The sequence below is a fragment of the Acomys minous genome, assembly GCF_964271855.1.
Source record: "Acomys minous genome assembly, chromosome: 1".
NCBI classification, from domain to species: Eukaryota; Metazoa; Chordata; class Mammalia; order Rodentia; family Muridae; genus Acomys; species Acomys minous.
The window spans coordinates 177,172,029-177,316,207 of NC_140483.1; the positions used below are offsets into that span (position 1 = coordinate 177,172,029).

A 144,179-nucleotide genomic window follows, 5' to 3' on the forward strand; every position below is an offset into this window, starting at 1 on the left:
GAGCGAGAGAGCGAGCGAGAGAGAGAGAGAGAGAGAGAGAGAGAGAGAGAGAGAGAGAGAGAGAAGTCTAACTTTGGTATGTTTAACATAAGACTTTTAGAATACATAAAATGTATTCTACATAAGATGTATCCATACAAACAAAAGCACATGATAATAATCACAGTAATCTAGGATGTCTTAGATACCTCAGAGGAATTGATAGGAGATGAATCAATATGTTTTGATAAGCCAGGCCTGTGAAACATTTGACGTGTGGACTGGCATAGAGCAGTACTGCCAAGCACTGCACGGTGAGTATAGTCCAGTTAACCACTGAACCTTCATAAACGTTCCCTTTACTGAATGTCAGATGACCAAGTCATTCTCCACACCTGCTAACTGTGTTAGTACCAGGATTGAGGTCTTTGTGTTTTAGTTTAGAAGCTTTTAAAACAGTGTGTGCTTATCCTTGATGCTGTTTGATAGTATGAAACACTGCAGATCTAGGTCTAAGCTCCAAGGATTGGGTATTATGCTTCCGTTGCTTGCTCAGGACCTCTCATGGTATTTGTCTGTAGTCTTTGCTCTGAGCACGTTAATTTTCACACCGCAGAATCTTCTTGCTTGGTTGCTTTTTGGTTTTTTTTGAAACAGGGTTTCTCTGTGTAGCTTTTGCTGTCCTGGACTGGCACAGCAGAATCTTTTAATGCCTAGTTTTCTTATAAATATTCCAGGTAATAATTGTTTCAGATCCACAGGGCATTGTAAGAATTAATAGGAGGGTCTTTAATCAAACACTCAAAACAGTCCCTTGCACGTGGAAAGCCTCACTTCATATTACATATTGCTATTTGCAAGCTTCATCTCCTCTCAGATTCCAGTATTGTTGATGATGCCAGAATATGGAGACCCAATTGGCTCCTTTATGTTGCCCCCACGGATGTGTCTGAGGCACCTCAAGCCCAGCAGATCTCAGTAAGAGCACGGTCACCTTTGCCACTGTCTCCTCACCCTTGGTTCTTCTCTGTTTGCTGTTGGCCTTATCCACCACTACCATGGAAGCTTCCAAATTGGAGAGACATTCTTAATCATCTTCCAGCAAGGGGCTGTGGAGAATGTCCCACTGGACTAAGACAATTGATGGCTTCTCATTGGGCATGTGGATGGGGAAGGATTCAGTTTTCTTTAAGGGGCAAGCCACTGGGAGTGACCATGCTCCAACACAAATTGGGCTTTCCTCCTCCTCCTCCTCCTCCTCCTCCTCCTCCTCCTCCTCCTCCTCCTCTTCCTCCTTCAAAGGTCACAAAGATACAGGGCGGAGGGGGGCACCTGGGAGGACTAACAAGTATAGGAAGTGAATGTGGTCAGGGTACATGATGTGAAATTCCCAAATATTCAATAAAAATATCATGTTGGAAAAAGTACAACAAAACACTGACATACTTCAGGAATGATGGGAGCCCATTAACATTGAAGCCTTAAAACTTTGTTCTTTAATGAAGGGGTTTGTTTCTAGCCCTTTGATCTTCTAGTGCCCCCTTTCTCTGTGGCCCCCTTTCTTTTTTCCATCCACCTCCCCTTACTCCCACACAGAGCCCCACTGTCTCCTCCATTTGAATTTGGTATGGTCTTTTTATGCTGTTGGCTGGTGAGCCTTTCTGATTGTCATGTCCTGACTGCTGTTTCCCTGCCTCCTGGGCATCATAAAATATCCTTGGATTTTTCACAGCCGACTGTTGAATCTGGAAATGGAGACTCTTGCTCAGATATTCTTGGCTCTCTCTTTCAGGCTGCTCTGTGGGGCCTTTGGGGCTTCATGTTGTTTATTCTTGGAGACTTCCTGGAGCGTCAAAAATGGCTTAAAAAACGATCACTGTGCTGTGTGTTGCCTAAGTGACATTCAATCGCCCTGTGCTGAGCTGAATTTCAATGAGTTTGTGTAAATGAGTCGGAAACATATGGATTTCACCCTCCCCAGCTACCTCCACTGTTTTTAAAAGCAGGAACTCAGCATTTGGGTTTTGCTGAATTAAAATGTTTTAAACTGAGATGTGGCAAGTCAAAATGAGAAAGGTTTTTCTATTTCATTTAAAGCTGTATTTTTGCAGTGTTAGAGATTTAGCCTGGGGACCTTGAGAATACTAAGCAAGTACTGTCCTCCTGAGCTACACTCCTGCTGGTCTGCCTGGCCTGGTCTGAATGACCATCTTGTAAAGGATGCTGTCTGACTTTTTGTGATGTGTATCTGCTAATTTTTGCTCAGCGTCACTGTCCTTGCCTTTAGATGTTCTTTCCTTCCCATGAGTCCCTAGCTCCTTCCCTTAGCCACCAGTCTGCTAAGTAACTGCTGGTCACCGAACTGCTCATGCCCTGGAGAGATTAAAGAGATGACCAAGAGTCACGTAAGCAGGGCATTCCAGCATGCAGTGAAGAGAGGCAGGAAAGGAGTTTGGGGGAAAGGCAACTTTTAGTGCAGCTTATATTTTATTACCTTTTGTTTTTGTTTTTGTTTTTGTTTCCTTCTCATCCCTTCTAAATCAGCATTTTCATTTTGACTTATTTCTGTAAGCTGGCCTCCATGTCCAGCTCCCCACACCACCACCTCACACCGCCGCCCCACACCGCCACCCCACACCACCACCTCACACCGCCATCCCACACCACCACCTCACACCGCCGTCCCACACCACCACCTCACACCGCCATCCCACACCACCACCCCACACCGCCGTCCCACACCACCACCTCACACCGCCGTCCCACACCGCCATCCCACACCACCACCCCACACCACCACCCCACACCACCACCTCACACCGCCGTCCCACACCGCCATCCCACACCACCACCTCACACCGCCGCCCCACACCGCCACCCCACACCACCACCTCACACCGCCGCCCCACACCGCCGCCCCACACCGCCGCCCCACACCGCCACCCCACACCACCACCCCACACCCCCACTTCACACCACTGCTATGGCCTGAATTTTTATGAATCCTTTAAAATTTGCCAGCTGAAATCCAGTAAGTAGTCAATGTTACAATTGTGAAGTCAGAGCCTTCATGAGTGGGATTAATGTCCTATGAAAGAGACTTCCGAGAATTCCCTTAGTATCTGCCATGTGTAGTTACAGAAAGAAAGAAGGAAAGAAGAAAGGAAGGAAGAATGAAAGAAAGAAGAAATGGCTACTGATGAGCCCACCTCTCCCTGAGGGCACTGAGAAGACATTAAGCATTGCTAAAGCTCTGCCAAAATCATTAGTGGTAATAATAAGTTTAACTCTCATTATATGTGATCTTTCTCATGTTTATTTTCCTGCAAATAAGCAAACATGTTGAGGGCTGGTAAATCTGACTCCCTGATTGGAGCATCCTCCGCTGCCTTGAGTACCATCAGCCACACATGAGCTGCACTCATACCAGCACCGTGAATATCTTGAGAAAACCAAACAATGACGACAACTGATTGGCCGAGCTCCTGAAGGTTCAGCCTCAGCTTTGACCATTTTTAACAGTTGGTGCCAGACCTTTGGCTGTTCCAAACCTTGATGAACTCTGGATGACCCTAAAAGCATTTCCATATAAGTCAGATGGGGTATATTTCTCCTGGTGGCATAGCAGAAAGACTGCTTGACTGGTGCTGAGGAGGCAAGGCTGTGATTGGTGCAACAAACCTTCATCAGCATGTGAAATGTGCCTATTGGTTCAAACGCCATCAATATGAGCCACTCAGGTTTCCTTAGTGAGTTGGCTGGGACTCCCTCTGCTATACTGCCTCTCCTGCTGCTCCAACAACTAAAGATGTCTTACTCTAAGCTGCAGAAGCAGTGAGGCAGCAGCTTGTGTGATAGCAAAAGAAGATGCTGACGAATCGTTCAAAACAGCAGCCAGGGCAGACAGAACAATGGAGTGGCAGAAGTAGCGAGGACAGAAGTCTGGCGCTAAACCAATCTAGAAGGCTATCTAGGGTCAGAGAAGAAAAACTGCAGGCCCTGGTCACTGGAGGAAATTCAGGAAGTTGCCAAGTCTTAGAGCCAAGGACCTCAGACACCACAAGCCTGCTTCTATAACCCTGGCCATTGTTAAAGGTTAGGGAATCCTGATACCTAGGCCTGCCCAAAAGCTACAAGGCCAGCTGCTGCTTAGAGCTATGGAAACTTGAAGTCCCAGGCTGACAGAACAACTGTAATGGTTATAAAGTTAAGAGTCCAAAGCGTGCATAAAAACTGAATACTAGAGGGCACTGCCTGTTGCTGCTCCCATCTACCTACATACTACTGTGTGTAGCCCCTGCAGACTACTGTGTGTAGCCCCTGCAGACTACAGTCAAACAGGGAGGAATACAAGAGATGCTGAGAAGACAAGAGATGCTGAGCACCAGCCTTTGTGTAGCTTCTTGTCAATCTACAGTTCATAGATGTAACTTGGTGGAACAATAGGATCTCAGCCAGCTCGTTGCTAACACCAGAACCCCAGCCCTCATCAGACTGTGACTCTGCAGGTGCCTTCCTTTCACAGTATTCCCAGTGTACGGCATTTTGTTACAGTAGTCTGAACAGACTGAGAGACACCCACCTGGATTTTCTATGACTTTAATAGCCGCTTTCCGTTTCCCTGTTGTGAAAATCTTTTCTCTCCATTTGGTGTTGCATATGCATGAGGGGTTTGGCACTTTCCTTTTTCTGACTTATGCCTAAGGTAGAACCTCTGCTTTCGGAGCCCTCTGCTGCCCTTAGGCTGCCCTCAGCTCGCTGTCAGCCTGGAGAGGACAGAGATAGCTCAAGGAAGAAGATCAACTTGAGTGGCTGAGCTTAAATCCGCTAATTGAAAGCACAAAATAGGTGACCCGAACTGCACAAGAGAGATAAAATTCTATCGTGAATAAAAAACAGAATTGAGTGTTAAACGGCATTTATAAATAGATCTTTTTTAACGGATGTGGTCCATATGGCAGTCAGACACTGATTAACATTGTCTTCATATCCTTCCTAGTGATTGCATGAATTTATTTTTTTCCTAACTTTTTTTTTTTTTTTTTTTGAGATAGGGTCTTTCTGTGTAGTTCTGGCTGTCCTGGAATTAAGTAGAAGATGTTGGTTTTAAACTCACAGAGATCTACCTGCCTCTGCCTCCAGACTCCTGAGATTAAAGACATATGTCTCCATGCCCAGCTGCATTAACTTATTGATAATGACCCAATCATAAAAAAACAAATCAGAATGTAATCCTGAAAGTAATTCTCTTTAATGGCTTTGGTGAATTTGTGTCATTTCTGTTTCAATCTTGCTACATTTTACAATGGTCTGCAAAAAAAGCATAATTTTTCAGTTATGAAATGTGAAGCAAGAGAGGAGATATTTGAGGGACGTGAATGTTATTGATATGAATATTCAGGAGGCTTAAGGACCCATAGGCATCTTTTGTGTGTACCGCATTCTTCTTGCTGTGCCAAAGTTTTCTCATCTCAGAATCAACCACTCATTTGTGCTCTGCACATCAAGTGCATTTCATGGAGGATAGGAAAATAACGATTTGGAGAAATTTCCATTCTACGAGTCACAAAATTTAGCTTTAATTGAAGGAAAGGGGGCTTGGAAGATAGTGCAGTAAGAGTGCTTGTTGTGAAAATATGAGGACCTAGTTCAAAACCTCAGGACCCACATAAAGCAGCTGGGCACGGCTGTGCACACTCAGAGGCAGTGGGAGCTGGGAAGGAGGCTCCTTGGGGCAGCTTCAGGTTCTATGAGCGACTTTGTCTCAAAGGAATAAAGTGGAGAGTGATAGGGTAGACCAGCAATGTCCTTCCCTGGCTTCTGCAAGCACAGAAACACATTAAAAAATCAAAGGGAAAAATACATAGGGAGGTTGAAATGTATTATTGTTGCAGGAGATTTGATCCCACTGTGAAACCTGAGAATGTAAACTGCAAAAACCTGTTTCTTGTTTGGTGTGGTCCAGCCCTACTAACATATACCTTTAATCCAATAACTTTCTGTTTATTGTAAACAGGTGTCTATGGTGTAGCTCAGCCCTACCACGCACCTTTAATCCAAGAGCTTTCTGTACACAGGATTTAATAAAATTAGCCCTAGGTCAAGAGGCAGAGCAAGTAACCAGCTGACAGGAATTAAACAGAAAGGAGGGACTTTGAGTAGAAGGGTATTTAAAACAGCATGGAGAAGAAAAAGGAGCTTTTAGCTTTTTCCTCCTGGGTTGCCAGGTGAGCTACCAAGGTTTTGGCCTTGAGTTTTTGGCTTTTGGCTCTTTGTCTTTTAGCTTTTGCCTTTTTCCCTCTGCATGTGAGCTAAGTAGGAAGGTCAGCTGGGTGCTTTCTCTGCCTCTCTGGGCTAGCAGGTTTGCACCCCAGCATCTGGCTCCTGAGTCCTCATTGATAAAATCAAACAATTTGGGATTTTCTTTCTTTATAACAACATATTATTTTTAATATGTTATCTAACCACGGTTGTTAATGTAGTGTTTAACTATTTTCTCGGCACTGATTCCAAGCATCTTACAAATATTAATTGAATATAATTTCTACAGCAATTATTCAGAGCATGTACCACTATTTATCTGTATTTGTAGATAAACAAAACCAAGGCATGGGAGATTAAATGATCTGTACTTGTTCACACATTCAAGGGCCAGGGCCAGGAGTTCAATCTGGTCATACCAGGTCCACAGCTCCTATTCTGCTTCTTTTGTGTTTTTCAGGCAGGGTTTCTCTGTGTAGCCGCTGACTGTCCTGGGACTTGGTCTGTAGACCAAGTAGAGAGCTACCTGCCTGTGCCTTGGCCTCTGCCTCATGAGCGTTAGGATTAAAGGTGTGTGCAACCACCATCAGGCTCATATTCTTACTGTATGTAGTACTTAATGGATACATATTCTACTGTGGTATTTAAAGGTTTAGAAGCTAAGATTTGGCATCTAAATCATAATAAGAATTGTGTTCTCTTCCAGGGGCCATATGTAAAATTGTAATAGTACTCACACTACAGGAAATTGTGAAATTTAAATTGCTATATATTTATCCAAGGCCGTGGCTTTTTATAATAGTATTGAGTTGCATAAAGATTTAAGTGGATGACTGGGGATAGTCTTCAGTGATGGAGTACTTGCCTAACCTGGGCCTGACCCTGGGTTAATTTTTGGGGACACACACACACACACACACACACACACACACACACACACACTCACACACACACACAGTCAAGCGAAGGGTAGAGGTGGCGCTACGACTGCAGTAGAGTATAAGGAAAGTGGCGTGTGTACTCATGTGCTGGACGGCACTCAGCAGCTAAGGAGCTCTGGCTCCTTCCTGGTTTTCCTTCCTCCTAACAATTTTTAAAAATCTACATTATCTAAGTAACTCAAAATTATTTTGGTAGAGACCTTTGCCTTAGCTTAAAAGACACACATGCTCTCTCTGTAGCACTATAGTGGAGGCTAAAAATCCAATATTTACAATACAAGTATGTTTTTGTTTACTTAGTTGACATACACAAGGCTATTTGTGATGTGTGTGTGTGTGTGTGTGTGTGTGTGTGTGTGTGTGTATGTGTGTGTCAAATATTTGGTCAGAGAGCTCATATTGTCAGTGAATTTCCTCCTAAATCATTTATGATATCATCTTTAAACACTTATTTGAGTGTGATATTTGTTGCAGTTACAATTATTAATCTTTTCCCTAAGCATCAGTTACCCACCTTCTGCTATTTCAATGTGCCTTAGTGTTTCAGTGACTGAGGTAAAGGTACACATCTGACCACCCAAGGTGCTGTGTGTTCAGCTCCTTTCTCTAGTAAGGACTAAATCCACCACACCTATCTAAACTTTCCTAACACCATACTAGTTCCCTGGGAGATGGCTGAGAGAGTCAGGGACGTTGATAGGAAGCAGAGAGAAAACGCTCCTGGAGATATACTGTCTACATTTGTTCTCTCAGGCCTGTAGTCTGCTCAGTTGGAATCTATTACATCCTTGAATGGATTTTTTTTTCTTCCCACAAAAAATGCAATCATTCTTGATGCTGGCCATCCACACATTTGCTGCTGTTATTAGTGTTCAAGACTGGAAAAGCTTCCTATATGAGCATGGCGGTCATCCGTTCCCTTTATTTCACATGTTGCATTTTTTAAAAACATAGGCCAGTAACTCCTAACACTACCTAATAGTGGGTATTAGCTTCATTTTATGGTTGAGAAAGAGATTCAAAGATAATGACTTCCCCCAGGTTATGTAAACTATGACATTCAGAAACAGGACAGGAAAACCCACCACCTGACTGCAGTTCATCAGGTTATCAAAACAATTCCCATGTTTTTTTCTATTTGGATTTTGTGTCCATCCTTCAAAAGTCCTTACCTTTGCCAACAAAAACTTAACGTGACAAAAGCGTATCACACTTTAACGAAGAATTACTGGTCAGGAATATCCTGGCTCACAGCTAGAGACTTGTAAATGTTGGAAAGAAGGAGTTAATATGTGGCATTCTTTCTTTCAAGCCATAACTTTTCTTGTAGGTTTATGGTTATGGGTTAGCTTTGGCATGCAAAAGCCATAAATCTTAATTGAATAGAAGTCCGATCGAGTTCTTTCAAGCTGTGTGACATCACACAAATAAAGATGAACTAACTCTTCTTTTTTTTTAAATTATGTTACAAAAGACCCCAGTGAAAACCATAATCTCTAATTTATAAATCCTTTCTACCCTGAAATACATTTTGTGTGACATAAACATATATGGGAATAAGGGCCTGGCTATTTTTAGGAATGGAAATTGCACCTTGAAATCTTTGATTTAGAGGCTCAAAGTGTAGTGTGGTACACACTCGTGCCATTCTATGCCCCCAAGTAAATGCCCCAAATAAACAGAAATATTTGGAAGAGAGTCAGATTCTTTATAGCTTTGAGTATAATAAAGAAATCCTGCCCACTTTGTGAAATCTCTCTGCAAGTTGCATTAAACGATTTTTTAATATAGTAAGTATATTAAATGTAGTTTTCTGGCCTGATTTTCAGCATTCTATAAGTTGAAGTCCCCTTTATACTTATAGAATAATTTTCATTGTTATGAAAGTTTTAGAGTGATTCAAAATACTATTTTATTTTCCTTTTCAAGACAGGGTTTCTCTGTGTAGCCTTGACTGTCCTGGAACTTACTCTCTAGACAGGCTGGTCTCAAACTCGCAGAGTCCTCCTGCCTCTGCCTCCCAAGTGCTGGGATTATAGACATATGACCCCACAACATGACTATAAAGTAGTATCAAAATGCTGTTTTAAACAACATAGTCTTTTACATTGATGTGTTTATCTTTGTGTGTCTGTGTGTAGGAGGTAGGCCATAGAATGTGTGTGGAGGTCAGAGGACAACTTGTAGGGGTAGGTTCTCTCCTACCATGTGTATTTCAGGCACTGAGCTCAGGTAATAAGCTTGATGCAAATGCTTTTACCTCACTAAGCCAGGTTGAAAGCCAGAGTCTTTGGATATTAATATTTATAAATGCTACTTTAGGAATACACTCTTGTCTCTATTTATGAGTCAATACTGTCTTACCTTAGAAATATGATTGTGCTTATTATAGACATTATCTAAGATGAGAATATACCATAGGCTGAGAGTCAAGAGTGTTTAGTAGGCTAAATAATAACATCCCAATGATACTCACATCCTGTTCTCTGAAATTTGCATGTTCCCTTTGAAATTAAAAGGGAAATTTGCTCAGGGAGGCAGAGGCAGGCGGATCTTTAGCACAGAACGAGCACCATAATGGAGCTATAAGCAGCAGAATGGTGGAATTAAAAAGTTGATTTTTCAAAAAGATTAAATTTATTTAAACTAACTGAGAAAAGAGGTCTGGCTGGACAGTGGTGGTGCACTACTTTAATTCTAGAATTTGGAAGACAGTGGCAGGCGGATCTCTATGAGTTTGAAGCCAGGTTGGTCTACAGAGCTAGTTCTAGGACAGTCAAGGCTTCGCAGAGAAGCCATGTCTCAAAAAAAACCAAAAAGAAAAAGAAAAAAAGAAGGAAAGAGAGAAAGAAAGAGAAGATGACTGGAGAGAAAAGTAAAAAATCAGAAGTATAGCTGGGTCTTTAGGTAAAGCTGTTCCCAGTTTTCTGAGAAAGTGCCCAATTGATTTCCAAAGTGGATGTACAAGTTTGCACTCCCACCAGCAGTGGAGGAATGTTCTCCTTTCTCCACATCCTCGCCAGCATGTGCTGTCACTTGAGTTTTTGATCTTCGCCATTTTGATGGGTAAAAGATAAAATCTCAGAGTCATTTTAATTTGCATTTCCATGATGACTGAGAACATTGAACATTTCTTTAAGTGCTTCTCAGACATTCAGTATTCCTCTGTTGAGCCCAGCTATACCACTCCTCAGCATATACCCAAAAGATGCTCCACCATACAACAAGGATATTTGCCCAACTTTATTCATAATAGCCAGAATCTAGAAACAACCTAGATGTCCCTCAACCAAAGAATGGATACAGAAATTGTGGTGCATTTACACAATGAAATACTACTCAGGTATTAAAAACAAGAAAATCATGACACTTTCAGGCAAATGGATGTAACTAGAAAAGATCATCCTGAGTGAGGTAACCCAGACCCAGAAAGACAAACATTGTGTGTACTCACTTATAAGTGGATATTAGCCATATAATACAGGATAATCACACTACAATCCACAAACCTAAAGAAGCTAAATAACAAGGAGGACCCTAGGGAGGATGCTTGATTTGCATTCAGAAGGGCAAATAGAACAGATACTGGAAGCAGTTGAAGAGAGGGAACAGGAGAAGAGCCCAACATAGATGTCCTCTGAAAGACTCCACCCAGCAGGGGATCAAAATGGATGCTAAGACTCACAGTCAAACTCTGCACAGAACACTGAGAGTCCCGTGGAAGAGTGAGGGCATAGAGGGACCCAGAAGGGGACAGCTTCACAAGGAGACCACCAAATTCAACAAATCTGGACCTCTGAGGGCTTGCAGAAAGTGATGTACCAACCAAGGACAATGCATGGAGAGAACCTAGACCACCACCCCACCCCACCACCGTTCAAATGTAGCAGATGAACAGCTCATTTTCCACATAAATCCCCTAGTAAGGGGAGGAAGGGCTATCTCTAACACGGACTCGGGTGCCTGATATTTGATCACTTCCTCTGGGTGATGGCAGGGGAAGAGGGCTCCCCCTGTCAGAAGTCTAGGGGAGGGAAACAGGGGGAACAAAAGGTTAGGGTGCAAATGGGAGAATGTAAATGAGGCTGTAACAACTGGCATGTAATGAAAATAAATTATAAAAAATAACTAAAAATCAGAAGTATAATAAAAGTGGGACATTACTACAGACCTTACAGAAGTAAAAAGAATTATGAGAAAATACTATCAACATTTGTAAAACAACAAAAACGGATGATAGATTAAACAAACAAATCACGAACTATCAAAATCATTTCATAAAGAAAGAAGAATCTGAGATTAATCACAAGAGCTTAATCAGTCATTGAAAAGTACTTGGCAAAAATTAAACAAGAGCCTGGCATCATTGACAAATCTTAGCAAACAATGAATAATAACATCCATCCATGGACTCTCCCAAAAATAGAAGGAATAACCTTCTATGAGGAAAAAGCTAGATAGAGATAACATTTTAAAGACTACAGAGTAGTATTTCTCAAACACGGGTCATAGATGCAAATATACTTAGTTTTGTATGTGTGTGTGCTTGTGTGTGATGTATTTATGTGGGGTGTATGTGTGAGTGTGTGTGTGTGTGCTGTATTTGTATGTGTGTGGCATATTTGTGTTGTGTGTCTGCATCCAATTTGTGTGGTGTATTTGGTGTACATTTGTGTGCATGTGTCCATGCATGTATGTGTGTATGAAGTATGTGTGTGTACATGTATGTGTAGGTACTCAAGTGCCTACATGCATGCAAAGACCAGGGAAGGGTATTAAGTGACCTGCTCTATTGGCCTCCAACTTACACCTTTGAGATAAGTTTTCTCCTTGAACCTGGAGCTAGGTTGATAACCAGCAGGCTTGTCTCCTCCCCATACAGAACTGGGTTTACAAGCACCTACACAGCCATGCCCAGCTTTTTCTATGGGTTCTTGGGATTCAATCTTAGGGCATTATGCTTAAGCAGCAAGTGCACTTTCTTGTTAAACTATCTCCACAGTCCCAACACACATGAAGTCTTATGAAATCTGACTAATAAACCATAAAAACAGAATTTTATCAAAAACCAATTGAAATTTGCATCCAGTATAAAAGGTGGGCCTAATACATACAAATTAATTAATATAATTAACCATTGTAATAGAACAAAGAACCAAACCCACATGATTATCTCACTCGAAGGAGAAAAGGTACCTGGCAAAAACCCAAACCTAATTCATCATTAAAATCTATCTATCCTATAATAGAAGAGAATATCCTCAATTTATTGAAGAGTGTTCTAGTTTACATTTTATGGCTGTGATAAAACACCAACCAAAATCAATTTGGGAACAAAAGGGTTTATTTGGTTGACACATTCTGATCACAGGGAATCCATGAGGGAAGTTCAGACAGGAACTCAAGGCAGAAATATGAAGGGAAGAACTGAAGCAAAGAACACAAAGAAGTGCTTTTTGATTCTCACGGTTCACGAGCCTGAATTTTCATACAATACAGGACCCATGGATGGCACCAACTATAGTGGGCTAGACCCTCCCGTATCAGTCATTAGTCAAGGAAATGCCCAACAGACAGGCCAATATAATGGCAGAATTTTCTCAGTTGAAGTTTCTCTTCCAAGATGAGCCTAGCTTGTATCAAGTTGACAAACAAAACAACAACAAAAACATCACCACCACACACACACACACAAAAAAAACTAGCAAGCTCAAAGGACATCCAAGTAAACTCATCAGCAAACATTGTAGTTAGTGGTGAAAGATGGAATTCTCTGTATGTAAGAAATTAAAGTCAACCATGAAAAAAAAACCACAAAGGAAGAAACAAGCCCATCTGTATTTTTGGGTGACGTAATCCTCATCTTACCCTGGCATTCATGGCCAATATCAAATTACGAGGACAGTCTTTTTAAGCTCACAGATGCTAGATCAACACACAGAACTTAGCTGTTTATTTGTACAGACTAGTGACAAGCCATCTAATACCCTGACAGAAGTGAAACAGACCCAGATATGTGATGACAAATCCAAAAAGGAATTTGTACAATAAAAAACACAAAACAATTCTGAAAGAAATTAAAGTGTGTTTCCACGAGCAGAGAAGAAACTCATATTCACAGACAAAATTTGAGGATCTGTGGGGCCCGGGTACTGTGCGACGGGGAGGAGCCAGTCAGGAACAGGGCTGGGTTAGACTCGTGCCCAACCCTGAAATCTCATCTAGAGAGAACGGTAGGAGTGATGGACACTCCCTCCTCTGCCTTGGCCATGCGTGTCTGAGAGCGCATGGTTCCGTGCCCTCCTACCTTTGCCCACCAAAAGAGGTCGTGTAGTGAAAGCCAGGTTCCTCATATGTTCATGTCCAGCAAGCTCCTGGAATTCCTCCTTATGCGAACGAGGCATTTCCCAGCACCTTGGCCATGGCCAATGATGCACACTCATCACAAAATCCTCTACCCACTCCCCAACATTTTAAATAACTTTTCTCCCCCCCCTCCAACCCTCCTTCCCCCCACCCCCCTAACCTCCCTAATTAAAAGAGCTGCTCAACGAGGTCTGCCTCCTGAGAGTCTGAGGCAGTTCTCACTCCCCTCTCTCCCTCTCTCCCTCTCCCTCACTGCTGCTGAGGTCCTGCCATCCTGGCCTGTTTTCTGTACTCTGCTTGCTCAGGCCTCTGGTGCAGTCCTGGTGGGGAAAGAGGAGCCTGAGCAGCAAGGATTCATTGTGAAAACTGATAAGATAATAATAAAATATAAATGGACATGCAAGGGACCTAAGATAGTAAAAATAACTGAAAAAAAATACTTATTACAAGCTACGGTATGAAGGCAGTGTGGTACTGCCAGCAAGATAGCTATTTGGAGTAATGGAACAGAACTGGGTACAGAAATAAACCTGTGTTGATGAACAATTGCTTGGCAAAGGTGCCCAACAGTCCAATGAGAAAAGGATTATTTTCAACAGACGTTTGTACTAACATCACAAAATAAAAACTCTAGATGGATCATTAATGCTGTCACAAACTAAAGTGTAGAACATACGGGAACACAAGAGCCCATCTTTAAAACATTTCACTACACAGAAAGTTCTTAGCTATGATGCTGAGAGCACGAGCCACAAAGGCAAAGAAAAGATAAACTGAATATTGTTAGACGTAAAAGTAGAAACCTCCTTAGGAAAAAGAAAAGAAAGATAACGGGGCACACACCTGTAATCCCAGTGCTTTGAAGACTGAGACAGAAGGCTGGGGAGCTGAAGGCAAAGTTAGCGTGGGACACAGCAAGACAGAAAAATAAGGAGAGAAAACGAAAAAAAGGGTGGAAGGGGATAGGGAGGAGAGAGGGAGAAAGGTAAGAAAGAAAAACTTTAGGGCAGAGTAAATGTTTGCTAATCATTTGTTGGGTAATGCATCTACATCCAGAATACCCAAGAACTCAACTCTCAAATTCAATAACAAGCTAGCCCAATTAAAAAAATTAGCAAAATGGCACATGAGTAGCCAACAAGTGCCTTTAAATGTTCTTAATATCACCAGGCATTGGTAAGTCCAAAGCCACATGGAGTTATCACTAGCTCCAGCTCACCCAATGCCAAGTATGGTGGTGTATGTGCAAAAACTGTACCATCATCGCTGCTCATAGAAATGCAAAATGAACAGTAATAACAATTAAATCTCAAACATAAAAATATGTAACAACAAAGGAAAAAGCAGGAAGTGTCTCCGCTAGCAAACAGTTAATAAACAAGTTCTCTGGCGCTCAGACACTTGCTGAGGAGTGGGAACCTAAGGACAAAGGCTGCATTCATCTGCGAGGTATCGATCCGTGTTCAGTGCCGAGACTATCCAGTGAAAATCAACAGCCTCATTCATGTAGCTGCTGACGTGAAGTACATTTGTGTTCTGTGTTCATGAACTTGCAGTGAAGCCTTGTTTCTGTTAAGATAAAGTGCGGCTTAGGATTTATTTCTGTCTAATAAGGCTTTCTACCATTGATTAAATGAAGGAATGTATCTTTTTGAAGAGATTTATATTCTGTAAATAAACATTGGTTGTAACAATAAAGTTGAGTTCTAACTATAAAAAAGAAAGAAAGAAAGAAAGACAAGAAATGCAAAATGGCCCATGCATTTGGCAAAGGGGTTGAGCAGCTTCCTTGAAGAGTTGCACACAGACTTTAGTAAAGGGCCCCTCTTAAAAACCTGTCAGAAAAACTAAAGCATGGGCCAGGACTTGAGTATAGTGTTAACAGGAGCGTTAATAGCCCAAACTAGAAATGATGTAATCTCCTTACAGCTGATGAAGACCTACACTAAGGGTGATGCACACTACAGCAGAACAGAGAAGGAAGGGAGAACCCCAAATGCATGCTGAAACCAAAGCACTGTAAGCGAAAAATGTCAGAGCCATAAGGCTATATAATTATAATATTTCACTTACGTAAAATGAGACAAAGTACAAATTGACATAAACAGACAGTAGATTAATTTTGTCTAGAGCTGATTGATTATAAGCAGATTTGTGGGAAAGTAGGTGGTGCTAAAAACTATAGTTGAGTTGATCACCTTTAGAATTTATTTAGGAATAAACGAATCTGTGCCCCGTGAAGATATGGGGGTGCGGGTTCCCACTGCAGTGGAGCCAGCCAGATGGCCTGGGGTGGAGAAGTACCAGCCTAGAGGAGAAAAGATAAGCCTGGAAGATGAGAAGAGAGAAGTCAATGTTGACAAACAACTTTTACTGATGCCAAAGACAGAACGAGGCCATTCGTGGTTTCAGACAGCAGGAATGGCTGTTCCGAGGTCCTCAGGGAGTTCCAAGCATGTACAGTCACATTCCATAGCTTTGCAATAAACCAGAAAATGGGACAAAATGGCAGAGGTTCAAAAAGGAAACGCCTTCTGCCAAAATGAACCCCATACTTCCTTTCTTTGCAGGGCCTGCCAAGTGTGGGTTTGAGTCAGGCCCTGCCCGCAGGAGTCTCCAGGCTGAGACAATGGATGTTATTCCTAAGCCAAAGTTCACTGTAACAGTAGGACAGGCTGGGACAGGTTCTGGTCTCACCCAGGCCTTCTTTGTAAACAGTGGGGACACAGTCAGAATCCTGGCTTCACTGTCATGGAAGTGCACATGGATGTTTACCTGGACTTATGTGGGCTTGGCAGAGAGACACAGGGAAATTAGAAATGTTCCCCAGCAGAAGCCTCCAAGATAGGTTCTATGAAGTACTTTCCCTCAGTGCTGCCTTCAGCCCTGTGGTACAGGCATTAATATATCCACCCAAGAAAACTGTCAGTCAACATTATCCATCATACCTACATGCAGACAAGGACCCAAAATGCAAAACTTAGCACATGGCAGAAGCTTGGTCTAGCTGCCACACTGCACTAGCCATTCAAGGCAGTTCTCTCTCTCTCTCTCTCTCTCTCTCTCTCTCTCTCTCTCTCTCTCTCTGTGTGTGTGTGTGTGTGTGTGTGTGTGTGCTTAGCCTTCCAGCTTATGCTCTCTGGTTCCTTGTTTTGGTGTGATAATAAGCTAACCAGAAGCCCTCCTGGGAATTCTTTCCTCCTCCAGACCTGGAAGAATGAAAACCAAAAAAAAAAAAAAAAAAAAAAAAAAAAAAACCCTCCAAAAATAAACCCTACCACCGTGCCCTTGAGATGTCACTAACAATCACAACTATAAAGGCTGGAATTGGTATGGGAATATTATTAACAAATGGCTTAAGAAAAACCTTCAAGCATTTGCAGCCGCCCACACCATTTATAAATCCTAAGGAAGAGACCTGAGCCAAGGGGGAAAAAAAAAACTGGAAAGAAATAAATACGGGTATCAGAAATAGAAAAGGAGTGGGACCATTGCCTTTAGACATTTTGTTTTACTGTGAAAAATAAAAGTATTCTAATTGATTCAACAACAACCAAAAATAACTAAAACAAGGTTTCTTTCTTTCTTTTTTTTTTTTTTAAAGGCATTTATAGAGGTGCAGGCTTCGTTTCCTCAGCCTTTAGATCTTTCTCCTCTCATTTGGAGGAGCAGATGCTGTCATATAAGGAAGACCACCTGCTTCCCAGGGCATCTCTGCAACAAATAGCTTTGAGGGAGAGGAAAGAAAGATCACAGGATGAAAAGGAAAGAGTTAGGAAGGGGGGGATGGGAAATTAAGAAGCTGGCTTAGCGCGCATCTTCTGAATTATTCAACCACTACGACGCCGACAGATTTCTTTTGACACTTGACTGTCTCACTCTACTTCTCCATCCATATTCTACGTTTTAAGGACCTGCTTTAAGAGAGCTCTGTCCATCTGCACAGCCCAGCTGTGTGACATATTTATCTTTCTTTGCAAACTGGAGGCATAGAAATGTACAGAACGTTGGTATTAATTAACCGAGACCTCAGCGCAGGAAAGGGTTACGGTTCAAAAGCCACCCCCCCCCCCGGAAAAAAAGTCTTTTAAAGGCACACCCTTTAGGTGAAATAGCTCACACTTCCTCCCTGCCCCCAACAAAATGACTTAGATGGTGTTTCTGAACCCGCGGGTTTCTAAAAGCTTGTTAAAATATTACTCGAAGCAACAGGTATGACTTGAGTCACGTGAAACTATGACTTCAAATGCTAACTGTTTGGAGAGAACTGGGTTGCCAGGTGCCAAGGAAAATAAGACATTAAAGAAACTATCCGTATAATTTCAACTCAGCTAGCACGTTCACCTGAAGCATACCAACCTTAAAAGTAACCACAGGAAAATGTCTGTGGTTTGGAAGGCTCAGGACCTGGAAGGCCCAGGAACCATTTGTTCTGGATGGATTTTCCTCACACAAGGAAGGTTTTCCTTTTATGAAACACTCAAACATTAACGTCTTACAATTTTTTTTTTTACCAGTTTTAAAACTTCTGTCAAATAATGTCATTGTTGCTTTGTTTTTTAAGATGGTGTTTATTTGCTTATAATGTATTCTATTATTACTTTCCCCAAAGGATAAAACTATTAAATAATATCCTAAACACAAAGTTGCCTTCTGGGTGTCCTGGGATCTTCTTTTAAAACAACAGTGACAATGGGCTAGTTATGACGAGGCGATACAGTTGAGAAAAGAAAAATTGTTGACTCTCCTAGACTCTGGTAGCTGCTTTGATGCCTGCCTGATTTTTTAAAATTAGTTGTTATATTATCTTGCTGCTGAGCAAACTCAGTGGCTCATGTTACAGTGTTGTCTCAGTCTTTCATATACTACAAGCACGGATACCTGATGACTCACAAGACTGCTTTTTAAGTTTGGACTCTGGAGATAATTTTCTAAGATTGTTCTATGAACGCCTGAGAGCTCTATAATGTAGCTGGGTGAGGTGTGTGTGTGTGTGTTGGGGGGGTGATGCAGAAGAGTAGAAAAATGGTCTAGCTTTCTCTGAGTAAAGCCATCACCCAGAATCAGAAACATTCTTATGTTTGAAAATTACTTTTTATTTAGGTAAACTTAAATTTAATTAGTTGTTTCACATTTCCATTTGTTAGACCTGAAGACTCTATCTAAGAGGCACTGTCCCGGCCGCTGTGATTTCTGGGTTTGATTGCAATGGGTGAGTACAGTTGGCTTCAGATGGCTCACGGAGACACTGAAAATGTTAATCGACAAATGACTTTTAAAAAATGACTTGATACCATATGAGCATATACAGGGGGAGGAGGTCCCCCTCAGTCACAGTCATAGGGGAGGGGAGTAAGGGGAAAATAGGAGGGAGGGAGGAATGGGAGGATACAAGGGATGGGATAACAATTGAGATGTAATATGAATAAATTAATAAAAATATATTTTTTTAAAAATAACAACGAATAAAGATGACCACACATCCCAGTTCTGATGTAAACCTTCATTCCTCTTTATCCATCTCCTTCTTTCTTCCTGATGTAGATGCTGTGTTGCCGAAGGTATGTGGCTGGATTCCTTTTATTTCTCCTAGATGGTGCTGGTTTCCTTGTGCCTACATTGGATATTCTTCTAATTTGAAGGTATTTAAAGAGGGAGGTCTAAATCCAACTAATATAATCATTTAAACTGACTCATTTAATCCAAGATGCTGCCCAAATCAGGAAGTTCTTCACCTAAGTCCACCAGCAAGAGATTATGTTGGCACAAACACAGTGTCCCAGCACGTGTACTGCAATGACTTAGCTCATCCTCCCATAGGCTTTCTCAACACAATCAAGTCAGAGTTGCTAAGAATTTACCACATCTTGACGACAGGCCTCTGATTTGGGAAATGTAAGCTCTGTGTTTCACTTTCTTTTTTGTTTATTTAGGATATTCTAGGTGGAGACAGCTGACCCAGTAAGTGAGATCTGCTCAAGTAAAGCGAGTTGGCATTGGACCAGACCAACCACATCAACAGGAGTCTCCACTTCAACCCACAAGTGTGAACAGGTTGGCACATCTGAAGTGCCTGTCAAAGTACAGACTCTCTATCTTCTAATGAGGAAATGGGCACACCCAAATTGACATCCCTATACTGTTCTAAAGTGTCATGGCTAGGGAGAGAAAAATCTTAGGGGTCTTCTGGACTTAAGGCATCAGCAAGACATGACAATAAATAAAAATGTAATTTTAATGGTTCCTCAAAAACACATAGAACAGATTCAGCTGGGACAATTGATGAAATGTGAATATAGACTCAGGTTGGAAAAATAGTACATCAAGGTTCAGTTTTATGATTGTGGTAATTAAACTGTGGCTAAAGTGAGAATTTTCCTATCTAACATAAACACAGGCTACATGGAGAGTTGAGAGTATTGTGTTTTCAAGTAACTACCAAATTGATTGGTGAAATTATATGTTCTGGAATGATTTTTTTCTTCCTAATGTACACATGGTTTTCTTTAAAAGATGTTTTCATTGAATACACACACAAACACACACACACACACACACACACACACACACACACACAGAGAGAGAGAGAGAGAGAGAGAGAGAGAGAGAGAGAGAGAGACTATTTCCAGTTGCATCAATTCCTTTGTTAATATAATATATCTAGTCATCTCTTCCTGTATCTTCCCCATCACCCCATGCCTTCCATTTCTTTCTCTTTTTAGAAACTAAACACACACACACACACACCACACAAACAAAAAGCCAAAAACCAAAATCCAATAAGATTTTTTTTAATGCCACAAAAAGCAATGTAAGACCAAAAAAAATATCCAAAACTACCTTTGAGATCTTTTTGTGTTGTCCATCTACTGCTGTGCATGGGGACTGATCTAAGTGCAGTGTGTATACCCAGTGAGACTCCATTGGAGAAAACTAATCATTTCTTTGAAAGTGGTTGTCAGTTGGAGATAGCTTCTTGGTTAGGAATGGGAGGTCATGTGCACTTCCCTCTCTCAGAACTGGGGCTTGGACCTGTGCAGGCCTGTGCATGCTGCCACAGTCTCTGTGAGTTCCTGTGTATGTCAGTTCTATTGTGTTTAGAAGACACTGTTTTCTTGGTGTCATCTGTCCCCTCTGGCTCTTACAATTCTTCCACCTTCTTTTCTGCATAGTTTCCTGAGCCTTGAGGGGGCGGGGGACTTGATGAAGACATCTCATTTAGCACTGAGTGTCCTAAGATCTCTCACTTTCTCATATTGTCCATTTGTGGGTCTCTGTATTAGTTCCCCAACTTCTGAAGAAAGAACTTTTTTTGACAATGACTAAGCAGGCACTCTTCTATGGTTTTAGCAAAATGTCCTTAAGAGCCATTTTCTTGTTGTTCCTTCAGTAGAACAATACTATTTGGGTTTCCCCTAAGTCTATGGCCTATCTAGTCTCAGGTTTCTTGGCCACCAAAGGGTAGTGTGAGACATGGGTTTCTTCACATGAAGTGAGCCTTACGTCCAGTCAGAGAGTGGTTGGTTACTCCCACAGCTTTGTACCACTACTACATTCAGGTAGGCCCCCATTGTAGGTTGCAGGATTTGGACCTGGCTTCTTGTTTGCACTTCTCCTTTGATAGTGTGCACAGTAACTTCCAGTACCATACACACTAGTCACAAGGGTGAAGGCTCTAGGTAGGCAGCAGCTTGAATTCTCTGTATTCAATGAGTTAACAATAGGTTACATACGATCCTTCAAATGAATTTTTAGTGTTAGTTATCTCTCCCGTATTTTCTCCCTCACCCATTTCTTCCTTCCCCCTCCACTTAATCACTTAATCCTCCTGTTCCAGTATCTTCCCACCCCCACATAACAATACTTTCCCATATTTTGGAGATCTTCCTATTCCCCTTAGTCACTTAATCTACATCTAACCTCTATAGTCACGTGGACTGCAGCATGACTATTATCGAAGGCTTAAAAGCTAAGATCCACATATAAGAGAGTACATACTGTATTTTCCTTTGGACATTTGGATTACTGCACCGGGATAAGTTTTTCTCTAGCTCCCCATTTCTTAATTATCACCGATATCTCTTTGGTGTCAATGACATCATCCTCATTATGGCTATCATCATTGTTCTTCTGGGCTATCACAGCAGGGAACGTCAAGTTACGAAACTATAGAAATCTAATTTTTTTTTTTTGGTCTGATTTAGTAAGTGATTCTTTAGTATGTATAACATTTTAACACATCACTTTACTAGATTAAAAAAAAAAACTTTGACCAAAAGCACATTTTTTCCTTCCACATTGACTTTCAATCTGCCATAAAATATTGTAGCAATTTCCACTGTTATTTTAGCTCTTTCTGTCACAGCATTCATCAGATGATAGCATACTATATTGGCTGTGTCATCCATATTTTTATTGTGAAATGTAAACACAAAAACTGAAACATGCACAGGCACGGTTTAAAAATGGTCCTGATGCCAATACTTGCATAATTAAAAGCGCTGATAAAGTGTGGGCGGGGGCATCTCAGTGACAAGCTGTAGACCTATGTCAGGGTAGGCTCCTGGAAAGATATGAGGGGGACTCTAGCTGAGACTCCTAGTGGCAGGGGCCATGGAGACCGAAAAGGACTCACCCTAACTAGACAAGACTCCTAATACAGAGAGGGGAACACCAACTCACCACCAACAAAAACTCCAACTCTAAGTTTGTCCCGCCTACAAGATGTGCAGGGATAAAGATAAAGCAGACAGAACAGATATTGAGAGAATGTTGAGCCAAGGTCTGACCCAAACCAAGACCTTCCCCTTGGGAGGGAGGCAACCCCTGACACTATTAACAATACTCTGCTATACTTGCAGAAAGGAGTCTAGCAGAGCTGTCCTCTAAGAGGCTTCACCCAGTGCTTTGAAACAGATGTCAAACATTGGGCAAAGCTTAGGGAGTCTTATGAAAAGGTGGAGGGAAGCAGAAAAGGACCTGGAGGTGGCATGATCTTCACAAGAAGACCAACAGAACCAACTAGCCAAGGCCCAGAGGGGCCTGTGGAATCTGCAGCACCAACCAAGGACCATGCATGGACTGGACCTAGAACCCCCCCCACATGTAGCCAATGGGCAGCTCAGGCTTCATATGGGTCCTCTAGTAAGGGGAGCAGGGGCTCTCTCAGACGTGGAATCTATTGCCAGCTTTTTGATCACTTCTCCCTGGCAGGACTGCAGTGCCAGGCCACAGGGGAAGAAGACATGCTCAGTCCTGATGTGACTTGACAAGCTGGGGTGGATGGGAAGGGGGGGCTCCCCTTTTCTAAGAAATGAGGAAGGGGGATAGGGAGGGAGGTGATACTGAGAGGAGAGAGGGGATGGGGCTACAACTAGGATGTAAAGTGAATAAACAAATAAACTAAAAAAACAAAACTGATAAAGGAAAAGAACATCATTGGCATCCCCCCCGCCAAGTAACACATAGTATTCTGATTTTTATGCATCCTAGATAATATGACTGACTTACTTTGGTGGCTGTTTTTATAATTGTAAAAACTGGAGACTGCTTCATGAATTATTTTCCTTTTTTGTCTATTTATTTATTTGTTTTGCATTGCTCCTACCTTAACCTTGAGGTCTTGTGGAATGCTAGGTAAAAATTATCCTTATGGATTAGGTATCTTAGCGAAAAGGAGGGTTATCTAGAATTATGCAAAGAACTAGTCAACAGAGGCCCGCATGGCAATCTTAATCTTGGCATTTCTTGACTGAAGCTCTGTCCACTGTACCATAACATAATCACCGCTTGTTGTCAGTCCCACACCCTCTTAAATTCCTCAGCCCTTTCATTTGTCAGGGTAGCCTTTATTGCTTTATATACCTGCAGCTATTCCATTAGTGGACTCTCATCTTCAGACCCCTTTCTGTGCATCATTATGTCTCACCATCTCTGAGTATGTACTCAAAATTATTTGTTGTGAAAATCGAGCCATCTGTATCTACAGTTCCAATCAATATTATAGTAGCTTTATTATGCCATTGTCTTCATCAACTTGACCCCAGTTATTCAGGAAAAATATTCTTCATGAAGATAAATGTTGCAAATAACTTCGTTGTTTATTCTGGAAGATTTTTATGGAATCCATTTAAATTATAATTTAACTGTCTAACTCTTCATAGACAGCATTGAACAACAAACATACTTGTTTTCTACCCAATATCTCTAAACCCTTACCTCTCAGTCTTGCTTTGGTGTATCCACTAGTCCTGAGCTACTGTAGCTTGGCTCCTACCCCCTCGAAACAAGCCTCACATTGAAGAGTCTGCCCTAAACCAGAATTCAAGCCTCTGTAAGTCTCTTGAATTTAACCTCTGAAATGCACCAAGTCTCTGACCAAGCAGAATGTGATGGCTACATAAACAATCTCACTCTTACAATACGAATGAACCCTGCCTTGTCTTAATAACCATTTGTTACAGGGAACAGTCATTGACTATTTGATTGTTTGCAAATTAAACAAGCAAATCACAGGCAGAGTATCAAGTTAGACATGCAGTGATCTTTTGATTCACACAACACTCCTGCTGCTGTTAAAGCGCTGTACAAAGATCAACAAAAAGGCAAAGCCTTCCAGAGACACCAAGTCATAAAGACCTGAGGCTTAAACGACATTAAGAAGGTCTAAATAGACTCTCAGAACCAGAAATAAATGGTTCTCAGCAACTATCCAAGGGGTCAAAAACAAACATTTAGAACAAGACTGCTTGACCTCATAGCTGCTTTCTAAGAACACTGGAGAGAAAATCTCAGGGTGCCTAACCAATATGTGTCTTAGCTGACAAGCTCACCCACCAATGCTTTGAGCGGTCACAGCTGGGAATTAGATAGATTTCTATCTATCACACAGGGTAGGGGTTTCAGGGCTTGCCTGGGTCACTGGGATCACTACTATCTTATCAGAAATGTATTAGTGGCGTACACAATGACATGCCGGTTAACTTAGAACAAGATTCATTTCACTCATAGGTTTCAACCTGCCAATCCGAGTTTGGATTCATTGCCTTCAGCTCCTGGTAAGAGTGTTGGAGAGTAAGAACAAACTGCTCACATCTGAAGCCAAGAAGGAAAAAAAAAAAGAAACCAGCAGAAAGAGAAGGAGGCTCCACAGGCCCTTTCAAAGCACTCATCAGTGATCTGAGAATCCCCCATGGGGCCGCACTTCCTAAAGGTCCACAAGCATTTCCTAGAGTGCCTTTACTAAGGAACAAGCCACTAGCACACAGACGTTATGCGGGTACTGTTCATATTAAAACCATAGGAAACACCCAAAGTCATCTTGGCATCAACGCATCAGTGCAAATGGGCTAGACTTGGTGATCTCAATTTGACATATTTCAAATATGAGATGAGTATGAAGTTGTAAGAACTAGAGGAAGATTTGTGACAGGATGAATAACATTCCCTCAAATATGACCTTGTTTAATCTTTGCAGTTTATGAGTGCCACCTTAGACTCAAAAGGTAATTCAAATACAACATACAGCTCCTGAGGTGGGAAGGGATTTAAGCACTATGCCCCTGGGTCCTCTGCTGAGGATCTCACAAAGTGTTGGCACAGGCTGGGTTTCCTCTGATGCTTGGAATCCTCTCTTAAATTCATTTCCTGGAAACTGCAGGTCTTAGATGCCTTGGTGAGAGATCCTCTGATTCCTTCCATCTCTGATCTTTAAGCCTTTGTATAGAGTTTTACACTCTGTATTGTCCTTGGCTGGTGCCTTAGTTTGAGCGGGACCCCTGGGCCCAAATCTGCCTATCATAATGTTCTACGTGTAGGTTTCTAGGACCCTCTGGATCCTTCTACTTTGCCATTCTCCCATGCTTCTCTCATCTAGAGTCCCAATAGAATGTCCTCCCCTCTGTCTCAGGCCGTAAAACTTTAAACCCCTACCCAGATCTAGCCAATGGTCAGAACATTCTCCACAGTAGAGTGGAGAGTGGGATATGACTTTCTCACATACTCTGGTGCCTCATATTTGACCATGTCCCCTGGAGGGGGAGACCTGGTGGCACTCAGAGGAAGGACAGCAGGTTACCAAGAAGAGACTTGATACCCTATGAGCATATACAGGGGGAGGAGGTCCCCCTCAGGAACAATCATAGGGGAGGGGAATAAGGGGAAAATGGGAGGGAGGGAAGAATGGGAGGATACAAGGGATGGGATAACCATTGAGATGTAACAAGAATAAATTAATAAAAAAGGAAAACAAAACAAAACAAAAACAAAAACAAAACAAAACAAAAAAGCCTTTGTATAGAGATTGTCTGACAATGCTAAGCACACTTGGAATAATCTGTCTTTTGATTAACTACAATTAAATGTTTGGAACTTTAATTGCATCTTCAAGGTCTTCTCACCATTGCCACATAACCTCATCATGAAGTGATATTGCAGTTAGGGACCCAGCTCACTATTCAAGGGAGCTCATTATTCTAGGGTGCATCAGATATGGAAAGATTAAAGAAACATAAGGTCTGCCTACCGCAGGCCCAGAATATGTCATTTATTATATTTTCAGTGGCATTTTTAGACATTTTAGTACATACTAAATTATTTATATTTAATTTTCAAAACTGTTACAAAATTCTTTTACCAATCTTGTTCCATCAAGTCTTAGATTTCTAAACTAAAATTCTCATTCCCTTTCAAAAATAATAATTGACGAAATGATTTTTGATAGGATATATGTGTACATTATATTCTGCATACACACAGAATATTAATACAATTAAAGATTCATATTCATACATTTGTTTGGAGGAAATTATTGTTTTTTTCCAGCTTAAGGATCTTAGAGAAAAGCAGAGTTAACCTAGAATTATAAAAGGAATGGGACAGCGAAACCTGACACCAAAATCCAAGCCTAGGGAACTCGTGTTTGAAGTTCTACCCACTGCACCATAAAATAACTGCTATTTGCTTGTCAGAAATCATGTTGTAGTCCCAGTATTAGAATTCAGATTCACATGCCATTCCTGTTGGTAATTTCTCTCAGGAGATTATAATACACATTGTCACAAATGCTGCTGTTTTCCCTCCGCCCCCAAGGGAAGCTCTAATTTCTCAACACTGGGAAATAAGCACGAACACTACATTCTTGCCTTGTAAGTGATCCTAAGAAACTGCCACAGACTCAGGCCTCGACGGACACAGACTATTTTTAAGACTACTGTCCTGGCCCTTGACCAACAAGTCCAACAATTGATCGCTCAGGGCAATCAATGATTTGCTGGAGATTATGTTGCAGCCACAGTTGGACATCCTGATTGATTTGCCCACCCCTAGCCTTGTGGAAGTTACCGGAGAGAGAAAAGGGCATTAGGGAGGAGGGAGGAAAGGGGGCGGGGAGAGGGAGGAAAGGGAGGAAAAGGGAGGAAGGAGAAGAGGGGGTAAAGAGGGAGTGGAGAGAGGAAAAGTTGGAGGGAGGTGAGTGCTGTTATTTGGTGGTGCATTTATTCTGAGTATTTTTTTCTGGGGGGAGCCACAGGTCAGTACAGTCTATGCTGCACTGTTCAGTAGTTCTCCAATTTCTACTGCAATGGACAAAACCCTAGGAGAGGAGCTGGAGACGGTGCTGTAGGCCCCTGATTCTGTTGACTACATCCAAACAGAATTCAGGATCTCTGATATAAAACACTATTTCCTTGGTGCTGCTACTTTTATTGCTTTTCAGCAGCTTAGAAACCACTCGCATTTACTATAACAGCAAAGCAGAAACAGAACTGGGAAGAGATATATTAATCCACCATCTAACGACACTTAGTATGTGCCTACTGCCCTGTCTAGTGCCCTGCACATTTTGTCTGTTCCTTGGGACCACTTTCAGGATTATTACCTCAGTTTCACAGATAAGGAGCTGGAGGTAGAAGAGATAGAGGTCAGATGCCCTTCCCAAGGCCATAAGACTGAGCTTCTAAGCCAAAAACTCTGAGTGGAGCCTATGTCAGCAGACCTCATACACTGTGCTCCTTGGGATCTTTGTCACCTGACACCATCCCAACACCATCAGAGTATAGGGGAATGTAGGTGGATTCAGGTTCACAGAGGACACATGGTTCTCACTCCCTTTGGAGGACCTTGATACTAGGAGTGAGCCACCTTCTTCTGCTTTGAAAGAGTTCATTCCTTAGGACCTCTGCTTCCCTTGTCTGCAGACTCCTTGGGGCTTTAAGAGTCACAGAAGACAAGCATAGCTCATCATCTGAAAAATCTAGAAGATGCCTTCCATTTCAGGTGTCCAAAGGACTCTTACAGGTTTGGAACTGCTTGCAGAATCACATCCTTGCTCCCCCTCCCCCATTGTAAATGACATTATTGTAAAATAAATATAGGGTGCATAAAAATGTAAGATGAACAAAACAAACAGAAAGATGATAGGCAGGTTTCCATTTCCTCTGTTACAAATAACAAGAGGGAAAACATTGCAGTTGCCACCGCTGCTTAGCTTCTCAGGCCAGGGTCAGATGAGGGTGACCTTTTATATTGCCAGAGAGTTCCGAAAGGTGCAGGTAATGGAGTGAAAGCAGCAAGACTGCAGCTGCCACCCGGGGAGCCATAGCAAATCGCCAGCAACAGGAAGGGCAAAGCAGATTTCTCCCTTCAAGTTTCAAAGGGAGCAGCATCTTGAGTGGAACTCCTAGCCTCCAGAATGGTGGGAAGATAACGCCTGTTTTGTTTGAGCCACTCCGTTTCCTCTTACAACCATAGGAATCTAATAAGAGCAATCTAAGCAGATCGGAGGAAAACCTGGTGGAGAATGTGGAGACACAAAGGGACGGGGGAGACAAGCACAAAGTCAGTAGTTAGCTTGTTCCCATAGCAAGGCTCTCGTAAACAATGTTACCGTGGGCATGTGGATGAGGGTGCACGGATAAGTAAACTATGGTACATGTACTATTCTGTCTCAATAAAAAAGGACATCCTGCCCTTTGCTGCCTCATGGATAGACACAGAGTCATGCTAAATGAAATAAGCTAGACACAGAAAGAAAAACATCATGCATGGAATCTAAGATAGGAGTAGTGGCTGGGCAGAGCCCATAGGAAATAAACAGAGGAAACAGGAAGGTGTACATTTTAAAAAGTGCACACATGATAGCAGATGTGTAGCGTGCACAAGTACAGAGTTGAAACATACAACTATATGGCTACAGTCCATAAAACTATACTGAACCGAATATTTTTGTGGTTGTTGTTAAATAAATAAAACTTAGCTGGTTTCAACACATTCACACAAAAAGTAACTGCGATGATAAAAGTTGACCTACTTTACCATGATAACCATTAGAGCATTTTATTATCTTATAGTAACATCCCATTGTAAGCCTGAAATACATGATAAAATTTAAAATATAAAGAAATAGGAGCCATAAAGATGGATTCCTATCTACATAAAAGCTGGGGGGGGAGGGGAAATCTGGTCTTTTAATCCTAGAGCTGGGGATGAGGTAGACAGACCCCAGGAGCCACTACCCAGCCAGTCTAGCCAAAGAAGTGAGCTCAGTTTAGTGAGAGAGCCTATCTTTCTTGTTCCTTCTCAGATGGTGAAAAGGAACACGGTGGCATCCCTGCCTGTGATGCCAGTGAAACAGGTACCAACGACGTTCAGTGCCTTGGGTGCAGGAATTGTACCTTATCTAGAGAGTAGACACTCCCATAGTGGGGGTGAGGGGCGAGGGTGTGTAAATACAAGAAAAGGGGCACGGAGTGGCATAGATCAGCTGTGTGGAAGAGGCTCCTCTCCAGTGTCAGTTCACACACGGTCTTGTTTGTAACAGCTGGAAACAGCTGTTATCCTTGGTCTATGAGAAGAGCACTTAAGAGTACAGATATCAGACCTATTCAGAGACCTTGGTTCTTTTTTTTTTTTTTTTTTTTTTTTTTTTCTTTTTTTTTTTTTTTCTTTTTTTTTTCTTTTTTTTTTTTTTTTTTTGAGACCTTGTTTCTTTGTGTCAGTCAGCTTTCCATCAGTGTAACAAAATACCCGAGCAAAATACTTTATAAAGTAGAAATATTTTGGCTCGTGGTTTTGGTAGTTTCTATGTTTGCTTGGCTGGTTGCAATACGGTAGATCAAGGTAAAAGTACACAGTGGAGGGAGACCTAGCCTTATAGAAGCTAGGAAGCAAGGAAGGGGGGAGGGGAGACTAGGCTCAAATTCCCTTCAAGGACAGTCCCCCAACACTACTGTTCTTCCACTCATGGTGTCACTGGTGACAAGTCTTTACTATATATGGGCTTTTGGGAGACACTTAAAATCCAAACCACAGCAGTTCCTGGTAGACTCTGTGTGGACGCTCGGCAGTTGCTGTGGAAAGCAACTCTGAACAGAGCTTCTTCTCTTTTCTTTCCTTTTTTTTTTTTTTTTTTTTTTTTTTTTTTTGGTTTTTGGTTTTTGGTTTTTAGAGACACAGTTTCTCTGTGCAGCCTTGGCTGTCCTAGACTCACTTTGTAGACAAAGCTGGCCTCGAACTCATAGAGATCTTCCTGCCTCTGCCTCCCGAGTGCTGGGATTAAAGGCATGTGCCACCACTGTTCACACCACTCTTTAGGGGCTCCTCACTGCCCCAGCTGCCTCCCAGCCGAGCAGGCACTGTGAGGGCACCATCAGAGGGCCTCTGATCCACCGCTCCAACCATCCTGTTTCCATGTACAGACTGTGCTTGTACGGTTTCTAGACTGTTTATCCCAACTCCACTAACCTGGGTTTCCTCATTAACTGTAAGGATAAGATGACCGTGCGCATTGCCGCTCCTCTCCACGTTCCAAAGACAGACTGTGATAGCCAGAGCTGCACGAAAGCCACAGAATCCCACCCGCAGCCCCTTTCTTCAGTTCTCAGTTGTCCTCAGCTCTGCCTTCTACTGGGGCTCGAACCATTCCGAGACACCCACCCTGGCTGTCGTAGGCTGAAAACGGTCTTGAGGGAAGAGAATTTCTCCATGTCTCTCATCCTCATCAAGAGACAACAACCATACTGCCCACACAACACCCCCCATGGCTGTCATGGCACACCCCAAGTCAGTGCTTAACGGACGACAGCAGCAATGTCAATAAAACTAGAGAGCAGGATCTGCTTTCCAACCAGCGCGATATGTTCACACTTCTTAAATTGTATCTTAAATACTAGCAACTGAATCTAACGATTACCCTAGTAAGAGTCAGGAGGGGAGAAACCCAGCCCCAGAGGCAGAGATAGTTTTACACCTACAAGACATGAGGTGCCCGAAGCCACCAGGCGCTAGTAGAGGCAAAGGCAATGGTTAGCACTCACAGGGACTAAGAGCCTGGTTCTCTGTGGGGTTGTGACTTCTCAGCTTCATAATTGAGAAAATAAGACTATACTGTTTTAAGCCTCACAGCCTATGGTGGTGTGCTATTACAATTGCAGGGAACTTGCTAATTGAAAGAGATGTCGCTGCCTCTTGGGTATAATCTTAGATGGATGTGGTGGGAAAGGAGAACACGTACAAGAGTGAGCACTGGAGTCAAATAAAATGCTCTGGGGTGCGGAGAGAAAGAGAGCCAAGCAACCCCCTCTACGGATGTATCCTTAGAGGAGTTTTGCATTGCCCTTTATATAGTTTGCTGTGCAAATACAAATATATATGCACTTTACTAATTCTCTTATCACAAACAGAATCGCACCGTTTTGTTTTATTATATACTGTTTTCTTTTTCTTTCCTCTTTTCCCCTTTGAGACAGGGTTTCTCTGTGTAGCCTTGGCTATCCTAGACTCACATTGTAGACCAGGCTGGCTTCAAACTCATAGAGATCCACCTGCCTCTGCCTCCTGAGGGCTGGGATTAAAAGCGTGCGCCAGCACTGGCCGGCTATACTATTTTCTTATCATGGGCACATTACAACTCGGCCACATACAGATTCGCCCATCTTTTATTTTTGGTTGTGAACTTAACCTTTAGTGGCTGAGCCATTTCTCCACCCCTCGTTTGTTCAACCTTTTAAATGCCACAGTTTCACCATTGTATACAGGCCACAATTTACTCAATTCATCCCTAGGGAGAGACAATTTGATTGTTTCTGGTGTTGTGCTATTTTGAACAGTAGAATAATAACCATGATATAAATACATCTTCATGTACTGGGCAAGCATATCTGTGGAGTGTACCCTTGTAAACAAGTCCATAGGTCAAAAGGCAGGTGCTGCCTAATTACTCTTTAAAATGCATGCAGAGATGGGGACCACATTGCAGCTCACAACCATCTGTACGTCCAGATCTAGAGGAACGAAAGCCCTTTTCTGGCCTTCACAGGCACCAGGCACACATGTAGTACATAGATACACATGCAGACACAACGTCTATATACATAAAATATTTTTTAAATTAGGATAAAGGGGGGAGGTTATACAGATTTTTTCTCATGGAGTTTGAAATTTTTCCCCACATCTGGCCTCACCAGACATCACTAATGATTCTAAGAGTTACTGAGCCACGTTTTTCATATTCTTCTGATGGCATTGAGTGGGGATAGGGGCAGAAAACTTAGATGCCTGGACTTACAGCTCCTACTCAAAATACAATTTTGAATTAACATCCCACTCCTCCTCTGAGGGTCCACGCTACCATTTTGTTCCTTTAGCCCTAATATGTACCATGGCAGTGGTTCCAGCATCCAGGGAATTCTCACAAAGACCTGAGAAATAGTTTGACTTTTCAACTTCTGTTTGATACCAGATGAGTTCATGCTGCTCCATCAGGCTAAGGCTGGATAAAGTCGTCAGTAGCACACTGTACCTTAGGTCTCTGTGCCAGTTCACTAAGATTTTATTTAGTGATCATCTGACAGTGATTGACAGTATCCTGGAAATTAAAGTACAAACTTCATACCTTCAACTAGAGGGCCTGACTGAAAAGAATGCTGTATTTATTTGGGATGACTTACTTCTTACAGACACCAGTATTATATACACAGACATTGTCTTTGTCTTCCTAGTTGCAGGGCACAGGCAGGTCATGGATTAGTCTTTTATTTCTCTTTGTTTTATTTTGATGCTGAGACCTTTGGCTCAGGGAAACCATGGATGCCAGGGAGTGTCTCTGAGGTACCCACCCTACCTCCCGCTTCTCCCAGTTTATTTGCAGTCAGCTTGCAGCTCTCCCTGACACCCAAGGCGGCAGCAGAATCACTGTCTTGCAAATGGCGTTCTTCTCATAGTCCTCTTGGCAGGCTTGCCAGCAGGGCTGCAGCCTGTGCTCCCTCCAGGCTCCACGCTCTGCCTCTGCTTTTCTCTGCATGGCTGCTCTGAGCGCCGTGACCAGCTGGCTGCCTGTCAGCGGCGGGAGATGGAAACGGCCTTGTGCTTCCAGCCCTCTTCACTTCTTGACGTGTTCTGAAATCTGAAACGGGAGACGGAAGCCACTCTGTTTCCCACCTGTGCTCGCCACGCCGGGGTAAGGAGAGGGGAGCTCCCAATTGCTACTCAGAATGTATTTAAAATTCTTCCTAAGAATAAATTAAGAATGTTAAGTTGAATGTATCTTACCATACCAAAAAAATAAATAAACAAACAGACAGTAATTAAGAACTGAGGCCACCTCAATTAGTTTCCTTCTACAAAGATGATTTATCTAATTATTTGTGTATTTTATGTATATGGGTGTTTTACCTGTGTGTATATCTATGCACCAAATCTGTTTCTGGTACCCAAGGAAGGCAGAAAAGAAAAGCATCAAGATTCCCTGGAAGTAGAGTTACAGATGGTTGTTATCCACTACGCCAGTGCTGGGAATTGAGCCTGGGTCCTCTGGAAACGCAACGGGTGCTTTTAAAACACGAGCCATCTCTCCTTTATATGCATTCTGGATCCTCAAATCCTGTCACCCCTATCTGCGATTTGTATTTTAACAGCAAAACACGAAGGCAATTGTGCCTTCACTTGGCATTACAGCAATGGCTTCCAAGTGCTGAAAAGCCAGCCCTGTGTGCTACAATGTGAGGATGTTAGGCACATTGGATTGTAGGCCCTCTTTGGGGCGATACACCAGTGAATCACAAATTCAGAGATTCTAGAACGTTTGTCCTCAGGCTGGTTACTGTGCAGCCTTGGGCATTTTCATCTCTGGAGGGGGCATCATGCACGAAAGTGCATTGCTGGGACTTTTCTAATCCTTGCTTTGCTTTGCTTCTCGATGTACCTGTGACAGGAAGGCTGTGTGCATCTCAATGTGCCCCTTCCCAACAGCAGCGGCCAGCCTCACTACCTGCTGGGGCTGGCGGCAGCAGTGTCCTTCTCATGCTCAGTCAGGGTTTAGGCAGAACCTGAAGAGAGATGAAGAGTCCTAGAAATCCCCTGTGTCTCTTCGGCTTCCTCTTTGACTTGGCACTCTGCTTCATCTCTCTTCACCTTCAAGAAAAACATCGTGATAGGTGGATCAGGGCCCAGTGGGGTCTGCTCAAGCTTTTGCACTAACCAAGAACAATACAATAGTAAATATCAAACCCCTACTCTGATCAACCCAATGGACAGGACATTCTCCACAGTTATGTGCAGAGCGGAGACTGACTTTGACATGAACTCTGGTGCTCCACATTTGACCACCTCCCTTTGGTGGGGAGGCCTGGTGTCACTCAAAGAAAGAATAAGCAGGCTACCAAGATGAGACTTGATAGCCTATGACCATATAGAGGGGGAGGAGGACCCTCCTCGGTCACAGACCCAGGGGAGGGGAATAGGGTGAAAGTGGGAGGGAGGGAGGGATGGGAGGATACAAGTGATGGGATGGCAATTGAGTTGTAATCTGAATAAATTAATAAAGTTTTAAAAAAGGAGAATCACAGGGGAGGTGGATGCCAGGGAGGTGCCTTCACCCCTCCTCACCCGCTGTGTTACAGATGCACTAGCAGCCAGACTGCCATTCAGCCAAGTCTGCCAGTGTCTGGAGATCAGTTTAAATACCATTTAGTTGCATTTAGATTATTTTATGATAACACAACACCCATCAAAAGGATTATTAAGCTCATATTTGCCAAGGCCTAGAAAAAAATAAAATGTATCACTTGGAAAGATGACTCCTACAATTGCCCCTTCAGCAATTACTCATTTCAGGGCCTCTCTGCCTACGTTAGAATCTGAGATAGATTGTCCTATGCTAATGCACAGCTCTGCTGTGGGCCTCTCCTTTAAGAATGCAGACTCACACTACCACGGGCTGATGCTCAGGCTTCTACCTCAGTTTGGTGTCATTGTCATGTTGTTTGCTCTGAGCCAAAGTCCTTGCTTTTCCTTTCCACGTACCCATTGTTCATTTGTTAATGGCTTTCCAGGGCAATATACTATTGATATAATAGACCAGTGCTCAGAACTCACCTGCTTTCCTTTGCTAGCAGCAGGTCTTGGTGTTCGTGGGTGGAGAGATTTTATAAACACCCTCGTGGCTCAAGGCTCACAGGAACATCTAACTCACTCCATGAAGATGGCATCTCATTTAAACCCAAGATGCTCTCGGCAGGTACCTGTGCATTGAAAGTTGACTAATTAATCATTTAACTATAAAAGAATATTGGTGGGTAGGTGTAGATGTATAGATACAGATGATATTGGTATGGATAGATATTCTAGTAACATGTCCCAAGTTCATTGTATGCTAGGCTGACTGATCCTGATGTTAATGCTCCAATGGTTCACAACTCTTCTCATCTCAAGCTCAGTCACCTGTCAGCTTGGTAGTCTGAACTGAAAAATGTTGCAAATCAGAATTTATTTCCTTCCTTCCTCCCTCCCTCTGTCATCCCAGAAAGCTTACTGTTTGGCCTGTATCATTTCTTCCCATCTCATTAGACTTTGAAGAGTAAAGCAGTTCCCCAGATACAGTGGGTGACATTTATGGCTGGAGGCTGACCATACACAAGCTCCTGCTGACACTAGGCCAGTGATTTCTATGCAACTCATTTCCCAGCTCTGAAAACTGGAATACCTTTTGGATTCCAAGATCATACCAGGAAACTTCTATAGTACAAGAACCATAAGCTTTGTTATACTCAGCTGAGAAAAATGGAAAAAAAAGAAGGCCTTTTTAGGAACTTAGTTATGAAATGTGTAGTTGAGAGATGGAGGTGAGGACAGGGTTGCTTTTGATTCCCTTAGCCTAGTATTTTCATTATTAATGAGCTTATTTTTTATAACTAACTAAATAAATATTTATAATCAAGCATAAAGAAAAATGATTTGTTGTTTGGGTGCTGGGGTTGAACTCCGGGTTCTATCCACACTGAGTGCTCACTGCTCCTGAGGTACACTTAGCAATTATCAAGAAATTGGGGTGCATAGGGAAAGAATATAGGGAAGAAAGATGGTTCGTGAGGATGGAGCTCTCTAAACAAAGGTTTTCCTCTCTGTGGTGTTATCTCTAGGCAGTGATAATATTGTTTAATTCTTGGTTATGTGACGAATACAAAATATGGATCACACATTCTTTCCCCACCTCTTCAGTTGCCTATCTCACTCTTCACTGTTGAGTAATAGTAAAATGATATTTCTGTCTTTCTACTTTAAAATAGTATGTTTGAGGTGATAGAGATAACTCAACAGTTAGAAACAAGCACTGCTTTTGAAGAGGACTTCATGGGTTTGGAATCCGAGCACCTGTGTTTGATGCCCTCTTCTGGACTCCCTGGGCATCTACACTAAAGATGTACCCATACCCTACCCAACATACACACATACACACAGAATTACTTTTTTCCCCCTCAATGCCAAACTGTTTTATTGCTACCTGTGTGAAATCTAAATGCTAAGGATGGCAAGGATGTAATCAGTGGCCAACCCAACAGCTTCCCCAAGCAAGATAAATACAGAGATCACAGCTGAACAGTTAAAAACCTGTAAGTTCAACATCTGTTTCCAGGGATAGGTCAATCCTTTAGCCCAGGAAAGGGACATGTGTCCATCTATGGAGGTTATTATGTGAGATGGCACACTGAAATGTTGGAGGCCATGAGGAGGAAGGGAGGAAGGGAGGAGGGGAGCAAGCACCGAGACCCTATTCCACTTTACTCTTTCTGGACATCTTTTTATTTTAGCCCCTTCCTTATGTCTATGGTCCCTCATAGCTGAGTATTGAAACTCTGTATCTTTCTTAAATCTCTTCTGCTGGCCAGTGGGCGGGTTAGTACTGCTATCCTTAGACTAAGAACTTTCTGCATGTGACCACTGGACGCAGATGGGGTGCTACGGAAACCCAGACAAGAGCAGAGAATGAAATGACCAATGGGTCCCAATTCATAGTGAAACTCTGACTTCTTGATCTTCAGGCTCATGTCCCTTCCCTACCTTCCTTGGACCTTGCTGACGTTGAAGCTGGAGTGCAGGCTGAAGGGACACACAGAACCCCAGAGGAGAAATATCCATGTGCTGACTATTACTTTACTACTCTCATTCCAGTGAGAAAACCCTCGTTCTCCCATTGCCAGAAGCCACGTGTTAAAATTGAGAGCTATCTTTTTTTTCACTGTGGAGGACACTTGTCCCCATGAGCCCCTGTTTCTCCATCTCAACTTCTCCACTATAAACTGCATACCCTTCTTTCCCACACACATCAAAAAGGGTTTGAATGAACAAGCTCTGTCCCACACCCCTACACACACACACACACACACACACAAACACACCCCTACACACACACAAACACACAAGCACACACACAAACACACAAACACAAACACACACACAAACACACACAAACACACACACACACACACACACACACACACACACACACACAAAATGAGTCACCTGAGTCTTGGCCTTCCTTTCTCAGAGCCCAGAAATGACCTCTCCTTATTTATTACCAAGAGAAACATAGTATGGCCTCCATGTTATAGACACAGTGTCCACAAACAAGCCAGACATCTCTCAGCAGTAAAGCAGACCTCTTGTGATTTATTACAGTCTCCAGCATGTCCATGATATCAGAGCAAAGTGGGACAAAGTGGGGATTTTTTTTTAAGTCTTAAAAGTAGTATGTTTGTATTTGACAGCCTTGAAGAAGACATCTTTCCTATCTTGGTGCATCTAAATTTCTGTAGCCAAAACACTAAGAATGTAACATTTATATAATTCCTGATTGTGTCATGGTTCTTCTTGCTATAGATAATCTATTGTATATTTGTATAGTGATATAAATGTCTATGTAAAAAATTAAAAAATAAAGAAGAAACAAAAAGTAGTATGTTTGAGTATCATATGATTTTGATTATGAAATATTCATTATAGAAGCACACAGTGGTTTTCAATTTTTTCCAAAATATGCTTTACTCAGCAATACTGACATTGAACAATGCTCATTAATATTTTTTAACCTGGCTAACTTAATTTTTAAAACTTGTGTTTTTGCTGCTTTCCCAATGAAAGCACTCTATCAATATAACTAAATACTTAAGAGAAGTAAGACCAGATTTTATTCCAATCCTACCAGTAGCTTCTCCTTAGAAAGACAGATGACCACCAAGTAGCTGGCACAGTCTCCTAGCCTCCCACACGCATCACAGCATACTGTGATATTTATGTGGCTACTTTAGAGGTAAGGTCTTGTTACATAGTCCAGGCTGGCCTTGAACTCACATTCTTCCTGCCCCTGCCTCCATGATGCTCAATTACAGGCTCAGAATACCACACATAGTTAGTTAACTGGACTTCTACATCAAATGTCACTCTCCTGTTTCAGACTAGGAGGTTCGCTGCTAGAGTCATAATTCCTTAGAAATCTCATACAGGGCTGGAGAGATGGCTCAGAGGTTAAGAGCACTGCTTGCTCTTCCAAAGGTCCCGAGTTCAGTTCCAGCAACCACATGGTGGCTCACAACCATCTATAATGAGATCTGGTACCCTCTTCTGATGAACATAATAAATAAATAAATATTTTTTTAAAAGAAAGAAAGAAAGAAAGAAATCTCATACAGTGTGCATAATGCCAGCCCTCTAACAGTACAATAGCAACAACCTACAGTTTTCCAGATGCAGCCTATAATAGCTCATCCTCCTGTTCCCCACTGCCAGTAATTTAGTGGACTGTATGGCCCATCTTGCCAAGATATCTGCCTCTCAGTCCTATGTCTCTGAACTCTGAAGCTTGACACTAAAGAACTATTCACAAATCATGTTCAGCCATAGCCAAACTACACTCCACCTGTCATGTCCCATTTTGCCTGTCTTCATCTAGTGAGGAAATAAGAGAATATTCATTTAGTTGACATCCCTTTCTCAATTTCCTAGATGGGTTGTAGACCTCATAACGGTTCCTGTGTCAGAAGTGTGTGTGCCTATGGCCCTCCTCTGTGGCTATGGCACTATTATTCTTAGAAAAGGTGTCTGCTGTTTACAACAGTCTCATCCACGAGAACCCACTTCTGGATCTTCAGCCTTTGGTTATCAGTCATTTACTTCTGTCTTTTGGGCTCCTTTTACCCCACAGCTTCTAAAGCTGAGATATTTGTAGCTTGTTTGAGAAACTGTTATGTTATTGGTGTTTTTGGTGGGGGGTGGGGAGGTTGCACAAGTGAGATAGGTGCATACATCTTGGTGCGTGCTGCAGACGCTACAGCAGAGAATGGACGTCTTGGTCATCCACCTTGTTTGTCTAGAGACAGTCTTTCACTGAAACTCACTGGACCTTGTCATCAGGATCGACCCATCTCCGCCCTTCACCGCTGAGGACACAGGCACATGCAGCTGTGTTTGGATTTGGGCGTGGGTCCTGGCAATTTGAACTCATGTCCTCATGCCTGCAGGGCTAATGGCCTTACCCACTGAGCCATCTTACACACGAACACACTTAGTGGTGTGGAGTGGCAGGGAAGCTCAGAGGCTGTGGTTCTATGCTTCAGCATTGTCCCGAGCCACATCTGTAGAAGGCTACTTGAGTCCTTGACACTCAAGGCCCCACACATACCACCAGCGCATGCTCGTTTCTCGAATGAGACGGTGAGGGGATGGTAACCTTGCTAAACACAGCTCTGTTCTGCCAAAAGTGCCCATGGGGATTGTTTGCCACATGTGATGTAGTATGTGGGCCACACAAGTGCAAATACGTATCCTGCCTTACCCCAACATGCCAGTTTTAGAATTAGAAGTAAAAGGCACTGGTTTATTCTGGTCCCATTCATTCAGTCCCTTACTAAGTATTTATTGATTGCTTACTGTATGCCTCCTATATTGTCTAAGTACTAGTGGTAGTGGAGGCAATTCTTGGTCCTCTCCAGCTATCCTAAAATACAGTAGTCAGGAAAACGGGATGCTTATGAGAGAAAGCATAACAAGAGGACATAAACAGAGTTAGCTCAAGGACTCTAACTTAGCTGGTTTCCAAGATACACTTGATCTCTAGGTTCCTATGCCAGTCCTATCTGAAATTTCAACATCAATATTAGATTCACTATTCTGGAAACTATTTACATAAGTCTACAAACCTCAAGTTGTAAAGGGAAACAATGTTTCCTTTCTGAGTTGCTGAAAGTTGTCTTGGTCTGCGCCAAGCAAAGACAATATAAAGTTAACATGTGTTATGTACATGTTTTATAGCCTGCCTCTTTTCCTTTATACTTGATCTAAGAAGTATCAGAAAATCTGTATTAATTGCTCATTTCTATTCTGTCTCAAAACTTATTTTTATATACTAGTTTTATTTTAATATGTGATATATTTTGTTTATATTATGCTTTGGAAAATACTGCTTTCTTATTGCTTTCATTTAAACTATAAATAGTTAATGGAAATTTTAATTTTAATAGTTAATTAATAAATATTTCAGACACATGCCAAGGTAATTTCATATCCATACGCACTGTGTACTGGTTACCACATAAAACTAATTAATGCACCCATCACTAGTACAGTTATCATGGAAGATGAAGAGGGTGAGAAAATCTGCTCCTATCACATTTCTAATGAGCAGTACAGTATTATTAGCTGCAACCACTAAGGTATACATTAAGTCCCCAGAAATGAATTTATCTTCTAATTGAAAGATGAACTCACAGATGCAGACAAGAGTATAGTAATTTTTGGAGGCAGGCTGGTGAGAAAAATGAAGTACTGTTGGTTTAAATAGTTCCTTTTTTTTTTTTTTTTTTTTTTTTAACTACTGTATGACATCAAAACCCTTGCAAGTTATTGGCTTGGGTTTGCTTAATAACCTCTCACACAAAGTATAGTTGATAACATTTTAATTTTTCATGTTTTCAATTTATGCACAATTTTCTTCTTTCTACCTTGCCAGCTTTAAGATGTCTGTCTCTTTAAAGTTATATATATATATATATATATATATATATATATATATATATATATATAATTTTTTTAATTTCCCATAAACTACTTTTCCTAAGCACAGAAATAAATCTGCCAAGAATAGGAACAATTCTTTGAACTGCAAACTTTGTCTCTCAGTGTCTAGCTCCACTTAGTTCCACATTCAGTATTACATAGGCAAGCAGGGTTTTTAAATTATGAACATATGAGATGCAGTCATCTTCAGAGTTCTGACAGAGCACGGTTCTTCGATGTGGTCAGCCAACCTCTAGAAGTCCATGAGCTCAGGTTAGACTATACTCACAATGCTGAGTATGGTGTTGACGCTGGTACTCTAATGCCAAAGTGCCTTAGCAACGATCAAGAGAGTCTAGCTAAATCCTACTGCACCTTAGTCAGGACATGCCATGTTTGACAACATAGGAAGCACAGAGTCATAGGCAACCCTTGTGCTATGAGGACAGAGGCTAGAGAAAATTCACATGGGCAGCTGTTCAAATCAAAAGCTGAACTAACCCCATTTTCCTAGAACGTCCTTTTATTTTATTTTGTTTTTTATCTGAAAGTACAACCAACAGACAAACTATGGCAATCAAGCGAACAGTCCTTAAATAAATTAAATGAGTATATCATTTAAAAAAAGAAAAGAAGAAAGACTCGTGAGATGACCCCACCCAGCACCACACTGCGCCCAAGGGGCAAGGGCAGGGCAGAGCATGCCCGTGGTGACCCCTTTCCTGGGTGAAACGGCCCCTCCCAGCGTGGGGCATTAAGATGAACAAGTATGTGGTGGAGAGATGGAGGGAAAGAGAAGCAGAAGAGTGTGTGCACAATGAAGAGAGGCAGAACTGGAGCCTTGTGAGAGTGAGGAACGGCCTCATATACGAGTAGCCTACAATGACACGGGAGGGCACGGTGAGGTCCCAGCCTGTGCTGCCACAGAAGACCACGTCTGGGTCCATGGCCCCAAGCAGTGAGGGGAGGGTCTGTGTTGGCTGATGTCAGTGTCCCATGTAACCACCAAAGGCCATGCAGATGTCCCTGATCTGGGCTGCCTCCTAGGGCCATGTTGACGTCTGAGGGCTGTGCAGAGCTGCCTTCACCTCTCGCTGGCTACAATATTCTGGAAAACTGATCCTACCCCTAGCCTGGGAAGCATGGGAGAACAGACCCCAAGGACATGATAGCAGGAGAAATGGCCCTAGCCCTCACTGGCTACAGCACTCAGGAGAGAGGGGCCTGCACCTGGGCAGCACAGTAGAGTTGGCCCTGGTCATGTGGCCTTGGGAGAACTGCCCAGAGTGCATGAGAGCAGGGAAGCTGTCCCTGTTTTTCGCCTGGACAGTGCTGAAGTGATGGCCCAGATGTGGGGGAGCAATCAGACTGACCAACTCTGTCACCACCCAGACCCAGATGCAGAGCTTTGAGTTGGGCCATGCCAATATTTAACCCATCTTATGATCTGCTGGAGCATGTGGAAAGGCTAAGCCTGGAGATACAAAACTGCAAGGTGTCCATGACACAGGGCAACAACAGGATATCCAAGAGGAGTCCCAGTGAGGATCCACTGTTGATAGTGTAGCAGAAACCAGAGACTTCAAACCAGACCAATGACTCACTCAATGAACATTTGCAAGAAAAGCTGGTTGAGCAAAAAGGTATACTGTATGACGTACTGCAGCTTCCATGACAAGATCTTTGTTTGTTTGTTGCTTTGGGGAAGGTTGCAAGGGTGGAGTGGAGTGCAGGCAGATGAGGGGGATTAGTGTGCAAGATATGAAATTCATAAAGAGTCAATAAAAAGTTAAAACAACAATAGCAACAACAACAAAAGCAAACAAACAAACAAAAGCAAACAAACCAAGTGCCATCATTTTTTTGGTCAAAGATAAACTCCAAGTTTTCAAATGATTATGAGAATTTCGGAAAACTATTAATCCCACCATGAAATTTAGACTTTTCTGATGTGAGTGGTGGTGATACTAATTAGGGTGGTTTTTATACGTTGTGTGGGAAGATATGCCAATACTGGAAGATGTGCATAACTTAGGAGAATATGTTTTCTTTGAAAACTCCATAGTGTATATACTGCACTGTGGTAATTTTCATCCCCATCCCCGCCTCAGCCACCTCCCTCCGCTGCTGTCTCATCTTCCAGCAAGTCTCCCTTACAGATCAGTTTCTATGTTACAATAACCTTTAAAAACCATCGACTTGAAATTTTTATTTATAGTACTTTTATAATGTTTATAACTATCTGTGAAGGCTATTAAAATATCTTCATATCAAGTATGTGTGTGATGTGTGACTTTTCAAAAAATACTTAAACTACAATAGCATTTTAAAACAAATCAAATGAGACAGATATGGCTTATTCATGTCTTCTACCCAGATCATAAATTTTTTAAATATAAAATAATTCCAGTTTTTATGTTTTAAAATAAAGTTCTTATAAAAACTTGCTTCCCCCTCCCTATGATTAACATCTTATAAGATCTAGATGAAAACACTCCAGCCCTATAGAGCAACTTTCCCAGCAAATGGACAAGGAGGTGTCCAAGCATAAGCTCATGAACAGAGAGTGCTCAAGGAAGTCCGATCTTCACTCTATCACATGATCAACAAAATGGAACAACTGAACTCCTTCAAATCAAATTATTCTTGAGTTTAGATTTTATTATATGAGAGATATGCTATGTTTTGGATACTGTTATTTGTCTCCAGTTTTTAAAAAATCACATAATTGGCATCACAGAAATGTTGGGAAATAAAGCCTTTAAGTTTATTTTTCTTTTTTTTTTTTAACAGTTTCTTTCATTTCTTTCTTTCTTTCTTTCTTTCTTTCTTTCTTTCTTTCTTTCTTTCTTTCTTTCTTATGTATACAATGCTCTGCCTGCATGTGTGCCTGACTGCCTACCAGAAGACAGCATCAGATCACATTGTAGATGGTTGTGAGCCACCATGTGGTTGCTGGGAATTGAACTCAGGACCTCTGGAAGAGCAGACAGTGCTCTTAACCTCTGAGCCATCTCTCCAGTGCCTAGGTTTATTTTTCAAGTTGAGATGACCAATTTGGGAACTATAATAGGCTTCCCAGTTTTGCCAGCCTTGACCCTCTAGTGCAGTGAGTCCAACCTTCAGTTCTCAGTGATCAGCTTACCCATCTTGCCACGCCTGGCAGCTGTATTTTCACTGAATGTCTTTGCTGTACAGGTAGGTTTTTGACATATTATTCAACTAGTGAGAAACATTTATAAAAGTCTTGATTCACATCACATCTAGATCTGTATGTATGTCTCCATGTCCACATCCACTGAATTTTGGGTGAACAAAAGGAAATGCACTTTGCCTCTCTGTTTACAGTTAGTTTTCATAATGACATCATATGGTAGATATTTTTGTTGCCTCTATATCACAAGTGGGAATTCCAATTTTTCTGTTTTAAAATATAGTTCTTATAAGAACTTCCTTTTATGTTAATATATAATGGGCTTTTCCCCCCAATACAGAGTTTCTCAGTGTAGCCCTGGCTGTCCTGGAGGTGTCTTTGGGTTTAATTGCTGTGAAGAGACACCATGACCACAGTAACTCTTACAAGAGAAAACATTTCATTAAGACTGACCTACAGTTTCAGAGGTTCAGGCCATTACTGTCACCGCAGGAAGTGTGGCAGCATACGGGCAAACACGGTGCTGGAGAAGGAGCTGAGAGTGCTAATATCTTGATCTGTAGGCAGCAGAAGGGGACTGCGTGCCACATTGGGTATAGCTTGAGCGTAGGAGACTTTAAAGCCTGCCTCCACAGTGACACACTTCCTCCAACAAGGCCACACCTACTCCAGTAAGGCCAAAATTCCTGATAGTGCCACTCCCTATGGCCAAGCATTCAAAGGCACGAGTCTAGGGACCACGCCCATTCAAACCACCATACCAGGCTGGCCTCAAGTTCAGAGATCTCTTTGTCTCTGCCTTCTGAGTGCTGGGATTAAAATCGTGGGTTATTTTTAATGAATAAATATTTTCTCTGAATTCTCAATTTAAAGGTTTATTTCTATTTTTAAATTTCATGTATCTGTATGTGAGTCTGTGGGAATGTAAAGTGTCCACAGAGGCCATAAGAATTACAGGTATTGGTGAGGAGCCTGAGGTGGGTCCTGGGAACTGAACTCAGTTTCTCTGAAGGAGCAGTGTAGACTCCTAAATGCTGGGCATCTCTTCAGTCCTTCAATATAAATTTTTAATAAGACAATAATTGTTAGGCCAAATGTGTTGACAATGATAAGTATATATATATTAAACATACCTGTGTCAACAGTATTGTAAAGGTGTAAGCACAGGTGAGCCTCCTTCCATTGACTCAGGAAAATCCATCTTCAACCACAGGTCATCTTCCTTCGTGGATGTTATCTACACTGGCCCTTAGGAAATACCAATTACCTACCGCCTCATTCTCCCATTTCTGTGCTCCATGTCAGTTATCACCGATGTTGTTTCTTTTTACTGTGGTACATGGACCTCAATGTGCACTTCATGCATCTCATTACACTCTCTTCTTAATATTACAGCATTTCCTGCTCATTGTCTTGTGTCTGTTGTGCCTTAGAGTCAATGCATTTCCCTTCTTTGTTTCTTCACAATTCTTTAATTATTAATTCTTTAATTATTTAATATTTAATTATTTAATTCTTGTGAATTAAATAAGGGAACACTGTTTTTTTTAAATAATCTATAGCCTTTAAAAATAATCTATAGTTTCTTTCTTCAGCTCAGGGTGTATTCTCTTTCCTTTTTAAATGTTTTCCTTCACTAATCTCTTCACTGGGACAGTCTTCTAAAATTTTCTGTGGTGGCGGGGGTGGGGGTAGGGATGGATTTTCAAGACAGGGTCTCTCTGTGTAGCCTTGACTGCCCTAGACTTGCTTTGTAGACCAGGCTGGCCTCCAACTCACAGAACTCTACCTGCCTCTTCCTCCCTAGTACTGGAATTACAGGTGCAAGTCTTCTAAATTCTTATCTGTCTTCATTCATTTTTAGAAAACACCTTGGCCTTTCTCCTGCCTCTATGGGATGATCCTTCTTCTTCCCAGATATAGCTGGAATAATTGTCCTCAACCTCCTAATGCTGCGACCTTCTAATACAGTTCCTCATGTTGTGCTGATCTACAACCAACACATTATTTCATCACTCTTTCATAACTGTAATTTTGCTACTATTATGGATCATAATGTAAATGTCTGATATGCAGGATATCTGATATGTGACCCCTGTGAAAGGGTCATTCAGCCCTCAGATTGAGAACTGATGATATAGACGGTTGAACACATGTTTTAGGTCCTAATCCAGCCTTCACTTCATGTGGTCCTTCATGTGGTTCATATCTATTTTACCAAACAAATACTGTTTCTTTCCTCCACAACTTGATTTCAACAACTGTAAACCAATATAAATAAAGGGGAAAGAGCATCCTTGGCATCCTGATTACAGCACTGACCTAGAAAGTCATCCTGTGAGAATTAACTATAAACCTTTAGCAAAATCTACCAGCTGCCTCCTTGCCCAATTCTTGTCCTTAGTATCATATACTCTATAATCTAATAATTGAGAGTAAGGTTGCTAGTGAAAAGCATTAGCATTGCTCCACAATGCAAAGTAACTTGACATGAATTTTGAGTAATTTCTCTCCATTGTACTTAAACTTGCATTATATTTATAGATAACAAAGACTTGTCACCAGCACTAGGTTGTCTAATAGATTTGTTTTTCAGTGTTGATAATATTTCCTCTTTTTCTCTGCTCCTTTGTAAGTATTGTAGTTGGATATAGTTGTAGAACAATGTCATAGAGACTAAGAAATGAATGCCACTTTGAGATTATTGATGATATTAAACCAATGTCCAAATTATTGTGGTTCTGTAAACCCCAAGAAGTAGCTCCATACACAGGATGATGAGTCAAACCTCTCATAGAATGAACAGACTTTCCAATTCCTCTATAAGGCAAAGGGGCATCCCTAATGCCAAGAGTGAGTCTAGGGTTTGGGGATCTTTAACAGATGACTTCAGGGTATAAGCACAAAAGTTGGGGAAAATATCCAAGTGTCAAAGCAGAGGCACTACTTTATTACCAGGCCCCTGACATGAGCAAAGAGTCAGACATGGTTGATGAAACTCTTGAAACATGTGACTAGAGTTTTAACAGGGAACAGGAAAAGGCAACAGGCCGGGTAATGGTTCCTGCCTGTTCCTTGCTAGTCAGTGAGTATAAATCACATGTCTGCAGTAATTCATCCACCTGGAAAAGGACACTTGTCTTTATTTGCGTCTCCTTTAAGCAATGAGGTCATTACCCTTTCTAAGATAAAAATCTGCTCACACATTATTTTTTTCTGTACTGACTTTTCTGTTCATTGACCAGGTTGATCAAAGCATGTATGTCCCATAAAGCCTTTTAGATGTAATAAAATTTCAGGGCTCTTCCTTTACACAAATGGGGAGGGGATAGTTTTCAGCATAATGAAAGGAAGATAAACTGCTCTGTGCTTGAGTTAAAGGCTGGGCCCCTGTGGCTTTCCTGAGATTCTTTTCAGGCTTCCTCCAGGGACTAACCAAATTCCAGACCTACATGAAACAATCAGAAGTTGGAGCTATAGATGTTTCGACCTCCAGCGTGGATTGGCCAGACTCAGCTGTGCTCTCTAGGTATCAGTTCCAGGGTTTGGTCCATTTTGTTTATAAGAAAAACGTGATACAACACGGCAACTTACTAATATGGAGCCTCCCCTGCTGTCATCTCCTACCAAAAGACACACAAACCTTTCCCCTCCTGGCAATTCCATGTCTTCCTGAAGAACTGCTCAGCCGCAAGGATGTCACAAAGACTTAGCATGTTATGATGTCTACTGCTTGTGTTATTATTCACACACACACACACACACACACACACACACACACACACACACACACACACACGTGTCCCCTGGGACCCGGATCTAGTTTTCCTCATGCCAGGCAAATGCTCTGCTGCTAAGCTCTGTTTCCAGCCCTGTGTCATCTTCCATGGTGAATTCTGCTTCCCTTTCTTCTACTCACCTTTCAGCCCTCATTTCAAACCTCTTTCTTGTACAATTCCACTGAAGTTCTAGACGGACTGGGTCTCTCACACACGCCTGTGCTCACCTGCATTTCTTTGGCATAGTTTCATTCATAAGGGGGGTTTATTTAAAATTCCTTCTCCTTTGATTACTTCCTGTTTTCAGGGGTGATTTCTGTTTTGTTTCCTTTCCATTCCTTTCTACCACTTGTCCTTAGAAAAGAGAAATTATTGACAGAATAGCAATTCCTGGACACACTGTCATTTCTCTGGTAGCTAACATTCCAACAGCATGGCTTTGTGGTGCTTCCTACCAGGTAGGCAAGGCTAGCTTTCCCAGAAACTGTGGATTCATTTCTGGGGTTTTGAAGAAGCCTTATTTTCCTTCATGACCTCTCTCTGATGGTGGTAATTCCATTTGCAGGTGAGATAATGCACTTTTTCTATCAGAAATGTGACTTTAAATGAAAATCCTTGCCAGAGACAAGTACTTTGATCCAAATCTCATTACCTGTCTCAATGAGTGCTCATCCGATTTTCTGTGAATACATTTGAAAAATGTTGATGGCGCCCTGTGGCAAGTGGAACTGAAAGGAAATTACTCGAGGAACAGAAGTGTCCCTGATCACTTACCGAGAGTTGGGCTAACATCCAACTGTGATACCATCAACCCCCAAGACCTGTTTGGTATATTTTGATGATACAGTAACATGAGAGAAGCCACCAGAGGCAAGGTGCTGGTGCCATGTTAGTTGGCAGTGTTTACTGCGGAGCAGAGATTGTTGCTCTGAGATTAGCCTTTTAGCCAGGAAGTGTGAGTAAGTGGATAGCTATTGGCTTGGAGCAGTTGTAGACAGACCGTTCTTGGTTTTCTAAGTGCTCTCCTACACAGTGCCTCTTGAGGGACCTAACTTAGAGATCTCCAAGGTGAGTTTACAAGTAAAACAAGGAGTTTCTTGCAAGGAAAGGAATGGATAGCTGACTATCTCCTGTCTACAAATTAGTGTGCTTTATTACAATAACTGATGACTAGAAATTGGGATGCATATAAAGAAGTTTGATCATATTCACCACCCATTCTTCCTCCTAATTCCTCCAAGATCCACTCCCAACTCCTTCTCAACTTCATAACCCCCTTTTTTAGTTATTATTATAACCCACCAAATCCAATTTGTACTTATGAGTATGAGGGCATCACGGGAGCATGCTAACTTACCAGGGGCCACAACCTTAAAGAAAATTGGCTTCCCCTCCCCCAGCAGCCACCAATGTCAATAGATCCTTAGCTAGGAATTGGGGAGGGTGAGAACCTACCACCTCCACGCTGGAAGATTTACTGGCTTGATCTTGTGCAGGTGAACTCTTCCAATGACAGTAAGGACCAGTGGGACAAGACATACTCATGGATGGAATACTGGTATGAATGTTCTGTGAGTAACCAAGCACTTCCTGGTTGATGTAAGGTTCATTCCATAGGAGGTTATGCTTGTCTGGTCCTGTGACGCTAGATAAAAGCATAGCTCTCAGATCTCACCAGATCAGTCTATTTGGCAATTAGACAGTGGTTAACACACAAACTCACAACTCATTAAAACATAGAGGTAAGTGTCTGTAGAGTGCTCATCTACAGAAGACATCGATATCACATCCTCTGCCCCAAGGTTCAAGAACCACCATAAAAAGGGGAGACAAAGACTTTAAGAGCCAGAATTCAGGTATGGTCCTGGGGGAATCAATAGCTTCTGTAATGACAGGATTTCAATATTAACTCATGGCAACTGTGGGTTGCAGTATATATGTGTGTGTGTGTGTGTGTGTGTGTGTGTGTGTGTGTGTGTGTGTGTGTGTGTGTGTTGAAGAAATACACCAAGAACTGCTGAAAAGAACTCACCAAAAAGGGCAAGAGAATAGATTGTTGCAGTAGAAGTCACTGAGAGTCTGCATGCACTGGAACTGAGGACTATGCTATAGACACCCTAAATTTCAAGCCTAAAGTCAATGTTTTCAAGTACTTTATATTATGACATTAAAGCAAGGAAATAGTAAAATACATATTTTATATCAGGAGCTTTCAGTTTTTCTTAGGTATTGATGCAACCATCTTATATTAGGAATTCAAGAGCATTTAAAAGCTTCACTGTGAACACATTGGGAAGAGAAGATAAAAGAATTCAGTGGCCACAAGTCTGTCTATGTCTTTGGTATACTGATATGAGTTTTATTAAGTTCAAGCATGGCAAGGTTGAGTCAAGGGATTTAAAAAAATGCGGGGGACATACATAGTTGAGCAGTCTCAGCCAAGGTGTAGGTCTATCCACCCTTGGCTTAGCTGGATCTGCAAGGTGGTCCTAAGTCCTCATGGCCTTTTCCGTGTTATCACTTGAGGGGATCAATCTGGTTCCTACAGGATGGCCACTTCTACTGTAGGTGCAGCCTCACACTCATGGAGAATTTTCATAATTACCTTCATCTTTGAAACAGGGTTTGTCCTGCCATTTTTAAATTGGAATCCAAAGTGACTACAAGGCTAGGACAGTGACTCATCTCTGAGCTTTCAGCCTTGAAACAGATGAGATATTTTCCAAAAAGACATGATGAGTTTGTCAACTTACAGAGCTAAGCAAGTGGCTAAGTATGAGAAATATGAAGAAGAAGAAAAAGAGGAGGAGGAGGAAGAGGAGGAAGAGGAGGAAGAGGAGGAGGAGGAGGAGGAGGTGGTGGTGGTGGTGGTAGTGGCAGCAAAAACACCAGGCTTTCATCCAGCCTTCAGCTACCCTATGGGCCCAAGTGAAGCCAACATTTTCAGCAGAAGTAGCTACTACATGCCCATTTCCATTTTGTATTAAATATTCCTTGGCTTTGGGCAATATGTGTTTGTTTTGGAGAGTCTAACTCTGTGTCCCAGGTTTTCTGAGCTGGCTTCAAACTCATGTTGTTTCTCTTAGCCTCCCAAGAGCTAGCATTACAGATATAAGACATCACATCCAACTGGTTTTAGAAAAGGCTTAATGAAAAGGAAAACCTATTGCTATATTTCACCAATTCTAAGACAGGCATATCTTTCAAGTGGTAAACCCTTTAAGTCAAAGTCCGTTAGTAATTGACACCATGTTGCTTAATCAGAAATGTGTTCCTCCTTGGTGATATTTTCTTTAGAAATTGTATATCTTATGAATAATTGTAAGAAACACTTTGTAGGAATGCTTAAAGAATCTGTGTATTTAAGTAAAATGTCCATGTAGACATCTTCCTGTAACACTTCCAGTTCCTCTTTCCTCAAGGGTCTAGCTTATACAGAAGGCATCAAGGAGGCTTCCTCACCTTGTTGCTTTTGGTTTGATTTGCCAAAAGGGAGACACTATCAGGAGAGACAAGGGGTAGGGAGGGGCTAGATCAAGGTCGGCTAGGGTACCCAGTGAGTAACAATATTGCTGTAGATCAACAAGATTTTTAACCTTACCCCAGGAGAGGTAGGGTTAATGCTGCCTCTGCACCACCAATGATTGCTCACCTCAATGATGCCCACACCTTTGTAGCCAAGTTCCTTACTAATTTGTCCTCAAAGTCCCAATCTGAATCTACATGCTTGTCTACCAAAACTTGCTAGACCCAAAGTTCTTTAAGCCTTACTTCTCATGGACCAGCAGCCAAGAGCTCAGTGGACTGCAGGGCCCTTCCCTGGCAAATCACAATCCATCTCTTAAGGGGATCCCCAGATGACTGGAGTGTACGTTAAAGTTTGAAAAACACTGGCTTAACACATCAGTGAATATAATCAAACCTAGTGCCAGCATGTTAATGGCTTAGTAAGAGATTATTATCTAGTCCTCAATATCCACTGGGGAATTCTTTTTCATCTCTCTCTTTTTATTATTATTATTTGTACTGAAGAGATAATGTAAAAATCTAAAATGGAAATATCCTTATTTGGAAAGCTTACAAAATCTTATGTAAAAGTTGCTTGTTCTCATCATTCATCTTTAAAATGATTTTATTTTAAAATAAATAGCATCTTTGGAACAAAAATACTACTTACAGATATAGTCATGAATAACACCTAGGTCCTCCTAGGCCAAACATCACTGAAAAAAGAAAAGAAACGAAAAGTGAAGCTATTGGTCTGAGAGTCTGCATATTGGATGCAAGTATTGGTAATTGAAGTTTCACTTGTCAGAACTAAGCTGTTCTTATTGATTTTTCTACCTCTGCAAACTGGAAGTTTGGAATTTGGAATGAAGAACTAATTGTAAACAAGATCACTCAGGATGATAGAAAGAACATTTAGTCAATTTAAAAACACAATCCTCAATAATTTTTGACACTTATCCGGTGCAAAAAGCTTCAAAGCCCTGTGGATTTGCTGGTCCACTTAAAACAGTTCACATTCTTCAGAGGGAAAATGAGACATGAAGTACATACAGACAGCCCTAGAAGCCCCCTTCCAGGATAAAGACATTTATAGGAAGGAAGCTTCAGTCATTCAGCCTCCTGTCTGCACCACATTAGCTTCTTTGCACCAAGTCCTCTTGAAAAATAATCTAAAAGTCCCCCATAGTAAAGGAGAAATGCTTGGTTTCTAGTTCAAGCCTATAATAAGGAAGCCATTCTCAATGGTCACTAGGTAGCTAATAGCCCTGGCTTGGATGCATCAGATAACCTGGCTAGGTGGACATCTTCCAGCTACCAATCCTTTTGTTCTTTGTTTGTATTTCCTGGGGGGTGTGGTCCCTGAGACTCTGGGAGAAGACCTGGATAACGGTGATAAACCTCACTTTTAGGCTGTCAGTCTTTTAATGGTCCCCACCCTGAGCACAGCATCCGCACTACACCCTTCTTCCATGCAGTCGGTAGAATATGAGAAAGCAAAGACAGGCCTTCACTCCCTGCATTTAGAATAATGCACCAGGAATGGTCACAGGTAGTAAACGCAGGTCTATCAGGTAGCTCGTACAGCCATGTATGTATTGGTTTCCTGCCCTACTCCTTCCCTTCATCCTCTGGCCCTTTTGTTCCCATCCACCCTCAGTAACCTTTCTCTTCTCTATCACATGTGTCTTTGCCTCCCCTCCTCCTCACCTTTGGTTATTCTGTCTAGTTATAGCCTGGAACTCTCACATCCACCTAAACACTAAAGGTTAGGCTCTATATCTGAGAGAGAAGTTGTATCTTTTTTTTTTCTTCAAAAAGTGACATTTATTCAAAGAGAGAGGAAAACAAAAACAGAAAAACAAAACAGAACAAAACAAAAAAACCAGGATGCCCATCCCTTGCCTCCCATCCCTCTCCCCTCAAGCTGTTTCTCATCCACCCCAGGACTGAACTCTGGCTAGGGCCAGGTAGCAGAACCTCCCCTCAAATGAGGTCAGCAACATTGAAGGGCATCTCTTTAATGGAGGTGTTGTAGAAAGTCTCAATGCCTCGAAGAGACCTTATGTCTTCTGTCACTATGTTAATAGCCACACCCTTATGGCCAAACCGACCACCTTGACCAATTCTGTGCATGTACTTTTCCCTGTTGGTGGGAAGGTCATAACTGATGACTAAGGAGACCTGCTGCACATCAATGCCTCTGGCCAACAGGTCAGTGGTAAACAATACTCTGCTTGAACCAGACCAGAACTCTCTCATAGTCACATCTTGTTGATTTTGGTCCATGTCTCCGTGCATGGCAGAAACGCTGAAATCCCAGGCACGTATCTTCTCTGTCAGCCAACCGACAGCTTATTCAACAAATGGCACTAGCCATGGTTCTTAGGAGCAATGTACCATGGCATGGTGTCCAAGGACAAACTCTGGCCCACACTACCCAGGGTTGATCCCAGCCTTGCACTTACTAGCTACACAAAGAGACAGATTCTTTGTGCCCCAGTTTCCTCAACAGAGATCTAATTGCTACTTTTAATGAGATTGTTTTTAGCTTTAGATGATTAGTAAACCAAAGAAAGCACTTAGAATAGTGACTGGAAAATAAAAGGGATGTATTTATATTTACTGCAATGAGCAGTGTGTTCAGCGAAAATAAGGTTGACCAGCAAATATCCTAGCATCAAAAGTTAGCATTCCACTTAGTGAAATTCTCACTTTAGCACTTTAATATATTGTTTCTTGTTTTTTCTCCACTTCTAAAAACGCGAATATATGTATATCCACTGAAGATAATTCTATGTTCTTTCTTGTGTACAAATATTAAAATGTACAACTACGTATTTATATAACATTCATATGTTTAATTTGTTGTAAGTAATTATTTGTTTCCGTCTATTTGTGGTGGTTTGAATGAGGGATGTCCATCATAGGCTCTGGTATTTGAACACTTGGTCCCCAGTTGGCAGTGCTGTCAGAGGAGTGTTAGGAAGTGTGGCCTTTCCTGAAGGAAATATGCCATTGGAGGTGAGATTTGCGACTTTAAAACCTCATGCCACTTTCATATTGTCTTTCTGCTTCATGCTTGCCATTGAAACATGAGCTCTCAGCTTCCCCTCCCACCTGCTGCCTTGCTTCTTCACCATAATGGGCTTTTATCCCTCTGAAACAGTGAGCCAAACAAACTCTTCCATTAGTCAGTTTTTGATCATGGTTTTTGGTTATAGCAACAGAAAAATAACTAAGAAAATATTATTATATATCAAAATAAAACATGTTATATACATGTTCATATTTCATCACATAAGCACATCATGTTTATATAATTTATTTTTATATTGAAGTGATTCTATATTTATGGTACATGTGAATTACATAACAAGTGTGTTTTTATTATAATGTGCATTTTTCATAAAGAAGTTTAGGACATTGTAAAGAGAACACTGCGTGGCATTAATAGAATAACCAGTGTGCACATTTTTTAAATTAAAAAAAAAATCTAAGTTATTTTCACTATACCTTTTTAATTAACTATAACTACATCCTCATGCCAACAATTATCCTTTGAAAACATGAGGTTTTGTATGTAAGTTAAGACACTTAAAATGTGACTGTGTCTTGAGAAACCTGGCATCCACTCTAGCCTTGGGTATATAAAACTTTCCTTTTCTTAACTAGCTTCTCCCAAACCCCACCACACTCATGCTTACATCTATGTTAAAAACCCTGTCTTAATAAGCGTTAACACTGCCTCCAGAGAAGAAAGAAAACATAGTTCTTAATGTCTGCTAAGTATCAGATTACGTAGATGCCACAATATATTATCCCAACTCTGTTTTCTTTTTCTTTCTTGTTTCATCTTGCTTTTTTTTTTTTTTTTTTTTTGCCCATTTCCAATTACTCTTCATAAACAATAACGCTTTGATGAGTGGTCTTTTACATACATTCTTATGCACCGACTTCCTCTTTCAGTCAAGATGGAGTAACCATGGCCAGATTTATTTTCCACATCAGACAACTAAAGCAATCAGAAAGAATACAAAAAAAACCAAATTCAGACATTGGACAACAGACAGCGTGAGACAGTGGCCTCCCAGGGAACAGAAACAAATGAGACAAGCCAGTGGTTGTCCTATTTGCCTGGAAGAGACCCAGAGCAGATCCCAAGGAGAGGGAACACAGGTAGAAGCCAGTAGGTTCCTTGTGTAGCAGTCTTCAATCAGATTCAAGTGGCTGGGGTGTTCAGGGTAGAGCCAGGGGAGGAAGCTAGGCAGAAACCTCACTCTGCCTAGGAACACCGTGTGAGGATGAGGAAACCCTGAGAGACAAAGGAATGAGCCATACCAAGGGAAAAATAAAATCAGGCATGCGCTTACACTCGGCCAGGAAGAATCTATTCCTCTCACCACAACCAGAAACCTCGTAACACCCAGGGCATGACAAAAGTGCTCAGAAGGCAGTAATTTTAATTGTGGAGTAAAATTAGCTCTGAACTAAAGTCTTTTCTTGCCCCAGAGAAGAAAGATGAAAAGCAAGACTAGAAAGGAAAAAAATCATCTCCCGGGATCTTAACTGCTACCATCTGCCAGAATGTGTGAACCGGCTCATCACAGATCTCCCTGCTAATCTGAGGAACAGTGTTGAGGAGAAGAGCTCATCTGTCAGGAGAAAGAGGATACTTTTGTCCAGTAGTGTCAACCCATCAGTTCATCCAAACACAGAATGAACATTTTCCATTTGCTCAGAGACATTGTGCGTTTTAAATCACCTCCCTTCCCCATAGTTCATAGAACTGCTAGAGCCACAATTCGACAACCAGATATGGCCCAGTTCCATGGCACAGCATTTCTGGAACACATCATGATAAAGAGAAAGAAAGAACCACATCTGATAAATGTATCAAACCTGTTTACTACGGATACAATCACCTTGTGCTTCCTGTGTGGGCTTGATTTGATTGGTGCTAAACCAATGAAAACCCATTAATGGGTTCAGTGGTATTCTCTGTCCAAGGTAAGACACACAGAAGGTTTTGCTTCTTCCTAGTTTTGAATCACGCACTCTGGGAATGGGCTGTCTGCAGTGGTCCAATTCTTCCTATCTTCTTCACTTCAGCTCTCACTATTAGATGGCTTCAATTTGAGGCAATTTTCAAGCAATGATTGTATCAAACTAGAATCTAATTGAGAGAAAGTAATTTCTGTTAACCCCCCCCCCTAAAAAAATGCCAAGCCAGAATATTTCCTATCTGAGAAAATTACATCCTGAGGCTGCCAACTCGGGGAATGGAAACTTAGCACCATTCAACACAACTCTGCCATTGTTCACTTCTGGGCCCGCATGTGGTAAGAAGTCACATGGGGTGGGGTAGGCGTTGCTCACATTTATTTTGGAGCTGCCTGGAAACCAAAACAAACAAACAAACAAACAAACAAAACAAAAACAAAAAACAACAACAACAAAAAACCCTAGTGATATGTAGTCCGTTTTCCCTCTCAGGAGCCCAGCATTTACCATGCCTTTGTTGAGATTGCTCCCACTGTGGAATGCCATTCTCGCTTCTCTCAGTCCATTCACGCTTTCTTCCAGAAGATTTTGCTGTGTGTCTCAACCTGCGTGAGTTTCCCTCTTCTCCTAACGTTGGCAGACTTAGAACCTTTAAGCATTTAACGAGGCATGGGTCCAAAAGCAGTACTCTGTGTTTAAGAAAGAGGTCAGAGAGAACGATCAGGTCTTGCCCCATCTATCCAAGCACATTATACTCATGGACCACGGACCACTTCTTTCCAGGTTCATCCTTTGGACGGGCTCTGTGCCCTTCAAGTTTTCTCGGCACATACCTCAATCCACTGTGACCTCTACAATGCTGTTCTCTCTCAGTCATAACTAAGAGCTCCCTTGAACACTGAGATCTTTTCTAGCATACACTACTATTCCCAGAATGCTAAGCCTTGTTAATTAGCAAACACAACATTGGGTTTATTGGCATATCAGCCTCTATAGTTTGAACGATTCAACACAGTCCTTTTTTTTTTTTTACTCTGATTTCCCTAGAAACACATTTCTCCACCATTTGAAAAGGAAATCTATTCTCTTTCCCTCATTTCATCTATTAGAAATAGACTGGAAATGTACTTTGTCCATGGCTCATGCCCCCACCTAAAACCCTACCACTGTGCCCTGCCAAAAGTGACATCACTGTCCCTTGTAGCACCTAGATTCTGGACAATTGAGTCCTGGTGGAAGAGAAGACCTGGGAGAAATATCTTGAAACAGCAGCATACTATCTCTTTTCTTTTCTGCCCCAGGAAATGTGGGAAATAGATACTGTGGTGATGCATAGCATGCATGAGTGTGTGTGTTTGTGTGTGTGTGTGTGTGTGTGTGTGTGTGTGTGTGTGTGTGTGTATGAGAAAATGCATCGTATGGAGCAAGAGCATGCAAGGAACCTGCATCCCTGGCCAGCTACACACTAGTCTCTCACATGACAGAAGGTCTTGCTGTTTTGATAGTTAAGGGTTTCTTACACAGCCCAGCCTTCTGCCTTACTGATGTCTGTTCTTTAGGCAGGAAGAAGCCAGCGCCCACCTTCATACTTCCTGAAAGAGTATCGAGGAAAGAGGAGAACTCATCTCCCTGACGTATTGACTGTGCAGCAAGTACTGTGCTAGACGGTGATGCTGGAATGCACTTTTCCACGGTCCTCACTTTAAAAGTCAGCACACTAAAGTTCAAAGAAGATAACTACCTGGTGGCAGGTCTGCTTAACTATGAAGGCCAAACTCCTTTCTCTTTGCCACAATAGTAAGAACAATTGCTAGCATTTATGAAGCTCTTCTGTGTCGAAAAAACCTATGCTACTGTGCGTAAATTACCTATATTTAATTATCCTGGCATCTCTTTGAAATCAGTAATGCCGTTGCACTTTACTTCGGGAGTGAAGCAAGGGAGTTAGTGACGAGCAGCGTAGCCATTTAAACACTTTCTGATTGGTTCTAAAGCACCCTTGCCCTACTCCTCTCTGCTTAGCTGTGAGCGGTCTTTAGATAATTGTTAAGCACTTACAAAAGCACTGTTCAGTTCCCTCTCTTTGCCTGAAGCTGGAATTGAGTCAATCTCCTGACCCTAAGGGCTTAGAATGTGTTTGGTGGCTTAAGAATACTGGCTGCTCTTTCAAAGGTCCCGAGTTCAATTCCCAGCAGCCACGTGGTGGCTCACAACCATCTATAGTGTGATCTAGTGCTCCGCCTGCCTGCCCCAGCATGTAGCTGGTAAGAGTTAAAAGAAGAATAAGAACTTTGTATGCAGTAAGACCTGACTGACTGCACGAGTCAAAACCTTTGCAGTACTCGGCTGCCAGTTCACCAACCCAAATCAGTCATTGCACGCAAATGGAAACTCATTACAAAGGTCGCGAGCTGTTCAGGCTTAAGTCTACTGAAATTCACTCGACAAATGGATATATTCTGAAGAATAACTAACAAAAGAGAAAGCTTCCAGAGGCCTTTGAATTTTAGTGATGATCACTACTTTTCTGTTTGTTTGTTTTGTTTAGTTGGTTGATTTTTTCATGACAGCGTTTCAGCCTTGGCTGCTCTGGAGCTTGCTTTGTAGATGAGGTTGGCCCCAAACTCACAGAGATCCACCTGCCTCTGTCTCCCCGAGTGCTGGGATTGATCACTACTTTTTGGTAGCCACTGTAGACTCATTCCTTATGTAATAAAATAAAATAAAAGTATTGACACTGCTCACAAGTGCATTGTTTTCTTTTAATATTAATTTATAATCATACTAATAAATGCTCCTATCAGTAGTTCAGGATGATATTGCTTACGAAAACCAATGTAACAAAGGAAGATGGAAAGCATTTTCAAAGATCTGCATAGTTCTAACTACAGAATCTGATAAAGACATCCAAAGACCAGCAAATGACTACTGAGCAGATACGCTGTGACAGACCAGCTAGTCTCACCACTGGTGTGCCCGCCCTTGTGCCATCTCCCACTTGACTGCAGGTAAAAACCAATTATCCCAGCACCTGTTTGAAATCAGTAGCTTCATTGCACTTACTTCAGGAGTGAGGTTCTATCCAATGACATGTGACACCCTTTTGACCTCCCGAGTGCTGGGATTAAAGGCGTGCACCCCCAAGCCTGGCGTGTTCGAAGGCATTGTATAACACTTGCCAGGAGCACCCACTTCTACCAGCAGCTTTATAACTCAGTGCTTCTCAACCTCATTTCCACGTAAAACAGAGCTGGGTGTTTTCAGAAAACACAGAACCCCAGAGCCTACTTGAAGTTACACATAAGCAGAAATTTGAAATCCTCCCCTAAGGAAGCCACTGCAAAGCATTATTGTGTTCAACATATGGATCTGGGCCATGGTGCTATTTTTTTTTTTAACTTAAGAAAAATATTAAGGTCCTTTTTTTCTTTTTTTACTATATTACCTTCTTTTCTGCATACCTAGAGATTCATATGCAGCATATATCATGTATAATTTTGGTGTTAACTGAAATAAAAGAAAAGGAGAAATCTGGTAACATAGCATTCCAAGGGTCTCCTGGGATTGTATTCATTAAAATGAGAGCCTTCCAGTGAAGATGGAGTGCCAGGGTCCCAAATACGAGAAGCTAGATGTTTGACAGATTGAATACAAAATCAAACTATCCTTTAGTCCACAAGAACTGACAACTTTGATGCAATGATAACACGAAGCTCTTCTTAGCTCAGGCTCTGTGCACAGGGGAAGGCGGCTTGCCGATGAAGCCAGCTCCCCTTCTGAGGACCCGAGCTCTCTGTATGTTCAGCTGTTCCTGCACTCTGGCTAAAAAGCAGGCAGATGAAAGAAAGCACTTGATTACATCTCTATCCCAGTGGAGAGGGTTCGTTTTGTTTTGTTTTAAAGTCTGTTTCATCATCTTTCACTTATCCCTCCTTTGACTTCTACGCAAATCATTTCCTCTTGCTCTAGTTTGGATGCACATATGTTGTGCATTGGGAGTTTCCTTTCCTTTACTGACTGTTCTCTATAGTCGTGTACAATCAGGAGTGCTTATGGTAATGGCTCCTCTTGATTATTAACTGGATTGTACTGAAATACACAAAGAGATTAGTAAAGAGCATCCTCGGCACATCTGTGAGGGCGGTCCCAGGGAAGAGTGCCCAAGAGGAGAAGCTCATCCCCCATAGCCTGGAGTTCAAGGTCCAATAAACAAGAGCACTCTTCCTCCCTCCTTCCCTCCCTCCTCTCCCCCCCTACTTCCCTCCCCCCCCCACACCAAGGGCCATGAGTTGCTCTGCTCTACCAGGCCCTCTCTAATAAAAATCTCTGAAATCATGAACCAAAATAAACTTTACATTGTTTATATTGTACGCCAGGAATTTGGTATTTGGACACAGTAATCAAAACTACCAGAAAGACTTCAGGCTCAGAGCTAGTCACCGAAGGCTCTTTCTGGTGCTTTCGGCCTTTGTCTTAAAGTCAAGCACTGTTTACTGAGTACCCACTGTGTGCTTTGTGTTTCCCGGTGTCCATTCAAGTTGCCATAACAAGATAGCTTAGCCTGAGCGGCCTATAAACAACATGGGGCTATTGTACACAATTTTTGCCCCTGAGAAGTCCAAAATCAAGGCAGATTAGTTAGCTAATAAGGTCCCTTTGTGGCTAAAATGGTATCTTCTTGCGTCCTCACACCATGAAAGACAGGCTACTTCTCTGGGAGTCTCATTTATAAGTATGTGAATGCAATTATAAGACTTACATCCTCAAGGCCTAATTACATCTCAGGTACTCATCTCCTATCATCATCATCAGCAGCAGCAGCAGCAGCAGCAGCAACAGCAGCAACAGCATCCTCTTCCTCCTCCTCATCCTCACAACAAAACTATTCAGAAAGGAATTTGTTGTTGTTGTTGTTTTGTTTTCAAATGACCAAGTTAAGTGTTGTAGAGATAAATAATTGATGTGAAAACTGATGTGAAAGATACAGAGCCACAGATTAAAAAAAAAAAGAGAGAGAGAGAGAGAGAGAGAATCATATCTTGTTTTTCAGCCCACATGATGATGATTATATGTGTGGGACATTGAAAGAATATTAATCTGTGAATTGCATTTTCTCTGGCTGTATAATGAGGAAAAGCAAGTACTATTTTTGTCATGTGGTGGTGACATAGTACACAGGACAAATGCTCAATAACAGTGGTTCCCGCTGTCTCAGTGTTCCTCCTCGTACTGCTTCTGGGCGTGATTTATCCCATGTTTGGCAAAATGTCATGTATACAGTATGCAGTAAGATATGGTGGTTGATTAGTACAAGAGGAAGAGGGCGCTGAGATCAGAATATTTTCAAGTTTTCCGTGAGCTCAAAAAACAAACAAACAAACAAAACAAAGCAAGCAAGCAAACAAAAAACCCTACTTGTGATTTCGAGCTGCAAACCCATAGAAAGAACAGGCAACTTGTGTTTGTTTGTTAGTTTGTTTGTTTGTTTAGGTTTTTTGAGACAAGTTTTCTCTATGTAGCCTTGGTTGTCCTGGACTCACTTTGTATCCCAGGCTGGTTTCGAACTCAGAGATCCCACTACCTTGGCCTCCCAAGTGCTGGCATTAACGGTGTGTGCCACCAAGGCCTGGCTGGCAACTTGCTTGTTATATGAGAATTCATAAGTTTTTCTCCATCATAAAAAGAACTAATCACTGCAGAATGGGACTTTTTAAAATGATGTTTATCCTTGAAACCAATCATATTTTGACACTTTTTCCTGCTTACTGCAATGTTGCTAAGCCTTCTCCTATATCCTTACCCACCCCCAGCCCGTGACCAGTAACTACATTGTCTTAAGACCTTATTACTTCCAGAAGAAAATTAGAAGGTAAGAATTTGAGGGAGCCCAAGGAAAGACCCACTTATTAAAAATAAGACTCTTAAATACGTTAAACAAACACGTTAACACCCCTGGAGATGACATCATGGTATGGTGAAGAACACAGGCAAGCAGGTTCACTCTTTCACAGCAGCAAACTGCCTTCAGCTCCAAGCCACACAAAAGCAGTAAATCCAATTTTACAAGTTTGCCACAGGGCCTCAATGACATAACAAACGTAAAACTGAGACTTGCCTTTCAAGAACAAGTGAAAAGTGTGGTTGGAGTTTTTAAAAATGTATTTTGTATCTTCGTAGAGTTTAATAAGAGAAGGAATGAGTCACAGTTAAAATAACACTCAATTTAAAAATCCTAATTGAAAGTTGGATACGTGTACATGTTGTATAGGTGAAGAAACTGGCATTTGGAGAAGGGAAGTGATTTGGCCATATCCATGGGAGTAAGAAACAGCAGAACCAGACTGAGACACTTGGCACTCCTTTCAAAATGATCTCTAGATGTCAGTAGCATTACCTTACTTAGGCAGCATCACTGATTTCATTTTGAAATTTTGCCTAAAATTGAGATCATAGCCTATCACAGGTAATAACAAAGATTCAGGCAAACGGACCTACTCAGAAAGTGACTGGGACTCATTGCGACTTAAAGCCGTTCCAACGACAGGATGATTCTACAGTCTTATTACACACTCAGAGTGTGAAAGATAAAATCCCATACTGATTATGCCAATATTCCAATTTTTTCTTTGTTTCGTTTTGGCACAGGGTTTCTCTATGTAACAAGCCCTGGCTGTCCTGCACTCCCTTTGTAGACCAGGCTGGCCTGGAAACCTGACAGATCCGCCTGCCTCTGCAGGATGGAGATCCTTTGAGTGCTGGGATTAAAGGCATGCACCAGCAGCTCTGGCCACCAATATCCTAGTTTTATTTCATTGTATTTTTTTTTTTAATGTTAAAAGTAGTCATTTATTCAATCCAAGGTTTTAAATATAATGTTGCTAAGATGTGTCAGTGGGTTAAAGACACTTGCCACACAAGTTTGATAACCCAAGTTCAATTCCTGGAACGTGCATAAAGGTCGAAAGAAAAATGGATTCCACAAAATTGTCCTTTGACCTCCACAGATACATTATGACGTGTATGGCCCCTTCCCATAACATACCCACAATAATAATAATCATTAAAATGCAATAAAAGGTTTGAAGCATACAACAAACTCATTATCTCGACTATTTTATACTGAGAGGCTCAAGTAATGAAAAAAGAGCAATGCCTTCCTGCCAGTGGTTCAGTCTTCACCACAGTCTCCATAAGAAAAGAATCACCCCACCCACTGCCAAACATTAATCCTTTTCTGTAGGTCACACAGCCCAGGTTCATCTCATGCACCCTATGAATACAGAGGGAACTCCACTAGTGTCAGGTTAGCATCATGGCCAGGTGCCCAAGCCAGGGCTGCAGACCTGAGGCCAGACACAGGTCAGTTCCTCGGGCCCTCTATATCGCTATGGCCTAAGAGACTGAAGCCATACAGATCTCTGTCTTCTAAACAGATGTGCCCTCAATACTGATCTGAATGCCCACTAAACTCCAATCTGACTGACTCACTTTAACCCTCATGTTATATTAACTTTTTCTCTGGTGAAGATATTATGAAGTATTTTATACATGCAATAACTCACAATAAAACGCTTGAGAAATATGTCCTCTGTCCTTTATCTACCTTGCTAACTGAAGAGAGACAGCCATCAGCTTGGCACAGCAGTTAATTATGCTGCTCTTTATGCTGTCATCTGGCTATAATGTCTTCACCTTCCCTTGGTCATTTATCTTAAACTTTGTGTGTTTATAAATGTGATATAGACAGAATAGCACTGGGTATTTTATGGGATGCTTTTGCTCAGAGCTACAGTTCATCACATGGAGTGTGGCTCATATACACGTTCTTTACTGTTGAGCGCAGAAGTCCATGGTTTCAATAGGTGGTCCTCAGCTTGACGATGCTGGTAGGTGGTGGGAACTCAAGGATGTAGGACCTAAAGGAAGGCTTTAGGTCGTTTGGTGGATGTGTTTTTTTTTATAGGGGAGTGCAGGATGCTAATGTATTTCTCTTCCTCTTTTGTGCTACTATGATGTGCTTACTGCCTTACCACAGGCCTCAAAGCAATCAAACCACTGGACCATGGACTAGATCTCCAACACTGTGGGCCAAAATAATCTTTTCTTCTGCTAATAGACTTCTGATCTGTCGCTATGATTGGGGGCACAGGCCACTACACGCATGTTGAACTCAGAAGACACTTTTGTGGGATGGGTTCTCTTCCACCTTTTCATGGATTCTAAGGGCTGAAATCAGGTTGGCAGGCTTGTACAGCAAACACCTTTACTCACTTACCCATCTTGAAGGCTCTGAACCTTTCCTCTCTTTAAGTTAATTTATCTCAGGTATGTGTTACAACAACAAAGTTCACTAACACAAATAAAAAGATTCTCCTCATTTTTTACACTACAAATAGGGTTTCTATGATCATATTTCCTGATATATGCATTTTCTTAAATGCGTAGGCCTCATATACATGTTTATACCATCACAACATAGCATAATCTTTCCCCATGTACTTTGACTTGTTTACATCTACCAGCATACCAACACTGTAAAGGGGTTCTGTTGTTCAATATCCCCATCTACTTTTGTTGTTGGCTGTATTTTTAATTTAATGGCAAGCTGGTAAGTGTGCAAATGCCTTTCTGTGGCTTCAGTTTGTAGCATCTCGATTATGTTGGGCATCTCCTCACGTGTTTGTAACAACATTTATATCTTCTCTTCTGTGGAAGCCCCACCACACCAGACTGTTCATGTTTTTATTGTGGTACAGAAATCATTTTAACTTCTGTCAGTTAATTGCCATAAGTGCTTGCTTCCGCTCATTTGTACGTGGAAGTCAAGCGGTCTGTAGAAACATGCACCAAGCCCACCTAGCTAACCATCCCTAAATCCTTTCAGAATCCAACAAGCACGACTTTAAAAATACATTAGAGCACAACACCGTCTTCCACCCTTACCCTAAAGTGGGGGAAAGTGCTGGAAATGGGTGTGTCTTTAAGGATCAAAAGTTTCCAACCAGATCTTTAAAAAAGAATTTTGCTAATCTACCACTTGTCTTTTTTTTTTTTTTTGACAGCACAATTAAACACACATATTTTATATTCACGAACATCTTTAATTCCTCTAATTATACCCATCCGGAACTGTAATCTGGAACAGAGGCGTTGTGGGGGAGGACTGGGAGCATGGGAGCCAGAGGCAAGAACTTGATTGGCTTTGCTCTGTCTTAAGGGTACAGAGTCTTTATGAAGAGGAGAAAAGTGCACTCTGAACTGGTTTTGGTTACTTACATTATAAAGGGATCTCCATGCCTAGAACGGCTTTCAAGGATTTGACAACTGATATAAATTAAAGCCATATGAACCTTGATTACATCTCTTTGGTCTATAGATTTTCCTAGCCTGCTTCTCTCTCTCTCTCTCTCTCTCTCTCTCTCTCTCTCTCTCTCTCTCTCTCTCTCTCTCTCTCTTTCTCTCTTCCTCCCTCCCTAACTCCTCTTATTAGACTAAGAAATTTTTTTTTTTATCCTTTGCTCACATTTTCTGTTTTCTCAGGAAACCTTTTCTCATTTCTTTGGTTTCCTTTCTGCCTGAGGCAATGCTTCCTTTCCTCCATCCTCTCACTCTAATCCTCTCAATTACAAAGTCCCTGCCCAGGATCTCCAGTCAACACTCTGAGAGAGAGTGAGTGCTTTTGATTTTTTTTTCCGTTTCTTTATATGAGGAAACTTCCATTTAAGTTTAAATGTTTTTATTTTAGGAAAACATCTTCTTTTGTTTGTTTTTAAAGTGTTTTTTACATTTTTGAGTCATTTTAACAACTAAGAGGATTCCTTAAGGTCATAAAAAAAGTACTAAGTACAAATGCTTACAGTTACGGAAAAAATAAAGAACATTCTCCTCAATAAGAATTGGGATTCAAACCCCAGTTTCATCTCTGCCCAAGGCAGTGCCTCCCGCTGAGCCTCTGTTTCCGGTTCCTTTTCTCTAACCCCTTTTGCATATGGGAGGGGGGTGTGGGGATGGCTGCTGGGAGGGGGGATAGGGGAGTTGGGGTGGGCATGGGGAAGGGTTGGGGAGGGTGTTTTGGAGGTTTTCTATAACAGAAAGGAGAGTCTTTGCTGCAGCTGGTGACTCAACTTAAATAAAGATATTCCTTAGCAGAGAAAAGGAACTGACTAGAAGGACAAGAACCCCCATCGAAGCCATGCTTCTCCGGAGGAAGTGGTAAGAGCAGGCCCTGCCATGGATAAATAAACCAACCACAGTCGGCTTTGATCCCTTGGCAGGCAGTGCCCAAAACAAACTGAGATAATTGCCTCCCAAGTGTCTAACTTTCCCCCTCAAACTGCTGACTTCTCAAGGACACCTGTGATTCTTTGAGTAAGGCAAAGTGAAGCCTCACGGCCCCAAATTGACTGGTGCCATCATGCAGAAGCTCATGGCTGCTCTAGTCCTGAGTCGTTCGGTTTTGTATAAAGTGCCCAAAATGTCATCACTAAGATGATACTTAAGACATAGCCACTCGGTGTAAAACTTAACAGCTGCACTCAGAATGACCTGCTTCCTTGTCCATCAAGTCTTTTTTTTTTTTTTACATCATACACTCCAGTCTTCCCCATCTTCCTGCCCCCTCATATCTGCCCGTAATCCTTATAACCTCTCCCCCAAATAAACACACACACACACAAAGCATGAAAACTGTAGTGTGCCCCCCACAGTGTGCCCCCCACAGTGTGCCCCCCACAGTGTATCTCTCTGTTCATACATCTTCCCTTGCAAATGTTCATTGCAATGAAGTCATTGGTCTGGCTCCAGACCTCCGACTACTGTGACACCATCAATATTTGATCCTCACTGGGACTCCTCCTGGTTAATTCTGTTGTTGCCCTGTGTCATGGAGATCCTGTAGCTTTGGATCAGCAGAACTGGCCCTTACACACCTCCCAACCATTCACGCTTGATACAGGATTTCGGTGGGCCAACTCAAGAGTCCTTGATCCGGTCCTGGTAGCTGAGCTGGTCAGTCGGCTGGTTCTCCCTTAACAGCAGCACCAAGATGAGCTCTCCAACACTGCTCTGGCTAGGCCATTCCATGCCACCACCAGCAGGAGGCAGGGTCAGCTCTCCTGCTCTCATGGCCCCAAGGGCTGTTCAGCCACACCCACTCATGCCTCTAGAGCCAGTTCTACTGTGCTGCCCAGTGGAAGCACAGGGTCTACTCTCCCAAGTGCTACAGCCTTCGAGGAGCTAGGCCAGCTCTCCTGCTCTCACACCTAGGGAATGGTTTCGCCTGTGCCTTTGCCATCAGGGCCAGCTAAACTGTGTTGCCAAGGCAAGGTATAGGGCCCACTCTCCCAAGTGCTACAGCCAGTGAGGAGATAGGGTTAGCTTTCCTGCTTTCATGACATCAGGGCCAGCTCTCCTGACTATCACAGATGGCAAGGAATAGAGAGGGCACCACCCCTGCACCCTGCAGAGGAGTAGCAGGGCCATTTCTCTTTTGTTCACAACCTTGGGACTGGCTCAACTGCTCCTCCCCAACCAGGGCTAGGCCTACTTTCCTTCCCAGGCAAAAAGTCAGACCAAGAGGGCTCTCTGCTATTGCTGGTGAAAAGTGGAGCCAGCTCTCCAGAATGGTGCCATAGCCAGTAAAGAGTAGGGCAGAGCCAGTTCTTCTACACAGCCCTTGGACATTCACATGGTCCCCAGTGGCCGCCATGATCAGGGAAATCCCTATGCTCTGTAGTGGTAATATGAACCACTGACATCAACACTGACCCCTGCCACTGCATAGTCACAGACCCAGACTTGGTACTCAGAGGCAGCTTGGGCTAGAACCTCACCATGGGCCTAGGTAGCTGGGAGAGCCACTCACAACAGGCTACTCCTCTCCACCCTTGAGTCTTTAGTTCTATCTCTCTTCCTAATGCTCTGTTCCACTTCCCTTTCTCTCGTATCTGACCACCACATACTAAAACACTGTGGTGGCTCTTGTTGCAGGCTGGTCCGGGGGCTGGCAGGCCCCTGAGTGAAATCTACCTGCCTCACTGAGAGGAGTGGCTGCAAGCTGGAAGGCAGGTCTATAGGTAGGATGATGGGGGGCAGGTCTCCGTCTGTCTTTCTCCACCCTGGCGGTAGGCAGGGCTGTGTGTGTGTCTATAGAGCCAGCTCCTGCCATAGAGCAGAGGGCATATCTATAGCAATCTTTTCCCTGCCCACACAACATGGCATGGCAGAACACAGGTCTCTGTCTGTCTTCCTCCTATAGTGCTGTGCTGCCTGGATTTGATTTACTTTGAATTGATTTTTATGAGTCCTAAGCATAAAACAGCTTTGGCCACGAGGCCAGGCATCAAATTGGGATGAACAAAGGTCTGCTATCTGCTCTGTCCCTGACTGAAATAAGAACAACTCCACCAACAATGTGTCCCTTTGCCGACTGGCAAGGGGAGATGTCAAATCTTACCGCCCTTAAAGGTGCAATAAAATCACCTGCTTCTTGGAACCTTTTTATTGTTATGATCTAAGCAATGGATGTCACAAAGTCATACCATGCAACAGATGTCACATGAGATCTGTTTACTGGGTTAGGGGATTATACAGAGGCTGCCTCTGGGTGAGGGTGGAGGGAAAAAGAGAGTGGGGAGAAGAGGCATTGCTTTTTTCTAGCAGAATACTGTGCATAGGGAGGATATGTTGTTTCAGTTGAAAAATCCCAAATCATTCTATTTTACCAGTAAAGACTCAGGAGCCAGATGCTGGTGTGAAAACCCTCTGGCTCAGAGAGTCAGAGAAAGCACCAAGCTGACCTTCCTACTCAGCTCACATCCCAGAAGGAAAAGGCCCAAAAGGCTCATTAGTTCAGCTGACAGCCCAGAAGGAAAAGGCCAAAAAATCCAAGGCCAAAGGCTTGCTAGCTGAAAGCCCAAAAAGCCAAAGGCGAAGGAGCTGAGGAGCTACAGAACTAAGAGACAAAGGGGCAAACAAAACAAAACAAAACAAAAAACAACCCCCCAAAACAAACTAACAAACAAAACCCACCAAAACCCACAAAACTCAAGCTAAAAAGCTAAAGCCCCTTCTACTTCTACATGCTGTCTTACATACTCCTCAATTCAAAGCTCCTCCTACTTTTTAATCTGTCAGCTGGTTTCTTGCTCTGCCTCTTGACCTAGGGTTAACATTATTAAATCCTGTGTACAGACAGCTCTTGGATTAGAGGTGTGTGTTAGGGCTGGCTGGACCACACCTTAATCCTGTTTACACTAAACAGGAAGTTCTTGGCTTAAAGGTGCGGGTAGGGCTCAACCAAAAGGGCTAAACAAAAGACAGGTTTCTACAACTCACAGTCTCAGGGATCACACTGGCATCAAATACCCTGAAACAAGGATATGTGACTCCTGGTAACAGTGGGAATGTGTCACAACTTGGCAGCTGGTGATGACATACCCTGCTGTCCCTGGGTCCTTGAGGGCAGGCCGGTGGGGGTGCCTGGTTGCTACCACATTTGTTATTCCAGGTTAAAGGAACATATGGAGCGAACTCTTATTCCAGTCACAGACAGACTTTATAAACTTAGCTCTGCATGGGTATAAGAATCTGCATGCAAATTCTTTTCATTTTTATCCTTTTTTTTTCAAATGTGAATTGATATTAAATTGATTCAAATAGAAACTAGTTGCAAGATATTTTTTAAACTTTAGCCTAGTGATAGAATGTGGATCATAAGGTAGAGGAACCAATTTCATCCTTGGCTCTACCAGTCAGAGATATGGCCCCGATTAAGTCCTAACCAGGGCACAAATATTGTCCAACAACATACATATTAAACCTGTTTTTCTCCATAAACTAGCAATGGAATGATAGACATAAAGTGTGTGACACAAGGCTAGGACCATAGTTACATTAGCCAGTAAGAACACAACGTTCTTAATGAATAAATTTTTCAAGTGCACATGATTGTTTTTCAGGCATTACAGCCCAAATAATTCATTTATTCAACAAACATATGTTGAGCTTAAAAATTCTTCTGGATAATGAGAGTGTAACAATAGAGTGGCAAAGAGGTCATAGTCTCAAGGGGCTATGATAATGGTGGAACAAGGTGACCCCCCAGGAGGATTATTGTCTTTAGTGTTCATTGCTGTGAAGAGACACAATGGCCAAGTTAATTCTTATAAAGAAAATCATTTCATTGGGGCCATTGTTTCAGCATGGCAGGAAGCATGGCGGCATGCAGGCCAGCCTGGTGTGGGAGGGGTAGCTGAGAGTTCTACATCTAGATCTGCAGGCAGCAGGATGAGAGAGAGAACCACTGAGGGCTTGGCTTGGGCTTCTGGAACCTCAAAGCCCACCCCCAGTGACACACTTCCTCCAAGAAGGCCACACCTCCTCCAGTAAGGCCAGACCTCCAAAATCCCTTCAAAGAGTGCTACTTCCTGGTGACCAACTGTTTGAATCTATGACTTAGGGGGAACCATTCTTTTTCAAACCATCAGTTAATAGAATTGTAGAGAAGCAGATTGGTTTAATCACTGTTCTATTGCTGTGAAAAACAAAAGCAAAAACAAAAAACAAACAAACAAAACAACAACAAAACACCATGACCATAGCAACTCTTCTTTAAAAAAGGGTTTAGCTGAAGCTTGCTTACCATTTCAGAGGTTTAGTGCATTATCATCTGTTGGAGTTGATCTGGAGCTACTACGTGTTCAAGTGGCTGTTGCTTGCCCCCAGGATCCTTGTTGTGTCGTGAGTAGATTGTCACGTATTCAGGATGATGTTGTATGAACCTTGCCTCCCAAATTGTCCCAGATTGGATAATAAAAGTTGCTGACCACCTATAGTTGGGCAGAGAGTGAAGTGGACGGCAGGACTTTCTAGGAGAGAGACACAAACACTGGGAAGAAGAAAGAGAAAAAGTCCTTTCACCAAGAGACATGAGAGGAGCCAGACATGACTAGGGGCCTGGAAGACATAGCTAGCCATGTGGCTCGATGGGGCTATGTGGTTGGGTTAAGTTAGATGAGCTAGTTGAGAGTCTGCCCAGCTAAGGCCTATGCTTTGAAATATTAAAAGGACCTGGTGTCTGTATTTTTATGGATGAAGGGTCACTAGGGTCATACAACAGTCCTCATGGCAGGGAGCATAGCGGCATGAGGCAGATATGGTGCTGCAGCAAGCAGTGGATGAGAGTTCTACATCCTGATGTGCAAACAGCAGGAAGGGTCTCTAGGCTTGGCAAGGGCTTTTGAATCCAGTGAAACACTTCCTCCAACAAGGCCACACCTCCTAACTCTCGAATCCTTTCAAATAGTGCCGCTCCCTGGGGGTTAAGCATTCAGATATATGAGCCCATGGGGATCATTATTATTTAACTGACACACTGGTCTTCAAAGAGGTGTGCCATTTCCAATATTACCAGTGGAAGAGACTCAGACCATGAAAGATTAACCTAGTATTTACCATCGGGCCATGTGTTTTAAAATGCTAATATTCATGCAAGTAGGGAATTGCCTAGCATTCCTGTTATTGTTAGTATAAAATTATAATGCCAGTCTCAGTTCATCGGAAGACTTGCTCTCTAAAGTAGAGTAGTTATAACTGACCTGACTCTTGAGCTACATTATAATCATGTGGTAAAAGTTGATTAATCACAACCTTAGCTTAGAATTGTCAGAGGCCCTGTTTCCCAATATCTCAAAATATACTTGAAGTATAAAGCAACATTTACTATGTAAATGAGCCTTGAAACAAATGACTATGTCTGTGGCCAATTGATTTTCAACATGGTTGCTAAGACTGCTCAATAGAGAAAGAATTAGCTCTTCAGTAAATGGGACTTTAAAAATTAAGGCATGTACCTGCTAAGAATGCAAGTTTAAATTTTACCTCATAAGACATCTGGTGCCCATTATGACCTCCCTGAACTCCATGTGCACATGTGGTGGGTAGACATATATGCATGCAAAACACCCAAGCCTATAAAATTAAATGAATATTTTTAATAATCAAACTTTGAAGCTGGGTTTTCTGGCACATGCACGTAATTCAAGTACTTGTGAAATTGAAACAGGAACCACGAGAATGTGACACCAACCAAATAACAAGACCCTGTCACACACGTACACACACATACATACACCTACACATCATACAGTCTTCAATATGGAACATGGCTTACAAAAGAAATCATATCTTCATCTTTCTAAGTGAAAAGCTGTGAATCTAACAATAATTAAACATTATGAATTGCAGCTACAAGGCTAACATGCAATTTTTCTAAATTTTCCATTGGTCTTAATATTTCAAGTGCTTAGGATAATAAACAGGGTTATAAGAATTATCTTTAATTTCTTCCTCAAAACACAAGAATTCAGTTCTGTTTCCTTTACTTCCCTTATTACTCTGTGTATAGTTGGGTGCACCACTTGTCTACATCATAAAAGTCGACTTGACTCTAAGTCAGGTGGATTTGTAACTCATACAGCTGGATCAAATGGTAGCGTAACCTCTCAACCCACAATGTCTACCTCAAGAGACTGCAGGTCTCAAGTAGGTCAGAGACCCTATTTAAAAACAAACACTTACCAGGAGTATCTGGATGTACACTTTAGTCTAACGTACTACGGTAAATTCTTATTTGAATGTCTCCTGTTTTGAGGGGAAACTTTCCCGATAAGCTGGAGAGGTCTAAGGTGAAGAGAACAGGGGTCAGGAAAGGGAACAAGAGGCTATGGAGGTCCAAGTCCATAGAATCAGAAGGGGACATCACAGTGCCAAGAAAGGGATGGTGCCCGGGAAAGCTGAAAGCAATGAGGACAGGGTCAGAAGAGCCGAGGGGGCCACAAGCTTCTATCAGAAGCGCTGCCAGGCTTGCTGAAGCCACAGAAGCACTCCGCTCTAAGCTGAGGAAGAGACCTTGAATGACTTATAAATATTGTAACTCAACTTCAAAACATATTCAGGATTGTCCCGGTTGCTTTAGCAAAATGTTTCCAGAAGAATTACCATTTAAAAAAGAAAAAACATAGCCGAAGAAATCTTCTGCCAAGGGTGAGGAAGAGAGGACCAGTGTGATGGAGACGAGAGAACCACAGACCAGAATCCATGCAACAAAGAAAGCTCCGGGGATTTCAGGAGACACCAAAAGAAGCCCCAGGTTAAAGAGGCCAGTAGAATTTCACATAATGCTTTGAGAATGTAGATTTAGAGATTAATAGAGATGATAAAACCAGAGGTGACTTATCAAAAGTGCGACTAGACTCCTTTCTGTGCCCTTTGAATTTTTCCAGGAAAGCCCAGAACTACACATTAATTAATTTTGCTTGCCACCCTGAGTCTTGACTGGACCAGCCTGCAAAGACTATGGCTACTCAGATGTCAGATTTCCAAAGTGATTCACCGAGTTCTTATCTGCAGAAAGAAGGAGGTTTTCTGTTGCTTACATGGGTGCAGGCACTAACTGCTTCTCCAACAGTCTGTCTGCTTTCCAAGAACTCATCTCCTCCTATTCCGGGATAAGAAACCATCTGCCTTTTGTAAGTTTGCAAGCATCACACAATGTGGGTTTCAAGAAAAGCTAAAATGCCAGTGACTATATCCATTTATCTGATAATCAGGCATCTGTTCAGAAGCCGCCATACACCCAACCCTGGAGCCCAAGGTCAGGAAGATAAAACACAGAGGCTTCCAAGAAATACAGCCAGATAGGGAAGACTACCTACACAGTATTCAGCATTGGGGAAATTAATTTACCAAGGACTATTAATTGTGAACTCTAATAAATTTGTTCTAAGAAATGTGACCAGATGAAATACAAAGTACTTAAAATTTGAATTTTCAATTACTCAGCCAAATGTCAGTTCAAATGTTGTTTCTGCCACTCAATAAACTATCACTTTGCTTATCTTGGACTATGTTATCTGCAGCATAAAGATAGCAATTCTAACGTGAGCATGAAGTCATGTATGTGTTAGCTGAAATAAGATACACAGAACTTGTCACTGTGCCTGGTACATGGAAGAGGCTTAATAAACAATTATGTGTTCTCTTAAATGAGAACCACAGAAGAGCTGCAACTGCCCCCAAACCTGTAACTATGTGAATGAGGCTGAAAAAGATGGGCTCCAACTAAGTGGCTTTGTGAAGAGTATAAATGTCAGATGGCTTTTGTATTCTTATAACTTTTTAACTTACTAAAGTGTTTTTCTGTGGATAAACGATCATGCTTCAAATTCTAAAATGTATGCCTAGGTTTCCATGCTCTGGGAATGTGCTTGTTTTCTTTTTCCAGAAGCAAGGCATATTTTGAATCATAAGGGAAGTACACTTTTTTTTTTTTTTTTTTTTGTCCATTGGTAACTGGGATGGCTATTCGGCTATGTCGCCTCCTTCTCAGCTATGAACGGAACATTGCTCAAGGCTCTCCTGTGACCTGGGCACTGGTGTGAGCGTAGGGTATACAGGGAAGAGTGAGCCTGGTATCCAAGAAGTCAAGCTTATATATAAATTCTTATTGCAGAACAAGTAAATCCAAAGTGTTAGGCTTCATGTTGCTGTGGAAACCTGAAGCAGAGGTGCGTAAGTTAAGCCAGTTAAAGAAAGTTTCTAAAAGACACAGTGATCAAAATAGTGGCATCCAGGAAGAGGGGGGGGCAGCCAGACACAAAATAAACTCCCCCTTTTATTTATACTTGGCCATGGTGTTCAATCACAGCAACAGATAAGTAACGAATTCGGTCCACAAAATCAATGGGATGGGCGCAATGGCACAGGAAGCCAGCTATGCCACACTGAACACTTACTTCCACTCTCTAGAACCGACCTTAGACTCAGTTAGACCCACTTTTTTTTTTTTTAATCACAGTGTCCTGGGCTTCTTTATTTGAGAACAAACTGATGAGTCAAGGGCTCATAATCAATGGAATCACTTAACTTCACCTTCCCTCCAACCCCCTTAACATACTTCCTGCACCCCACCCCTTGTACCCCTCCTCCGCAGAGGAAGAACTTTAATCACCAAAACTTCAATGCTCCAGGCTCCACATCCTCATCACCTGCCCCCTTCTGCTGCCCATCCTTAGGTGGGGTCAGCACCTCAGTATGAATATATGGGAAAGCCCAGAGCAGTCTCAGGAAGAGAGGGAAAGGCTCTGCCTTCTAGAAAAAGGATTAATGAGTAGAGCATGGTGAAGTGGGGAATCCTGTGGCCTGGATGGCAAAATGAGGATTCTGAAAAAAGGAACACATGAACACACACACACACACACACACACACACACACACACACACACACACACACACACTGCCGAAAAAGGAGACCCTGAAGTTTCAAACCCCTCTCCTATGGAACAGTCAATACTCGATTGTTTGCATTTCTGGGGTGGGTCACAGAACCACACTTGGACTATGCTCCTCTCCAGCCAAAGCTGCTCTGGAATGCTGCTGATGTGCCAGGAGTTTGGATAGTGGGAGGTGGGCACCTAAGACCCATGGCTCTTTGGAAGGCAGGCTCATCAAGGGACTGCTGAACTCCTCTCTAGGCCACTTTTCTTTCTTTTTTTTTTTTTTTTTGTTTGTTTGTTTGTTTTTGTTTTTTGAGACAGAGTCTCTCTGTGTTAGCCTTGGCTGTCCTGGACTCACTTTGTAGACCAGGCTGGCCTCGAACTCACAGCGATCCACCTGCCTCTGCCTCCCGAGTGCTGGGATTAAAGGCATGCACCACCACGCCCGGCTAGGCCACTTTTCTTAATTATCAGTTTTTCTCCCAAGAAAACAGAAACCTTTAACCCCGAAACTACCACAAAATAAACACCACTTTGCTCTCCAGGTCCGACCTCACTCCAAAGGATCCAGAATGACTGCAGTGATTCAGAAATGTAGGGAACCAGGGCACTGCCAGAAGCATGTACTTCCTTGCCCATCATACTGAAACAAAAAGACAGGATCTCCCTGGAGTTTACGGCATTTCAGTGGCAGGACCTGAACCCAGCTCCTTTAACTCCAGCTCCAATGCTTTCCCTGACCATCCTACACTTAATACCTTCTAACAAATCTTTTTCCTACATTATGGGCAAGCAAGGGAGATGGACATATTGGGAATGGCTGGTAGAGGGGTGTGCTTATGCTAAGAGGGATGCTCTAGCTTGAATGGAGAAATGTTCCCCCCCAGGCTCATGTATTCAAATGTCATTCTACATGTGGTAGGAGCCTGGGTTTTGTCAGGCACTCTGCCGGGAAGCTCAGTATCAAAGGTGCAGGGCTTGGAAACCCAAGCCAAGTGGTGTTATACCCAGATCGCTCAGTGTAATACTGAGATCACTCGGATCGCGAGACCCCCAAAATGACCTCCAGGACTCAATACCAATGCAACATACACAGGGTCCTGTATTACAAAGCTCAAGCCTCAGATCACAATCCTTCCTGCACCAGAGCAGTGGATTCACAAAGGGAAGTGGGGGTTGTGGGCCACAGGAATGTTGACCCTTAGGCAGGTTTGGGGGAGGCTGGATCTTCAGGGAAGCCGTGGGTCACAGGAATGTCGATCTTTTGGCAGGTTGGGTGGAGACTGAGTCTGGAGGGGAAGGTTTTTTTTTTTTTAGTCTCAGAGGAACATTGGGAGTTAATTGTATCTAATAGCTCTGGTGGAGTTTCTGGAGACTGCTGGCAGATCAGGTTTATGGCAGTGCCTGGTCTTTCCCGGAATGCAGGAAGAAGTGAAGTCACTTGGAGGACAAGTTCTCAAAGACCACAGCATTAATTGCAGAATATACACTACATATAGAATATGGCATTAATGTTGTCCCTACAGTGGCATCAAGGATCCAGCCTGGCATGGGTAAGTTGGTGGCTGCTTTATGTGTAGCCTGTAACGAAGGCTCACTTGGAGCTTCGAAACCAAGAAAGGCAGAGGCAGAGGCAGGAGCCTGGTTTTTGTCTGGGTGGGCAGACACAATGGCTGCTTCTGGAACACTCCATTCAGGAGACGGGCACTGAAGTGGGTGGGTTACCACTAGAAAGATGGCAGCAGTGAGCCACACCGACATCCTGGTGAGTCACAGAAGCAGCCAAGTCCCAGAGGTCCAGCAATGAATTATTGATGGGAGAAGGGGACCCTTCTTTCCCCAGAATAAATGAAGGGTATCAGATGATTTTTGATGAAACAGATCATGCTGGCCCCTTTATTTGGTGTGAAATGGGGAATGATAAACCTTGGGCAGTGGGAGGAGTTGAGGGTGAAAGTGTTTGATTCACTGCTGCTAGAGGTGCTAGGGATACTTGTTTTACATACAGTAACATAATCAATCCTATCATAAGAGGGGGAACACAGTACTTAATTATCCTATGGGTGGGGGAAGAACTCCAGATATGGTTAAAGGTCTTTGGTTGAAAGCCAGGACACCAAGACATCTCATTAGCATAATGTGGGTGCTTCCTGAACAGGTTTCTTATCAGGAAAGGGTTGGGTTTGTAATTCCTCTAAGGGCTATGTGACAGTTCCTTAAAATTTCTGGGGTTCCCCACATCAGACAGAGAGGGAAGCCAGCTGAGAAAGGGAGTCTGTCATCTTATACCAAGCTCAGAGGCTATCCAGAAATGCTGGAAATAGCGGGGTCCAACATTCAAATTCTTTGCCCCTGGTGAGTGGTGCTGTTTGGGGAGGATGCCGAACCTTTCAGCGAAGCAGCTTTTCATTGGAAGTAGAATTTGGGGGGTTATTGCCTTATCAAATTCATGCTCACTCTCTCCCTCCTGTGTGCTGATAAAATGTGACCAGCCAGCTGCCAAGTACTGCTCACATGCCATGTCTTCCATGCCATGTTGGACTATCCTTCTGAACCATAACACAAAACAAGTTTTTTTTCTTTAATTTGCTTTTGGTCATGGTCCTTTATCACAGCAACAAAAAGGGATGTCTCTTTCACTACCAAATATGAGCACAAATGGAGTCACACATCCCACAGCCATGATGCTGGGATATACAGCACACAAGTATTTCAGAAGTATCCTTGAATATCCCACAGGCCACCCACAAAGAATAACTTACATGTTTTTCGTTAGCAACCCCATTCAGTACTGTGTTTGTAAGTGAATAACTCAGAGTAATGAAATCTATAATAAAAGGAGCACACGTGAAGTAAACTGATGGTGGATTTCAAACATTAACCATATGGTGTCTCTGCATCATAAACTCCTCTTGGGTATCTTGTGCAGTCAAGAAGTCTAAGACTTTCATAGAGAATTCATTAGAGTTGGAGTTAGAAGACCTCAGTTCAGGTCCTGCCACTTGACAGAAAAGGCTTAAACATTTATAAATTTCAAGTGATATCTTTAACATCCAATACATCATAGTATCTGTTAAGAATTCCAGAATAGTCTTGAAATGTTTTTCTGTCTAGGACCCAGTCCCAGAACCCTTGCGGATGAGGGTGAGCTGGCACAGAGTCAAGGACACAGACTCTGGGAGTCAGGCAAGTGGCAGAAGCCGAATCCTTTATTGCAGAGATAGTGCAAACCTTTATACCTCCCTCATAGTGTCCCATTGGCTCCCAAACTATGAGCTTCTGCTGTGGCTCCTCTTCCTTGGTGTTCATAGTGGCATCACCAGTCTCTGGGCAGTCAGTCTCTGGTCATGCCCAGGCAAGTCTCAGTCCGACTCTACATAAAGGCCCCTTCCTCAAATGTATGTTGCCAGGTGGGCTTTGTTCCTGCTTAAGGCGGGTCTCATTCCTCCTACATCGCCTCACGTCACCTGGTCACCAATCAGTCAATGGTCATGTCCTATTTAACAGTAACTACCAATAAAGGATCTCCTATTTCAAGGCCAGCCTGGTCTGTAGATTAAGTTCCAAGACAGCCAGGGCTACAGAGTTTCTCTCTCTCTCTCTCTAAAAAAAAAAAAGTTTTTTTATTTCCCTTGGGTAGCTCCACAAATTATTCATTGTTCAATAAGTCTAAAATATCTTTAGAGCTGCCTATATCTAAACAGTAACCAGATTTTGAAAGAGTTGGGATTTTTCCACAGCCCTACAACCTAAATGACAGACAGCCCCAAGAATCATAACGTATATACGTTCACCTGACCATGGGTTATTTTTCAGAGAACTTGACTCATTCAGTGTGGCGGTTGGAATAATAATAGCCCCCATAGGCCTATATCTTTGAGTGTTTGGTTTCTAGTTGGTAGACTGTTTAGGAAGGATTAAAGGTGTTGCCTTGTTGAAGTAGCTGTGTCACTGGAGGAAAGCTTTGAGGTTTCAAAAAAGCCTCACCAGGCCCTGTTTCCCTGTTTCTGTCATGTGCTATGGACAAAGTGTAAGCTCTCAGCTACTGCTTCAGCGCCATGCCTGCCACAGTCCCCACTGGGAATTTCACAGGCTAACCCTCTGAAACAACAGCAAGCCCCTCATTCAGTGCTTCCTTTTGTAAGTTTCCCTGGCCGTGGTGTCTCTTCACAGCAATAGAACAGTAACAAAGACATTCAGCATTGACAATAACTGAATTCAAAATTGGAAAACAAGGTTAAGAGTCAAGAGTTTAGCCCATGTGTCAAAACTCATACCAAAACAAAGCAAGAAGGAAGGAGATAAAGGACCAAAGGACGGGAAGTCACTCTGAGCTGTACATCCACGATGCTGCAGGGGGCTTGCGTGTATTTTGTTTGGTCACATTTATCTCAGAAGGCCCCCGAAATGCAGGAAAATCACACATCTTGTTTTTTTCATCCTAGCTTTGATATGTGATAAGACACACACACACACACACACACACACACACACACACACACACACACATATATATATATATAAACTCAGCCCCATTTGAGACTTCTAAGGCATCTTGGAATTGTTTTCCAAATAACAGGCTCAGTAAAACTGTCAAATATGCTTTGCCACTTGAATTTTTTTCAAATATGAGTAATGCAATCCATATGGCACTCATTCATAAAAAAAAATCCTCATACTACAGCTTCAGGTTTTAACAGCCACTTGTCTCCCCAGGAGGCTCCAGTCTTACTTAATACTTTCGTAGGAACTATCTTAAATACAATTTTAAAACAGGCGGCTGTCTTTTCCCTGTGAACTCCAATCCCTGAAATGCTAGCTGAGTTTGAAAACAGAACCTAAAATGTTTTAATCTTATTTTACTTATAGACTCTGATGTGGGGAATCAGTGCTTGTGGAGCTTTACAAAGACCTGAAAGCCACCTCTGCTTGGAGGGCATCCTACTGGGGAACACGAACAAGAATAGATGGCCCCACGTGGCGCCCAGGATTTTAGGAGTCAGACATCCTGGGCTGTGATGGGGACGCCCTTGCCCTATGAGAGACATCTTCTCCAGGACATTGAGGTTCACTTACAAAATTTCTTCTTCAGGGTTCTCGTCAGTCTGTTGCTGTGCACCCTGGCCTCACCCCTTGAAGATAGCAAGTGACACATCAGTGTCCACAAGAAGAGCCTTCCCCAAACGGCTGAGACTCAAGTTTTCACCTCAGGGATGGTTTCAGTTCAGGTTGGAGACTTATCCATGGTGCCTTTCTTTCTTTCCTTTCCACTTTCACTTCAAAACCACACAGATCTGCTTCCAGAACAGCATGGAACCCTGTCTTCACTCAACCCATATTTTCTACCTCAGTCATTTCCCACTCTCTGGTCTGAAACCAATTGTGTGAAAGAATTTCCTTCTACATGTTCAATTACCACGGAAGCTGAGAACTCAGAGGCTGAAAAAAAAATCTTTGTTGGTCATGTATTTCTGGAAGTATGGTTGGTCTTTTAACAGTTGGGGAGTGGATGGTAAAGAGCAGATGCAAGTAGCCGAAGACAATTCCCAATACTATAGTGAATGCTGTGCTCAGCCACCAGGAGCCTTGAACTACAAACACGGCACTGCCTGTGTGACCAGCGGCTCTCTGTGCCTTGGTTCACTTTTTACTTACCTATAAAATGGGAGTGACAATACCATCTTTAAAAGGATCATTGTGAGCAGTGAATGAAGTAAAAGAGTTAGCGCATAGGCTGACATCCAGAAAGCAGTGGAAAAGGTCACTTTACCACAGTCTCTCCTCTCCGGCTAGCATCCTCCCGGACTATCAGGAGTTCCTCTGATGAGTCACAAACACTTGCCTTAAGAGAGACAGGTGTATCTCTACCCACTGTTTGTTGCACACGTATCTGTGGAACTGCCTGTGTGTCAGATGCCAGACTAAGAATTTTTTTCTTCTCCTAAGACTTGCTTTTATCAGTTAGTAACAAAGGAAATGCAGGAGGCTACAACTCCCATCTGAGGTTGGAGCCAAATTTGCCCCAAACCGTTCTCACACACCAGAGAACCATTAAATTAAAAGGCAGTGGTGCTTCTGGGAGAAGCAGACTCGAGGCTCTTAGCGCCTGGCATGAACAACTCATCCTGCCAGGTCCAGCTCCTGACCCATCTAAGAAGCTCTTTCAGCACAGAAGGCCCGGGATGCTGCGTAAAACCACGTGCTGCCTTCCTCCCAGGTGCCCTGGGACCAACTCACGCTGCTCATTAGTGGTAAATGGTAGCTGCGTGTGGAAATCCCAGCACATTGCGCACAGAATGGAACCCCAAGGAGCCGTAAATCACCTGCATTGATTCAGAACTACTGGGATGCGGCTAGAGAGTTGTTTGTTCAGAATTTAATTTGATTCACAAGCCATTGAGCAGGCCTTTATTCGGCGTTAAACTGCCACATTTCTAGCTATGGAAGCTGACTCAGGTGTTCCTGGACACTTTGGGCTCCCCCCACCTCTAGATTTGTAGGTAGCGAATGAATGCTTTTCACTCGACCCCTGCATCTTGTGATGTAGGCAGTCAAACAAAGAGTGCGACGTGCTGACCCAGTAACGTGGTAGAGGGTGTCCTGGTGGCTGTAACTGACAAAGGCACAGCTGGACATAGCTGGGTGAGGGTTAGATTTGACATCTAGTGGTAAAATGATGAATTTAGACCAGTGTGCTAACAGTTATTAAGAGCAATTCCTCCCAATGGGTATAAAGTAGTAATAAATAGTAATAGTAATAACTTATATAATCAACATTATTTTGTATAATTTTTTTTCAATTTATTTATTCACTTTACATCCCAATTGTTGCCTTTCCCCTTTCTGAGGGTCTTACATAATGGCCAAGCTACCTATCAGCTCTCAGCAACCTCAGCTCTCTACACTTATCTCTCAAGGGACTATCCCTTCTCACTCATCTGAAGGCACTAGGATGTCATTATCCAAAAGGTCTGTGTGGTTATCATCATCATCATCATCATCATCACCATCACCATCATCATCACTGTCTCTCCATAGCCACAGAGGACAAGGTGACTTAGTAAAAGGTTAAGTTGTACAAAAGTTATTACTTAGAATATAAAAGTTTCTTGTTACCTTGCAGCAGGTCTAAAATTGAAAACGCCAAACCTTTTCCTCTACTCCAACCTGCTTCTTCACAGCTGCTCTCTGTGAGCACTCACACAAATCTCCTAGAGGCCATTCACATGCCGGGCAAAGCGAGCCAAACACTGTGTCGGCTGGCACATCAAAGGCAGCAGTCAACAATGAGCAAGGCCATCTTCGGCTGACTTCTGATTCTGAGTGTGTCCACGAGCTCAGAACAGTACCAGGCAACTCACTCTGTAAAGACAGTAACTATAGATCTGCAGGGGACAAGATACAGCTCCGGGCTCAGGTGTGCTAACATATGTGTGGCAGAACAGGTCCTTTGGAGTGGACATGGAGATATGGTTCCCACAGAGGCTGAGCATGGTCACTCAGAAGCAGTGATTTAGGACAGGAAGAACAGCAGCAAGTAGGGAGTCTCCAAGGCAACACTCCTCCAAGTCCATGGTCATAGGCATGGGACAACTCTCTCTAGCAGAACTCAGAGGGTCTCAGGATATATGATGCTCTCTGTGATGTCAGTAACACCACTCAGGATCAGGTCAAGCTGATGGATGCTCAGAGACTGGGACAAATATGTGAGGTCTTATCGTGAAAGCTAGCAACAAGATATTTAGAGAGACATCAATGGTCTTTGGGCATTTGAGCATCTGGCTCAGATGGTCTTGGAGGAAGTGGGTACCATCCACACAAAGCTCCTGGAGGCAGTTCCATTTCCAGGACTGAATCATGATTGTGGCCATGAGTTCTTCACTGTGCTCTGAGGAAATACATTCAGACACAGAGATTGGTAGAGAAGATGTTTGTGAAGATTCTGCATCTGACCCATGTAAGAGGTAAATACTATTAAGGTGGACAGATTCTAGGAGCAGTTTGCTTCCAGCTCCTGGCTGCACAAAAGCACCAGGACTCTAGGACCACACTGATCCTGGGGACAGACAGAGCCCATACGCTCTTCCTGAAGCATAGCTGTGGATCCCCTTTCCTCTCCTTGACCCACTGAAGGAGGCATATTTGGAATTCATCCACTGTGCAGTGTTGGAGGCAAATGCTTACCAATGCCTTGCAGGGCTGTCTTGTCCTTGGCTCTGGATGGGTCTCCACTGTTTGACTCTTACTCATGGCCTGTGGTGAGCAGCTCTGAGCCATATTTCAGCCAATAAGTTCTGGAAATTCAGTAACACATTCCTCAAGTCAAGCACTTTAAATTTCTAGCTTGTGGGTTCAGATCTGGTCCCCACCCTGGGTCTGCAGCTGTCACCAATGCTGTCCATCTGAATCACCTGCCAGAGCCAGGAGTCATGGTGCTCCATGCAAGTAAGCATATGCTCACATGCAAGCTCCAAAACCCCATCAAGTTCAGATCTGCTGCTTCCAAAACTCTTGCTTTACACGCACACAATTTTTACTTATAATGCAATAGATGAAGAAGACACGCCAGTGTAGGTGATGAAAAGGGAAGGAACCCAAGGAAGAACCCAGCCAATGGCCTGGATATGAACCTTTTGTCAAAAACATTCTGAGTAGCATGGACTATTTCTACCAACTGCTATACTCAAATCTGAGGCCATAGAGAAAAAGAAAAAGAAAAAAAGAAAAAATAGACACCAAAGAGAAGGAAGGCTGAACAAAGAGAGAGTCAGTAATATGTTCAAATTGCCTAGCTGCTTTAAAAACATTTCCCCAAGGAAAGAAAATAAGGTTCCTTTTTGTTTTTTGTTTTTTTTTTCCCTTGCCTTGACTTGGTATTGATCACCAGTATCTTGAGAGTTAATGGTGCCAACCAGCTTGTCTTTCACAGGACCTGGAAGAACTAGATGGGACATATTTGCTTTAGCTACGGACTGTGGGTCTTACTTTTCTCCCATGTACAATTCCCACACTTCAACAACTACATATGTGAATATTTACTGAATGCCATTCCAGTGAATGAACAAAGAATAGCTTAAATTGCTCCACAAGCAACTCTTCCCTCTTAAAGAACAGAAGTTGAGCTTGAGTAAGTAAAATGATTTCAGAGTCAGAATTCTGAAAAGAAGAAATATAACAACGTGGGTCAAGGGTGGCTTGGTGCCTTGGTCATCAAAACATCAATGTGACTGTCAGGTTTCTACAAACAACTATGTAAGAATTAGCGTGTGACTATGTATGCATTATCATTACGTCTAGCCTTTACTCGGCCCCCGTGCATCCCTGACTCGTCTACAAAAATCAAAATGTATCTGGTCAGTTTGTGTTGACTGTGAGCTCTACTGATGAAAACACCGTCTGCTGCCTCTCTATGACACAGGCAACATCCACTCTCTGGCATCTAAGACGGGAAAACAGAGCAATGGAAGAAAGTGGCACTTCCCTAGATGGTAAAGCAATATGACTTCTTTTTTAAATAACGCCCTTTATACTTGCTGCTTTTCACAAGAGATTCTCAGAACTTCTATGAAAACACAATTCTGCATGGTCTTTGCTGTGGATTTGCTGGCAGATAGGAGCTTTTCAGATAACCCATGCCAAAGCTTCTGCCAGAAATGTAAACTGTACAATAATTCTTTTATGTCTTTAGACACCTTCAACAGAAACCTTAAACACCCGAGTGTCAAAATAAGACAGATAACCCAATAAATTTGCTAGGGCAGGGACAGAGAAAACAAACACAACCTTCTGTTACACGGATGTCTGTTAACTCGCTCTGACCACTGGCCTGAAACCCTAGCCTGCCACACGTCTTTCCTGCCTGCCTGTTTATTTAGACTCCTGTAAAACCTCCTGGTACCCATTTTTAATTTTCAGCTTGCTTCTTGTCAGCTTTCTGAAAAGCATAGTGAGACCCACTTTTTAACAAAACACACACAAATCAGGGAAGGAGGAGATGGATGATGGAGGGATCTCCCGGCAAACTAAGCATGGCCCACATTCCTCATCCCATTTGTTTGTGGCAGAGTGCAAGGGTTGCCAATAGGGTCATTCCATCTTTCATGCTTGGGCTTAACTATATGGCTGCCTTCCGTAGGCAAGGCTCCGCCTCACTCGATGTTATTGTCTGCAGGCACTCATAAAACTCTGTGTAAATACTCTTTGGAGCATTTGGAAATGCTGGGAGGGGAAGGGGACGACAGGGCAGGGGAGAGGGATGGAAGAAAGAATCTTTAGTGGTGGCTCATTTTATTCTGGTAGCTTCCTCTTCTTGATTCAGCGATTTGAAAAAGGCCTCAAGCAGTCAGTCAGTCTTGACCCTTCAAAGATGAAGAACGGTGGACTTGAGTTCAAGGATAATGATCAGATAGTATTACTTTGCTTAAACCAGCCCTGATAACTCATTAAATGAATCATTTGTCCATGATCATTACATGCAAAGTAGCTACAGTGAATATATTCTGTGAATCAGTAATTGGAGTTTGGGGGTTTCTGTGAAATCACTAGAAAGTTCTGACTCAGGATGCCATTGGGAGACAGGTGTTGGGTGTTCCCAATCCTAGAGTTTACAGACATCTTGATAATGTGGGGGGTTGCAGGGGGAGATAAAGATGATTGAAGTGAGTTTGCTACCTTTCAGAGAAAACTCAATCATTAGAGTGACCTAATACTTCCCCCTACCCCTCCCTACATGCATTCTGTGCAGTAGGGAGCAAGGTCTGCTTCTCCCGAGCCCATCTGATAACTATGCTTCTTTCATACTCACCAATTCCTGCAGTGAATGGTAATTTACGCTAGGATTCTATGACTGTCTTAGGATGGTATGATTTCAGGAGGCTTGTGTATAAGAGAAAAAAGAAAAGATTTGTAAATAATAATAGTAATAATAATAATAATTTGCATTCATGATTCCTGTGTGTGTGTGTGTGTGTGTGTGTGTGTGTGTGTGTGTGTGTGTGTGTAAAGGAAGAGATGAAAACTCCATGTGGGCTAGTGAGATGGCTCAATGGATAAAGACATTTGCCTAACAACTGGCCTGACAAATGGGACCCATATGATAGGCAGAGAAAATCAATCTCCAAAAGTTGTTTTCTGGTTTCCACAGAAAGACACAAGTAAATTTAAATTAAAAACAGATAAATGAATTCAGCCTTTTCCTTGGCATAAACCACTGTTCACATTTTAAATTATTTTTTCTTGATAATTTTTGTATTTTATCTGAGCATATATATGAAAGAATCCATTTATGTTTAACATATAGAACTAAATATATTTATTTTTTTATAAAAAAAGATCTTAGTGTATTTGTTGCTATACAGCTTGCTTTTCTCTTGCATGTGTTTTTTGTCAAGTCAGTACATATTCTTTCATGTACTTTTTTCTAATGGCAGCAGAGTATGCTATTAAATAAGTATAACACTTTTTATTTACCTAATTGCCCAACCGATCAACATGTAGTTCTTCACAAATGTATTACAAACAACACTGCAATTAACATTATTGCATGAACATTTTTTTGCTTATTGGTGTTACTACTTTGTAGAAAGATCTGTAGGTGTTATTATTTCTACTCTTATAGAAACAGTGATACTGAGAGCTAGGGCTTGCCTGGAGATATTAATTTATGAAAAGAAAGAAACAGGTTGAAGAAAATGAACCATTATGACAGCAGTAGAAATAACCTGGAAGACAAATATTGGGAGGGCCCATCTAAAAAGTGCTGAGAGAAGAATCTGAGGTTTTCCTGTTGGGTATCTCACAGTATCTGGCAAGACACCCCTCTTATGAGTGGAGTGCACCCACATCTTAGCTGATAATTCTAATATCACCTGGTTTGTGTAATTTATTCATGTACCATGCTCACTAGGCAGTGTCCTGAATGCAATTAGTTTCCTCAATATCTCAATTGAGAGAAAGACAATTGAATAAAAGGGAAAAAAAAAAAAAAGGAAGATAGTGAATCAAGCCATGCTTGATTAAGTCCTTCCGGGATGTGAATTTCCCCAATATCCTGATAGAGTCCCACCCTGTATCTCCAGAATTGTTGCTTTGTGGAGGCTGTGGAAAAATACCCTGTCCTCATATCTCCAGCACCTGGCCTGTCTGCAGATCTTAAGTTCTCAAAATACAAGGGTCACGCTTGATTTTGCGTTTGTCACCCCGATGGCAGAATGGGTACCGTTCATCAAGACAGCTTCTCCATGTTCTGCTTCCCACTTCTCTCCTCCTCTCCACTCCCATTGAGACTCCTGGTTTCACCCTTACCCACAGCATCAATTCTCCATCTCCAGTCTCATTCTTTAAAAAAACAAAACAAAACAAAACAAAAAAACCAGTGTGTTCTTCATTGAACAAAGTGAACTCTCCAAGCATTTAAGACTTTAAACTCTGGATCCATCATGACTTCAAAGTCCAGCTAAATCTCTTCATCCTGCCCACGAGGTATCTACTAATATTATTCTTACCATAGGGAGGACCCTTAACTCTCTACTGATACGTTGTCCAGATAAATTTAAAATATACTTTATATCAGACAGCATGAACACTTCAGCAAGGAGCAGAGGCTTCCGCAGTGAAAGAGGAAGGATGATCTAGGAGGCTTAGGCAGAGATGAAGGACAGTTGGGAACTCACCTGCCAGGAAGCCAATCTGTCCCCTACGCTTCTCTGTCCTTACCTCTCCTTCTGAGTCATGGGGCATCCACCAAAACACAAACTTAAAGAAGGCATCTCCATAAATGATCACTGTGTGGAATCATCACTAATTATCTCAAGAGTTTGGAGACGTGGGACATGGGTAGGTTTTATAAAGATGAATTGGCATTATCTCTCAGTCTTCCTAGGGTGGCCATGATGAAAAAAGAAAAGAAAAAGAAAAAAAAAAAAAAGAAAGGGAAAAAAAAAAGAGCTGTGAAACTCAGAAATGCAATCTGCATTCAGTGTGCAGGCATGTTATTGCCTCTTGGGGCTGAACAAACAAAACAAAACAAAACAAACAAACAAACAAAAAACCCCAAAAACAGTACCTATTGAATAGGTAGAGCATGCTTCCTAAAACAGACCAATGTGTTTTCCCTTTCTGAACTTGCTTTACAAACATTTCCTCCAAACAACCACTTACTATGTTGTTCTAGAAAAATCTTCAGTCACATTTTCAATGTTATAACACTTATAGCAGAATTAATAGTTGTCTTCGGCTTTGGAAAAATGTATAAAAATGAACAGATTATTAATTATTGTGGACATCTTTCCCTGAGAGGTTCCTATTTGATTTTTTTTTTAGTACATGGGACATATAATTCTTGCCAACTCACAAGAGTCCTGTCAGTCTGAAGTTGCTCTGGACTGTTCTTTTCCCTGATGCTGAAGAACAAAGGACCCACACCAGGAACCCACCACAAGTAAAGCACATAGAATTCTACTCAGATGTCCTTCCTGTCAGTCATTTCTCACTCGAGGACATTATAAAAAAGAAACAGAGCCATTTCTCCATTGACTCTGATGCCTAAGTCTCTGTGATTGCTCTCCCTTAAATTGGACCCTTCAATCTGCTAGAAACATCAAAAAGATTAAAATTCCATGGAGGACTGAAAACCACATGGTAATATGGAGTAATTGTGTAATAATGTTTTGAGACAATGTGGTTTTTTAGGTTCTGCCATCTAGAAATTTCTTACATCTTACTTTAAGAAAAATAAAATTCAAACCAAAGACAGAGAAAAGAACGATTCCCAGTTCGGCTGCTCATGCACTTGATACCACACAGAGATTTTAACTTATAAGAGTCAGCCTGTAATCTGAGCTCCACTGGCAAAAAAGAAGTTTATCACAGAAATGAAGACCAGAATGAGAATTTCTCTTTGTGAAAAGAGAAGCCCAAACTTGTACAACCACTTTGGAAATCAATCTGGCAGTTCCTCAGAAAATTGGTAACGATTCTACCTCAAAACCCAGCTATACCACTCCTACAAATATACCCAAAAGATATTCCACAGGGGCTCTTGTTCAGCTATGTTCATAGCAGCTTTATTCAACCTAGATGTCCCTCAATTGAAGAATGGATATAGAAACTGTGGTACATTTACACAATGGAATACTACTCAGCCATTAAAAACAAAGACATCATGAAATTTTCAGGCAAATTGATAGAAATAGGAAAATATCATCTTGAGTGAGGTAACCCAGACACAGAAAGGCACACATGGAATATACTCACATATAAGTGGATATTAGCCATAAAGTACAGGATAGCCATTCTATAATCCAAAAGGAGCTAAGTAAACAAGGAGGGCCCAATGGATGATGCTTGAATTTCACTCAAAAGGGGACATAAAAGAGTCATTGGAGGTAGATGGAAGGAGGGGATTGGGTAGGAGGGGAGATGGAAGGGGAGCAGGGGTGAGGGTTAGGAGTAGGGAGAGCGGGGAGAGATGGCCGGAAATCAGAAATCAGAGGCCCCAGGAGGTCTATGGGGGTTGCCCTAGCTGAAACTCCTAGCAGCAGGGGATACGGAGCTGGAAGTGGCCACCTCCTATAGCCAGGCAGAACTTCCGGTGGAGGGATAGGATACCAACTCACCTTCAACCCAAAATGTGCTCTACCTACAAGATGTGCCAGAACAAAGATGAAGCAAAGATTTAGGAAATGACCAAGCAAAGCCTGGTCCTACTTGAGACCCATCATCCCATGGAAGAGAACTAATCCCTGACACTATTGATGCAACTCTGCTATGCTTGTAGACAGGAGCCTAGCATAACTCCTCTGAGAGGCTTTATGCAGCAGATTATGTAAACATAATCTGGAGAGCAGGAGAGAGGAGGATTGGGGAGGAAAGAGACGTGTGAAGGGGAACTGGGAGGAGGGGGCCTGCAATCAGGATATAAAATAAACAAATAAATTAATGGAGAGAAGAAAAGAAAATCCCACCTACAAATTCCCATGGATAGGACACAGCATTAGGGAGATGACATCACAGAGGAATACAATAGCAGAGAGTCAAGAACTAGACCTACGCTCTATGCAGTGATGTCCAAGGACAGGCCATACAGGCTTCAGGAAAATGTAGATAATAGTGCTTCCTTTCCCCAACCCAGAAGGAGATCAGAAGAGGCTAAGTGAAGTAATCTATGTGAAAGTACAACTATGATACATTACTACAAATAAATAACATAAAGTGCAACTTGTTGAGTCTACATAGCACTGCTCATGTGTATGTACCTTTAGGGCTGACCACTTGGCATTGTATAATTAATTAAAGGCTTCTTCTTGTGGAAGACTGGTTCTCCCTCTCTTAAGGGTTAGTTGCCTGCAGCTCTTGATCTAAAGGTGGGGCCTTGTGCTATTTCCCCAGTCCAGGCCGGAATGTCAACTTGTGGTGTCCATTGGTCAGATCTTGTTTGGACAACCATACTATTGAGATGTCATGATTGCAACATCCTTGTTATATATAGAAGACACTTTCTCACATCAGATCTCCTGGTATTGACCCTCTGACCCTTCTCCTGTGGTGTTCCACGAGCTATAGGTGGAGGGCTAGGATGTAGGTGAATCAACTGGGACTGGGCACCCCATGGTCAGTTGTTCTGTGCCTTTGGACCAGCTGTGGCTTCCTGTAATGGTCTCTGTCTCCTGCAAAAAGAAGCTTCCCTGATGAGAAGTGAGAGCTGTGGGAATAGAGATATAAAGTTATATATAGTAATATGTTCTCTTCTAGCACTTACGTGGACAATCTCAGCAAAGTGATGGGACACCAAATCAGCTCACAGTAACCTTTCTATACACCAACAAAGAGGTCATGGAATCCATTTCTGAATGGCCTCAAAGGGCAAAGTATCAAAGACTAACCCTAATCTAGAGAACAAAGGGCCCCATAATGAAAACTTTTAATTGTTGAAGAAAGAGGTTGAGAGAGAGGGGAGAAAATGCAAAGATCTCCCATGGTCACAGATTCTTAGAATTAATATTGCTCAAATTATCATTCTACCAAAAGCTATTTACAGATTGAATGTAGTCTCAATAAAAAAAAAACCTCAAAATTCTTCACAGAAATAGAAAAATAAAATCCTGAAGTCCTTTGGAACCACAAAAGACACCAAAGCAATCCTCAGCAAAAAGAACAACACTGGAGGAATTACCATTTCAGATTTCAAGGTATATTACAGAGCTATAGTAATAAAAACAGAATGGTGCTGACACCAAAAGAGATACGTAGACAATTGGACAAAATAGAAGAACCAAACACACATAATATGATCTAATCCTGCAGACAAACAATATTTTATCATGAGGAATGTCTTCTCAATAGATAGAATGCACAAATATTCAAAAATACTTTAGCAAAAATAAAACTAAACAAGTACAAAAAGAAGACAAACCAAACAAACAAACAAGCAAAAAAACCCAAAACAAAACAAAACAAACAAAAAAACAAAAACAAAAACAAAATAACCACCTGGAACTGTCTCAGGTAATGAAAAGAGCCAGGGTGTCTCTTTCCAAATGGGAGAAAACCTGCTCTTTGAAACTCCCTGAAGGCTTCTGTGCCTCTGAGTATGACACAGGTCATGAATGACATCCTCCAATCAGAGATGGATGTGACATAGGACTGATTAGAAGAGAATGCTTCTTACAGGAAGGTAGATTAGAAGAGCTGATTTAGGTGCATAAATAACTGGAATCTATACACATGGGTATTCGGGAATGCCATTCGGGGTGCTTTAGGAAGAGCAGATTTATGCCTTGGTTAGAATACATATGTGGCACAGCTTCTTTTCCAGCCCAAGCCTTCCTCACTAGCAGCACATGGAGGATAATGCATTGTGTCCCTGGGTCCACATGTCACTTCAGGAGTCCTCATCTGGCACAACTAATGTGTGGACAAGGAATGCACCCATGTTTTTTTTTTATAAATGCTTTGAGTTAATTATTTTTTACATATACATTTATATATTTACACACATATATAATAAACTACATACAGCAAGACAAACCATGAAACAATCAGGAATTCTATAAATGTTACATTCATAGTGTTTTGGCAACCTTGAAGAAAACATCTTTCCAATCTTGGTGAGTCTAAAATTCCGAATGCAAATCAATATCTATCACATCTCATCTTTTTCTATTTAAAACATCTATCTAGACCTAAAAACATCTTAACCCTAAAACAACTAAGCTTAGTTGTAAAACTAACTATCTGGTCTTCAACTCCATCAGAGACTTGAGAAGGAATAAAATTAATTACCTGCATAAACAGGAAATGCAGGTTAGCAGTTTCCAAAGTGAAAAAAAAAAAAAAGACAGAGACAATTTGCTGCCTGAACAGTCACCCAAAACTCTTTATAATGTTGGAGCATCATCTTCAGCCTTCTGGCCCAATATATCTGACAGACATATTTGTGAAGCAGGAACTATTGAGGACTTGCTTACCCTGTCTTGGCAGAGTGTGGCCATCAACTCTGTCTGCATCCAAGCTTGCCCATTTTTAGGCAAAATTCTATCTGTGGCAGAAAAGAGGACAATTTGCCCAGTAGCTAGTTTGCCACATTTGAAGCCATCTCCATAAGGAAGTTCTTTGATGTTCATCATCTTCTTTAAGGTAGGCTGGGTGTTACCAGGAGTTAACCTGTCTTGTTGTCAACAAATCTTTTTCATTTTTATTTTTTAAATAATTAAACATTTTTTATTTGTCAATGAATCTTTAAAGTAGTAAAACATCTTAACCTGCCATATCCTGTATGTTTCTGAGGTTTTTGAAGACCTTATCTAACTATTTTACCTTATCTTTCTATAGAATCATATCTATCTGTTACACCTAGGATGTATATTCTTGTAATATAAATAGATTAATAATCAATATGAACATGATTCAATCAACTAACAATTAATTTATATTAATTACTTATCTTAAACAGCCTGCAGTAGCACTTTCAAAGTATTAGAGGTAAACCTTGTATTCTACTTAAGTTGTATGGGTACATATTAGAGTATAAATATATAAAATGTGCATGAAGAATAATCTTAAATTTGAATTCTATAGCAATGTATCAAAATTAAACTTATTTTGCATCAATATACAAAATTCTATACCAATGAATTAAAAATAACCTTGTGAGTAACAATTAAGTCCTTGAGTTGAAGAGTAGATTCAATAATCTACTTGTCCTATCACCCCTATATGTCTCTATGTTCCCCTTTCATTATTTTCAACCCCTATCTCCAAACTTAAGAACGAAAAGGGAGACATGCCTGAGTCCAACCTCACTTTCTCTCTGAATAAAACCAATAATAATAATAACCAACTCTCAATGAAAATAAACATCTATAGCCCAAGAAGGCAACCAAAAGCTTACTCAACCCCCCTTAAAGGAAATGAGGTGTTGCTCTCTTAAGGTTTTTTCTGGCTGATTTGGGACAAATGATACCTTTGTAGGGGCCCAAATAAAATGGAGAAATGGTTAAACAAACTAGAAATAGTATTTATGGACCAGTTTCTAAATGCTGAGAAATTCCAGGCTTAATAGAAGTCCTGTGTGGGACAATCTGAAATGCTGGACCAACTGGGATCGGAAGCTTTCTTCGGAGCTGTCCTGGGAGCTGTCCTGTTCTGATGAGGAACAACAAGTGAAGCACTTGGGTCTAGAACATGAAGAATAAAGGATGTCAGCATCCAGCAGGCTGAGAGGAATGAATCCTGTCAGGTCTAATCCAATGTCAGCGTCCGGTTCTTTTGTTCTGAAAACATATAATTTCTCACAAGCTTTATACAGTCATAAAATTATAAATGTATGAGGTGTGAGGGATGCACAGAAAAATAAAGGCTGGTTCTCTGCTCTGTGTATGAGCAGAAGAAAGACATTCGTAAATCTTCATTCATGCCATATGAAGAACGGCATCTAATAATAAGTCACAGGAATTCTGTAACCAACAAGAAGCATTGTCTATGCATAGACATTGATGTCTCAGCCCGTCTCAGAGCTATTCCCATGTAGTGGGATTAGTAATACAAGTTACCTGCATGTTTCTTAAGTACCCACCCCCCCCCCACACACACACACAGCACAGCCAGTGAGTCTCTCAGAAAGCCAGCTTTATTTACATCTGCAGGGAGCGTCTAAGATAAATGTACAAGAAAGACGAGTGAGAGGGGGGCGGGCATATAATGTTCTATCTTCCCCTCAAAGCATTATGGGGGACAACAAACCTAAAACTGACTGGCAGTCCCTAGAGCCTGAGAAAGGACTAGAATTCTATTACATTAAGCCACTGAGATCTGGGGTGGTTTGTCCATGGTTTAGCACAGCCTGTACTGAACGCAATCGGCTAACCTCACACTGTAATCAGAGGGTGCCAAGAGTGACTTAAAATGAAATATTTATACTCACTTCAGCAGGAGACAGCCATTTTGCCAACTGAAAATAGGTTGCCAAATAAGTCATGAACTTATTGCCCTCAAATTCTGACATGCAATAAAAGCAGTATAGATTTTTTTTAGTGCTGCCGTTCGGTTTTGATAAAAACATTACGAAGCTGATGATTTCATATTCAGCTAGTAAGGAAGTTAAATACTGTAATCTTTGAGAAGGACTCACACACACACACACACATATACACACACGCTGATGTATTTTTTAATTTTAACTTTCTTTCATACATTTTCATTATCTAGCTTCTAAAAACTAATTAAGAATGCAGGTAAATACTTGTGGATGATCCCTATTCTCATTAAAGTGACAGCAGCAACAACATTCCACCTCCCCCCAAAAAATACCTGTATCTAACTTTATGAGGAAAGCTAAAAATTTACTTGAACTCACATATTGAAAAGGTTAGGGGAACTTGGAGGTGGGGATGATGCAAATACAGCATATTTGCATATGAAATACAAAAAAGTTATGCTATTCCTTAGAGCTCAAAATTACAGAGTGACCGCTTGTCATGGCCCTTGGTTGTTACCCTGCACCTGAGCCAGTGAAATAGGAAGATTGTGAGCCTCGGGTCAGGGGTTCTGCAGAATGGAGCGAGTCCCTATCTCGACAAAATGATATAGAACAAACAGAACAGAAAATTAACCACAGAAAGCAGAATATCTCTGCAAACATACATGCTCTGTACTGCGCAGTTAAGATGGCTTCGTGTGGAGGATCCAGTCTCTCTGTTACATGCCGAGAAGCAAGAACAGCTGCTTCGAAACCCATTGCAGCAATACAGGATTATAAATAATTATGGCTTTATTATTCCTGGGCTTTTAAGATATTTTCTACTTTTAACTAAAAGAAAACATGTATTGCCCTTATATATATTAGAGAAGGGGGAAACAATATAAGTATATTCTATCTAAAAAAAATTTTAAGTGCATTATAGTTATATTAACTCAATCAGACTCTGTAATAAAAAATTCACATATGTAATTGTTATGTTTATTAAATAAACTGCAGTTTAAACATTTGTATTTTGTTAAACTAAAATGAATAAATATTGAAAAGTTAAATTATAATTTAAACATACATGCACACATATTTGTTTTGTTTTAGGTAGTCCTGAGCCAGGCTTGGTGGCAAACATCTTTCATCCCAGTGCTCAGGAGGCAAAGGCAAGCTAGCCTGGTCTACATAGCAAGTTCTAGGCTAGCCAGTGCTACACAGTGAGACCTTATCTGAAAAAATGAGCAGATGGCAGTCCTTAGCCTGCAAGCTTTAGGTCCCTCTCATAGCACACTCGTACCCCCTTCCTGTAAGCTATAAAATGTCCGAGGACACTCCTTGAGAGAGTAAACCAGCATTGCTTCTCAGTTTTACTTACAACTCCGTTATGTTGCTACATAAAATTGCCTCCATGCTCCAAATGGCTAACAGAGGTCTATGGAGGGAAGAAAATTTCTTTCTATCTTCCTAGCCCTGCCATCTATTAATTTGAACCTTCTTACTATTTAATGCGCCAATTACCATAACTCTTACGAATGACTCTTTCCTGGGGATTTCCTGGAACTGTCAGACACACTTTTGCCGCCCTATATCTCCAGTGCTACAACAGCATGTATCAGTGGCTCACCCATAATGCCTGATCCCTGGCCAGGCATCTTTGATTCCAGCATACTGACTCCTGTCATTTGATGGGATAACTTATCTGGGAAGTCCTCCCAGGCGTTTGGGATCCCAGGATCCTCTGCATTCAATTAGCCAAACAAACCAGGACTCTTAGAAAAAAAAGACACACATGCCTTAACCTTCCTGCTGTTTGTCAGAAGATGGTCCCATAACCCTGTTTAACTCCAAGACAAGGTGGCAACGCCACCTTTCTGTTCAGGAAAAGAAAGCCGAGCGAGGAAGCCCATGAGTAGCTCTTATTTCTCCGTGCTATAGAATCTGGTTTACCTTAAACTTTCTAGAAAGAACTCTGTTCAGTTTATTAAGTTTCCTCCTTCCAGTCCCTCCACTTTGGGAGCACCATCACAGCACCACGGAGCTTTTTTAAATGCCCCAGTCCAAATGAGTCATTCCTTCCTCCGAGGTGCTGTTGCATGACTGTTATAGCTCCTCTCGCAGTCTCACTTGCATCAGAGGACAGCGTTTAAGTTTCCTCCACCAGAGAGAAGAGACAGACCATCAGCATCCAGTGTTTCTGGCATGGCAGGTTCACAAAACAGCTACTCGGCGAACGCTAAGCCTCGGCCAGACACTTCACATCAACAGTTGTGAATCATAGCAGAACAGAAGTGCCCCAGCCTGAAGTGTCGCAGAAAAGGGGGCTGGTTTTTAGCTCTCCCGCTTCAAAGCTGTTGTGCAAAGTACATTTATAAGATGGTTCGGAATGACCACTCAATGAAGCACAATCCTCCCTGGGGATTCTTGCAAGGATCCCACTTAAGATTTCTTTTCCCTCTCGGGATCCTGCTGTAATTTGTAGATTTTTAAAATGCTTCATGGATATTTCCATTTCTTGGAAACTCCATATACTGTTCAGTAAATCACCTTTTCAGGCCACTGGGTGTAAAAAAAAAAAAAAAAGGCTGTGTTGTGACCATGCTTCCGTTTTGCTGAGTTTGCAGGCAAATGGAAAGGAAAGCAAAGAAACAAAGTGAAAGTGAGAAGTGTGGACCTCCCATCCATCTTAACCCAAGTGCTAACCTTCCTGCCACAAGGTGACAGCTTGAGTTCTAGAACTATTAAACAATGAGCTGAAATCCAAACACATGGTCTGGAAGTGAAATCTCCCTGAGAAAGGACAGCTGTGTCCAGTTTTGACCACAATTCAGGCTTAAGAAAGTAAACATGTCCAACGTGCTGGCCTAGGCTATCTGTCAGCTTCAGGTTCTAGAATTTTCCCACTTTGCCTTGAAAGGCTGATTTGCCCAAAGTGTGGATGGGATCCAAATGGTAACTTTGTCTTTGGGGATGACCCCTTGAGCAGGAGGAATCAAAGACTATTGTTTGTCAGGAGTACCTCAAAAGTGCTAGGGTCTTTGTGATTGCTGGGTCTCACCACTGGGAGTGATGGTCTGAGAACAAGGCAGAAAGATGGCCAACAGAATCTCCGGACACTTACAGACCATGTAAACAATGCATGTGGGCTTTAACACACTTATGGACCATGTAAACAATGCATGTGAGCTGTAACACCGTTACGGACCATGTAAACACGTGAGCTTTGACACTCTTGCTAGGGTGGGGGGTGGGGGGGTCAAAGGGACAAATCTGATCTCCAGTGCATTCTTCTCAACAGTCTGCACATTTAAAAGCCCAAAGGATTCCAACCCAACCCAAGTCCGCTTACCATGTTGTTCAGCAGTTTGCGGGACACATGAGAAAAAGAGAAACACCTGCTTGCGAGTCCCGTCAGCTGTGGGCTCCAGTCACGCAGGCCTCCTTCCCATCTGTGCCACCTCAAGCAAATTGTCTCACTTGTTAAAAGCATCAAGGTGGCACTGCTTCATAATTACATTATTTTGAGAATGGAAGGGCATCATTGTGAGTATAATAAACAGTGAAAATTGTAGTGGTTATTGCATGGTTTGTAGAAACGCAAACATTTCATGGAAGCTTTCCTCAGGGTCTTCCTGTTTCTATAGCCTCAGCTCTGGCTGCCAACAGACAAACATTCTCACCCAAGCCTCGGCAGAAAAGTACCAAGTAGATCACAGAGCCCCGACAGCCATTTCCAAGTTTTCTATATAAACATATTCATTTTAAAGGCCTTAAATATTTCTTTTTTTTTAAAGGCCTTAAATATTTCTTTTTTTTTAAGGCCTTAAATATTTCTGACTGAGAAAAATAATGACTATTCCACAATTAAGGAGGTGACCAGCAGGGTGGTTATTAAGCAGCTCTTTGCAGATTGCCACACATAAATCATGCAGTCACATATTTCAGATTCCATAGGAGAGCAGTAATCTGTACACCCTATTCCATTTGTTTAAGTTAGTCTGGTGTATGCAGTTACACTGCATTATTATATCAGTTGTTTAATTTAGTCTGATATATACCATTACTTTATAAATGTAAGTGTATCCAATTTCTGAGAATACACATGATCTGAGAACTTAGACCATAAAAAATTCCTAGGCATATTTTTAAAATAATAAAACTCAACCATGGGGTGTCTGAACAGAGAGAAAGCTCGTATTGTAAGGTGGTAAGTAGGGAAGCCATAGTGGGCACTCAAGCACCCTGTTTAGACAGAGAACACTCCTGGACCCAGTAGAGGACTTCATTTTGAGAGATACAAAAGATGACAGACGAGGTAGCCCGAAGAAGAGAACAGAAATGGCTAGGAGTGTTTTCACTAGAGACGGAAGAGATGCAGTGGAGACCGAGCATGAAGAGTGGGAGTTCCAGAATTACAGCTACAAGAACGTCCTGGGTCTCGGGATGACAAGGCATTCGACCAACAAATTACTCATGGTAGACTGAAACCACACTAGTTTGTCTTGTATTTTTTTAATGTGAGAAACTGAATACATGACTTAAATGGCCCAGGTACATAAAAGAAAATACATAACCGTGTTAGCTTCTTGTCACCATGACCAGAATTATTGACAAAAAACAAACAAACAAACAAACAAAAAACCTCAACTTAAGGCAAGAAAATGAATTCATTAAGTTGGGTTTCAGATAAGTCCTTGCCTCTGCTGATCCCTTGATGATGTTATTAAACTTTGGAGTGGCAGTCTAGATCCTATGCCAAGTTTGGCAACTCGCCCTACGTAAGCTAAGTTAATAGTAAAAAGCAAATCATTGAGGAAAGAGACAAAGAGATGCAGTGACTCTGCCACGTCCTCTTCAGGGTCCTGAAAGGAGATTAAGGTTTAAATAGAGTGCCAAGGGTGTGTACATTTAAGCAATGCTGGCCAAGGTGTGATCCCACGCACCATTGTCCACATTATCTGCCTTCAGCCTTATTCTGTACGGTATTCTGAAAAGTCGTTACAATACATGAAGTTTCTTTCATGGGGCGGGGGAACTTTCCTTCTCCCAGCATGAGATTCCTGGGGATTATAGTTTATTTGGGGTCATTGCTTTAATAGCTAAAGTGTCTCTTTAGAATGCCCTTGCTTCGGCAGCACATACACTAACATTGGAACAATGCAGACTCTTCTCACTTACCTAGAACTTCCAGGTTAGCAGGAGCATGTGGCAGAAGGTACTTTGCTCATGGTGAACAGGAAGCAAACAAAGAGAACACAGGAAGGGACCAGGCTAAGACAGAGCTCCCATAGACCTGCCCACCATGGGCTACTTCCTCTAAACTAGGAAAGTACTGTTCATTGCCAGCAATGCCTTCATACTGTTAATCTCTCAGGGGATGAACTGACTGATTACGTCAGAGCCCCCAAGATCCTTTCACTTGTCACTTCTGACAAGTCACCAATGGATTGCTCATCATTGGCAATCAAGGCCTCAGTACATAAGACTGCAAGGGACGTTGTCCTATTGGAGCGTATCAGTAGCTGGAAGCGATTTAGGAGCTAGAAGCCAGGACTGAAGTGTGACTTTCCAGCTGAGTTTCTTCTGCCACTCAGAGTGTTGAGGCTTCCCTTGCAGTTGCAGGATGGCCGCGGCCACGTCAGCTATCAATATTCTCAATCGACCTCCGTGACGCCAGGGAAGCGTATTGGAATAAGCGGGACGAGAAAGGCCAGAGTGGTCTGGATTTCCTCTGTGGCCATCTGCGATGCTTGATCTTAGTTCTCAACTTGATAATAACTAGACATGGCAGGGAAATGAGTGTTCAGGCCCGTCTGCAGGGCTTATCCCAATTGCTGTGAGGTGAGATTCCCTGCCCACTGTGGGTGGTGCCCCTCAGCAGGGCATGCGGACTGTATGAAATGGAGAAAATGAACCAAACACTAAGAAGCACTCACTGCTCTCCTGGTCAGAGTGGGGAAGTAAACTGAGCAGCTGCCTCAGGCTCCTGTTACCGCCACTTCTCTGCCGTGTCTTGGAACAGGGATCTGAAGTAAAGCCTTCCTCCGCTAAGCTGCTTTGGTCAGACTATCTTATCATAGGAAGAGGAGAAGAAACAAGACACTCTCTCTATTGTGGAGAGTGTTTCTCACTAGCTCCTCCCAACAAATTCCTCCACACATGGAGTCAACATTGTCACAAGTGAGCCAGACAGGGCATCCCAACCAAGGTCAGTGGGAAAGCAAGGACCTGCGTTTTCAGTTTCTAAATTGAATGTGAGATAATTCTCTGCTGTGTAGAATCAAAATGCCTTCTTCCTGGAAATTCACACTCAAGTTCCTTATCCCTAAAGTGATGTCACAAAGTGATTCTATTGAGTTGATTATTTTAGCAAGTGTTGCTTTAAAAAAATAAATAAATAAAAAAGCTAGAAGAAGCTTCTATACTGTCCATGCCACAACCCATCACCCCCCACACTCAACTGACAAGCACACGGAGCAAGGGCTCGTGAGAGTTGCTTCCGTTCTTGCTTTTTTTCTATTTACTCTTTCCACACTTGCTTAAGGTCAAATTTATAGAACATTGTTGTGTCTTGGAAATACAGAAGAGAAAATGTTTGCATGAAATTCTGCCTGAACACATTGTCTGTGCACTACGCATGTGCCTGGGGCCTGACGAGACCAGAAGAAGGCATCGGTTCACCAGAAACTAGAGTTGCAGATGGTTATGAGACACACTGTGTGTACCAGGAATCGAACCCAGGTCCTCTGAAAGAATGGCTAGTGTTTTCAATCACAGAGCCATCTCTCCAGTCCCCAAACTGTTGCATTTTCAATTTCTGTAGGCTTTCCTTTTTATTTCCGTTTTATTCAGAAACATGGTTTCTGCAATGTTTACATTTTCCTGAAAAGTTTCAAAGAAACATTTAATGAACAACTTTTAACTTATAGCATCAGTGTTGAGCATTGCATGTCTTTACACGTGGAGGGAATTTAAGCAAAACAGAAAATTTAAGCGAAAGCAAAGCATGAAACACAAAGCCTAATGGAGGCAGCTTCTATCAGTTCATCCAGAAGTCATCAGCATGGTTTTAAGGCTCAAAAGTGAACACGCATTCATTATCAGTTAAATTTTAAACAAGTTAAAGTTGTTTATGAGTAGTATTTAAAATTAAAACTGCTGGCCATCCAAGATGCCTAAGGAGTAATTAGAAAGTGAAACTAAAAGTAGACAAATTCTTATATGATTTGCTTTGCTTTCCAATAAAAACTAAATATCACATGAGATAAGGAAGGGAATTAAAAAATTGTCATGCATTATAATAATTGCTTTGTAATTAGACTACTTCATGCTTTATAGAAGCTTATTACTTGTGTAGTACATCCATCTGCACGAATTTCCCTGAATTCCCTCAGGTAATTAGTTTGCAAAATATTGCTGGATGGCACATTCTCCCTCACCAGTGCTCTTGAGATTTCATAAAATACAAGTGCTCTCACTACAGTGCTACGTCTGGAAATCTAATTAACAGAAAATACTGTATGATGTTCATGTCAAACTTTACTTGGGCAGATGCATGCAAACCCCACGTATTCCTAGGTGACCTAATTAGGCAAAACAAATTTATCTCACAAATCTTAATACTAAGATTTCTTCAGAGCAAGTATCCGAAGCCTTGGGAAACATTTGATTCAGCTCTGGAACCTCACAGGCTCCCAGTAGTCCCCCCCCACACAATGAATCTATAACGTGCCCCAGGGTATTTCCTGTCAGCTCTGTAGGATGGAGGCCCCGTTTCTCTGGTCCTCTGGGACCAGCTCTACCTCCCCTCTGGTTCATCTTGCAGCACGGTTATCTTTTGCTTTCTTGGAAGCCACAAGACCACCCCAGATCTTTTATTCATCAACTCTTCATTCCAGACACATGTGCTACTCAACTTTCTTCATAACTCAGAGGGAGAGAAATCTCCTTTCTTTCCTGATCACTGTGAATCCTGTCCATAGGGATTTGGGGTTGAGTTTTTCTTTTTCTTTTCCTTATTCAAACCTCTTATCATTGAGTTTAAGAAAGTTACTTTGCTTTAACAGTAACTATTATTATAGTATTGAAATATGTCAATAAACATTTTTCCCAAGTCAAAATAATCTAAATATTTGTGGCTAAGATAAGGGAGAAAATGCTACTACTAACTAGGTTGAAATTTGTGATTGGCTTGCCACCTTAAGGTGGCTCTCATGGGCGATCATTGGTTTGGGGGGCAGGAGATTTATGTAGGACTTCTAGCAGACTGTTTCACATTCAGTACTGGCTTGCCTATAAATGCTCTTGGCTATCTGGAGGGTGGGGGGCTGGGCCAGGCACAGTGGTATATGCCTGTAATCTTAACGTTTGAGAGGGTAAAGCCAGAGGATTGCCATGGATTTGAAGCTAATCTGAGCTATGTAGACCTTGCATCAAACAAACCAAAATATTTCATTCCCTTTGTCTATGGAATATCTCCCCTCAATTCTTAGCCGATATTACGCCTTGATTTCCAGCTTTGTCAGTCTTAGGCCACAATGTATTAATAACAGGTGGGCAAAATTTCTACCCTCATTTCTACCACAGACAGAATTCCGCCTAAAAATGGGCAAGCTTGGTTGCAGGCAGAGTTGACAGCCACACTCTGCCAAGACAGGGTAAGCAGGTCTTCAATAGTCCCTGCCTCACAAATATGTCTGTCAGATCTATTGGGCCAGAAGGCTGAAGATGATGCTCCTATGTAATAGAGAGTTTGGGTGATTGTTCAGGCGGCAAGCTGTCTCTGTCATGTTCTCATTTGGAAGCTGCTAACCTGCACTTCCTGTTTACTCAGATAATTAATTGTATTCCTTCTCAAGTCTCTGATGGGGTTGAAAACCAGATAGTTTAGTCTCATAGTTAAGCTTAGTTGTTTGAGGGTTAAGATGTTTTTAGGCCTAGATAGATGTTTTAAGTTGATAAAGATGTGTAAGCTTAATTTTTTATCAATTATATTTTATTATGAATTTATTAAGCGAGTCTACCTCCCTAACAACCCGACTAACCCAAACAATCAGAAAAAAGATATTTAAAAAGCACTACAATGAAACCTTAAGGATATCAGTCCCTGGTGTAGTCAGCAGGACTTCAGCAGACTAGCAACTCCACCAAAGTTGTTGCTGAAACCAGGAGCAGCAGCTGGAACCTCAAGCCTCAGCTGGAGTCCAAAGCCTTGAAGCTTTTCCTGGAGCAGTTCTCTTTAGGAGCCTCTTGAAGTGCAGGGATGAACAACCAAAAACCACGTCCCAACCAAAAGCTTCCTCTCCTGTTTTGGGCATTTTCAAATTCCTACAGAGCTTCTTTGCTCCTGCATATCTGTGAATTCAGCCAATGGAATGAGGTGGCTCGTGCAGTTTCGTGATCGAGCGTGAGAAGAGAGCACAAAGGAAGGATGCTCCAAAAGAGAAATCCAGCATTAGTTCCCAAAATGCTCAACAAAGACCTGAGACTTGATAAGTTACAAGTCTACCTATGGGGAGGGGTTTGAAAATGAAATATATTGAAAGTAAAAACCTCAGGAAAGCTTTGCTTTTTTTTTCTAAAGAAAAATGAGATAACTATAAAAATATGTTAAACTTTGGAGATACGGCACTGTTAGCAAATCTGTACAGCCTAGTGCTACGGAAGGAGCTCTGGGAATGAGGACTTTCATCCACCAACTGCTTAGGAATAAAATCCAACAAAGCAACATGGTCTAACACAGCACCCGCTAAAAAGAATAAATGAATGGAAATGAATTTCTGTTAAAAGTTCTTTTCTACTCAAAAAAGGAAATAAAGAAAGATTGATAGAAAGAAACAAAGAGGAAAAGAAAGAGAAAAAAGAAAAAAGGAAGAAAGAAAACCTTAACTAATTCCCAAAGTGAATTAAATGTCGTAAGGCCGCCATTTGGAGAGATCTCTTTTAATGTATACGACTAGAAGTTTGAGAACTAGAACTGAAAACAGAAAAACTTGCAAGAAACTCAACATTATTGAAATTAGGAAATTTTTAAAGAAAAAGGCAAGGCTATTTTATAAATGAAGACAAAATTACAGCCGGACAGTGGTGGTGCACACCTTTAATCCCAGCACTCAGGAGGCAGAGGCAGGCAGATCACTGTGTGTTCGAGGCCAGCCTGGTCTACAAAGCAAGTCCAGGACAGCCAACCTTGTCTCAAAAAAACCAAATAAATAAATAAATAAATAATTTTAAAAAGACAAAATTACAAGATGCATAGGGGGTAGATTAAGATGACATTTCATAACATGTTGCTTTACTGTCACTTCTTCTGTGTCTCTGCATCTTACATGTGACATTAGTGATGCTAATAAGAGGCAGGACATTTGGAAGACTGAGAGGGCCCTACACTTAATGTGGGATGAATGCCTTTATAACCCAGTATGAGGGCATCTGCTTTTCCATTATGCCCCTAGTGCCATTTGAAGGTACACAGACTTTTGGTTATTAATAATGGGGCCTTTACCAGCCAAACCCAGCCAGCCCATTGATCTGGGACTTGTCTATCTTTAAAAGTGTGAGAGATGTGTATCTGGCTACAAATTATCCAGTTTTTTTTTTCAGATATATATGAATGTTTTGCCTGTATGTGTGTGTATGTCATGTGTGTGAAGGTGTGCACTGTCAGTGCAGGCCAGAAGAGAGCATTAGACACTCTGGAACTGTAGTCATATTTGGCTGTGTGCCACTGTGTGCATACTGAGAATTAAGCACTGGCACTCTGGAGCAGCTAGTGTTTTTAACTGATAACCTACTCCTCGGACCCTGACTACTTTCCAGACCAGACTGAAGAGACTAAAACAGAGAAACAGAAAACAATTGAGAAAATAAAATGAGAAAAGAAAAAGGAAGTCAGAGAGAAGAGATGGTGAAGACAACCAAACATCCAAAACTGGAGTCTTTAAAGAACACAAATAACTACATAGCAGGAGTGAATATTCAGACTGTAACCATAAAAGCCTTCCAGAAATAATAGCACATTAAATCTACATACTGAAAGGCCCTGCATGCATACACTGCTATAGCAAAACTATACCTCAAAAAGAAACAAAAACACATTAGTGACAGAGGAATTTAGCGCCACTTCATACTGAGCCCTTAGATCAGCTGGGCAAAAAAGGGCTATAAAGTATGTGACTACATGGTGACTTCTGGTCTGTTTTTATTATGACTACATCAAACTCCATGTCCTTACAATAGAAAACATGCCTTCTTCTCAACTACATATTCAACAACTCATTAGAAATGCTCATTTTAGTTTACAAAAGAGGTTTAACATTTTAAATAATTTCTGTTTAGAATTTTGAGATAAAAGATTATTAATGAAACAAAGAGTCCATTTCTCTGAGCTTTTTACAAAACATCCTACTAGGCCAGTTACAAGTGAAAGAGGAAGTCAAACAAAAATTAAGGAATTTCAAGCTCAGTGTGTTGGCTCATGTCAGCTATCCCAATGCCCAGGTGATAAGGTGGGAATGTTAAAAGCTTAAATAGGACATTGGATTCCCTGGGACAGGAGTTACAGAGGACCGTGAACCATCATGTGGGTGCTGGGAAAACACTCAGTGCTCTTAACCATTGAGCCATCTCTCTAGTAATTAATTCTTGATACAAAGGAAGTTTTAAAAGTTATAAAGGGTTTCTTTAATATACTTGTATAAAAATGACAGATAATATTTCTAGATCACATTATATAATAAATTAATCTCCAAAATATATAAAAATTTCTGTAACTCAGCAACCTCCCTGAAATAATTCAATGCATCTTTTTAAGATATAGAAACAATAAGCAGAAGAAAAATATTCAGCATTATTATTCACAAGAGAAATACAAAGGGTGCCACTTAATATTTCCTGGGATGACTATGTTTCTAAAGGAAAAATAACATGTGCAGTGAAGGATGTGGAGAAGTTGGAGCCTTCTATGCATCATTAGTAAAAGTGAAAGATGGTGCAGCCACTATGGAAAACAATTTGACAGATCTTTAGCAAACTATGGGATCCAGAAAAAAGCTGTATTTAAGAATACTGAAACTGGCACCTCAGACTGGTGTTGGTACATGATGTTTCTAGAAATACTACTTACAGTAGCCAAAAGGTAGGCATTGTTTGTGCCTCTCTACAAATGAATGGGCAGATTAAATGTGTTCTAATAGAAGAAAGGGGGGCAGTGCAGATAAATAGTGACAGGAAGTGGACCTGGAAAACATACACTAGGAAAAACAAAGATTCTAAGATTGCAAATTATATGAGATACTTAGAATGAGCAAATGTATAGAGATAGAAAGTAGGAAGAGATTGCCAGGGGTTGAGGGGATGGGTACTAGAAAGTTTATGTTTAATGGAAACAGCGTTTACATTGAGAAAACAAAAAGTTTTGGGCACCAAGCATGGTATGGGTTACCCAGTATTACAAATGTATGTAATGCCACTGAAGTATGTCCTTACAAATAATAAAAGTCATGCTGTATATATTTTTGCACAATTTTAAAAGTTAAAAAAAGAAAAAGGAAAAGTATTCCCTGACTTAAATGTAATGGAAAATACACGAGAACCCTCAATGTGTTCCCTGCAACTTGAATCCAAAGAATCCGATACAAGCTTTATTGAAAGCAGCAAGCAGGCAGGCTGTGGTAGGAAAGGGCGCGGGTGCGGGGGAGGTGGGGGAGGGCTGACTTCCTTACCAAGCTGTGGGTTTTGAGAACCACAATATTTACTAATCCAGCAAGACATGCACATTGGTGCAATAGCGACACGAATGTTGTGGGGGATAGCCAATAGCTACCTCCCTACTTTTAAGGCTCATGCAGCAGAGAGGAACTCATGCGGGTACTCTAAGCCTGGCCAAGAACCCATGGCTGTGAAGAGATGAGTTCTGGGAGGGAAGCTTCCACTGTCATTTTGCTAAACTGATATAGTATCTAACTGCCTTCTAACTACTTATCCTTATGACTACAAAGTAGTCCAACTCTTGTCCTCCATCAGAGCATCTTCTTTGTACGGTGGGCAAAGATTGACACAGAGTTTCACATGAACTCTGGTGCCCCATATTTGACCACGTCCCCTGGATGGGGAGACCTGGTGGCACTCAGAGGAAGGATAGCAGGCTACCAAGAAGAGACTTGATACTCTATGAGCATATACAGGGGAAGGAGGTCCCCCTCAGTCACAGTCATAGGGGAGGGGAGTAAGGGGAAAATGGGAGGGAGGGAGGAATGGGAGGATACAAGGGATGGGATAACAATTGAGATGTAATACGAATAAATTAATAAAATATATTTTTAAAAAAAGATTGACACAAAGAAGCACAGATGATCAAAATGCAAAGAATAAGTGCTCATTCCTAAGTGTGGCATCTATATCACACTCTTCCCCCAAGGTTTAAGGAATATTGCAGAAGGTGCAGAGAGATTATAAGAGCCAGTGGGCATGGAGGACAGCTGAGAAACCGTCTCTTTTGGAGAAGACAGGCAGTTAAACTCATGAGTTCTCATGAGCTGTGGGTGCATACTCAAGGCCTACATGAGATCAATCTGGTTATATATTCAAGCAAGAATCCTTGAAAAGCCCTGTTCTTAGTTGAGAAGCCTCAGGTAGTCAGTGGCTGTTGTGGGAAAGTCAGCTTTCCTTAGGAGTGGGGCCCTTGCCAGACTGTCCACTGTACGGGAGAGAGGCCGACATCAACATACATGGGAAAAAAAACTATTTAGTCTCAGTAGGTTTGTGGGTGTGTGTATGCATACATACATACGTACACACAAGCATGTGCACAGGCACGAACACAGCACACAGATTTGAAGTGAAATTGGGAAGAGGATATGTGGGAGTGTATAGGAAGGGCTAGAGCCAGGAGTTAGAGCAAATTTGATAAAACATAAAATGTATTCATATGTATTCTTTACACACATTATATATATTTCTACTGTAATATGTGGTATTGTATCCATCCAACTCAAGTATAATACAAGGTTTATTTCCAATACTTTAAAAGTGCTATTGTAGGCTGTTTACAGATAAGTAAGTTATACAAGCTAATTGTTAGTTCATCAAATCATGGTCATATCAATTACTAGTCTATTTTTATCACAAGAATATACATCCTAGGTGTAACAGATATGATTCTATAGAAAGATAAGGTAAAATGAATAAGCTCTTCAAAAACCTCACAGACATACAAAATATGGCATTTAAAGATGTTTCTATTATTTCAAAGAGATTTACAATGAGACAGGTTAACTCCTGTCAACACTCAGCCTACCTCAAAGAAGATGATGAACATGAAAGAACCTCATTATGGAGATGGATTCAAATGTGGCAAACAAGCCACTGGGCAAAATGTCCTTGTTTCTATCACAGACAGAATTCTGCCTAAAAATAGGCAAGCTTGGATGCAGGCAGAGTTGATGGCCACACTCTGCCAAGACAGGGTAAGCAAGTCCTCAATAGTTCCTGCCTCACAGGTATGTCTGTCAGATATACTAGACCAGAAAGCTGAAGATGATGCTTCAACATCATAGAGAATTTTGGGTGACTGTTCAGGCAGCAAACTGTCTCTGTCATCTTCTCATTTAGGAAGCCGCTAACCTAAACTCCCTGTATACTCAGGTAATCAATTTTATTCCTGCTCAAGTCTCTGATGGGGTTGAAGACCAGATAGTTTAGTTTGGCAATTAAGCTTCGTTGTTTAGGGGCTAAGATGTTTTTAGGTCTAGATGGATGTTTTAAGTTGATAATGGTGAGATATGATAGATATTGATTTACATTCAGAATTTTAGACTCACCAAGATAGGAAAGATGCTCTCTTTAAGGCTGCCAAAATAGCCAAAATACTATGAATGTAATATATATATAATTCCTGATTGTTTCCTGGTTCTTCTTGCTGTCGGTAGTTTATTGTATATATGTGTAATAATATAAATGTATTTCTTTAAAAAATTTAATAAAAAATGTCAGTTTGACCCATGTTTATGCCTGGAAAGTTACATAGTAGAGTCTGTTCTGTTAAGTTTACTTTACCCAGTGTTGTATCTGTAATGTTTGTAATGTAAGTATGATAGTAGCATGTACTTGTTATTAAATATAGTGTCTCATTGCATTATTATGTTACTACTTTTTTGTCCTACTAGTAATGGATATTTATGGCATTTCTGGTTTATCACAATTCAGCTATGAACATAATAACATATGTCTTTTGACGAACATGGGTATGCAACTTTGTTAAATGTTTTTAATAATAAAACTGTCCAAAATTTAAAAGTTCAATAATATGTGAAAGAATAAAATACAATTCAAATTTAAAAATAAATGATAAAAAAGCAAGCAGCTAAACAAACCTATTTTAGGAAAGAAATTTTCTTTCTTTCTTTCTTTTTTTCTTTTTTCTCTTTAAATAGGTTCTCATTATATAACTCAGGCTGGTCTTGAACTCAAGGGCCTCTTGCCTCTACCTCCTGAATGCTGGTATTAGTCACGCATTACTATACTTGTGTTATTGCTTGTTGTGGTAATCTAATTAAACTGTAAATGACTTTGGTTTGCAAATCATTCTGTTTACCTTTATAATCCAAGAGTGTTACTCTATAAATAACTGGATGGTAGAGACATGAATGAATTGGACTAGGAATTCCTGGAGCTTTTCATGATTAAAGAGAAGCAAGAGTGGGGCTGGAGAGTTAACAGCTAGGCGCATTTCTTGCTCTTACAGAGGACACCAGCTCTGCTAACAACACCAGTGCTGAGCAGGTCACCACCACCTGTGACTCCAGCTCCAAGGAATCTGATGCCCTCTCCTGGCCTCTGTGGTTACTGGCCCACACGTGGAGTACATACATATACACATAAACAAAATAAATATTTTTTATGGAGAATTTTAATTTATTACAATTTATGCAGATTACACCTCGATTGTTATACCCTCACTTGTATCTTTCTGTTCGCACCCTCCCTCTTTCACCCTATTCCTCTCCCCTAGGCCTGTGACAGAAGGGGACCTCCTCCCCCACCATATGGCCACAGCCCATCCGGTCTCATCTGGATAATCTGTTCCCCTATGTCTGTGTGCCTGTCAGGCCTCCCCACCAAGGGGAAGTGATCAAATTGGGGGCACCAGTGTACACATCAGAGGCAGTCCCCACTCTCCACACAACTGTGGAGAATAAGATGTCCATTGGCTAGATCTGAATAGGGGGTCTAGGTTTACTGCATGCATTGTCGTTGGTTGGTGTAACAATTTGTACAGGCTCCCCTGGGTCCCGATCCACCATCCTTGATGTTTTTTTGTGGGGCTCCTGAACCCTCTGGGTCCTTCCATCCCCCCGTTCTTCCTTACCACTTTTAGCGCTCCACCCAGATTCCAGCAGCGAGTTCCAGCCTCTGTACTGATCCCAGGCTGGGTAGAGTCTCTCAGAGGGCATCTATATTGGGATAATATCCACTTATAAGTGAGTATATACATACCATGTGTGTCCTTCTGGATCTGGGTTACCTCACTCAGGATGATCTATTCAAGTTCCATCCATTTGCCTGCAAATTTCAGGATTTCCTTTTTTTTGTTGGTGAGTAGTATCCCATTGCGTAAAAGTACCACAGTTTCTTTATTCATTCTTCTGTTGAGGGACATCAAGGTTATTCCCAGATTCTGGCTGTTACAAATAAAGCTGCTATGAACATAGTTGTGCAAATGTCCTTGTTGTGTGGTGGAGCATCTTTCTGGTATAGGCCCAGGAGTGGTATGGCTGGGTCTTGAGGTAGCAATATTACCAAGTTTCCTGAGAAAGTGTCTGATTGATTTCTAAAGTGGTTGAACAAGTTTGCACTCCCACCAGCAATGGAGGAGTCTTCCCCTTTCTCCACAGCCAGAATGTGCTGTCACTTGAATTTTTTTTATCTTAGCCATTCTGGCAGGTGTAAGATGGAATCTCAGAGTCATTTTGAGTTGCATTTCCCTGATAACTAAGGATATTGAACATTTCTTTAGATGTTTCTCAGCCATTCGATGTTCCTCTGTTGAGAATTCTCTGTTTAGTTCGGTACCCCATTTTTAATTGGATTATTTGGTTTGGTGGTATTTAATTTTCTGATTTCTTTGTATATTTGGGATATTGGCCCTTTGTTGGATGTAGGGCTGGTAAAGAACTCCTAGAGCAATAAGACAACAAAAGGAGATCAAGGGGATCCACATTGGAAAGGAGGAAATCAAAGTATCACTATTCACAGATTATGTGATAATGTACATAAGAGATCCCAAAAATTCCACCAGAAAACTCCTACAGCTGATAAACACCTTCAACAAAGTGACTGAATAAAAGATTAATTAAAAAAAAAAATCGGTAGTCCTCCTGCATACAAATGACAAACGGGATGAGAAAAAAAGTAAGGAAACTACACCCTTCACAACAGCCATAAAATAAATATTTTTATGGGGGGATTAAGTCAGAAGATGTCAAAGAAGAGTTCAGGAAAGCAGTGTAAGCTGGACTGGGAAGGACATGGAGGATGCGTATGGACAGATGGGTGGTGTAGCCACACTTGTGAGAAAAGCAGGAGATGGAGAAGTCCCATGTTTTCTTGGCTACCAAGCACTTAGCCTTGTACCCTTTAGAGGCTCTAAATGAAAAGGAATGTTTTCAGGCCTTTGGGATGGATTTCTCTTGTGAAGCTTCTTTGAAATTCCCATCTTTCAGGTGGTCAGATGGGAACTTAAAAAATGAAGTATATCTTTTTTCCCCACTCTGCTCCAAATAAACCATTTCTCTGGACTAATGGCTATTTTCTGATAATATCTGGGGTCTTTTTCCTTTTTGTTTTTGTTTTTGTTTGTTTGTTTTTTGAGACAGGGTTTCTATGTGTTGCCTTGGCTATCTTAGACTCGCTTTGTAGACCAGGCTGGCCTTGAACTCACAGAGATTGGCTTGCCTCTGCCTCCCCAAGTGCTGGGATTAAAGGCGTGTGCCATCACGTGTGCTGATGAATGCATATAAATTTTACTTGCAGGAATTCAGTTGGGCAAACAAGTGAAGAGGTTAGAAGATGTCGATGGCTATCAGTTTTGAGCCCACTTTGTGTATAAACATCTACTGGCACATCTATTTTGTCCACGAGTTTAAGAAAAATAATGAGTCTTGATTCATGATGTGTTGAAAGATGCTAAGTAGGGGGTGGGAGGGAGGCAAGTTGAAGAATCATGAGAGAGCCTATTAAATATATACTTACGAATATAAGCTTTAAAAACCTGAGACAACTCCCCCGTCCCTGGCAAGCTCCTACTCGCCAACTTTTCTGGTACTAATTGCTAACTTTGCCCTGATTACTCCCTGTCCATTCCTACCTTGAATAAGTAATATATTAGTCTATGCCATCCTATCTTTTACTTCCACAAATTTTTTGGAGTTGAATAAACAATTGTTTTTAATTTGCTATAATTGCATGGTCATAAGGGCACCTTCATCATACTTGGGTCTTCAACTCTCAATCTAAAGCTAGAGATTGAACCAAAGCCTGAGCACAGCTCTGAGGGTTTAGTCACTGAAGTATATGCCCAGACCAGGAAGGAGAAGGGATGTCTCATCGCTATGGCAACCCAGCCCTCCTGGTCCCACTTGAACATTGTAAATGCTCTCACTGAAAGAACAGGATGGATTTAATAGAAATTAAAACCCAAAATCCAAGAAATAACCTACTCTGAGATGTACAGGCCCCAAATAAGAAACACGCACAAATTAAATGCGGAAACAAATACAAAATAAAGCAAACAAAAGAACCATGAAAAACAGGCAACATAACTCTGAAAATTACTAATTCATGTTGGCCAGATGCTTTCCAGGTAAAGCTGTTTGCCACTAAACCTTGTGACCTAAGTTTGATCCTCAGGGCCAACATGGTGGAAGAAGAAAGCTGATTTTTGCCAGGTACATGTACCCCCTACCAAGTAACATCTTAAAATATTTTTAAAATATTAATTCCATAGTAATTGATTCCAGATGGTAGTTAACTGGCTAAATTACCAAAAAAAATTTTTTTAATGTTCAACAAAATCATAAGACATGAATAAACTTCTGCCTGGGTCAAGACACAAACTAACAGCTGAATTAAATAAGGACATCAATATATAACATGAAAGACAATTCAATAAAGAGATGGAAATACTGAAAAAATCTAATTGAAATTTAAGAAGGAAAAGCTCAATAAGTCAAATTAATAACCCAGGGGAAACCTCTTGAATGTGTTCAATAAAATGGATCAACTTGAAGACAGAATATCTGAGCATTAAGATAAAGTAGATAAATTCAGATGTCTCAACAATGGCAAAGACAGTAATCAGATGGGGACATCGTCAAAGACAAGCCTATAAGTCATAAGCAGATGGGAGAAGTTCAAGCCAAAGGCAAATAAAATACATTCAATGAAATCTAAACACAAAGCTTCCCATACCTAGGGAAGAGAAAGCTGCCCAGACATAGGAGCTGTTTAGAACACTAAACTGATAGAACCAGAAAAGAATTCCCCAACACCATATTATAGTTAAAATGCTATGCACTCCAAACAAAGGAAAAATGCTGAAACCTGCAATAGAAAAGTCTAAATAATGCATAAAGGCAAATTATCAGTATAATGACTTCTTGATAGAAATTCTGATGCGCAGGAGGGCACAATATGGTCTGTTACAAACTCTGATAGACAATGGCTGCTGCTCCACATGACTATACCCAGCAAAGCTGTTCACCTCATGGTGAAACATGAATTAAAGAAAGAGGGGCTTCAAGGGATCAGGGTTAACATAAACTATTCAAGGTCGTACCACAATAATCCACTTTCTCAACCTAAGCCCTACCCACTAATTTTTAATCACCTCAATAGCTCTTTAAGCTACAAATTCATATTCATGAGATTAAAGCTGCCAAGTTACCCGCCAAGGGCTCACATCTGAACATTGATGAATGGTCCCAAACTTTGAACACATGAGCTCTAGAACACATTTCAGAACACACAACAGTGATCAAGGAGGTGTGTAGGTATAAGGTTATTGTGTAATTCAAATGCTGGTTTCTGTGTCCCCCATATCTGCTTACAATCCTTGGTCTGAGAATCTCCTGCCTCAGTGTTGTGTAAACACTGCTCCCCAGTTGTCCCTTGATATGCCAATAAAGCAGCACACAGCCAATCACTGAACAGGGGAGAGTATAGGGCTGGACTTCCTGCCAGCCAGGGGAAAAGGAAGTAGGGGATTCAGCCACAGGCAGAGGTTCAAGAGACTTCAGGAGAGAGGGACTGGAGCAGGAAAGCTACCAGGTTCAAGTATCTCTGGGATGTATGCTGGGAGAAAGACACATTAGCCTGGAGGGTTAAGGGTAGAGTTAATGCTGCTCAGAATTGTGCTGTGAAACTAGTTAAAACAATATAGTGGAGCCTTGATTATTTGAGTGATAGCCAGGTTAAGAGGGAAATTGAGAAACAGACACAGTTTTATAAAAATAACTTTAGCGGAGGTGGGTTTCAGACCCAGGCAGACTGGCTCTGTCTTGTCCTTTCAGCAACATTGATAGCCTGAAGCTCAGAAGAGAAGCAAAATTGTAGCTCTCTCTAAGGAGCTATTAAATCTGGACCTCATGCTTGTGAAGTCCTCTGCCCTCTCATGGGAAGCTTCAGTTCTGTTTCCTGTTCGTGACTGAGTGTACCTAGGGAGTGGTAGGGGACGTTAGCAGGATGTAGAGAGAGCACCTAACCTAATCTGGTCCATTAGAATTGCTTTTCTAGATAGCTTCAGCCAGACCAGTGTGAGCTGCCAGGGCGGTAGGATGTCTGTGAGGCTGGGAGTGGGGCAGGGCAGCCATCTTTCCCACCTCACGGAGGGTGCACACAGCAAGGGAGAAACAAGTCAGTAAGCAGGGAAAGAGCTAGAGTAGGGAATCTGTGGCCGGGACCCTGTGAGTGTGTAATTATGCTCCCCCCCCCCCCGCCCCCGTCTTACTCTGGGTTTCTGAGTGGGGCTCTGAAGTGACGCCATGACCCATGGTGACCCTTATAAAGAAAGACATTTAATTGGGGCTAACTTACAGTTTCAGAGGCTCAGTCCATTATCATGGTGGGGAGCATGGTGGCATGCAGGCAGACACGGTGCTGGAGAAGGAGCTGAGAGTTCCACATCGCCATCCACAGGCAGCAGGAGACTGCGTCACAATGGGCATAGCTTAAGCATATGAGACCTCAAAGCCCACTCCCACAGTGACACACTTCCTCCCACAAGGCCACACCTCATAGTAGTGCCAATAACTCCCTATGGGCCAAGCATTGAAACACACGAGTCTATGGGGGCCATGCCTATTCAAACCATCACACCCCAATACCCAGCAGCCCCCTCCCCCACTGCTCCATATTTCATTGTTCTGTCAGATAGGAAGGGGACTCCTTATCCTTTCTAGACATTTTTCTTCCTAGCTTATGCCATTTGACCTGGCTTCTACCTGTATCAGTTTGATCTGTTTACTGCATGTAACGACAACAACTTCATGTCAATCATGAAGAAAGGGAGCGAGATGGCTATTTTGTTTAAGAGTCAAGAATTCCAGCATTTAACATTAAATAGGCTCCATTCAGTATTTTTAGAGAGAGGAGTGGGGGGAGAGAGAAGAGAGAGAGAGAGAGAGAGAGAGAGAGAGAGAGAGAGAGAGAGAGAGAGAGAGAGAGAGAGAGAGAGGAGAGAGAGAGAGATCATTGGTTCATGGAAATATTTACTTCAAAATGCTAGCAAATTTGTTTTAACTATGTATCACCACAGAAAATGCTAGGTTAGCTGGTCATTATTTTTAGTCACTTATTTAGCATGCTTTACTTTCATTTACTATTCTTCTTCATAGTAAAGTCACTTGTTAATAAATATATGAACTTACACGTTTTATATTTTCCATAAGGTTTTACTAAAACTTTCAAAACTAAAATGGACCTCATCAGACCAGATGTCTTGGGTTTGATTTTATTTTAGTTACTAAAGCCCATGTTACTACCACATTTACTCATGTTTTCCTGATTTATAACCTAAAGGAGGTCTCCCTAGCAGCAGAACAAGGTGCACATGAAGGCTCAGGCCAGAACATCTAAAGAGGTACAAACACCCCTTTTTCCTGAGGAAGTGCCATCCTGGTAGAGCTGCGGGCACAGGGGTGGGATGTGCTCAAGACTGAAAGGAAGTAGGTGCTGTGTGGAGTACAGAGTAAGATGTAACCAGGGAGCTGGGCGTGGTGGCGCACGCCTTTAATCCCAGCACTAGGGAGGCAGAAGCAGGCGGATCGCTGTGAGTTCAAGGCCAGTGTAGTCTACAAAAGTGAGTCCACAACAGCCAAGGCTACACAGAGAGACGCTGTCTCAGAAAAAAAAAAAAATGTAACCAGGGAAGTAAGGGTTAGTTTACAGAACTTCAGCCTCACGGTGATCCTCTAATTACAAACAAATAATGAATAGATTCTAAAGCATAATTGCTTCTTGGCTTTTGGCAAAAATCAAATACAGATTCTAAAATACAAAGAAAATGCACAAGATGAGAAATTTCTCATTTATTCAGGCTTTGTATATGGTATATGATTATACTAATTCCATTGGCACATGAGTATCATAATAACCTTGAAAGCATGAAATAAATTTTTTAAAAATTTTTAAAAATATGTTTTAATCATATTACACACACACACACACACACACACACACACACACACACACGCCTGCTTTTCTTTCCTCCAGATCTTCCCAGGTACCTTCCACGTCTCCCCGAACTCTCAGATTAGTAGTTTCTTATTCTTTAATTTTTATTGTTACACACACACACATGCACACACACATAAATGTATGTATGAGTATGCACAAATATACAGCTATAACCAGTTAAATATTTTTTGTTGTTTGTATATATGCGGTTTCAGGGCTGAAAACTCTGTATTTGACAATAAGGGGACTCACCACTGGGAGAGGCTGAGTATTCTCCCAGAAGGCCTTCGTTACCTGTAGTTCTGAGTCTAAAGGTGGCACCACTTCTATGGCCTGCTAACATGGAGGCCGTCCAGGCTAATGTGCTCAGTGTGCTGCCGTAGAGCCATTCTTGTCTGTGGAGCATTTCTAGGAGAGTGTTTTACAGCAGACCTCCTGGTATTCTGTGTCTTACAGTCATCCTACTGTTCTTCTTCAGTATTCTCTGAAACATAGATGCAGGAGCGGTGAGGCAGATCTGCCGCTTGAGGCTGCCCTCACCTTCTGTCCATTGATTTCTATGACGTATCCAGTTGTGGTTTTCTGTGATTATCACCATTTTCTCATTTTTGACAATTGAGGCATAAACTTTTTTTAAATATATGTGGGAAATTAGATCACTAAGAATTATATAATTTGCCACACTTAGTAAGCAGGCGGTAGCCAGTTTGAATCCCTATAAGACTATTCCTGGGTCCACACTGTTGGCCTCTATTCAATTTCATTCACTGTAGGTAAATTGCTTTATCAATCGGGATGTGTGAGATCCTGTTATTTCTTTAATATCAATGTAAATCACATCACCCTTTCAAGAACAGCTAAAGGGGACTCCTGACTGACTGACTTGTAGTGAACCCTGACTCACAGAACATCTTCCTGACAAAGTCACACTGGCTTTCACCAGGAGAATAAGGAGGGAAAGCTTCCCCAAAGATGGGGAATCATGCCCAGGTCCTGTTGCTCATCTTCTGTAACTGTCCTTTGCACCTCCTCAGGTGCTAGAGTGTTGTCTGCTCCCCACTGTAGCTGTCAAATGACTTTATTATTAGCTTAAATCTTTGTTATCAGCCAAAGAAGCTGCAGGACATATTGTCCCACTCCCCTGCACACAAACACACACACACACACACACACACACACACACACACACACACACCAACATATTCTAAAAGCTAGCGACATCTCATTTTCACTCTTTGCTGACTCCTATTAATCTGGTCTGGACAGATTTTAATGAGACAAATGGTGGTTGTACATTTCCTTTCTCTGCTTTCCCCACTGTACCTCTCAGGAGCTCATTTTCTGTTAATATCCTTGGCAATATGGCAAAGCCAATACAGGAAACTGCTAATCCCTGAAGCATACACCTATGACCGGAGGGTAAAGTCAGCAGCATTTCCCAGCATCTCTGGGGCTGACCTTGCCTCCACCTTTAAAGTACTGACCAGGCATGATCATCACATCTGGAAACATAGATAACAAACCACTTACTAAAAAAGAAACAGGGCTGGAGATGTGGCTCAGTGGTAGAGCACTTATCAGACAAAAAACAAACAAACAAACAGAACAAGCAAAGATTAAAACATCAAACAACAAAACAAAACAGCTAGTGCTTCCAGGATCTTGCCTTTATGTGTATGAGCAAAGATGTGCTGAGTACAACTGAGTTTTCCAGCAAGTGGAGAACATTCAAGGCTCCTCAAGGAAGCTCAGTCAAATTAGCAGATGTGTTCTCAACCCAAATGCCTAGGAGGATGCTCTGTACCACTAGCATTTATTGAGCATTACCTTAGTTCGCCTTTTGTTGCTATAAATAAAGACCATGACCAAAGTTATCTTATGGGAGCAAAGGGTTTATTTCATCTTATGGTTACTGTCCCTCACAGAGGGACGTCAGTGCAGAAGCTTGAGACAGGAACCTGGAGGCATGAACTGAAGCAGAGGACCACAGAGGAACTCTGCTTAATGACTTGCTTCTCCAGACTTGTTCAGTTTGACTTCTTATATAGCTCAGGCCCATTTGCCCAGGGATGACACCACCCATGGTGCATCAATTAGTAATCAAGAAAAAGCTTGTAAAGACAAGGCTTGTAATAGAGGCACTTCCTCAATTAAGGTTTGGTCTTTCCAGGTGACTCTAGTTTGTGTCAAGTTGGCAAAACAAACAAACAAACAAAACGAAATGAAACAAAACAAAACCAAAAAAAGAAAAGAGAAAACAAAAACTCCGCCAGCATAAGTGCCACCCAATATTGACACCTAAACCTTTTCGACAAGGCAGCCTTGTGTGCAAAGCTGAATTTCTATTGCATAAAGAATTTCCCTAAAACATTTGGAAAAGTCTTTTCCTCGGGCAGACCTGTAGAAGGGTTATAACCACCATTGTCTCCTGCGGTCTTTTACCATCTCAATTTAGGAGTTCAGGGTAGCTAGGACAGAAGACCACTGAAATCCCGAGAAATGTAGGAAATCTCAGAGACCAGGAGAATTGTGACTTACTTGCCTGAAAAAATGATAATTCACATATTGCTCTGTGGTGCAGGAACGTAGTGCTCTCCAGACCTGATTCATGTACAGGAGAGCCAGAAGGTGAGGTTATCCCAAGGGAGTCTGTGGTGGGATTATCAAATGGGAGATGATAAGCCATGCTTAGTGACCAAAAGGACCCAGTTCATTACCAATAGATATAGGGGCTGGAGAGCTCTCCTCCCACAGCCATGATGCTATTTCTGGAAGCTTCTCTCTGTGTGCATGTCTTCTATAAGAAAGGAAGGAAGAAAGGGAAAAGGAAGGGGCCCTAAAAGATCATACTTTATTTAAAGTGCATGAAAAGACAGTGAGATAAGACTAGGAGGAAAAATTAGCATGGGCTAGGTAGATGGCTCAGGGATCTGAGGTCCATCCCAGGACACATGTGACAGAACTGAGCTTGGGGCATAAACTGCAGCACTGGGGAAGTGGATAACGGAGAATCCTAGGACTCACTGACCAGCCTACTTAGCAAGTGCTAAGCTAGGGAGAAATCCTAGCTCAACCACAGTAGCACCAAGGCAGGGAGAGCCTGATGGCCTGTCTCCAGGGTCCTGTAGACTCCACATGTAAGTACACATACGAGTACACGAAAGGTCAGCATAACAAAATGAGCTAGAAGGGCTAGAGAGATGACTTAGAAGTTAAGAGCACTGGTTGTTCTTCCAAAGGTCCTGAGTTCAATTCCCAGCAACCACATGATGGATCACAGCCATCTATAATGAGATCTGGTCCCCTCTTCTGGTCAGCTGTGTACATGCAGGCAGAATACTATATACTTACTAAATAAAAAGTAAATCTCTAAAAATTAAAATAAAATTAGCTAGAACGATTAGCAACAAAACTAAATGTTACAATTTTGCACATTAGAGTTACATGCAATATGCTGCTATTACTTGATATGCAGGTCACTCACATTTCTTGTCTAAAAATTGCTAGAGAAGAAGAGGAGGAGGAGGAGGAAGGAGGAGAAGAAGAAAAGGAAGAAAAGGAGGAGGAGGAAGAAGGAGGAGGAGGGGGAAGAAGAAGAAAAAGAAAAGGAAGAAGAGGAGGAGGAAGAAGAAGGAGAAGAAAAAGAAGAAGAGGAGGAGGAGGAAGAAGAAGAAGAGAAAAGAAAAAGAAAAATGAACAAGACTAAACAAGAAGAAACTTTGGAACAGACACGACCAACTGATTTTTTCCAAAATTTTATCAAACCATAAACAATATCCAATGTTTATGCTGACTTAGTCAATCACAACATCATGATATTCTTGCTCCGTTTATGTTTTTTCCATAAGGACATCAATAATGATTTTGCAATGTTAGTTATTCAAAAGACAGAATAAAATTTTCTCATTTGTAGCACTATGGATGGAATTAAAGGTAAAGGACATTGTTAAGAGATATAGTAGGTCAGGTGCAGAAAGACAGCAAATGTTTTCACTTGCATACAGAAGCTAAAAGGTTGGTCTCAAAAAAAAGTAGAAAATACAAAAGGGGTTAGCAGACCTTGGCAAAGGGAGGGGGTAGAGGAATAGAGAGAAGGTAGTTAAGAGATGAGCTTGAAGGCTCTGTAGAACAATGAAATAAGATAGTGAAGGTTGGCGAAAATTAACTGAATATTTCAAAATAGTGAACAGAGAGAGGAGGTTCTGAATACTGTCCCCCCACAAAGAAGTGACATGTCTAAGGTGATGGATACACTAGTTACACTCTCTACATGCTTCAAATTGCCACACTGTATCACTTAAGTCCCGTGTGATAGTAATCTTCAAGACTATAGTAATTATTTGGTTGAAATCAGCATTCACAATGTCTGTGATGGACACGTTGCAAAAAAAATGGGTGTAAGATCTGTCGAAAAATCTCTATGTAAATTCCATAACTTACAAAGAAGATAGTATAAATTATTTGAATTCTCTAAGATTTTGTTTTAAATTGTCTTTTTATGAATACAGATAAGAGCCAAACTCACTAGCAATGCTGGCTTTAAAGACGCTGTGAGGATAGGAGGCCCTGGAGGCCCTGGAGGCCCTGGAGGCCGCGCATATGATCAGTGCTAAGCACACAAAGAGGCTAAGTACAGTTCTTCAGGTGTGGGAGAATTTCATTTAAATTCCATTATTTTACTCAAAAAACGTGTGACATGTGTTTGCTTATCTGTGTGTACACACGTGAGAACATGCCACAGCCTGTGTGTGGGGAGACAAGGGAACAATTTAGTTCTTTCCCTTTACCATGTGGGTTCTGAGGACTGAAGACTGATAGCGAACACCTTTACCCACTCTCTGGCTATCTCACTGGCTCCAAATCACATTATTTTAGAAAAAGATGGAAGATTGGGGTGTGCCTTGGTACTAAACACATGCTGACTTCTCCAGATCACAGTTTAACTCTCCAAGAGCTAACGACACTTACAATTTCAAAATCCGTCCCCAAATGAAATGCTTTACTTTTTCCTGTATTTTCTCTGTGATTTCAAAGACACTATTGATGCAGTCTGATGATCATGTTCCCTGTTTCTTTGAGGTTCTAGATATATTAACAATCAGAACCTACAGGCTGAGGCATAGCTGCCACCCTCTGTCTTAGTCACTGTTCTATTGCTATGGACAGACATCATGGCCAAGGTAACTCTTATAAACAAAGCATTTAATTGCAGGCTTGTTTACCATTTCAGAGGTGTAGTGCTAGAGCAGTAACTGAAAATTTTACATCCTCATCCACAGGCAGCATGGAGAGAGAGAGAGAGGGGGGGGAGAAGGAGAGAGAGAGAGAAAGAGAGAGAGATTCAAAGCCCACCCCCAGTGACATACCACCTCCAACAAGGCCACATATCCTAAACCTTTCTAAAATAGTTCTACCAACTATGAAACAAGCATGTAAGAGCCTATGGAAACCTTTTTGATTTGAAGCAACACACACACACACACATACACATGCACACACATACACGCACACACATACACGCACACACATGCACATATACACACACTCACATACACACACATACACACACACACACACACTCACTCACACACTGTGGACCATCACTAAATGTGAACAGAGGAACTCCTCTTCAGCAGAGCATTAGTGAGCTGCTGGAGTGTGATCAGCCTCAGCTGGGGGAGGGGCGGGCAGCATCAGAGACTGAGTGTAATAATACCTGACTTCAGACCCCAGAAAGACTTCATCAGCCAGAAAGAGAAGATTAGACATAGCATAAATAAGTGCCCCGTTTTGTGCTGTGGAGCGTGAGTATCAAAAAGAAGCTCAGAGAGCTGGGGCAAGCATGGAGTGAAGAAATTCATCCCACATTGTCTTCTTCAGAAACACCAGGCCTCCTCCTTTGTCTTCTATGGACTATTCTGAGAAGGCAGCAGTAGAGGAACTTTTTACACGTTGAATAATTACCAGTTCCCAGTGTCTTTGAGAACAAAGGCTGTCATAGAATTGCTCTACTTTGGAGCTAATGCTATCAGAAACTGATTTATGAAGGGAGTACATTTGCGTAAGGAATGGATGACTTCAGGAGAAGCAAAGGATGGATGGAGGATGCTTCCTAAGATGAAAGGACTGCGCTGCACTGAAAGCACAGACTCAACATATGTATAGGGTGAAAACTGGTCCTGAGATTCAGAGGCAGGCCTGGGGAGACGAGGAGTGTCAAGTGGCTCCAGTGTAACATCAGAAGTAAGATGAACAGGCATTTAAATACTGCCAGCTTGGGGCTGGAGAGATGGCTCAGTGGTTAAGAGCAATGACTGCTCTTCTAGAGGACCTGGGTTCAATTCCCAGCACCCACATGGCAGCTCACAACTGTCTGCAATTCCTGTTCCAGGGAATCTGACACCTTCACACAAATACATATGCTTGTTCAAAAATACTCAAGCCTTGTTTAATTAAAAAGCATCTGCATAGGCACAGAAACGGCCAACAGAGTGGTTGAGAGACATGTTGATATGGAACGGGAGAAAATATTTGTAAATTGTTGATTTGTGATTTACAATTGTAAATTGTGAAAGAGTAAATATCAAAAGTTTAAAAGTAGCCGAACCAACCACATTAGAATATGGACAAGGAGCTGAAACTTTTTTTTTTCAAAATAAAGCATACCAATGGTACACAATACATGTGTAACATCAGTGATGATCAGAAAAAGATAAATCTCAACCACAACTACACAACAGTACAATTCTGTTCAAATACGTATCAAAAGTGATGAGAGATGTGTTGAAAAGGATGTTGCCTTAGGTAAGGTTTTATTGCTGTGAAGAGACACTATGACCATAGACTCTGCTTGCATCTAAGCTAGGCCATTTTTAGGCAGAATTCTGTCTGTGATAGAAATGAGGACATTTTGCCCAATGGCCTGTTTGCCACATTTGAAGTCATCTCCATAAGAAGGTTCTTTGATGCTCATCATCCCCTTTGAGGTAGGCTGGGTGTTGCCAGTGGTTAACCTGTCTCATTGCCAGTGAATCTGATTGTGTCATGGTTCTTCTTGCTATAGATAGTTTATTGTATATATGTGTAATAATATAAATGTATATGTAAAAAATAAAAAACGTTTAATTCATTTTAAAAATGGTAGAGAGAGAGTGAGAGAGAGAGAGAGAGAGAGAGAGAGAGAGAGAGAGAGAGAGAGAGAGAGAGAGAGCATAACCAAGGCAACTGTCATAAAGGAAAACATTTAACTGGGGCTGGCTTACAGTTTCAAAGGTTTGATTCATCATCATCATGGTGGGAAGCATGGCAGCATGTAGGCAAACATGGTGCTGAAAGAGCTGAGAGTTCTACATCTTGCTCTGCAGGCAGCAGAAGGAGACTGTGTGCCACATTGGGAGGAGCTTAAGCATAAGAAACCTCAAAGCCTGCCTACACAGTGACACACTTCCTCCAACAAGGTCACACCTAACAGTGCCACTCCATATGGGCCAAGCATTCAAGCACAGGAGTCTGTGAGGGCCAGACCTACCAAGCCAACACAGATGTGGAGAAAAGGAACCCCTTGTACACTATTAATGGAAATAAGAAGTCATAAAATCATTATCAAAAACAATATGACGGTTCCTCAAAAAAAAATATGGATAGAACTACTATATGATCCAGCAGTCTCACTATTGAGTATACATCCCAAGGAAATAAAATGAACATGTCAAAAAATGCCCTCCCATTGCAGCATTAGTCACAGGTCATGATATAGAAATAACCTAAATGCCTATTGAGTAATGAACAGATACAGAGAGAGAGAGAGAGAGAGAGAGAGAGAGAGAGAGAGAGAGAGAGACAGACAGACAGACAGACAGACAGACAGACAGACAGAGACAGAGACAGAGACAGAGTCAGCCTTTAAAAATAAGCTGTGTCATTTGTGACCACAGGGATCAACACAACATTATGTAAAACAAATCAAAGAAAGACAAATGTTGCATGAGTTCTTTTATATATTGAAACTTAAACAGTTGAACTCATAGAAGCAGAGACGAGAACATAAGTTAACAAGGTCAGGGGGTGGAAATATTAGCCAAAGGATATAAAATTTCAGTTAAACAGGAGAAATAGGCTCAGAGATCTATTTATTGCAAAACATGATGACTGTAGCTAATGACAACGTATTAAATTCTTAAAAATAGCTAAGAGATACACTTTAAATGTTCTCATCACCAAAAAATAAGAGCAGTTAAGCATATGTGTATTAATTCTGTTTATCTATTCCAGGAGACATACAAATTCCAAAAAAACCACCATGCTATGCATGATAAATACAAACAAGTTTTACTAACTAAAAGTTTGAAACAGAAGTCACTCAGTACCACTTAGTTCAGAATAAGTGTCTGAAGATGTTTCATTCCATAAAAGCTCACTGGGGTGATCCTCCCATGCACATACTAAGCACGTCTAACTCTTCTGTTTCTTGGTTTGAAGGAGATAGGGTACATTCAGGAAAGCAGAACTATTGCTACTAAAATCATTCTTGAGGGCTCTAGAGTCTGTACAGACTAAAATTCAGAAAGAAAAAGACACTAGATGTAGGAAGAAAGTAAAATTTAAAAGCAGACCCCACACACATAAACACCCACACTCATTCGGGCGATGTCTAGATCCACCTAGGGTCGAAGTTTGCCGGGATACAGTGATGGCAACGGAAGGTGATTTGTGTTCTTAATTAAGACAGTTGTCATCTGTCTCTGACCACCTGACCAGTTTTAGAAATATGGCTCTTACTTTATCTTTGAGACACAAATCTCTACCTACTGCCCTATGCAGGGAGGTAGTTTCAGATTCCATCTGTTGTCCTTTCTACCTAAGCACCTGCTTTCTGGCCACCTGTCTGTAATGGGTTTGAATTTTGTCCACTCTAACCAGGGTATTCTAACTGGCCATACAGAATGTTCACCATGTACCTTCATGGAGGCTGACGCACGGCACCTCTTGATTGCAGCCACCATGTCTGGACCACATCGCTGGCCTGTGTGCTAAATACATCCTTTTACAGCTACCTAGCTGAACTAGAACCTGCTTTGGCTGTTGATTCGGGTGATTCTGTACAGTCAGCTTTAGAGTCAAACAGTCACTGAGTTCAAGTCCCAGATTTTACAACTCCTAGCCACACCACCTTCAAAAATGGTATTCTCTTTCTGACCCATAGTTTTCTCATCAGTGAATGTAAAAAGGGGAAAACTAATACCTGCCTCATCAAATAATACAGGCTGAATTGCTTCCTGGTGCCAAGTCTGGCACTTATCAACTGTCAAAGCAATGGTGGGGATTTGTTTTCATCTTAGAAATCTCCCTACTGACCCAAGGCTGTAGTTTTCTTTTGGCCTCTAGCCCCGGCTCTGTTTCTACAACTTCTGCTCCAATAGTGAGGTAGTAGAGGGAGCAGAAGTGGAGCATGGGGATGCAAAGTGGCTGTTTTCCAACCTTTGTCAGGGTTCTGTGCTAACTGGATACTGTTTAGACTAAGGTAAGAGACAGGAGGGGAGGCTGAGTGCAGACAGAGCCTCCTTCCTCACATGCACCACAGCTGAGCCAGCCTTGCCATCCCCAACCTTATCCATATTATCAGCATTTCCTAAGAAGCCAGAACTTCACTTATGCCCTGTTATGGCTGTAAAAGAGTAGAGTTCAGCTGATTTCAAATATGTGTTGCCTTGGCATGCCCACGGGGCCCTAAATCCTACCCTCACATCCATGTCTATACATTCTTTAAGGCAGGATGCCATTTGGCGGCACAAGCTATCCATGAACTCATAGCAATCCTCCTGTTTCAGCCACCACATGTGAGCCACCCCACATGGCAAAGGCTTTGTTTTAAAAGCATAACACCTGCCATTTCTTCAAGTGCCCTGCCATTTACCAATAAAAACTATGGAGTCGTTTGCCAGAGTAGAGCATCCTATGTGAGCTGACCCATGTTACTTGGCCCAGTGGCCTCAGCTCCGGCTTACCCTGCCAACCTTAAGCCCTGCCACAATCCTGGTCCTAGTCCTGCCATTCCCAGCATCTTGGAATCTTCACTGTCTCCATCCCTCCCCTCTTCCCAGCTCTTTGCCTAGCAAGCTGCTATACAGGCTTAAAGACTCTGTTCATTTCCCCCAGGATGCATGCTTTGTCTTTCGGAGCCTTGTCTGGGTACATTCCCCCTACTCTCTCATTTGTGGCAAAGCACTTAAGCCGTATCATAAATGAACTAGCTGAGGATGCTCTGCCTCTATAGACCCTTGCTGCTTGAGGTGTTAGATTCTCAGACTCTCCAGCCTACCTCACACCTACCGACCTCCAGCTTTCACTTTAACAAGCTCCCAGGTGATTCCCCTGCCCACCAGGAGCGTGAGGAGTCTGCTTAAACAGACTGTGAGGGGGCTCTAAGGGGTTGTGGCTGCCTTTCATCTCTGGCCCTCCAGCAGTGACATGATGCCTGGCAGAACCCAGGGACTAAACTTAGGCATTGTGCCAGCACCCGATCACCACGTGGCCTCATGCATTGGTTGCTCCTCCCTGGGAAGAAGGCTCAGAACCTGTTCTCAAGGGAGGCCTTGTAGAAGTCCTGCTCACATGGGCAAAGCGTATCCCAAGTCAGAGAGAAGCCCACGCTCTACTCCTTTCCAGATCTGGGCAGTCCTGCTTCATAGAGCCGTCTGTGGGTTCTGTCCTCTGCACTCCCTTTTAAAGAGTGAGCTGCCTTCAGATAGCTCATTATGAGCATGTATGGAATGGTGCCCCAGACAACATTTCTGGCATTTCTGGCATGAGCCAGGACGGGAGGATAGCAGAGGAGGTACAGCCTCAGACTGCACTGATACTTTGTTGCATCCTAACCCTAAGATCCATATGTTAACATGTTACGAATGCAGGATCTCTCTCCCTTTCCATATCTTCCTCTCCTACTCCCCGCATTTTCGTGTGTGTGTGTGTGTGTGTGTGTGTGTGTGTGTGTGTGTGTGTGTGTGTGTGTATGTGTTCCCTTTTGAAATAATGTCATGCCATGTGATCCAGGCTGGCCAGAGTGAAGAGAGAAGAAAGAGGGTCAGATACTAAAAAGCTGATGACGTAACTACAGGCACAGATGTCAGGATGGTGTGAGATGAGGGCCCTGAGCCCAGGAATATGCGCAGCCACTAAAAGCTACAGGACATGAAGGAACATTCTCCTTTGGAGCCTTCTTAAAAGAACCAAGGTGCCAGCACCCAAGAGTGAACACTTACCCCCCATGCCCGGAACCATAAGAGAACAATTTTAAGTTATTGTAAGCCACCAGACTTGTAGTCATTTGTTACAGCAATTTTGGAAAACTCGTAGGGTTTTCACATTAATGCAAAATTCCTTTCCACAGGCTAGAGCAATGTGATAACATCTGGCCTGCCCAAGCTGAACTCCCACAGTTCCACATAACCTCAAAGGTTTTTTATTTCCATCTGGCTTTTTGTTTTTTCTTAGAAGGTTCCAGAAAGGGACATACTTTCTTATGGATAAGAGGGAGCAAGAAATGGGTTCTATCTTGGTTTTCAAAAGAGTCAGCCTTTCCGAGCAGATTTCCTCCTCTATACAAGGGGACTCTCCCAGAGGCATCTCTGAGCCTGACACCCTGAGAGCTTCTGAAAAGCCAGAGTTTCCAAAGAAGAACAATGAAGTTGTCATCCCGGGCTGATAAATCGATGGCTGGGAGCGCACAGGCCTTGGTGGGGAGAGCCAGGCATTGCAACCATGCAGAGAAAGTCCCTGGGGCCATCAGTGCAGAAAACCAGTAGCTCCTATTAATAAATCAATATCTTCCCAGAAGAACTTTACGTTATTTTTATTACTGTTGGTGAGAGAGAAAGAGTGAGTGTGTCAGATCTGTCTGGAGCATGAAATCTACCTGACATTATGATTCTGACAGACCATTTGAGCTGATCCCTTTGAAAGATTTCATTAAAAGTGGCGCCCACAGCAGCTTTGAATTTCCCATGGCATGAGCTTCCCTCTGGAGAGCTAACAATGGTCTAGAAGTCAGAGGAGCCCCCAACACCCAACAGTTTCCTTGGTATGCACAGCTAAAGCTATTTTCTCAGGGACTCTGCAAATCGCATTACTTTAGCTACGGATAGCTAGCTGCGACTGAACCCCTCGGAGGAGGTTTCTCCTGAGTTTCCAACCCTGGAAACTGGGGCTGCCCGGTTCTGCCCCAGATAGGGAATGTCCGTCATACCTGCTTGGTAAGTCTTGATCTAAGGGCACCCCCCCACACACAGAGGAAGGATGCCAGCTAGCTTCTCTTTCAGAGGCTGAGCCAGCCAAACCAAGCCTGAGCCTAGCAGCCAAGAGGGATGACAGCTTAATTCCTGGCCCCCAGCTGGGAAGCCATGGCAGGGGTTAATTAATTTCCTCTCCAGCAGTTTCCTGGGAGAGTTTACACTGGTTCTTAGCTGTGTGAACCCACAACACTCCCCGCATGAGGCCTGAGGGAAGGGGCAAAGTGAGTTACTTTCTTACTGCCCCAGCCATATCTTACTTTCTCCATCTCCAGAGATCAGCCAGGTAATTCACAGACCCGCTCAGAAAGAGCAGCAGCCAGGGCCTCCTTTGGGGGAGACCCAAAATAAATCAGGTTTGCCAAAGCAATCCTTTTAGTGTCCCTGCCCCTTAAATACATGCCCTCACCTCTTTTTTTTTTTAAGATAATGACCCTACTGTTAAATGAGGTGAAACTTCAGGTAATAACTGAAAACCTTTAATACCATATTACATTCATTCAATAGGTGTATGAATACTCTAACCTGTCCCCGAAGTAGAAAAATGAACTCGGTAAGGGGAGCCTCTAACACGTCACAGAGTGGGGCCATTGTCACTCCTGTCTTTATAAAAAGCAGATTCTTGGCATGTTCAATAATTGCCCCATCACAGCTGGTAAGATAGAGACAAAACAGGAAGCCCGACTTGGTCCACACAATTCTAAACGTAAATTCCTTCCGGTCCTAGTTATGAGCCAAATATCCAACACTTGAAACATAACAATAAACCATTGCATTCAAGTACTAGCTTTGCTACTCTTTAAGTGCATGGTTTGAGGTTTAATTGCTCAAATTCTCTAAGCCTTGGCACTTTTTGTGTGGAAAGGAAGCTGGTAAGGTCTGGCTGGGTGTGTGTGCACCGTGTAGTACAGAATTCCCTGTGCCAGAAGTGCTCGGGCATAACAACATCTTTATTTTTCTATGCTGTTTTCAAGGACCTTACTCCAATAGCAAGTCCTGGCCGGCACACCCCCTCCTCTCTGGTGTCTTCTGTATTGACTTTAAAATGATGTTCTACAACAGCAAAAATCTCCATTGAGGGGCCAGAAGGGTGGTTCAGGGTTTTTTGTTTGTTTGCTTGTTCGTTACACTTTCTGCCCTTTCTAATGACTTGAGTTCAATTATTGGAACCCATGTGGTAGGAAAGAACCGACTCCTGCAAGTTGCCTACCTCCACATGTGTGTTGTACAGTGTGCACACCTGCAGGCGTGCGCACACACACACACACACACACACACACACACACACACACACACACACTTTCTTTTAATTTCCAACTGAGCACTCTTGCAGTCATAAAGGTGGCCTCATCAGCCTTAGTCACCATGTTTTCTATACCATTTTTTCTTGAACAGAAATGAGTTCTCTCATTTCCGCTTGTGAAGATATCTACTGTTGCTATCAGTTGGCAAACTCTTGGTAATCACTTCTGTAAGTAACTTAATTTTATTCAGGTTGTGCTAGTGGATAGAGGAATACCCCAAAGCAGTTTTATGGGATCTCTTACAACCCCAATATCCCGACAGATAATTTACCGCAATCTTGAATCAAAACCCATACCTTCCCTTGCCAGGGTAAGTTAAAAGAACCAAGTTTCTCTCAAGGATTCCCAGGCTATAGGCGGTAAGCATCTGCAAGCAAAAGAGAAGTCTACTACACAGTCTGCCGGAGAACATTCTGACAGGATCTGATGAAACAAGGTCTGTGTGTGTATGTGTATGCCTGCAGCTCATATATCAAGAAATTCCATGCATTTGGTATGGATTTCAGGGGTAAAATTCACATAAATCCATCGGTGGCTATGTAGGAGAATATTCGGTGTGGTCTCTTGTGACAGCTGAGAGTTATGGGCAAGTTGAACATCCATGAAAAGAGAACCAGATAAATAAGATGTACCGGTGAGTGGCCCCTCGGGAATACTGTGTGACAGACAGAGGCAATGAAGTTGATTTAACTGCATCAGTGTGTACAGATCATAAACAAGGTGAGGTGAAAAAGAAAGAGCAGGGTGAAACAGAAGCATTTGCAAAGTTTTAAAGTGTCAACACACAAGGTACCAGTGACTTTTTAAAAAATCATTTTTATTTTATGTGTCTGGGTACTTTGCCTTCATGTATGTCTGTGTACCAAGTGCAGGTTTGGTACCCTATGAGGCCAGAAGAGGGTGTTGAGTTCCCCTGAAACTGGAATTGTTGCCGGTTGTAAGCCACCACGTGTGTGCTGGGAATCAAAGCCAGGTCTTCTGAAAGATTAGCAAGTGCTTTTAACAGTTAAGCCACCTTTCCATCATGACTTACTTTAAGAGAGGGGCTGTATTAGTTACTTTCAAGTTACTGTGACCAAATAATTCATGATAGAAACAACTTAAAGAAGGGAAGGTCTGTCCTGTTTATACTTTTGGAAGTTGCTTGCCTGGACTTCCTTCATATCAGGTAGTTTTTCCTTCTGGGGTCTCTGATGGGGTTGAAGACTAGATAGCCACAGTATTAAAGTAAGCTTAGTTAAAAGAATCAGTAGCACAGGATAGTGGAATGATTTCTTAAAAATTGTTAACTACAAAGGGACTGGTCCTTGTAAATGTTCATTTAATGGATAATTCTTATTTTGTTGTATATTGCTTATTTTATTAAATAGAAAGGGGGAGACGAAAGAGAGATAAACCTGTTTTTTAGGATCCTGAGTGTGGGATCGGAACAGTCTTGTGAGAGAACAGGTGATGTTAATCCACCAGAAGACCAACCACCTCGTGCGGGAGCTTGATTGTTGCCAGCTGAAAAGATCCCGTGAACAGACTCTGGGAGGTGATATATAAATGAGCTGAAAACTGGAGGCGGGGCCTTTGGGAGACTTCAGTTAGTTTTGGCTATTCATCGCTCCACTTCAAGACGCTCCTAGAGAGAACCGCTCAAGGGATGGCTTCATGGCTCCAGCTCCTGCTGAGGTTCAAGGTTCTGGTTACTCCAGGTTCCAGCAGAAGAAATCCTGCTGATTACGCCAGGAGTATCGTTCCTCAGAACTGATATCCTTACGGTTTTGTCATTGTGTCCCTTAATCCTCTTTTCCTATTGTTTTGGTTAGTCAGGTTCTAAGTGAAGTATGCTTCATCACTAAGTTGTTAATAAAATATATTGGTTAAGAAAATTGAGCCTCCAGGAGTTATTCCATCTCATAGGCTGGAGGGAGGACAGGGCAGCTCCCTCGAGGCAGCAGGAGCTTAGGGGAGGAGGCGCTGTGCATACCATGGCTATCTAGAAGCAGAGGATGTAGGCTGGAACCAGAGGCAGATGCAGCCATCAAAGGCCCAGCCTTAGTGACCTACTCTGCCTGCCAAGCCCCACTTTCTAAAAGCTCCACAGCTTTTCAAATAGCATCAGGTACTCAGAGCATGAGCCCGAGGGGTATGTAAAGATTCAAACTGTAATGGTACATATCTGTTCATCTAAGCATGTTAAAGGGGCATCAATGAAGAGACTGTGTGCCCTTTATAGAGAAAGATGATCAGTTCAGCTTTCCACAGGCCAGAATCAGCCAAACCGAACAAAATAGAGTAAGATGCAAGTGACTAACATGAGGCCCATAGAGAAAAGTGCGAACATATGGTATTGATGTGAAAGGACCAGGTTAGAAGTCCTAGCATTCTAGCTGCTAGAGGGCAGAGTGTGGGTGGATAATGACAGCAAGCACCTTTCAAGGCAGAGGTGATTACTTAAGCAAACACTCTGAAAGAGGGCATAAGTCAGTTCTGGAAAGGACACGCTACGCATATAGCAAGTAGTTGGAATGGGGTATCTGAGAAAGTCAAGAAGATAGCCAACAGACAGAGCAGGGGTAGACCTGGGAAAGCCCTAGAAGAGTATTTGATACACACTGAGCAGCCAGAGAATGTTCCAAACTGGGACAGGATATGTATACAAGACATTTATTGCAAGAACTGAGCTAATATCATGTGGTGGGATGGGCATGGGGCCACATCTTTGTCTAGAACAAATCACATGGCTATGCATTAGGAACGCAGATCCCTGGACTTCATGCCATAGATCCCTGGACCTAGCACTCTAAAGTCCACATTTTTAGATTAGTCTCCTAGATAAAATATAGCTCACTGAGAGTTAAGAACTATCTCATTTTTAACCACATTGCACATTAAAACCATGCAAGGACAGCTTTAATGATCCGATACCTGGAAGGATGAGCAAGCCAATGACCCTGACATCTTTGGGGTTGGGTCTCAGCCATTCTGGACTGACAAACACTGCTCATGGAATACCAGTGTGCAGCTGAGGATGGGAACACCTGCTCTTCAGAGAGCTTCTTTTAGAAAACTTGAGAGACAGGAAGACTTCTCTTCATTCCATCTTCACTTTTTCTTCGGCTAATTTGATTCTCAACTTAATTGGATCAAAGCTGCAGGCTCTAAATCACTTATATTAAAAATATAAATTACCCAATCTTTTACTTCAAAAAACCCCTAGGCACACTCTATGGTACTTTTCCATCCCTGGCCTTGAGCAATTGACATTTGATTATGATAAAAAGAATAAGGTCAGAATTAAATAAAAGTAGCAGGATCTCTGATGTAGCTTAGTCTGACAAAAAGCACCAATGACAGCTGGCAGGGCATGTTGCATGCCTTGTTTATTGAATACACTTTGCACACCTTGCAAAGACAAACATACAAGAACAGATATGGAGATATTACATGCATAGAACATCTTAAGGTGCTGGCAATAGGTTTTAAATAAAGAAAGCAACATTGGTTCTGTAACCCTGAGAAGCACTAAGACACAAATTATAGCTTGAAATTTGATTACTTATTAGTCAGTTAGTATGCTTCTGCTATAAATGGGGCCTGGATACACTGTTCTGGGATATCCTCCCTTTCTTCCCACTAAAGCATCTACAGAGAAGCAAAGGAACAGCATACTTGAGAACTCACACCAGCCAAAATCTTGAAAGACTCTCCACTGAATAGGAAAAAAAGTAATGTATTCTAAATCCCAACTGCCCTCTCCCAACCAAACTGCAGCTGATCTTTTGATAATGTATAAACAAATGTCCTTAAAAATTAAGTTCTAGAATCAACACTGGATGCTGAAAATGATAAACAGGCAAGTATAAAATGATGAATATTGAGATGTTGAAAATACACACTCACAAACACACACACATCAATAGAAAAACACAAAATAAACTGGGTGTTGGCGACATGCACCTATAAACCCTAGCATTCTGTGGTGGAGAAAGAGGATCATGAGTTTAAGGCCAACCTGAGCTACATAAATTATGTCTCAGAAGACAATGACTGCAATGTAACTTAGTGCTACAGTGCTTGTCTACCATGTACAAGGGTCTAGATTTGACACCTCAGCACAGACAGAAGCAAACAACAACAATAAGTGCAAGATAGAAAGGGAAGGAAAGAAGAAAGAAGGGAAGGGTAGAGTAGGGAAGGGAAGGGAAGAAAGGAAGAGGAAGGGGTTGAGAGATTTGGTGTTGTCTACTTTTATTTGGGAATATAGGAAATTATTCCAAGAGTATTTGAAAAAATAATCAAAACAAGTGGCAAAGAATACAGTGCGAACAAAGTCTTCCTAACCAGGTTTCTAGCGTCATCTTGGAACTATAAAACAAGAACTAGTCACATAATCACACAATTTGGTTTCTCTATTAAATTTTATTTATGGGATAACGGATAGTTCCTTGTATCTCAGTTTCCATTTGAAAACATATTTAACCATGTCATTTACTGTTCATATGCACCCTTTATGATTTTTTGAGTTTGTTTGTTTGTTTGTTTCAGTGCTAGAGATTGAGCCTGGTGCATCATGCAAGCAGACAGCTCTTGACCACTGATCTCCAACCTTAGACCTTAGTATTTGAGATAAGGTTCCACTAAGTTGTCCAAGCTAGCCTTGAGCTAACTTTAGCCCAGGCAGGCCTTGAACTTGTGATCTTCCTGGTTCCACTTGCCAAATATATAAGGTTACAGGTATGTACCACAAGGCATGCATAAGTGTGCTTGTGTACACACACACACACACACACACACACACACACACACACACACGTGTTCTTTTGCTGTGATAGAATAGCAGGATCAACAGCAACTTGGGAGGAAAGGGTGTGTTTCATTCATGATGCTCAGGTCTACTCAATTCCTCAGGGAAGTCAAGGCAAGAAAGAGGAGGCTTTCCAAATGAGAAGATGACAGAGACAGTTTGCTGCCTGAACAGTCACCCAAGACTCTCTATAATGTTGGAGCATCATCTTCAGCCTTCTGGCCCAATATATCTGACAGACATGTTTGTGAGGCAGAACTATTGAGGACTTGCTTACCCTGTTGTGGCAGAGTTTGGCTGTCGACTCTGCCTGCATCCAACTTGCCCTTTTTTTAGGCAGAATTGTGTCTGTGAAAGCTACTAACCTGCACTCCCAGCATACTCAGGTAATCAAGTTTATTCCTTGTCAAGTCTCTGATGGAGTTGAAGACCAGGTTCTTAGTTTTACAATGAAGCTTATTGTTTAGGGGTTAAGATGTTTTTAGGTCTAGATAGGTGTTCTAAGTTGATAATGACAACTTGATGAGTTTATATTATTTGTAATAATATAAATGCATATGTAAAAATTTAAGGAAAGAAGAAAGAAGGGAAGGGTAGAGTAGGGAAGGGAAGGGAAGAAAGGAAGAGGAAGGGGTTGAGAGATTTGGTGTTGTCTACTTTTATTTGGGAATATAGGAAATTATTCCAAGAGTATTTGAAAAAATAATCAAAACAAGTGGCAAAGAATACAGTGCGAACAAAGTCTTCCTAACCAGGTTTCTAGCGTCATCTTAGAACTATAAAACAAGAACTAGTCACATAATCACACAATTTGGTTTCTCTATTAAATTTTATTTAATAGAGAATAATAAAAAAAAGAAAGAAAGAAAGAAAGAAAGAAAGAAAGAAAGAAAAGGCAAGAACTCAAGCAGAAGCCATGGAACGTTTCTTACTGGCTTGTTCCTCTTGACTTGCTCAGCCTGCTTTCTTACACAACTCAGGACCACTTGTCCAGTGATGGCACTGCCCACAGGGGGCTGGGCCCTCCCATATCAATCATTAACCAAGAAATTGTATAGACTTGCTCATAGGCTAATCTTGAGTTATTTTCATATATACTCAGATTACATATCAATTGTTTTCCCCTCACTAGTATCCTCCCATTCCTCCCTCCCTCCTGCTTACACCCTATTCCCCTCCCCTAGGTCTGTGACTGAGGGGGACCTCCCCCCCCCCACTATATGGTGACAGGCCATCAAATCTCATCTTGGTAGCCTGCTTATCCCTTCTCTGAGTGGCACCAGGCCTCCCCACCAAGGGGAAGTAGTCAAATATGGGGCACCAGAGTTCATGTCAGAGTCAGTCCCCGCTCTCCACACAACTGTAGATACTGTCCTGTCCGTTGGCTAGATCTGAATAGGGGTTCAATGTTTACTGCATGTATTGTCTTTGGTGGATGCAGTAGCCTGAGCAGACTCCCCTGGGTCCAAATCCGCCCATCATTATGTTTTTCTTGTAGGTTTCTAGGGCCCTCTGAATCCTTCTATTTCCCCATTTTCCCATGCTTCTCTCACCTAGAGTCCCAATAGGAAGTACTCACATCTATCCCAATCTCCTGGTAAGTGAAGACTCTCATGGGACATCCCTTTTGGGCTACTGTCCAATTATAAGTGAGCATATACATGCATAACAGTGTGAGGTCCTTGCTCAACCATAATAAAAGAGAGGCAGAACTGATTCAGAGACTAAATATTATTTCTAAGGTCATGCCTATAATTGCACGTGAATGTAAAGAAGAAAAAGGAAAAGGTACCCAGAGCACTAGCCTGGCCACACTGTCCTCCCCCTGCATGGACCAAGGCCATGACTCAAATATTGCAAAGACTGCCCCTTGGCTACATCATGTGACTGAAAGCCTGCTATGGCCATCCCCCAGGTACAAAAGCTCCGTGCCAGATGTGATTCTGAGGGATTGAGGGTGGGCGTCTGGAGCGCACAGCTGCAGATGATGAGGTCATCTGCACAATTTGGGGGCTGGATGAGGTCACTGGGGTAAGCGGGGTGGGGGGTGGGGGAGAGAAGAGCATGTCACTTTTCTTTTTTTCTTATTTGAAGTCTCTAAGCTTGGGGGTTCAGGAGGGAATTGCCACTCTCACTTTACTCCCTGGGAGGAGGGTGGCTGCCTGCCAGAGGCAGCTGCAAGCGGGTCATTTGCATTTTGCAGGCAGCCCCTGGTCTGAGAGGGACGCCCTTCCTTTCCTTAGCTCGGCTGCTTCTTTAGAGCCCTGGCCACTGCCTCACAGGGATTGTTATTCGCCCTTTAATCTTTTCCCTAGCCCTCGCTCTTCCTGACTTACTCAGTACAGTTTAACAAGCTTCCCAGACAGGTCCAGCAGGCTCATCCCAATGGCTTTGAAAGCCAGCTGGCAGACAAAAGAGGAATTATTTCCATGCTCTCTTTGCTGGTGGGTGCAAGTGGGAAAGGCAATTTGTGGTGCACATGGGTTCCCCGCTCTTTCTTTCTCCCTACAATCCACCACCCATAGGTGTTCATACTCAGTAGCCACCATAGCAATATATCTGATGTCTTGAATCACAGTTAAGATCCCTGAACTATAGCTGGCCTGGCAAACCTGCTGGGGCCCTGAGGGCGCAGCCTCCTGGAAAAGAGGTCTCTTTTGTGTATGGGCACATTCTTGAAGTTTCACCAAGGTGATGCTGGGATGAAAGCGATGAAGACGGGGCTGTCCAATGTGGGGAAATCGCCTTTCAGTTAAATGAGGCACCTTTTATCTTTTAAAGGGTGCAGAGGGGGAAAAATAAGTGTGTGTGTGTGTGTGTGTGAGAGAGAGAGAGAGGTGGAGACAGACAGACTGACAAGCAGACAGACAGACAGAGAGGGAAGGAGGGAGATAGAAAGAGAAAGAGAGGAAGAGAAAAACTGGAAGGTGGGCTAGGCAGGGCAGAGAGATAGATTGCCTCTTTTGTAGAGAAAAGCTTGTTTCCAGCAAGTCTATTGCTTATTAACTGACAAAAATGCTCAAGGTGTCATTTAAAAAAGATCTCCCCAGTTATAGATGATTCCAGCCATTACTTTAGAAATGATACCAAATGGAGAATAAGTGGGTCTATTTCAACTTCATCTTTAAAACTCAGCCTGGATAGAGGCCACGTGTGAAGAACCAATAAAAGGAGCAATCAGAGAAGGGTGTTAGTCACTCTTGAGCACCTATGTCCCCAGACAGGCACCGTATATTATTAAACTCAAAGCCACTCACTCTCCCTATTTTCAGAGAACCGTGCAATCAATGAAGCAGAGAGCTACTTAATAGTATCAGATGGACTCTGCCTCTGACAGTGACATTTGGGGGACACAGTCCTGATTCTTACTATAAATGTCACTGTAAGGCATCTTGAAGATGTTTAAAAAAATTTTTTTTAAGTTTCATTCTATAGTCCATCTTACACAGAACATGTTGTAATCCTCCTGCCTCCACCTCCCGAATGCCAGGATTGAAGGTAAGCAACCCAACCTTGCTTGGCGTCTGAGACTTTTTAATCATTTAGCATGGGGGGAAATTCTATTATGTGTAATCCAAATACCAAGATCTTCAACCTTTTCCCCTCAACCTTGACAATAAGGAAATCACTTTTAATAGTCTGCTTCCAGAGTTATAATCACCGAGGATTTTAATATCAACTTTTTCATAGTGATGTTTCAGACTCTTCGGTAGAAGGAAAAATAACCTCTCCTGCCACTCGTTTGTCTCAAGCACTGCCACACACCTTACTTGATATCATCTCTGTAATAACCCTGCTCGTAACGTGGTTGTTACACTCGCTCTACAAACAGGTCTCAGACTTCACACGTTTTAAACCTTGGCTGTCCTCCCCTTCCCTCCTGCTTCCCACGTGGATAAAACACATAGGACTGTTTCATAGCCCGGTTTCCTGTTCCACTGCCAGGTAAGTGAACACGCTATACCAAGACCGCCCTGAACAAAACAACCATACACAGAGGTAACTTTGATTCTCATAAATCCACCCCACCAAATCAAAATTAAACCTATCTCTAATTTGCCTTATACCTCTCCAGCCCCACACAATAGGACAAAACTTAGCAGAAGGCGAGCTGAACCACAGACATCAATGAACTCACTGCATCTTAAATAACCCACTTTTGTACATCTCGCAACCGAGATGCAAAGCGCGAACACATTGCCGGGATCGCTCTAAGGGCCTCAAAAGAGCCCTAACAGCTTTAGGAGCTTCATGGTGAATTGGCCTCTGCCCAGGGGTGCTACCATTGTTGAAGGCAATTGGCATTGCTCTAGAGCTTACTTCATGCCTCTCTGAATAGCCTGAAGGCTTGGCTGGGTTTTGGAAACAACCAAAGCCCTTTGGACTCCAGTGTTGTGGTTTAAGTAATTGGTCAAGCTGTGGGGTCCTATTTGGAGGTCAAAAGTGTGGTCGTTTTCTTCTGCAGCTCATTAACAAAACCCAAGAACGGTTCTCCAAATCAGGAGCGTTTCATTTACCTCTCAAGCCACAAAACGCAGCCAGAATTATTTCAAGGGCGTCCAACAAAGAAGTGACAGGTTCTCCTTTTCATCTCTGGTACCTAAGATCCAGCCTGTAACTCATCCAATTGGCTGCTTTCTTCCACTTCAGAGTGGGTCTGGGGGCAGAAATGTTCCTTGCTGCTGCTCCAGACACCGATATCTGCTTATCCCTTGGCACTAATGGCTGCCACAAGCTCTGCCTTTAGAGAGGGTTTTGTTTTGCCCCAAATTTCATCCCATGGCTTTAATCCCAATGCATTTGTAATCTTCAGCCTCACTGGGTACAGAGAAAGAGCAGCATCGTCTAGCTTTCCAGGGAGGTAAATAGGTTTAAACTTCACCACAGATGGCCTCATCTTCCAGTGCCAGATTTCCATCGCCAACTGGTGCGGCTGAGAAGATGGCAAAGAACGGTGGCTAAGCCTAAGCCTCTGCATCTCTGACATAACTGAAACCAGGAGGGGACAGAGGTTAGAAAAGACATAGAAAAGGCCTGAATATTTGTGTGAATGGGGAAAAGAAATGTGAGAACCCGTGTGAGAAAAGGACTTTCTGTAAAGGGGAAGGGGAAACAGTGGGCGCGTGGCACACTGAACTTCACCTGCTCTGCTTTCTGCCGTGTGCCACACAGGACTCTGCCTCTTCTTATTTTCAATCAGGCCTATATCAAGGTGGAAACAGTTCCTCATTTTCTTCTTTCAGTATAGGAAGATGAAAAGATAAAAATTAAAATATGCTTGTAACTTTAAAAATGTGTTCTTTCTCCCTCCTCCCCAGCACTATTCTGTTTCTTTTCCTCAGATACATGGCAATTAGGACAAGTGTCCATTTAGCACTGCTACAGTTCAGCAGGGCACTACAATGGGGAAGGGGAGACAGAGAGCATGTGTGTGTGTGTGCGTGTGTGTGTGTGTGTGTGAGAGAGAGAGAGAGAGAGAGAGAGAGAGAGAGAGAGAGAGAGAATATTCATGACTCATCCTGTAATTTCAGAGAAGTTACCAGAATCTTCTTAGAGTCAACGAATTCTATCGTGTGTGTGTGTGTGTGTGTGTGTGTGTGTGTGTGTAGGTGCACACACACATACCATCCACAGTACTTCTGTAAGCCTGGGTGAGCAAAGAACACCAGAGCTCCACAGATTGCTGGGATATATGAACAGAAGTGTGACAAGAAGCAGTTATGGTCCAAACGATTATTACAGAACTGCTGCCCTGGTCAGGTTTTGTGCTAAACACACCAGAGAAAGAAAGCAACGGCTGAGGGTTGCTTGTTTGGCATTTCTTTGTAGTCGGAGCCCTTTTCTTCCCCTGGGGTTGTTGTTGTTGTCAACTGAAGTGGTGTGAAGCCCCTTCTGTGCAGAAACTGGAGGCTCCGCTTTGAAGCCAGTGAGTCTTTGTTCTTTACCTAACTTGGTGCCATTTTCCACAGGAGCATTTGTATAGAAGTCTAGTCAACGCTCGCCACCCAGAATTCAGTGAGACTGTTTGCCAGGTGGGAAAAAGCAGCAACGGTGAGGCCAGAGGGGACGGACAGCTGTGAACTTCAGGCAAGAGAAATGGCGGGAGAATGGGGTGGGGGAGGGTGGGAGTTAGAAGGGCTTGTATATGGTTTATACGTGTATAAAATAAGACACTATAAATGCCAGCTGGGTGGTTACTATTTGCAATTCTTCTGTGAGATTTGAATGCTTCAGAGAAGAGTGGTCTGGGATGGGGAAGAGGAGGAGAGAAAGACAACTCACATATCTGGCTGCATTGCATAAAAAGAGAAGAGAAAGGGGTAGGTGTTTGTAAGTGCAGCTATGACTAAACCCTTCAATGTATGGCACAGACAGGATGGGCTGAGGAAGAAGGGAAAGGTGGTGGTACTCTGCCAAAGTACATCCAGCTTCTGTTTCTGAAAAACTACATTCAAAATTTTCATTTACAAAACTCTCAGCTGTGTTAAGTGCTAAAGTTTTGCTGGAGCAGATTCCCACTGCAGTCAAAGAATAGCATTAAAGTTGATGATATTATTTATTTATTTTTTAAAAAATGACTTGAATATGTCTAAATGCCCTATTAGCTACATATGTCCCTCAAAAATAATCATTACATTTTTTCTAACTCTAAGAATCAAATTTGGGGCCTCAAATGTGCTCAGATTAACTTCCCAGAATAATAGTTCCTATCCACACTAAAGTTAAGAGAGTTGTTGGCCAAAAGGAGAAATAGGAAGAGGAAGAAAGGTAGAAATAGAAAAGGAGGATGGGAGGAGGAAAAGTGGGGGAACCCTAGAAGGAAAACAAGGGAAATGGGGGAGATGGAGAGGTTAGGGGATCAGCAAATCATTTCTCCCTTATAGAAAAGCTGAAGTCTCTAAGTGTTTTTAGAGTGTTGGTGATTGGGTTCCTCCCATTACCTGTCTTCATATTGTGATCCTTTTGATGTGGTGGAATTAAACTAGGCAGTGTAGCTCTTATGGCAGGGAAGTTGTCATCCAGAAAGTAAGCCTGTGAATTTGCTGCTAACTCAATTCTACTGTATATCAAAGCATTAGCATGTTGATTCAGCTCCCCCGTTAATTAGCGGGTGAACTCAGGCTTGTAACATAAGCCCATAGGACTTCCACTGCAGAGCAGCCAGCCTATAAATCTCTTTGCCCTAATAGTACATGCCACTTCAATTAAAACCTCCTCTGCAGGTAGATAACGCCACACTGGGCTTTAAGTGACAGGGTCAGGAGGGATTTGGCTTTATTGTGAAGCTAGCAGCCACTGCTTCCACTCTAAACTAGGGCTTAGTGAGTGCCAGGTGAGAATGTGTATTTTATAATTGTCGGGGGAAAAAAAAGAATCCAACCTAGTCTGAGATAATTTTGTATCGCTGTAACCAACTTGACACCATGAATTAAGGGCAGGATGATTGATTTGGGCTCCTGGTTTCCTATCGTGGTAGGAAAGCATTGTGGTAACAGATCAGTTCATAGCACAGGAGCCTTGTGACAGAGGCTGGTGACATGGTGCTGGCCATGAAGCAGAGAGCTGGGAGGGGGCGGGGATCAAAGGCCTGCTCCCAGTAGCACATTTTGACTACACCAGTGAGGCCTCACTCCCAGCCTTTCCAAGGTCTCTTAAAACAACACTGACATCTGACGACCAAGGCTTCAAAGCATGAGGACTATGAAGAAGACATTTCAGTTTTAAGCCAAAACACAGCCCAAACTCTGGGGTAGCCTATCTTCACTGTCTGTTAAGATGGTTTATGGTGGTACATACACGGACAGATTTGCAATGCCACACACTAATACTTTTGAATGCTTATGTAACATGTACTTAGTGAAAATGGGCAAAACCTCTTGCTGGTAACAAAAACTGTATTTATAAACAAATTGGTGTTACTAATTTACTCCCCTTGTCTGAATTAAATTCATTAAAATATATAGAAACAGATTCCAAGTTTAAAGATAAAAGGAATGAAATATTTAAAACATAAGTA

General features: G+C 42.0%; 3 long non-coding RNA genes across 3 annotated transcripts; all 3 read right to left on the bottom strand.

The window, feature by feature from the left end:
• Nucleotides 1-32,681: 32,681 nt before the first annotated feature.
• On the bottom strand, nucleotides 32,682-35,039 carry LOC311592120. Its single transcript, XR_014777297.1, has 3 exons — nucleotides 34,917-35,039; nucleotides 33,811-33,953; nucleotides 32,682-32,946 (listed from the first exon to the last, which is right to left on the bottom strand). It is a non-coding gene; the product is annotated as an uncharacterized lncRNA (long non-coding RNA).
• A 14,221-nt stretch (nucleotides 35,040-49,260) lies between these two features.
• Nucleotides 49,261-56,479, bottom strand: LOC311593225. Its single transcript, XR_014777619.1, has 4 exons — nucleotides 56,234-56,479; nucleotides 55,250-55,323; nucleotides 51,979-52,024; nucleotides 49,261-49,446 (listed from the first exon to the last, which is right to left on the bottom strand). It is a non-coding gene; the product is annotated as an uncharacterized lncRNA (long non-coding RNA).
• Nucleotides 56,480-56,889: 410 nt separating this feature from the next.
• LOC311593221 lies at nucleotides 56,890-118,044 on the bottom strand. Its single transcript, XR_014777618.1, has 8 exons — nucleotides 118,029-118,044; nucleotides 116,136-116,248; nucleotides 111,540-112,220; nucleotides 86,391-86,461; nucleotides 83,771-83,880; nucleotides 72,192-72,281; nucleotides 70,954-71,199; nucleotides 56,890-57,001 (listed from the first exon to the last, which is right to left on the bottom strand). It is a non-coding gene; the product is annotated as an uncharacterized lncRNA (long non-coding RNA).
• Between the last annotated feature and the right edge of the window lie 26,135 nt (nucleotides 118,045-144,179).